Source organism: Eleginops maclovinus, chromosome 19 (genome assembly GCF_036324505.1).
Source record: "Eleginops maclovinus isolate JMC-PN-2008 ecotype Puerto Natales chromosome 19, JC_Emac_rtc_rv5, whole genome shotgun sequence".
NCBI lineage: Eukaryota > Metazoa > Chordata > Actinopteri > Perciformes > Eleginopidae > Eleginops > Eleginops maclovinus.
Genome location: NC_086367.1, coordinates 8800508 through 8916091, shown reverse-complemented (window position 1 = coordinate 8916091; position 115584 = coordinate 8800508). Strand labels below are relative to the sequence as shown.

The 115584-nt window shown below is 40.1% G+C and overlaps 7 protein-coding genes across 12 annotated transcripts; 5 read left to right on the top strand and 2 right to left on the bottom strand.

Annotated features, from left to right (window-relative positions):
• Positions 1-21021: 21021 nt before the first annotated feature.
• Positions 21022-27219, top strand: syf2 (SYF2 pre-mRNA-splicing factor). The gene is made up of 7 exons (XM_063908309.1): positions 21022-21105; positions 21425-21508; positions 21700-21825; positions 22328-22445; positions 25059-25149; positions 25684-25782; positions 26860-27219. The coding sequence occupies exons 1-7, from the start codon at positions 21088-21090 to the stop codon at positions 27023-27025; spliced, it is 702 nt and encodes a 233-aa protein (XP_063764379.1). The 5' UTR covers positions 21022-21087; the 3' UTR covers positions 27026-27219.
• A 2960-nt stretch (positions 27220-30179) lies between these two features.
• Positions 30180-34138, bottom strand: rsrp1 (arginine/serine-rich protein 1). Its single transcript, XM_063908407.1, has 5 exons — positions 33885-34138; positions 32987-33468; positions 32737-32894; positions 31424-31501; positions 30180-30535 (listed from the first exon to the last, which is right to left on the bottom strand). Exons 2-5 carry the CDS (start codon positions 33444-33446, stop codon positions 30377-30379), a joined length of 855 nt encoding a protein of 284 aa, XP_063764477.1. The 5' UTR covers positions 33447-33468; positions 33885-34138; the 3' UTR covers positions 30180-30376.
• Positions 34139-34667: 529 nt separating this feature from the next.
• mgst3b (microsomal glutathione S-transferase 3b) lies at positions 34668-37474 on the top strand. Its single transcript, XM_063908411.1, has 4 exons — positions 34668-34921; positions 35051-35173; positions 35485-35557; positions 37173-37474. The coding sequence occupies exons 1-4, from the start codon at positions 34796-34798 to the stop codon at positions 37271-37273; spliced, it is 423 nt and encodes a 140-aa protein (XP_063764481.1). The 5' UTR covers positions 34668-34795; the 3' UTR covers positions 37274-37474.
• An 848-nt stretch (positions 37475-38322) lies between these two features.
• On the top strand, positions 38323-42821 carry tmem50a (transmembrane protein 50A). Of its 2 annotated transcripts, none has more exons than XM_063908408.1 (7): positions 38323-38571; positions 39078-39183; positions 39910-40022; positions 41502-41569; positions 41766-41858; positions 42026-42086; positions 42192-42821. In XM_063908408.1, exons 2-7 carry the CDS (start codon positions 39082-39084, stop codon positions 42337-42339), a joined length of 585 nt encoding a protein of 194 aa, XP_063764478.1. In that variant the 5' UTR covers positions 38323-38571; positions 39078-39081; the 3' UTR covers positions 42340-42821. The 2 variants fall into 2 exon arrangements, with proteins under 2 accessions (XP_063764478.1, XP_063764479.1); XM_063908409.1 differs by having other exon boundaries at positions 38377-38571; positions 39051-39183.
• An 11-nt stretch (positions 42822-42832) lies between these two features.
• Positions 42833-46321, bottom strand: rhd (Rh blood group, D antigen). 3 transcript variants are annotated; one of them, XM_063908405.1, is made up of 10 exons: positions 46012-46318; positions 45547-45733; positions 44971-45121; positions 44714-44861; positions 44398-44570; positions 44141-44278; positions 43644-43771; positions 43486-43565; positions 43184-43257; positions 42833-43017 (listed from the first exon to the last, which is right to left on the bottom strand). In XM_063908405.1, exons 1-10 carry the CDS (start codon positions 46160-46162, stop codon positions 42991-42993), a joined length of 1257 nt encoding a protein of 418 aa, XP_063764475.1. In that variant the 5' UTR covers positions 46163-46318; the 3' UTR covers positions 42833-42990. The 3 variants fall into 3 exon arrangements, with proteins under 3 accessions (XP_063764475.1, XP_063764474.1, XP_063764476.1); XM_063908404.1 differs by having other exon boundaries at positions 42833-43257; positions 46012-46321; XM_063908406.1 differs by having other exon boundaries at positions 42833-43257; positions 45547-45657.
• A 1105-nt stretch (positions 46322-47426) lies between these two features.
• maco1b (macoilin 1b) lies at positions 47427-60747 on the top strand. Of its 2 annotated transcripts, none has more exons than XM_063908403.1 (11): positions 47427-47882; positions 49200-49341; positions 50142-50268; positions 51499-51622; positions 52047-52225; positions 53172-53718; positions 55627-55785; positions 56127-56309; positions 56416-56536; positions 57547-57721; positions 58569-60747. In XM_063908403.1, the coding sequence occupies exons 1-11, from the start codon at positions 47803-47805 to the stop codon at positions 58769-58771; spliced, it is 2040 nt and encodes a 679-aa protein (XP_063764473.1). In that variant the 5' UTR covers positions 47427-47802; the 3' UTR covers positions 58772-60747. The 2 variants fall into 2 exon arrangements, with proteins under 2 accessions (XP_063764473.1, XP_063764472.1); XM_063908402.1 differs by having other exon boundaries at positions 47429-47882; positions 53169-53718.
• A 3147-nt stretch (positions 60748-63894) lies between these two features.
• On the top strand, positions 63895-97173 carry ldlrap1b (low density lipoprotein receptor adaptor protein 1b). 2 transcript variants are annotated; one of them, XM_063908619.1, is made up of 9 exons: positions 63895-64141; positions 77524-77666; positions 78856-78968; positions 82370-82484; positions 83643-83715; positions 88046-88141; positions 91354-91448; positions 92571-92605; positions 95824-97173. In XM_063908619.1, exons 1-9 carry the CDS (start codon positions 64057-64059, stop codon positions 95960-95962), a joined length of 894 nt encoding a protein of 297 aa, XP_063764689.1. In that variant the 5' UTR covers positions 63895-64056; the 3' UTR covers positions 95963-97173. The 2 variants fall into 2 exon arrangements, with proteins under 2 accessions (XP_063764689.1, XP_063764688.1); XM_063908618.1 differs by having other exon boundaries at positions 91354-91487.
• Positions 97174-115584: the final 18411 nt, after the last annotated feature.

Genomic DNA, 115584 nt, shown 5'->3' with positions numbered 1-115584 from the left:
AAATGTATTTGCCCCAGAAAAAACTTTTTTTGTTGATCACAAGAAATATGTTTCTAATCATGGTGGGGTCAGGGTGGAATGAGCGGTCACTCAAGCACTTTCACCCTGGAGACCGCTGGACTTGTGTTGTGTGAAATCAAGTCAATGTGTACTGTTTTTAATTTATGTCTGTTTTGTTTCAATTTACAACCTTTACCATTTTTTTTTACCACAATTAAGATTATTAAGTGCTAATGTTAATGCAAATGCTGTCAAACACATGTTTTCAGCTGTCAAGTTAAGCAAAACCGCAACCCACTAATCATTTTTGAAAATAATCAACAGGTACTCAATAGGTTTGAAAATTCTTTGAATAAATTGCGTAGAAATATTACTACTGGGAAATGTAGCTCCCTACAGCTCTTCATTACCAAACATGCCACAACCTTTAGTAACTCACTTGTAATACTTTTGTGGTAGGTGTTCTGATTGAAACCACAACTCATTAAGCATGAACTGACAAGGGTTGGGTTTTGCCATCTCATTTGCATGTTTTCATTGTTGCTGTGCCAAACAGAAACGTATTTGCCGTCCACATCGGACTGCCAATGAGACGGCATTTAAAGTAGACGTGCTGAACATTCCTGTGTGTTGTGATTGTGGCACAGTGTTTTTCTCACTCATTGCTGAGGCAGCGTTTGAGGCACGCACTGCCCTCTGTGTGTCAACACTTGACAGTTAGGGTCCAAAGAGAGAGTATTGATCAGAGGGTCAGCCGTCTGCAGGACGTTTATTTACTCTCCCCTACAGCTCGCAATTTGAAGGGAGGAGCTGAGAAATGTTTCTGAACAGCCTCTTTGTCGATTTTGACCTTTTCTCCTCTCTTATCCCTCTCCACCACTTGAACCTCCATCCAGGAAGGAAGCAGTTGTTGTGAAACACTCTGCCAGTTTCCCCTGCACATCATCCGTTGGCTCATATTGGAAAAACAAAGACAGAAGTGGTTTTGGACATTGTTCTATCTATCCATCAGCGTGTTTGGGTTATCTTGCAAAGCCCCAAACATTTAGTTTAAATACTTTTTGCATTGGTGCAGCACTTCAGCAAAAACTCAACTTATTTTAAATCTTGACTTTCCCTCTCTCGCTCAGCTCTTTAAGGTGTTTACATAATGAACATATTGAATTTGTTACTGGGCCCAATTCTTATTTCCACTTCGCTCTGGGTAAATAAAAGGATAGACCCTATATTAAAACATATTTTTAAAATTACATGATAATTAAACCAATTAGAAGTTGTTTATGGCCCCGTGCTTGGGTTATGGCCACTTTGGGCATACCATCGAACAATGTGGATCTTGTTTGGCTGACGTTTGAAGCGGTTTGGCTGTTTGGAGGGTCCTGTTAACTGAGACTTTTAAATAGCTGCTTTTTGAAGCCCTGTCGCACTCAGCCCAATCCGTGGGCTCCTGGAAACCCGAGGGGAACATTATCAAATTTAATACAAAAACACACATTCTGTTTTACATTTTGTCAACCATATCCCCTCCTCCGAACTACCCCCCAAAAACAGACAAACAGACACTGGTCCCTTTTTTCTACTACTGCTTCATCTACTGTATTTCAACATCTTGATGAGGAAGTGTTAATCGCACAAATTATCTGAAATTCTCTGGAAAGTTTCTGCTGTGTTCCGTGAAGATCAATCATGTATGTCACTTTTACACACGCCTTATCTCCAGTCTATAAGCATTCTTTTGCAAGCTACCTCATGAAGCATGTCACATTTTTCACTTAATATACTTTACCATATGCTGTTCCAAAATGACATTTTAAATAGTACACTCACTGTGTTGCTGCTTGGAGTTGAAGACGGACGAGAAACCATGCATCAGTGCCTTTGCTCGTACATTATAGAGAAGGCTTTCACAAACCACTGGTAAAAATGTTTGTCTCAAGTTAATGGTCCTCTCCTCACACTTGAGACCAAACAGAACAAACAAAAAGCACTTATGTCAAACAGCATCATTCATTACATAGGAAAGAGAATGTTTTATTAACTCTAAATAAGCCCCACACCTATCGTAAACACCTATATTACTGTAATGCTATCAATAAATGAGCGAAAGGAAGCCTTTCAGCCTGATAAACAGCAAACAGCTCTCCATTTGCCTTTGACTAAAATGATTTAATGGCCAGATTGAATAAGTGGAATTAAGTTGTTGTTTCAATCCCAATGTATAAGCAGCCTGAGCCAATGGGAACTTAGAAAGATGTTCCTACAACTCCAGGAAACTATAACTTCTGAGTATTGGACCCAAACCATCAGAACATAGTAAAAAGAAATTCAAAGAATATTATTATGAAGAAATATGAAGCATCAACCAATTCCCTCCCCTTCATTACAGAAGCATAAAAAAACATAGGAATTAGATCAATTAAAACATTTGTTTCAGAACCTAAACATGAATTGTAAGTCAAAGAAATAGTTTTGTCTTCTATTGCTCTGAGCGTTTCAGCAACACATTGATAGATGTTTCCTATTTGATGTTCTGACTCATTTTGAAGTTTCATGAAATCCAGACTATTCGTTTTAATCATGCTGACAGACAAACACCAAACTGAATCATATCCTAAGCTAGAACGACTCAGTGAAAGATACAACTTGGTTATTTATCCAACCAATTATTATTATTTTTTAATTCTGATAAACTTTAATTGCATTATTATGCAACGTTGCCTTCCCGCCCATAAATCTTTCCACTGCCTCTAATATTGTTAAGTGTAGAAAGACACAGCATCATTGCAGCATCACGCTGCATGATAAGGCAACCTTATGTTTACTTTTGAGTATGAAACGGCTTGGTTCATGCCCATGAAGAACCCACACGTCTTCATGTGTGGGAGGACTCCCAGGCCTTTGCTCATACCTCTGGTTAACCATTAGCTTACATCAGGTTTTAGAACGCTAGTCCACAGCCCAGATCAGGCCTGAAGTGGGCGGGTGATTTGTAGAGTGAGGGTGGGGGGGCCAGTGGCGTTAGCTGCAGCAACGCTAGTCCGGCTCGGGGTATTTTTAACTGTCAGCACTAAATGCCTCATTCAGCACTGGCATACCCCCCCACCCACCTCGTAACCTCAGCCAGAATACCTTCACTTGTGTTTACACACCACCACAGGCAGACTTGCCAGCTGTTTACACATGCGCACACATACTCAGACGCACACACGCCCTTACACATACTTAAAAAACACAAATATGCAGCATGCTTTCTCTGCTACACACACAGACAAACACGTACACACAGAACACATCTATATAAACTCCATGAAAACATATTCATATTTGCACACACAAATAGACTCTTCCACTCATGCTGAACACACTCATCATGTGATCTGGCCCGGGCCTGTCCCATCTGTTGGCGAGTTAGAGGAACGGAATGTGTAAGAAACGTTGCCCACACATCGAGCAGCCGCCCAACGCTCAAGTTGGCATCACACACAGGGGGGGAAGTGTACCGAGAAATCAGCCAAAGTGGAATGCAGACAAAGAGCTCGTCTTCATTAAACAATACTGCAGCAATTAAACCCGCTCTTTCTCACCTTCTCTCTCCAACTTGCTCTCATTAGATCGGCGAGATAAAGGGTGGCACTATGTGACGAGACGGTGGTTATCTGTTAGAGCCAGCCATAGGCCGATCAATCATTCTGCTGTGACAGCTTTATGACTACTAATGAATTTCTCCCACGCCACCGCCAACGATGGATATTACATGGCAGCCAGAAGAAGTGTTTGTCTCCAGGCTGAAATCTGAAATTTATCTGCTTCTTATCTGATGCTGCGCTCTTCTGGCAAAAAAGTTTGAGCTTTTCCATGGGTGAGCATGAGACCTGATTGTGCTTCTCATTAGGAGACGACAATTATTTTCCACACCTATTGTTGCATTATTGCATCACTCAATGTGCACAGCCGTCTGCTGGGCTGCTTCCCTCTGTTAACTCCTGAGTCTGTGCAGTGCTAATGAATGAACGAGGGGAGCTGTGGCTGAGCCTCTCTGTATTTTTAGGGCTGTGTGCCTGTGGTCTATGTGGCCGGTCCCATTCAGAGGAGCCATGGGGGGATATTTTTGGCCACGGGCTGAGCTGAGTCCAGGCCCACACAGAATCGCTGACCGACGCAGGCAAGGAGGGAAGAGGGATGTTTTTCTATTGGGAGGAAACCAGGCCTGATTATGGAGGGGAGAGAGAAACCAAGAGAAAAGGCAGATGACTGTGTGTGTCTGTGTGCGTGTGATTGTGTGAACTGGAGATGAGAAGAGCAAAGACAATTTTCTCTGATTTCCACGTCCTTGTATATCACAATTAACATACCTTTTAAAATTGTTAATGGTGGTGAAATGACATTTTTCTTATGACAACTGTTAATGTTATCCAGTGGCAACAACACAAGGTCAAAGCAACCACAACAAGTTCACATGCAAATAAAAACTAAATATAAAATACAGCAATTTTTTAAAAATACAATTTTACCCCTCTGCAGTTGGTCCAGTCCATATTAATGATATTAAAGATACCCATAGTCTTATTTATACAGCTCTCCAGATGCTATTTCAGTTGGCTCACTGATTGGAGCGATTTGCATGCTCCATGTAATGTGGATACAGCTCTCAGGCTATGATTCCCCGTATTAATATTTAATTGCCATCAAAGTGTGTTTTCAAAGTATAGGGTGACGCTCCATTCTCTCAGCCCAGTCACGATAGAGCTGATTCCGGAGTAGGGTGAGGAGCGTAGTGTGGTTCCAACGAGACAGGCTTTCGGTCATCTTATCCGTCCCTCCCCGTGCGCTGGCACCTGTAGCGCCTCTCCAGCAACAGTAAATCACGTGACCATTTCCTCGCGAAGACATCCTAATCCTCGTGCCAGATCCGCCCGGGTGCAAGCAAGCAGCCTCGGCCCAGGACATGTTGAAACCCGAGGCGACGGCATTAAGAATTAAAAACGCTAGAAAGTGGTCCCTGTGCGCGCCTTGTTTTGTCATCAATGCTCCATTAGTGTCACTTTATTCCGCGCCTCCCTTCCTTCTCCCTTTGTGTGTTCGAGTCAATATCGGGAAGGCCGGCCCGTTTCTGCCCAAATGGTTACAATATACCTTCTTCACGCCTAAAGAGCTGACAATGGTTATTAAGCTTATCTGTGTTCTGAGCCATGGAGAGGGCCCGGCAGATACATCAGAGCATCTACAGATATGTTATCTCAAGCCCTGGGAATTCACTCAGAGAGAGAAAGTGTGGGGGGACATGAGCTCGTAAAAGTCCATTAATTACAATGAAGCAGCAAATTGAAACCATCTTAAACTTTGGAAAAGGTCAAAGACACATTGAGACACCCTTTCATTCGGTCTTTCCTCTGTTCCCCTTTAATGTCTTGGTATCAGAGCGGAGTACCTGACTTCCTGGACAGTGGCCGTGGTGTTTAGAGGGCTGTCCTCCAGCAGGAAGCCCATGGATATAATACCTATGTGCGGCTCCAGCCAGTGGCCAGTGTGGTGATGTTGATACAGAAGCAAACCTGACACACAGCTGTTGTTTATGATGTGGCGAGCCCAGGTGGACGGGCTACAGCCACAAGCCAACCTGACCCCAAATCCACAGATCTATAGTCCCAAGCAGAGTTTTTTTTGTAATCTTTTTGGAGAAGACAAGTGAGCAAGGTTTTATCATAGCAAAACAGCAAGTCAGGCCTTTCAACCTCTCTTTATAAAGCTCCTAATATTGTCAGTGGTTGAAATCTAGTCCCTCCAACCCATTTTAGTGATGTTTTTAGAAATTTCAATTAATCTACACATTGCGAAAAGAAATAAGAAAGAGTTGTTCAGAACTTAATGTACCCTTCAATTTTACAGACACGACAAGAAGTCCTCAGAACTTCTGATTTCATTCTAATGGGAATATGATATATTGTGTGTCCATATTAAAATATATGGTTAGGCATTTATAACATATACTCTCTCTCACACTGTGCTTGAGAATTTTACTAAATGCCCAGGTTCCTCTATCTGATCATTTCAAGAAAGGACTTTATATGTAACAAGTAAGTTTCCCGGAACCATCATTATGGTCCAGTAATTCTACTGTAAAAACACAGAGACTGTTTTGATTGAGTTCATTAGAAGCTGTTAATGACTAAATATATTTCCTTGGAAAAAGCTGTCATCGTGCTGGAATTGGAAAAACTGAGGCAGAGATCCATTGGGTGACCCGTGTCGGTGAGTAAGGTTTATTTAAATTATGTATCACCTTTCAAGAGCAAACATCACAAGTTATTAATAAAAGCAAAGCAAACTAAAGTTTACAGACACAAAAATGTTGGTGACAGGCTAGTCTGTAAAGGCGGTTCCTCTGAAGCTGTTTTGAACAGCCTACAGAGCTGACTGCTGCAGGGCTCTGCCAAACTATCACAGCCAATGGGAAAAAGGAATTGCAACCCTCAGTGATTCATTTTGGCTAATATGCTTATGCACGAACTTGCCGAGAGTTTCATGAGAATAACAAAAAAAATCTGATGTCCTTACTTGAATATGATGCTAGAAAAAGAACACTCTAGGCCAGTTTCAAAGCAGCCATTTATACATGTCATTGCAAGGTAAACACATGAGTAATTAATTACACTATTTTCTACTATGTAATGGCATTGACAGACTAAATATACTGGATATCCATCGTTTAACATCAATTACACCTGTGTTCAACCTGGTAGGACATGTCAAAATTAGTTCTTTTAATAAAAGTTAGCATAAAGAAATTCAAGCTCTGCCAATAAACATTTTGAATGTATTAAACAAATTACATTTAACATGTAAATTGAAAAGCTTACGAGTTGGTGGGAGCTAGATGTTGCTATCTGAAACAGAGCCAGGCTGCTTCCCTGTTTGTAGTTTTAAAGCTAAGCTAGCCAGCCAGCTGTACGTGTTCATTCTCGCTGTTATTAGCATATAATGCCAAAACGGTTCTTAAAACATTACACATTTTCAAACAAAAGCATTTCTAAGCAGTTACTAAGAAAAAAGAAAATAAACATTATTATGTTTTATTTAGGGACAGCCAAAGAAGCTTTTGACATTATATGTTGAGGAAAATACAAGCTTTTATATAATATTTCTCACATGATATATGAGATTTGAGAATCCATAAGCAGCAAACATCCTTTAAACATTGTTAAAGCCCTGCAGGGTGCATGTACAATGAACATATTGAGTTGTAGTGATATGCATCTACACACACACACACACACATACATACACACACACACACACACACACACACACACACACACACACACACACACACACAAGGGCAGTAATAGAACTCTCTGCTCCCTAGCCTTCGAGTCATCTCACTACATCAATAAATACAGCAAAATAGCATTAGCAATAATTTCAACTATATGATCAGGCTCTAATATGATAGAATTAGTATCAGTGTTTTAAGGTTTGGCCATTTAGGTGAAATTCTAAGCCGGGCAGGGAGTAATTTGGACACAGGGAAAATTGATTTTGACCATCAGCACTTTCTCATTTTCAAACAGCGCCTGCGGCTAAATGGGTTAGCCTGTTAAGCACATTACACAGGTAGCTTCTCCTTTCCTCCCCAATGATTATGTGTCCGCCTTGAGCAATTGATATTTCTTGCAAATAAGAAAATTATCATATTCCATGACTGGAAAGAGAAATTAGGGCCTGCTGTTATAGAGTGGAGTCTCAGGACTGAGAGAGGGAGACAGAGGAACATTTTTCTTTTCTTTTTTCGTTTTTAAGGGAGGGGTGCATGTATCAAATGTCCCAAGCTATATTGGAATCGGGGGCGCTGTCAACCCTCATCAATAAAAATATACAGTGATAGGCTGTAAGTGGTGGAGGGGGGACAATGAGGGTTGGAGGGACGCTGAGGCAGAAGGACGGGCTTTTACTCTGAGCTGAGGCAGAAGGACGGGCTTTTACTCTGAGCTGAGGCAGAAGGATCTGGGAACATATAGAGTAGGGTGTGTCATAAGAAAGCTGTAATTTCACCACCAAGTGTGCATTGGTCTCATAAATCATAACTCACAATCAAAACAAAATTTCTCCCCTGAATTTTTTGGGCTGCTGTGTGTCACTAAAGTTGAAGAAGCTTTTTATATCACCACGTTTTTTCCTCACCAATGTGGGTTTTTTTTTGTCAATTTGAATATCAGATTGTGTGAAGGTTTCTGTGTTTGTCAGCAGGATCACAGAATAACTAGAAACCTGATGGAACGTACATGGAATCTGCAGGATGGTACCGATTACATTTTAAAGCGGATCTGAATGAATGGATGCAGTAACGCATTTATGGAAACAGCTTTGATGTAGGTCTGCACTCACAAATCCTCTTCTAGTTTGAGCACCTTACTTTTAAAATAAATCACAGCACAAAGATTGTATTTCTTTATCCTATCTTATTGTCCCAAGTAAGCTAAGAAATAATGATCGGTAGGTAGGGACACATTCTCCGGGGCATTCAGGCACCAAAGAGGCCATGAGGAACCCGTTGCTAGCGATGAGGTGTGTGCCATGATGTAGCTTACTGAGCCTGCCGCATATGCAGTCAGTGGGGCCTTCCCCTCAGCGCTCCCGCCCTGTGGCCTGAGAGGCTGTCTGCATACTGTAGCTGGAGCCCCTGGCGGTCTAAGTGGAACCACATGCGGAGAACCTGATAGTGGCGCTTGGCCAGAGGAGAAGGTAACCTGGGCAGTGTGGCCTGTGAGATGGATGGTCACTGCTGCCCGGCCTGACCCGTTCATAAACAACATCATCAAATAATGTCATCAAACATGCAAGGGTATGTACTGTATATCGACTCATGAATCTCTGCACAGACACTTCTCTCACTTGCTCTGATGTATACACTTCCTTCATCTTACACCCTCTCAGGAGTTTCTGCGGCTGCAGTACCCTCAGGAGTGGCCCGCCGATAAGGAGCATTTACCGTATGGCCAGTGTTTATGCGAACAACACCAAACACACTAATGGGAAGGAGACAAAGCCACAGGCCACAGACATCCAGTAAACAGCAGACCACAGTCCACAAGATGTATACTCTCTCTTCCATTTGACCGCGCAGGTACACCGAGGCACCGACCAGCGTTGTGACTTCCTCAAGTCGTCCGTGTGTTACACTTGCTGTGTGGCCAAGGTAACTTGAGAAACTGTGCAGTAGGCTTGTGTATACCAGCGAAAGGCCAGCTACTGTGAGATAACAGTGTCATTAGGCTGGAGGCTGTGTTACACCTTGGCACTGTGAAGGATCTTTAATTGGTGGGTCAGTGAATGGGAATAATCAGCCTCTCTTGCTCTATCTAAGTGCTGTGCAGCCATGTGCTTCCAGTTAAGCTGGCTCTCAGCCCTGAGCAGAGGTTAAGTGAAACTACCTGCTCCTCTGTGTCTGGCGATTATTTGCTTTGTCCGCGGCGCTGCCAGATCATAAAACACTTGTGTCCACTTTCCTCTCGCTCTCAAAGTCCCCGAGGTTCATTATTGTTACGCCTGGACGTGTGGCTGTACAAGGCTGCCTTTTTAATGTCACACTGTGACAGCCCATTGAGGGTTTCAGTAACAACACGTTTACCACAGGGCAATATTTCAACAGCAAAATGCACTTCAAACCTTTTCCAAAAACATTTCTCCCCTTCCTTCATTTGCACAATATTTATGATCATCAGTCTGGAAGTGATAAGGAAATAATGAAAAATTAGGTTTCTGCAGGGAAATGGGATGAGACATGAAAGCTGACTGGAGTGCTGGCTCTGGTTTCCTGTCTCAATGGCTGTTAATTAATGGAGCAGACGAAGGTCATAATTCTTCACTGGCCCAAGGCTGCCACAGCGCATGGCAGTTCAGTCATCACAGTCATCCACATGCTGCTGGCCTCATGCTTACATTGTTTTAGTGTTGCATTTCTTTTCAGGTTGAAAGAATTCATGTCTTTTAGTCTTCTGGGAAACCCTAGCCAGTCTACTCTTTTACCCACCACACACTCACGGAGAGAAAGACAGATAGGGAATCTGAAGCAGTAGCTCCAGCAAAGATCAAACCTTTTTCACCCCCTATCAGTTTGGAAAGCCAGTCCGTTCTAAATGATTTCCAAAAACCGCAGGTGATTCGTCTCTGTCTCTCTCCTTGACTTCATTTGCAGGATTCAAAGATCAAAAGGGCATGCAGCTCTTCCAAGATGAGCTCTAATCGCTTGAACTCCAGCGCAGTCTTTAAATACAGTAGTATGGATGTCTCTGCCCCAGTGCCAGCTGAAAACGGCCCGCTCTGAATTTCTACTCTCTTTAACAGACGCCACTCATGGGGAAACATTGGCGCCTCCCATTGACTGTGATTAAAGTAAATGAATGAAATCAGATACAAGGAAATTGAAATGATTAGTTTTTATAGTAACCACGACGACTGGCAAGGCTCTTCTGAACAGAAATGACTGAGCCAATAAAGCGTTTGCATTCAACTGTAAACGAGGGGGAGAGAAAGCAGGCGAGGAGGGTAAAGGAGCACATAGCAGAGTAAGACGAAAATGACATTGATTATGTATTCCAAACCCAGGATTTCTCTATGAAATATGGTCGACTTTCAAACATGATTGAATTTCAGAGGTATAGTCAGAAATCCCTAAACAATGTCTGGTTTCCATCACAGACAGACACTGACATTTCTGTCGTGCATGATATTCCCACTAGAAAACCACTTTCACATCCAGTGTTTTTGGAATGTGCGCATTGTAAACGTGCAGTTACTAACTTTCGACGGCTTGGGGGGGCCACATAAACACTCTGTGAACACAACAATGTTACCTATCACTTTTTAAGATGATACATTTCATTTAGCTCACACTTTTATCCAAAGTCACTTACAGTAGGTGCAATAAACCATAAAGATACAACCAAGTACTTTTATCAAACCTTTTTCTAAATCCAGAATATACGGAGCAACTTTAGGATTTATTTGGATTGGTTTTCGAGATGATTGTACAATAGTTATTTATCTTATACTGTAGCTATGTTTTTTGTCTGTCCATAAAACCGAATATTTCTGTTTTTTTAGATAAATTCTCAACTTTGTTAACTAGCAACTCTCTAACTTTGTCTGTCTTTTGATTGGTTGTATCTGTACAAACATCATTAAAAGTGACCCTGCTTACATACTTTCCATAAAGTATTGGGATCCATTGTTTATCTAAAGATATTGATTCTACATTAATGTTGCATTAAAAGATAACTTGTATGCAAAAATATGTTACCGCATCGTCTTTGACTTCAACTGTGATGGAAGTTATAATGATATTTAAAATGATTTATTTAGATTATTTGACAATCTAAAAAGCAGAATTTCTGCCGACCATAATGAGTACCCAGTCAGTGTTGTAATCCATTCCCACGATATAATGTATTTCTCTTTTTTAATAGTCTGATTGCATACGTATTTTCTTCATGCTTGACTTGGTGACTTGTCAGCTCACTCTGCATGGCTGTATTTCTGACTTATTTTTGTTATTTTACACCTCATTCTCCCTCTCTGTGTCCTTAGGCGTGGGTGTAAATGGGACCGCATTCCCTGTGGGGACAGTTAAGTCCCCCATGAGTGGAAGCAATCAGACCAAAACCTCCAAATGACGAGTGTCATCTTCTTCCTTCCCCAATCCGGCCGTAGCCTGTGAGTGGTGGTTGGTTTTGTCCCATCCTCGTCGCCACTTCTGGGCTGGGGTTCCCCGCCAAGAACCCGCACGCCTGAGCTGGAAGAACTGGGATAATGAGACAGTACGGGGACAACAAATGCATCTGCCCCCGCTCTTAGTCACATCGCAAGTATGAATGTAAAATTCCCAACCTAAAATACAGTTTGCAGGATCACAGTTTGGACAGTTGACTGGCAAATTACAGACATTGGTCTTGGTGGTATATCCCATAGAATGTGCTTTGTTATTACACTTAAATCATGAATGAAACTATAAATACCTCACATTAGTAAGGTTTTTTTTAATCTATTACTGAGCCTTTGGTCTACAGGATAAGCAGCAAAGGATCTACTTTAGGTTAAATGTTTTGTGTCATTTTGCATGGGATGAGAAAAGGAAATGAAACACAGCTTCTAACATTTTATAAAATGGGTCATTAATGGCCTCAGTAATATTTCAAAAGCAGAGACGTGAGCCTCTTAAGACGGAAATAGATTCAGAAAAGGCATGGAGGATTTGTGCAGTAATTAATCACATGAATTAAAACCATCCAGTAAATTGACCACTCATCACACAATTACCACCCCCCACCAGCACCACCACCCTCCACTGCATCTCTGCTGCTTGATCCCAGGCCTGTGTCCACCCACCAGCCTCCCAGTGCCCTCTTTCATCCCCCACCCCCCTGGCACGAGAAGAAAGGGCTGCCTCTAAACACAGTGCAGAGTGGGTCGGGCCCAGCAGGCATCATGCCATAAGTACGTTTCCACATTCACTCATTGCCTGCGCTGTGTTTCCTCTCCAGAAGCCATACATCAGCCACCGCTAGGCCTTTGCCTGGCCCTGCCCAGATCCTTTCCGCCTCGCAACACGACAACAAAGCCATGGCGTAAACTAGAGTGATGACCATGTACTGCGTGACAGGAAAAGAAGAGAGGGGGGTGGATCCAAGTGAGCACAAGAAGAAATAAGGGAATTATCAAAAGCTCTCTAGGGAATTAAAGCTTGTCTTGCTGTGAAACTGGGTGAGGCTGTGGATGTCCTGGCCGGCCGCCAACTTGGAAGCTTCAGGGCTTCCTAGTAGGGCACAAATTGTCACATGAACCAGTGGCCAAACCCAAACCACCATGACCAAGGGTGGAAGTGACATCATTCTCTATGGCTTGGCAGGCAGGGATGATGGCATTATAATAGAGATGGCGTCGCACTGGAGGAACGAGCCAAGAGTCGGTTAACCGCAGAGGAAAAGACATGGTGACGCAATGAATGACAAGAAAGGAAAGGGAGGATTTGTCTTGTTTGTCAGGTGGAGGTTAATTGATCTTGTTTTGAGCCACACAAGCAGAATAGGTCTAGGCTTTGAGTTGTGAGTCGATGGTACCGCCTCTTCAGTCCGGACTGAAATAGCTTTACGACCAAATGAGTTGCTCTGAAATTCTGTGGAGACATTAATTAGGATGAATTCCAGTGACTTTGGTGATGGATTGCCATGAAATCCAGTGCACAAATTTCATGCTCCCCTCAGAATGAATTATTATACCTTTAAAGGAGTACTTTACCCATAAAAAAACAATTTATATATCAATTATTCGCCCTGTGTTACCTTGACTCTTCAGAGAATTTTGTTTTTCTTGCATGCCTCGACGTTGAATAACGGTTAAAAAAAACATTACTATTTTGTATTAGAATTAGTATGCATGTGTTTAGGAAGTAGAAAGCATATGACTGGATGGGGGAAACTTGGATTATAAAGCTGGAGAATTTGTAAACAATCTATGTTTTTTTTAAAGAGGAACTGATTAGAATCTGGACGTCAAAAGTCAAAGGTCACTGTGACCTTGCAAAACACTCATTTCTGAGCCATACCTCAAGAATTAAACACAAATTTTAAATAGGATAGGATAAAAAGACATGACAGACATGACTGTTAGCTAAAACATGACCGGTTGGTGGATGCATACAACCAGGAGGCGATGATTCAAAGAAACCAGTTAATTGACTACGAAACTATTCAAATTCTCACTGAGATATTACAAAACAAATGTCAATTCAAATACTTAACTTCTAGTTTTTTAAACCAAAGCAATTCCAAGCAGCCATATCAATATTTAAGGCTTCCGCTCCTGACACTGAAGCTCCACACTCTGTCGGGCCTTTCAAACGAATGATACTCCCGAAGCATCCTGAATGTGTGTTTATAAACAAGACTCAATATTATTGTGATGTCTGAGCTGAATTCGATAGATTCCTCCTCTGTCAGTTGTGCTTCCGCTGCAATACGATCCGAAATTACATTCAACAGCAACAGGAGACGGGCACTGCTCGTTCTCTCTGTTTCATCGCTGCCTGCTGCCTCGCTAACTTCATCACGGGGGCTTGGCGGGGCTCGCTAGGGGCCATGGGAGTCTGAAAACACCCTGGTCCATTACTCAGAGTGAGAGGCTAACCTGGAGTTAGAGTGTCTTGGCTACCTCCATCAGGGTCCCGTGTCTGGTTCGAAACGTTCCCTCAGAGGCTTTTGGCTTTAATGGACTCTGCTAAACGCATTCTCTCTGTATATTACCTTTAGGATTGGCCATATCTGGTTTCTATACGCTCTGTTTACACATGGCTCAAGCTTGTTCTGCCTAATGCTCTCCTTCACTTCTCTTTTCAGCCCTCCATCTCTGCAAATATTCCTCTTTCTCTACATTCCTGTTATTTGTTTCTTTTTTGTCGACTTTAATTCTCTTTTCCCCTTGCATTTACTCGTTTTAAAAATGGACCTCCATTCTGAATTTACACTGGACATTTTCCACAGCCTGGTGCTCCCTCCCAAGAGGGTCAGATTATAGCCCACATTAGGGGAAACACCTCATTCATTCGCACACATAACCCTACATCACTACAGATTGTCTGGCCGAGACAGTTCATTGACTCTGGAATATCCGTCACTGTTCTCCCTGTCCTGTTCAGTGCTCCCACGTGTGCGTCTGGTTTTAATGACTGCGAGTCACCCACAGACCCATTTTAACTTGATGGACCAAATAGTGCCAATACCACACTGGAAATTTTTACACTTTGAAAAAAAAGGAGCTTTTTTCAACCTAACACCAGCAATTGCTTTTGTCATTAATTGTATTTGATCGTCAGAGCTTGGTTGCATGCCATGGCTCCTTCCTCTCTTTCCTCTCCTGCTTCTTGATCTGAGTAGTGACTTCTGTGTGCGCACCATTCACTGTATATACTGTATATAAAGTAATATACACCTGCCCACCAGGGGGTCACTGTTGAGTATCATCACCTTCCGTTGCCTGTACATACACAGGTAAGTTCAATAAAAAATAGTAATTCTTCAAATATATAGTTTTTATTTTAGTAACCAAAATATTAAGACCATTATGCAACACTGGACAATATATTACAGACACTCTTTGATAAACAGATAATACATATAGACATAAAGAAGAAAATACATAACTAACATACATAAAATACAAAAAAATAATAAAAATAAAGTAAAAATTGGTTGGCACTACGGTTAAGATACAACATAGCCGTAGCATCTCTTTATCTCTCATGTTTCCTGCCTAACTTTAAACTGTCAGAAGGCAACAAAAAAAACATAAAGATGTGGCAACAAATTTTCACAATCAAAATAGTAGAAATATTCCATTTTTAAGTCTTTTTATGTATATATAATAATGACTTTATACAATTTCTTACATAATATTAGTCCTTGCAATCAGGATGAAAAATGAAATGCATTTTACCTGAAGAATCTGTACAAGGCCTCTTCAAAAAAGTTAAGAACAGTCCTTAATGTTCCAATAATGTGTGGCAATAACAGTCTATTCTATTTGAAATACACTCCCATTAAAAATCAATATTAGGCCGACATTTTTTTATGTTTACCAAAGTTGATCTTTACATGAAGACAAAGCACATCAGAATGATCGCCATCATACAATTCGAGAGCAGAGCAATTTATATTTTATATATACACATTTATTGATGATTGAAAGCTCCAAAACAGCTATTAAATGGAGATTTTAAACGTTTTAATGTCTTCTCTGTGTCACAGTATTACCTTTGCTCATTCTGCCAATTCCATTTTTTCTCAGCAGGCTGGGAGGGGAAAATATCTTGCACCTTGAAAAAATGACTAAATTAAAATGTTCCGCTTCAAAATAACAAGTTGAGTTTGTTCATGAAAATAAAAACTCTCTTTAAGCCTTTAAGAGTTCAGAGAATAAACCGTGCTGACCATGAAGAAAGAGCTCATTTATCACTCAGCAGTTAAACAGTGGTGTTGTTTGTGACACTTGATTTAGATATTTGGCACTGGTTTGTTCATCATCAGATTTGGAATTAGATCCATCGCCTTGAACTCAAGATGAAAGGAGCCACAGCAGTTTTTTGGGCTAAACAGATTGTTAGTTCTCAGAGCAAATTGGGTGGGAATGGGATTCACTTTTTTGTGTGCGTGTGTGTGCCACCACACATATTTTGACACGTGTGTTTCCGTGTGAGGTTATTTGATCTTGCAACTGATTTTGCATGTCAGGCCGGGGACAGCCCGGGGAGATGGTTCTTTAGCACAGCTGAATGTCCAGAGGCTGTTGACTGGCCAACTCTTATCACACCCCCTTACAACAGCGCATTGTTTGGCCAAGTGAGAACTTTACCCTTTCATTAGGGTCACTGGGTAAGAGGATAGGAACTCAGAAGCGGAAACCCATGATGCTTTTTGGGCCCCGCTCAAGGCAAGACACTCGGGTTGAACTTGTGTGTGGGTACGGTGGTAAAGGGATGCATCACAACAGATAAGGAGCTCTGTGCTTTTGTCTGCGGTGACAACTCACATCTATTGGTGATTGTGGCTGTCGGATAGGAAGCATAAGATGAGAATAATCATGAAAATGTGGCCTATTTATTTAATTCTCACTCACATTTCATCTGTTAATTGTTTTTCTTCTCTCCAATATTGAAATACTTACAATGGCTTACAACACATTAGTGATCTCAACATCGTAATAAAAAACAAAATTAACATTGTTACATCTGAGGTTGTGTGCCATAACCTCATTATTTATAATTAAATGTAATTATAATACATTTTTGCCATTAAAAATAGCAGGTTATCATCAGAAGGATGTGTTCATAAAATACTAAGGTGCTATTTAAAAAAAATATTTTTTATCAATGTGCATATTAAAATAAAAGATAATTGCTGCTTGTCATTTATCTAGAGAATAATGAAAGTAGTATCACAAAGGGAAATATGATGGTTGTCGCTTCATGTAAAACATCAGGAAATGCCTCCCTCTGGTGGTAAATGGGAGTTTGATATACTTCAAAAGTAAGTGGCTCCAGTCCCTGCTCATGATCTCTTTAGTATACTTTAAATTCATGATGAGTCTGTCACAAACACTTCCCTCTGATAGTCCCACTTGGCCCGTGTTACCGGAATCACTCAAACTTCTTTTTTTTATTGCGTATCTTATATTGTTGTTGCACTTTAATTTTGATCAGTAATTATGACCATAAAGTTTGTGGATGAGACTGAGTTCCTTTGGATGACAACACAGGAGACATCTGTGTGCCCGCAATGTACGGGCCGTGGAGCTGCTCTCCCTGCGGTCGCTGCTAGTGGAAAACCCATAATGGCCTTTAATTGGGACTTTAATTGTGTGTGGTGGAGGGAAAAGCATTGACTACAAAACTGGTGGTATTTGAGTGCATACATGCGTCTTTTGTAAGTATATGTGTCGCTCACCAGATCCTCTTCCTCTCTTGGCCTGTGAACGGCTTCAGTTGGAGTCAAAGAAGCTGCTGTGTCTAATTGATAGAGATCTACATGATATTAGCATTATTTTGCCTACAGGGGAAGATTTAATGTGGCGAAACATCATCTATGAGGACACAAATACACTGGCATTTGTGTTGTCCAAATGTCCAAATGGCTCAATGCTCCCTTCATTCATTCATGCCCTTTGGATATGATTAACAGCAGAAGCAGCATCAATAGCAAGCACTTTGACAACAAGGGTTGGTTAGAGATGATGGGCTGTGAGGAATGTTTCAACTGAAAATTAGCCGGATGACATATGATCCTGTGAGGGATTGCAATTTCTCACTTAGGTCATGTATAGCCGCAGTAAATATTTCGCAGAGGGATGCTCTCTTAATATTTCTTGTTATCACACTGTATACTGGGAGTAACGTTGCCATGCCTGCTATGGCACATGGACTAGATAGCATCGAAAGGCATGTCAAAAGGAAAAATCATGAGAAAATAAATTAAGCGGAAGAGTAGAGTAATTTGGTCTGAGAAAAAAGGGTGGCAGGGAATGTGGTGAACACACAGAAGCAGCAGAAGAACATGAGTGTGGAAGAGGGAGCAGAGAGATGAAACAGTACGGCTTGTGCCTGTCATGATTATACTGGCACCAGCGGATAAGATGGAAAACAAGACGCCATCTTGTGTTCCATTCATGTCTGCGGCGCCTCGACCTGTGTTTCCTATACATACGCACACTCACGATCACACAAACACGCGCTGGCAGAGCGGGGCAGGAGCTTGTGGTTTCAGTCCAGTGACAGCGGCGTATAGTCAGGGTGGCGACGCTTCAGGAGCAGCTCCTCGTATTGGAGAAGCATGTTTGTGTTGGCCCTGAATTAATAACTTTTCATTTAGTGCGGAAATGACAGGAATAGTAATTAAGGAAATGGAATGATTTTATTGGCCATGATGTTTATATTAAGTTCCAGATGTGAAGCAGCTGCCTGCGCAGCAAGAGGCCCCCCCCCGTGCAATCTAAAGGAACTCATATTAAGAGCAAGATAGCAGCGCCAGTTAAATGTATGTCTGTGTGTAAAGAAAAACCGAGTATTGCATTCACAGCCTGTACAAACTAAGCTAATATCATGTCCAATTTGATTAATGTTTTCGGAGAACATTGAGGTCTGCTTCAAATTCATAAATGTCCCCCTAATGTGTAATTTATGTGCAGATATAATGTTACTTTATTTCAGACCGGATCTGCCTGACTGGAAAAGTTAATATCGAAGCAAGGCTGTTCAGCATTTTTGGGTGGCCCTGACACGTGTGAGATGCACGTCGTACTGCACTCAAGTAAAGTAACCCTTAAATGGCAACGGCAGCTTAGATCCTCACACTGCCTGTGACAAGAGCTGGCACAAAAATAAACAGAAAGGCTTTATTTCCTTTGCCTTAATCCAACCTAGAATGTTGTAACAAAATGTACTCAAACTTACAGTAATGCTAGTACAAACTTGAAAACCAAGTTCCTTTATTTGTATATTCAATTTTCTCTTCTCTCTTCTCTATAATATATTAGGTCCGTGAACTACAGAAGTAATCAGAATCAGAAGTACTTTATTTATCCCAAACTGGGAAATGTTTGGGTTGCAGCAGTGAAATACAAAGAGAAGCAAAACAAATACAAATAATTAAACTAAAAAATAAAGTGAAAATAAAAATGACAATCAAATATACAAATGTACAAAAAGGCAATAATAATATAGTGTAAATGTACAATATTAAGTGTGAAGGAGTGCATGTTAAGTCCAGTTTACCCAGAAATATTTGAATTCCCATCAACTTTAGTTAACATATGAGAATACTTGAGAACTGTGAAGGAAGTCTGGACTATATTAACAAAGAAATCAACTGCTATTAAAGACAGAAACACACCTATAATACATATGCTAACACTCATTCTCTTTTTGTATAGATGTCTGGAAATTCAAACACAATACAAGTCAAACACACAACACTACTCCGGTTCCAACACTACCTGTTCCAATGCAACTGTTCTGCACACTTCCCAATCGGAATTAAATAAATAGAAAATGGTAATTAGCTTCATCCTCTTTGCTGTTTCTCTCTCTTCATTTGAGAGCCATTTATTGTGAAGATGTTTTCTCTTTTTCATGGCGGTCGAAGAGCCCTTCCCATTACTGCAGCCAATGATGTTTCGTTCTGTTGTGATGTGCTCCCATCTGGTTTCCAGTGAAAATGCATCACTCCATTAACAGTGCCTGTGATCTAGAGGATGCTTTAATCTAAGACTATAAACTCCACTTAATTACATCCTCCAAAAGAGCTCTATTAGTGTATTGCAATCAAACAGGGAGCTCATCCATTTGGCAAGTCAACATGCCCAAATGGCTTTTGAAAGTGGTTTTTTTTTTCATCATCTGATCGGATCTTTGAATCATATTTGGAGGTCCCAGGCCCTAACACCCCTAATGACATTTGGGATTTTTGTGGGTAAAATAACATGCGTTGCTAATACATTGAATTCCATTTCTCTGCAGCAAAAATAAGCATAACAATTGAGTTTAGGGAAGTCTGAAGAGACTCTCTGTGTGGCACACTGATGACGTTATGCTTGACCTTTCATGCCTCTTACTATATATCCTCCAGTCATATTCAAAATTGCTGCCTGTATGCATTGTGCAGGTTTCCATTCATCTAGCAGTATTTTTCTATGAATTGAAACTTCAAAATTAAGCACATTGGCCTGGTTTTAAAATAGTTCACAAAGACATTTCTGTAAAATACAATATGCTTGGCAATTGCTTTGTCACATTGCCATGATAAAAAAGGTACATTAGATTGCAGCATAGTTAAAGTTAGTTTCTTCTGATGATGTAAAAGGTTTGAAATTGATTTATCTCCACTTCTGGAATGTCTAATTAAAATAAGATAAAGAGAATCCAGGAGATATGGTAAATTACAAAATACCATCTAATCAACAAAGAACAATGCAAGCTTTTTTCTTGGAGGCCACGAGCTAATTTATTATTTGATTATTTATTATCAGTAAATTATTTTTTGATGATAGACTCATGTAGACATTGTTGGCTTCTTGTTGTTGGCCCCTTTTTAAGTAGTGTTACTTTTATTTTATCCTCTAGATCTGTCTGAAAAATAGTATCCATGTTGAAAGGGTTTATAGTCATATCATATACAACAAACCCGGAATATTTAATTAAAATAAGATAAAGAGAATACAGGATAAATGGCATATACACTGTGTATATAAATCCAATTGTTTATGTCTTTACAAACATTTCATCTATTCAAATTTAAAAAAAGATTAGTTTTACTCAATATATCATCAATCATCAAGTCCAGAAAGTAAATGAATGTATACTTTTATGGTAAAAATAAATAAATAAAATGTATATATATATATATATTAGTTAATCATTGAAAAGATAATTCATGTTTTTAAAATCAAGACATTTTTATTTATTTTTTATTTAATGTTTATCTTGTTCGTCATATCCGGTATGAACGTGACACTTCCCGTCTTCTTCCTCCGTGAAGCACAGGCGAAACAATGGCGTCTTATAGTGAGGTAAGTCGTTTCCCCTTATTAGTGGTAAATTACCGAATGTATTTGATGTTGTTGGATGACATTATAAGAGTGTATTCCTCTGGGAAAGCTGTGTTTAATTTCGCCGATGGATAATGTGTTCCTGCTCCACACTTTGTTGTTTACCACCTCCTGTTGTTGCTAAGCTAACCGACGTTAGCGAGTGCCTGTTTACGTTAGCTATCTCTGCCTGATACTCTCGGTTTACTTTCCTGTAAAATAATACACTGGTCATTAAACAGGCTCGTTTTAAATGATTATAGATTAATGTAACTTTAAATAAAACTTTCGTTTTTTTCAGCCGTCTGCCACAGCCACTGGAGAGTTAGCATCCCAGAAGAGAGAAGAGAGACTACGGAAATTCAGAGAGTTGCATTTCAAACGGGTGAGTGTTTCTACTTTATCGAGACAATAAGTGCTTATGTCACAGTGGCAAGCTGGACTGACTCATAGCTGTGAAAAACACCTTTTAACAAGACGTCTGTCAACACCATCTGCCCCGGTCAGGGTATTTCTGATTATATTTCATTTGCACACAGCTGCTTTTACAACATGTCGTGTTATTTTCCACTGCAGAATGAAGCCCGTAAGCTCAATCACCAGGAGGTTGTGGAGGAGGACAAGAGGCTGAAGCTCCCTGCCAACTGGGAGGCTAAGAAAGCCAGACTGGAGTGGGAGCTTGCTGAAGACGCAAAGAAAAAGGTATATCACTGTAAAATATAATGTTTTAGAAAGAGGTCTGCCATAGACCATTAATCATGTTTATGATTACATTTGATACATTTCTCTTTGGTGCCCGCATGGCATTTTACATGCATATATTCTGGACTAGATTTTATATAGCGTCGTGGTGTAGCAATAAGTCCCAAAACATGAACATGTCTTGGCATTCTAGCACTTCAGCCTCCCTATTAGTGGGTGAATATGATCTGCAAAGGTCCAAAATCCAATGGGAGAATTCATTAGCTTTTTGTTGACGTAACTAGCACAATGCCAACGTTCAGGGTTGGATTACAAAAATGCATCATCCCAGCATCTCTCTATAACTATTTCCCCTCAGAGGAAAGTTATTATTCAGTGGGCGTCATTCAAATAATCAATAAACCTCCACCAATGCATTACAATATTGCCCTAGATGTAACACAGGGGCAGTTTACTTATCACTGTCAAACCAAAGACTCATATTTCTATATTTGTCTTGCAGGAATGTGCTGCCAACGGAGAGGACTATCACAGAGTGAAACTGCTGGAAATCACAGCTGATGATGCAGAGCGCTTTGAGAGGAAGAAAAAGAAGAAGAACCCGGACCAGGGATTTGCAGGTTGGTGGCTGCGTCTCCAGTGGAGACTGATGTAGCTTGATTGCAGTGTACTCCTTAGTTACAAGTTTTATACAAGACATAGAGTATGAGACATCAAGTGTGCATTAATCATTGGTAAAAACTTTTAACTAAGTTTTAGTATTTTCTTTGCTGAAAAATAAAATCTCAGCCATATTTGCCTGATTTAGGTTGACCAACTTAATTCCTGAGAGATTGCTGCGTATGTATTTTTTTTTTATCTGGCCATCGTCGTAGTGATGGATAAAAACATTGTGCTATGATAAAGTTATAAGATCCTCTCAGAGTACGGCTGGGTTTTGCCCTCTAATAAGCCTTTAAACACCTTGTCTGTTGAGAAGATTGAAATGAAAAGAATGCTCTTATAATTGCTCAACAAACAAATGAAGCTGTGTTAACTAAGTTAGAATAAAATATAAAAAAAGGAAGTATTTATTTTAAAGTGCAACTGAAATGAATTTTCATCTATCATTCAAATGAAATTTTGACTTTTTCTTAAACCATCAATCCAACTTGAACTAAATTTTCCGGGCATAACTTGTTAAAACGGCCATTTAAAAGTGTGAATTATGTGGCCTTGGGTGCGAAATTGGCCATGTGACCGTGACGTCATAGGGTTGACTCCCTTATTTGCTGGTATGGCTGGCTGCGAAAACAACATACATTTGATGGACCTATATCTCATCAAGGAACCAAAATTCTGATACAAACATCAGCAGGTCGAAAGAACACACCTCTAACATTATGTGGAAAAACTTTCGTTGAATTTAAGCCACACAAATCGATTTAATATCTATATTGTAGAGGCTCTCTGCACCTCCCGTAGGCTATGGGTAGGCTAATGGAAATGAAAGAAAGTTACCATTTTCGGCACAGGATCGGCGGGCACAAAACAGCCATCGCTTCTACTACACGCTTATTATTATTAAGATGTTATCAATCAAATGACACAATAGTGTATGTTTGCTGTGGTAAACTGGAAAAGATTTGAACATGCCGGTTTCGCAGGTATGGCATTCTGCTGCGCTGTCTTTGACACGTTGAAACCTAACGAAGTGGCACTTTGAAATCCAGCCACTTAAAAAAAACTTGTGTGATAATAACATGGTTTTAATGTAAGCTTAATAAACAATGGCGTTATCCCCATTATTATGCCGAAATGTATCGATCAACCAGCTACATCTACCTTAGTTCATTTTGTTTATGGCAACGGTTGACAAGGAAGATGCTTTGCTTTGACGCAGGCTCAAGAGTATTTTCTCAGAAGCGAACAGTAAGCGAACACTATTATATGTATATTAAAAAAACAAGTCCAGTAATGTCAGATCTGGAAATTTCCGAAATAAGTGAAAGGAGCGAGACAGATAGTTCTAGTAGGCCTACAGATACAGATGGTGAGTCTGTGGAGTCGTGCTCTTGTCTTTGCCTTCTCCTTGTCAGCCTCAGTTCCAGTATTTTTTTGTTTCGGAAACATGTGCAGAGAGATGCCTTCAGTGAAGCTGCTATTTTTGCAACTAACACCATTTGGCCCTCCAGCAACACAATATTTTCCACCGTGCTTTGATGTCTTAGCCATAGACGCCACCATTACAGTTAGACTACTAGAACTTCTGTGTCAACCCTATGACGTCACGCATAAAAAAATGAATTCGCACAAAAAGACAAAATGTGGCTCCTTTTGAGCCTGTTTTAACATGACTTCCCGGATAAATTATTATCCAGACAATATCTCATTTTAATCGCAAGGCTTAGAACCTTTAGAATCAGCACCCAAAACTGTGAAATTCCAACAATTAAAATTCGTTTCATAAGTCCTTTAAACATAGACTCCAAAAAAAAACCAGTGTCAGGGCTGGAAGGGTTTTCGGATAAGAGATTTTTAAAAGGGTGGAAGCAGCAAAACGTGAGAGCAAAAACATCGTCCTGCTTCTACTGGGCACTATACTAGCCAAACCATTCACACATTTCATCATCATCGGTGAAAACATTACCGTCACTTAAACGCCTAACTTGTTGACATCAGTTATTTAATACATTGAAGCGGATGTCACTGACTGATCGTATTGACTTTGGAATTTTTATAGCCACGTCAGGAAGTGACAGGCAGATCAATCTCCTTTTTTTTTAGACTTGAGGTTATATCACCTCAGTCTACTCATTTATTAAAGTGTAATTTGATACAGTTTACTCTTGAGGAAACAAGTGGTACACCGTGATTGTGCTCTCTTTTTTGATGTGATTGAGAAGTTTTTCCCCTCTTTTCCCACACAGAGTATCGAGCCATACTGGTTGCATGTTAGAACCCCTTGTGATGTTAATCATCTCAAACTGCTCCCAATTTAATCTCCTTTATATAAAAAAAAGACTTGCTGTGTTTCCTAAATATGGCAGCCAGCTGCTGCATCAAAACCTCCTCTGAATTAAAACCTCTGGGGAGAAAAGTATCACCAGAAGGGCTTCACGAGGAGGAGGAGGAGGAGGAGGAGGAGTAGCCTCTTCATCTCTTCCCTAACAAGCTGCAGGATGTGCCCGTCCTGCTTGCTGTTTGTTCTGGTAATTATAACTCAGTTTTCATATCTCTCCGTCTCCCTGCAGGTTATGCCGAGGCCCAGTTCCGACAGTACCAGAGGCTCACCAAGCAGATCCGACCCGACTTTGAAGGCTACGAAAAGCAGAGGGAAGTATGGTGAGTGAAGCCCCGTTGCCATCTTGTCTGGCTGTGACATTTCTGTGTTTTAATTCTTTAAAGACAGACAGCTCACCATGGGAACAAACACAGCCGTAAAAAAAGATGGTGACCTCTCTGCTATTAGACCGTAGCTGTGACAATTCTCGTCAAATAAAATGAATTGTATCACTTTGCTTGCTTGACTTCTCAGAAATAACCCATCACATGTGCACAAAACATATCCTATACGTTGAGTTATGTACCCCCTCATTTGCCCCGGGGAAGTATTGACACACTAAGTACATTTGGAGTTTTAAAGTGCAGTGCACGCATGCTAATGTGCGCCTGCAGGTTTTTCACCCTGAAACACTGACGTTCATGCAGAACCGTGAAGGATCCACACACACACGGTTTCACCCAAGGCAAATGTATGTCTCCTCATTAGATGTCCATCATCACAATGGTGGAATAGAAAAGTCTGTTTCAAGTATGTTCAAATTGTGATTATCTGTGATTTTTGCATGACTAATTCCTTTGCCGTTTGCTCCACAGCGGTGAGGACTTCCACCCCACGTCCAACAGTCTGATCCACGGCACTCACGTCCCCTCAAAGGAGGGCATTGACCGCATGGTGGATGATGTTGAGAAACAGTAAGTCACACTCAAAAACCTCCTCTCCTGACCCTGCGGTGAATTCGTCTCGCCCACAAAAAGCAGGTCATTAGTTTAACTATCCCTCTATAGAATCACCTCGGTGACTTTTTGTAAGAAAAACATCTTATGGCCCTACCCGTAAAAAGGAAGTGGTATAGAAAAGACTTAATAGTGCAGTTTTTGATCGAATAGGGCAGAAATGTATGTAAACATCTACTAAAAGACATTCACATAGTAACAGGATGCATTAAACACATTTACTTAACATCCCAGTAGCAGCTCTTAAAAAGCTTGATGGCGAGGACTGAATAAATGGACATTTTACAGAAACGGGCAAAGAACCCTTGCTAATTATGATTGGCTTTAGCAATTCTAACAAATTAATTATTTCCCAAACCTCAGAAAGACACTGGGTACATTCAGAGCCTGTTTACCGGGACTGGTACACCGCAAACGTGGCGTGGAGTATGGAAATATGAGAACATCAGTCATAAGGGATGATGTGTGGAAGGAATGAATTTGTGACCTCTCAGTCAATTTGTGAACAAGGGCCTGTGCCTGGGGTCTCGGTCAGGATGGAGTAAAGCATTCTGAGTGTTCCGGCAACTGTGATGGGGCGGAGCTTTATGAAACTCACCACAAAGTCTGAATTTAACCAATCGGGCGTACAACAATTAATGTCTGCCTTGGTTTTCTATTGCGTTATTGTGTTTGTTCAAAAGTCCTTTCACCTTTTTGTTACCCCAGCCCTCTGAAGTGGTTGTGTGTTGGAAACGGCCCCAGGCTCGTGTTAGAGATGCGACTGTGGGGCATTAGACAAGGGGTTCCGTTGCCAGGGTCTGACGCACAACAATGCTTTGAAGAACCAAGAGCTCACAAATTGACAGCATTACCCTCTAAGTATGCGTGTTTGGTTTTCCATTGCCACTACCCATGCCAAATTTCAAACGCACAACCCCCCCCCCCCCAAAAAAAAAAAATAATTGCCTGCAGCCAATTATCGTTATTGGATATCCCATGGATAGTGGCCACACTGGTTTGTGAAATCCTCCCTAAGCTGTTTTTATTTGTCAGGATCGAGAAGCGGGCCAAGTACAGCAGACGCAGGGCCTACAACGACGACGCGGACATTGACTACATCAACGAGAGGAACGCCAAGTTCAACAAGAAGGCGGAGCGCTTCTACGGCAAATACACAGCGGAGATCAAACAAAATCTGGAGAGAGGCACAGCTGTCTAGAAGCTTCAGCCGCCATAGTTAGGAGGGTGCGTTTGTTTCACGTATTAAAGGCAACAGTGCTCATTTTATATCACTGCTAGAGCTGAGAGATAAGTCATGTGATGTGTGGTGTTCCTTTGTACAGTATGGGGGCTAAAACAGCTGTTGTGATTATTCTTTTTATTTTTAAATAAACCACTGACATTTATCTTGCACACTTTTTCTGTGGTCTCGTGGTGGGGGGGCATTTCAAGCGTGAGAATGAACCACCAGTAAGTAGGCTACCATCCGACCTCGGGGCACATCAAGCCATGGATGCCAGCCAAAAGAATGTTTTCGTGTTGGTCCAAACGGAGTGATAAAGACCAACAATTGAGCAATTCGATTTATTCATTATCATCTACATCTCTAACTGGCCCCGAGGTGCAGACTGATCCGGGGAGCCTTGTGACTGCAGGAGAGATGAAAGACAACAACAGGTTCCCATGCAAGCCTCCCGGTCTCTGTCTGAATGCACGAGCACTGCCCTCCGCAGGGAACACAGCCATGGCTTTGTGTAGTCCTACCAGTATCAAATTGAATCTTTATATTCTCTTGGATCTAATCCTGATGAATCAACCCTCACAGAATTAATTTATGAGATGCCCTCAAAGGGTGATTCACAAAGATGCCACGCCACGAGTTGTTTATGTTTAAATGATGAAAGGTAAAGGGGTCTTTAAATGTCTTTGATATCTGACTCGGCATTGCAGTAAGGGATTAAATGTTCAGATTTATTATTGGGATATATTTTGTTGTGTTATCTGATTAGCTAGAGGACATTGGAAGGGAAATTACCTTTTTAGATAATATGACACCTTTGATTCTTTCAAGGCCAACTGCCAGTTACAGTAAAGCAAAATGGGTATGATTAAAGCCTGGTAAACAACATGAAAATGACTGGATGAATAGCAATGAGTTTAATGGGGGAGTTTTTCCTGTAGACATAAGAAACGGATCTTATTTAAAAGAAGAATCTAGAATAAGTAAATCACATATGATATATATCAGTTCTTTAAGAATGAGTATTATACATTACAAGGGGAAAAATGGTGTTAAAGGGGCCCTGTTTTGCTCAGGTTTATATTTGTGTTCTGTGCCTCTGCTGTCACTTCTCTATATGCTGTAACGTTCAAAAAGCGCTTTATTTTTCTCATACTGCCTGTGCTGCAGCACCTCTTTTCACCCTCTGTCTGAAACCAGAGCCCTGTCCGCTCTGATTGGTAAGCTGGCTGGCTATGTTGTGATTGTTCAATTACTAAGAAATGCCCCGCCCCCAAGCTTATCACTACAATGTGTTGGAGAGCTAGCCAATAGAAGCGCATGTGTTATATAGTGATGTCACTATGTAACACAAGTCAACCAAGGATTACAATTGAAGCGTTTCAAGCTAAATGGGGAATGTGTGGGAGAAAAACTCCCTCTGGAGGGAACTTTTGGATTTTAGCCTTTGCATTTACAAAAACCTACGTAACACACGACAGGAAAGAAAGGCAAAACAATAAGGCTCCTTTTGAACCAGACACTACTCTGCCTTTTTTGTGTACGAATCAATGATACTGGCATACACCGAGTAAACGGCGGCCCTGTTCTTGCGCGCTCCAGTTCCTTGAAGACTCTCTGTGTGATGTTGTTGCATGTCTTATCTCTAATCAAAACATTGGATCAGAATAGCAGGTGAGTTTTACAGCGGGAGACACGCAGTCTGGCAGTCAGACATCATAAAAACAGTGTGATTTTACCTTTTTATTACAACAGATTGTGACATGTATCTAAATATAAGCTTTGAAAATCTTAAGAGCACTACAATTTATTACTCACTTCACAGATAGCTATCTTATCCAATAGATACCTTCTGGCAGTAATACATTTGTAGTTTGAACATGTGCCAGGAACTAATCAAATCTAAAATACACACACACTTAACAGCCACCTGAACAGGACGATGTATCAAGTTATTCAAGAAGGAACATGTTCTCATCATGTGGAAGCAGACAGATGATCACCAAACATTAATAAACATCATGATTCCCATCACGAAAAGAAAACAGAGCCTGTAATTCCTCGATTGTGATCACTGTACCATGAACCTAAAGCTAATGGAATTCAGCCATCATTAAATGAACGATTATTTTATTATTATACCAGTTGCTTAAAAAGTCAAAGGAACTACATTTGAATAAATATCGAAATCATAGACAGTAAATAATACATGACTTCATAAACAATGAAATCAGAAAGTGTGAAGTTTCCATATAGGGGATACAGAAAGTAAATATTGAAACAATGTATGTCCACTTTTTGGATGTGTTTTGTATTTTATCTATGCACAAATTTAATCAAAATGTCTCTACCTGAAACAATCTGGTGAGTTATGTGTCTCAGGATTATTTTTTAAACAAATAGGTAAAAAAGTCACATTATGTACAGATACCATAGTTCTGTAAATTAGGAACCATTGCCTCAACTAACCAGACACTAAAACTGAATTGCCACACATATCGACCCCCCAAACACCCAGATATGGTGGTGGCGATTCAAAGCTCTCTGAACCGGCTAACCATCACCCTCAGTCTGAAACAAGACTCGACGAAATGAAACACAGGAAAGAGTGTGGTAATACTGCCACCGTGTGGTCATTGTAAAAGGAGCAGCAGTGAAACACAGCAAATCTGTGTGGTATTACTGCCACCGTGTGGTCATTGTAAAAGCTGCAGCTAACTGGTCCATACTGCAACCCTCAAGCTGTACCCACCGTAAGACAATGACCTTTGACACAGTGAGCCACCAAATGCTGTGTTTATTCGTTTGTACATGTACTCTATGCTTGCTTATTACCAGGCTGTTCTGATTGAGTCCATATGACTGTTGTCTTTAAACGATAATGCTGAAAAACACAGGCATATGCTACTATAAATTATTGTTATTGCCCACTGGGATATCTAAATACACCATTTCTTTGCTACTAGTAACTGCTTTGTAAGGATAAGCCATTTTCTCGTATGGATCATTTATATTTTTGCCATTTGTCTATAAAGAAAACCTAAATGGATGATTTTAGTCAGTGCTAAAAAAACTCATTGCAGCAGTTTTGAGTGAAGTTGATGGATTTATGAGAAGTTACAATAACAAACACTTTTTTTATCAAATAAACATCTTTATTGAAAAAAAGCACAATATACAACAAAGGGAAAGAAATATCCCACCTGAATGAATTTCTTCAGTTGTTCCCACTTTACTCTTTCAACATCTGAAAAAAATTGCGACTGTAAAATGGTGAAGCATATGTACAAAATATGTACAGTATTTACAGTGTCCATGCACTCTGACACACTAGTGTGTTGTGGAGAATGTGTGTTTGCGCGCATTCAAAGATTTGCCTGATTTGACCCGGACCCAGTGACCGTAGGGCTTCCTGCTGTCAAAGCTGTCCACTCTGGAGGTTACCTTAGCTCCAGACTGAGCCGCCAGTGTGGGTTTCACCAAAGAGTTCTAAAAAGGAGAAGATTGAAAGAAAAAAAAGACATAAGACAACCTGAATAATGAAGAGCAGAATTTGGTTTTTAACCAATTGGGGAAAACCGTAGGAAGCTGCTAAATTAAAGTAGTGTTAAACGGTGCACCGATACTAGAGAGGTATCGCGATACCCTGCCGTTAAAAATGCAACGATTCCCCCATTTCATTAGTACCGGTACTTTAAGAATGACATTGTTTTAGTAAGAGCCGTATTTCCTTCGTGTGTTTAAGCGCTCTGCTTCCACTCCCTGCAGCCGTGCCTTCCCCTCTCTCATGCACTCTAGCGGTCATATCCTGTGACAAAATGAGAGCATGGCTGCAAGTGCGAGTGCTATTGCCGATGTGCCTTGGCTTGTTGACAAAAGCGACGCAAGAAACGAAATTTGGAAAAATGTGTTTACATTTCTGCTGACAGAACACGCAGCTCTACGTGATCATCGCTGCTGTGACGGGACAGGTGCGGAGCAAAAAACCTACTTCAAGTTAAAGAGCTAACACACTTAACTATCTTATCCACATCTGGAACTAGCTAAACTACTTATAAATAAGTGTATTCTTCACTGTCGAGTCACTCATTACTGGATAATTGAGCAGCATGAGACGGATACGACTGGCTGTCAGGAGAGGGGAAAAGAGAGCACTTCATTTATTTGTGTTACTATCCAAAGGTAATGTAAACTTTTGAATAATGTAGGTCAGATGACCTACATTATTCACCATTAGTAGTTTATTTGACTGATTTTTTTAAATGACATTTAAGACGGTTTCCCCTTTTTTAAGAAAAGTATCGAAGTCGCAATTCTTGACTTGGTATCGAAACAAAAATGTTGGTATCATGACAACATTCATTTAAAGTCACTTACATTAATGCTGAAAGAGATGGTTTTCCTTTTTGGGGACATCCTGCGGCTGAATACATCATCAGAGTCCTCCTCATCGCTCTGTTTCAAAAAGACAAGAAAACAACACCTAGTTAGATATGTGTGTGAAACTGATGGTAGGGTGGCTCTGACAGCTTGTAGAGTTCATATAGATGCGTTATAGTCCCCATTGTCAAATTGTGTAGCACTTCTATTGCATGTTAATTATTTAAGTGTTAACTTCAACACTTAACACCCCCATCCCACTGGTGTCAAAGCTCGAGCATTAACTGAATCCTACTAAGGACAGACCTTGAAACATAATAAAACAATAAAATGAGAAAGGAAAAAAAGGATCAAGTAAAAAGGGATGTCTTCTCTGTCTACAGTGGCAGAATGGTGGTGACGTAGGTTTCCCAGCGCTCAGCATACAGCTGGTGAACCAACTTATCTTTGGCATACGGAGCGGAGTTCTTCATCTGTTTCTAGCTCTCGACAGGGATAGTCACTATAATGCGGTCCACACGCCTTTGCTCCATCAGCGAGTGAAGGATTCTGCTAAATAACAACGACCCATTTCAACTGCAAGCATAAATACATTGGAAATTTCAAAATTTGACTGCCTATCTATATGAAGTGGAGTCAGTGTAATATAATGTAGGAATTTCTTGAGCATCATTTATGTGTATACTTAGCATTTGTATGGACTTTGAACATGTCTGATTGTGAGGTAATCTACATATGTGTTTGTTTAACTGCAGGCCTTCAGTTGATAGACTTACACATAGTGGAATTTATAAAGGAGGTATCAGATAAACTTTCACGCAAACATATTGTTGTCACCCAAGTCACATGACAGCCCTTTATTCCCAGGTGCCGATGAGTGAAGGAGACCACTGTCATGTTATCTATGAAGACAGGAATAAATACAGAGAGCATGTGTATTCCCTCAGGGGTCCAAGCACACAAGACAGGAAATTCAACACAACATTGACCTCAAGCTAAACAACTGTAGACGTTAGACTGTATCTTTGATAAAATGATGCAACAGTTAAGATCAGACTATATTATAGAATAATAAGTCATCCTGTACAGCTTAAGATCTATTATCAACGTTAAGCATGCTGTAAAGATTGATTATGCACAAATTGAAAGATTGTTGGCTATCCCTAAATTCTCAACACCCCTTACCTTGTATTGAGGTGTAGTCCATGATGAAAAAACACATTTTTGCCTTTATTAAGAATCTGTACAAAGATTTATTTAAAAAATGTTTATTGTGTTTTGTGTTAAACTTGAAGCAGAAATGCACCCACCTGTGACTGAGTCTTTTCGGGTTCTTGTCTCACCCATGTATCTAGCGACACCCGTTTGAACTCTTGGACTGGTTTCACACTCTCATGAAGTTCCTGCTTTTCCACGGCTAGGAGTGTTGTTGCAATGGCCTTTGCAGCTCTGACCAGTTCTCCTTTGTCTGGGGAACACAAAGTGTGCATACTGTTTAATCAGTTGTGCAAATCAATATTTGAGTAGTTACCATTTCTTTGTTTTAGAGAATCAACTTACCATCCAATCTCAGGCTGACAGAATGCTCTGAAGATCCAGATCTTGAGCTGTCTCTGTGGGTTCTGGGTGGGGATTGGGAAGAGGGGCTAGCAGCCCTCTTGTTCTTGTGGCTGGAGGACCTGGAGCCTTCGGCCCTTTCGCGGCGTGGTGGGGATTGGCGGCTACGACCATGTCTGCGATGTTTGTCACAGCGACAGCGGGAAGAAGGTCTGTGGCATCGAGGGTGAGAGCGGGACCTGGAATGAGACGAGCTGCTGCTGCTGCTGGATGATGATCTGTAGCGCCTCCTGCGGCTAACGCGGGCCCTGGAGCGGCCGGAGCCAGAGGAGGGTTTGCTGCCACTGCTGCTCCTGGATCGGGAGCGAGAAGGGACCGGGCTGCTCTGGTCAAAGATGACCTTAATGCCATCAATTTGACGATCGTAGGCCATTTCAGAGTGTGCTACTTCTCCCTTGGCCATTTTTTATGTTTACGGTCACAAGCTGAAAAAAACACACAAAAACATGAACAAGTTTTTTCTTTTAAATAGCTTTTTGTAATCATCGTATTAATAACTTTAATAACTGGCGGTATAAGATATTTTAGCAAAGTAATAGTCTATTAATATGCCTTGAAACCTTGAAACATTGCGAGCAGATAAACATAACTACAATGGCGGAGTTGAGGCCTACTGGAAAATTCCAGAATGACGCAAGCTAAACATAGCTTAAGCTAACAGCTGTTGTAACTCCAAACCACGCCATGTCAAATTCATTCGCATGTTATTAAATAACGAGTTTAAAATACAGATGTAATCACATGGAAACTTAATATTACATTTAAAGCTGTCGATACAAGTACATCTCGATTGGCTTAACAAAATGAGCCATGCTAGCGGACGTAAGTAGTACGGTCTTACCGTGTGGACTGTAGCTTTGTTCTGGTGATAACGTCGATGTAAACGATTCAAGGTAAGTAACCTTAAAAAAGTATATCAAGTATATATATTACGAATAAAACTGAATAATATTAAAATGTGTAAGTTTTAGCCGTGTTATTGCAAAAGAGAAGTCTTCGTCCGGGTTGATCCGTCTGTCGTCGTCGCTTGTTAGGTAACGAGTGTCGCTGTGGGCTTGGCGGAGCAACGGTCGAATCCTCTGGAAAATTCCAGTCACGTGACCCCCATAGCGAGTCAAATTTGTTCAACCAAAGGAGTCGATTCTCGCTGGGCACAAGCTTTTCTTTCTTGTGAATTCGAGAAGAAAGCAAATCGACTTGTCTCAGTCTATTCGACCATTATACAATTAAAAGATAATCCAATTTTGTTTGGCCTTCCCGCAAAACAGCCGAGAAAAAAAAGAAATATCAGAATGCAACGTTTTATTGATTTACATATAAACTGACCACAAAAGCTAAAAGCAATCGTACAACAAGGCTTACAACAAGGCTGAGGTTCGAAAAAGAGAGGACAATTTTGAACACAATATTACAAAAAAAATAACGTTTGAGAAGGCTTTTTAGCAATAACATATTTATCGTTTTGTTAACTAGTCTTTTATTTGCTGATTGTGTTTCACGAATGCAGTTATGCAATTATATAATAAACAATCAATTCAGTGTGCATTAATATCAGGATTAATATGGTCAAGCAGCGAGATTCCTAAAATGCAGTATTATGGTGGTGTTGCCCTTTAAAGGTAACCTCGCTATGTAATCTCGCGATCCTTTATGTAACCTCGAATCTGTTTACCAATCTGCTTCCTGTCCACTGACTCTTCACTTCGCTGCAGTCTTTGAAAAACGTGAAACAGGCAAACATATCGTGCAGAGATGGATATTCTGACTGTGTTACCGTCCAACTTTGGATATGCCATATTTACTTACCTCTACAGCTGGATCATGCTGGGGTATTTAGCAGTCAAGGTTGGGGGTGCGAGGAAGAAATTCGATGTTAAGGTAGATAATTTGACTTTAACTTATGCAAACGACTTGCAAAGTTCTGTGGACGCTGATACTTTTATTGGATGTGATTTTCTTTATTGTTTCTGGCTTTTATGTGACATTTTTGGTATCTCTATTTTGCAGTATCCCACTATGTACAGTGACAAGCATCAGGTATTCAACTGCATCCAGAGAGCACATCAGAACACCCTGGAGGTCTATGCTCAGTGGCTTGTTTTCCAGACCATTGCCGCTCTTGTGTATCCGGTATGTGTATCATGCTTTTGCCCACGTTATGCTGTATACACACAAAATCCTTTTTCGTGGATGTCTGTATTATTTATGTAAAACTATTAGACCTCAGAAGGGAATTTTAAGGACTACTGAAAGTGTTACAGAACAAAAAACGTGTATGAGGGTGGGACAGGCAATCCTCATGAACTCTGGCCTCAATTCGCCAGATACTAAAGTCACCATAGGGACAGTGTCACAGTGACACAGCATATTTTCATTACACTGTACCACTGTATTTCCCAAACCGTTTATAATTCTTGTTTTTTGTTTGTTTATAATCCTAGCTGTCAGCGTCTGTGCTGGGGGCTATTTGGGTGACCAGCAGGTTTTCATATGCCTGGGGCTACTACACAGGAGGTAAGACTGATGGAAGTCAAAAGCACCTGACCTCATTCATTTTTATTTGTCTGAAAGATGTTGCAGACATTTTTATGCTGGAAAGACTTAGTTGAAATACAGATCACCAATTATATACACAGGGTGCGATTTGACAAAAAAACAGAGGGGGGGATGTTTTTTTTAAATGTATTCATAGACAAGAACATTGGACTTTTAACTTGCATAACTAGGGAGAAAAAAACGCAAAAAGTAGACATGCCCTTTTTTCGGGTCCGTGGATTAGTCCCCATCACAACATGGCAAAACTTTTAATAACCCATACATGGATTTCTATTCAACGTCACAAAAACATGCGTACGCACTAACAGGCAGAAAGCACCATAGAACAGCATCAATGCTCTCCATGAAAAGACCCTCCAATTAACTTAAATCAAACACTCAAAATAATTCACTAAATAGCACAACGTGCTGTCAACACTCAGGGACAGGTCTGGAAAACTAGAAAATGTAAACAGTCGGCTCTGGTGACAAATTTGTGGTGGCTTTTTCGTTTTTCCTATCGGGGCATTGTCTGCAGCATTTCGGCCCTCTTCTATCCACAATTCTGCAAATGGGTCCTGTAAAGTAAGATGATATGCTGCTCTGAACGCGTTTCATGTTTGGTTCAGCGCTGTTTTTCCTGCGAAGTTCCCGCACAAAAATGTTACAATGTTTTTGTGTTCGATGACGTTCAGAAATATGCACCGTCTGCCAGAAGGCTGCTGAATAGCCTACTCTGATGTAAAGACACTGAAGATCGTTAGATTTCAAGAGTTTAAGTAGGCTAGCAGTTAAGTTGCATTCATCGCTATCAAGGGGGGGAAATCCTTGTCCCCACTGGAGATAAAAATAATTTAGCAGAGGTAGGGATAGGAAAACCAGAGGGGGGGAAATCCTCACCATCCCCCCCTACAAATCGCACCCTGTATATACATGTATATATACATTAAGTGTTAATTATATATCATAGTACATTTCTCAGAGTTATATGCATTGCACGAACGAACAAAATTACTTCAATACTGGGTGATGTCATTTAATCCTGTTCAACCCTCAAAAATGTATCTATATTTTCAACACAATTATTATCATAATTTGAAACATTAGTGGTGTAAAGACTGCAGTCCAGAGGTCAGTGATTACCAACATTTTATTGCCCCCTCTCCCAACAGTTTTGTTTAATCATTCACGGAAGATAGCATTCAGGAAAAAGATAATATTGCAATTATCAAAGTTGTTTTAAAATAAGTAATGCAAGTTTGATTTAAATGTAGATGTAAAATGTTAGGATTGTTTAATTGTCACACCAGCAAGTTGACCACTATTACACATGACTAAAAAATCTACTTAAATACAGTATATTGAACGAAATATAAATATAAACCAACATCTTGATACAGAATAAGGTAGAGTACTCTAGTAATAGACCAGTTTACGGCTAGAATAAAATATAGAAGCGTAATATATTATATACATTATTTAAATAAAATGTGTCATTTGATGTAGGCTATTATCAACAAAAAAGTATTGATTGTTGATTCATATATTTCTAATTTGAATGTTGGCATTGTTCTGTTTTATCTTTTTATTTCAGATCCATCAAAGAGGATGTACGGGGCCTATGGCTACATTGGATACTTTGGTGTCATCTTCCTGTCTATATCTGTAGCCCTGCAGTTGCTTGGAGTATTTTAAGACGATTGTCATCTTGTTTGTCCATTTTTACTGACTTCCATGAAACTTCTAATGTATCAACTATAACCAGCATTACAATAAATAATACTGTCAAATTGTAATGAGTAACAAATAACTTTATACTATCTTAGTAATTGTTCTTTGTTTGAATTTCTACTCCATGTGATCATCAACAATAAAGTAGATGCTGATCCAAACAGACCCAGAGATGTCTTCTTTAGTTCCCCGTTCACAGTGGCAGGCATCACAGTTAGAAATTTTTAAAAAGGGTTCTGCATTATGCGCAATGGCCCCATGTGACTCACACATGATGTGCTAATCTCACTGCAAATTGTTTAAAAAAAATATAAAGGTAATCTTAAAAAACCTATAACTGATATAAGAAAATGTTGATTGTGTCTAGAAAGTTCTCTAAAAAAAACAAAATTATAACCCTTTTTTTCAATCAACTGCATGTTTTAAGCAATTAGGCACATTTAGCTGTTCAGCACAGATCCACAGATTAACCAAATGCAAATCGGTTTAGGCCTCTAATCCAGGAAATCAAATACAAATACAACCTTTTTAAACATATTTGATCTGTAATGCATTTATTTATTTTAAAAACATAATTTCATTATATTGGAGTGTTTTATTGTTTTAGTTTCTGCCATGATGTATGTTAAAGTAATGACATCTTGTTTTAGTTTCGGCTTCGAGTACAGCAGTATTGTGTTATTAGAATTGAATGTGAAAGTCAACAAAATCCTCATTCACCGTGGTTCGTTCATGAACTGGTGCTAAACTCGTACTTTCCACGTCGAAACTTGTGTGAGGTAATTGTGTCTGAAGAAAATTAAGAAAATACGTGTTTTTTTTATATAGTTCAGTGTCAGTTTTTAACATAGATAGCACATATTTAATACTCTATACGGAACCTTTTTATTGCACTGAAGTAAATAAAACTCAAACGGTAGACTATAAATTGTTTTATTGTCATTACTTTTTAGCATCAGCTAGTTACAAGGTCATACTGTACACTCCCATTGGTTCATTCATTCGTTACAGTCAAATCTTCTATGAATGTCAAATGTTCTATGAATTGTCACAACAAGTACTATCAGACAGGCTTACTTTTAAAATTGTTAAATTGCTTGTAATGTTACCGTAATCCCACGTTGTCCACAACACCTGAATGCGACATCAACAGCGTCAGATCAAATTGGAGGTATGAACTGCGCATGTGCATGACCGAGCTGTATCGGAAGCACAAATCGGGCTTATCGAGGGGTTTCACATAAAAACAACGAAAATAAAAGGTAAGAATTCATTTGAAAATGGCTTTAAAAACAAGTAATGTTTCCAGAGTGTGTTTTTACGCTCGGTACTGCTGTTGTTGTTTGAGTTATTCTATTGTATTTTTTTTAGCAACTTCGTAGCGAGAAGAAACCTTCAAGGAAATGTTTGCTAGTGCTAAAGCGATGAACAAAAGAAACCGTGGACACAGCCCTGTTTTTATCTAGTCTATATATAAATGTAGTTAATGTTTTTACAAGTATACATTAGATACATTGTCAGCCTTGTTGTCGAATAGATTACCGAGCTTAAGTGTAAAAATAGTTGGTGATAGTTGGTGCTTGGTATAAGCTAGGGAGCATCATAATAAGGTACCGTGATTGCGCACAAACATTGTTTTTCTGAGTTCTAATAACAGTTTTTTGGTGAATTCTATATGCCGAATATATAACAAACACTTTGAGTGTTTCCGTAAAGTGTTTGATGTTGTTTTCACTTTAAGGCATTTTGACCCTTCGCCCTTTCCCAGAGCCATGTCAGGTTTTCTGGACGGAATCCGGTGCGGAGACTGCGAGTGCAATGTGGACTGGGGGGAGAGAAGGAACGCCATCGCTTCTGTAGCTGCTGGAGTTCTGGTAGATAAATGATTCTCAACGTGCAAACAAACTAGCTTAATAGATGAACGTGCAAGGCCTTCCTGCTCTATGTTTTCATCTGGTTACTATCGATTAGTGTATGCAGAGCAGTTAAATAAAAGAACAAGAGACAAACTGTATTGTGTAAGTACAATTTTGAGGGACTTGTACTTTACTTAACTATTTTTATTTTTTGCTACTTGGTACTTCTGTTAGTTCCTCTGAAGTTAGCTTCAGAGGTAACTTGAAGCTAATTTTTACTCCATTACATTTATTTAGTAGCTCTGCAGATTTAGTTTAGCTATGTGAAATATAATCAAGTCTTCAGTAAGACTTCAGTAAGACTTCAGTTACACCTAGAGAAAATCTACACGCTACCCTGCATTATACTAGTAATTCAAATTAGCTGCACTTAAATGCATCACTTATTATGATCAAAACATATACTATATTATGCTGAAATAGGCATAATTAGTACTTTAAGTATATGTTGGTGCTTGTACTTTTATTTGAGTAATATTTTTGAATGAATGACATTTACTACAGCACAGTATCCCTGCACTACCTTTACTTAAGTACAAGATCTGAGTGTTTCTTCCACCTCTGATGGAGAGCTTTATATATCTGTATGGAATGACTAGGGAACATTTTTATTACACATTTGCTGACATCCATGTTTGTATTTGCCATGAAACTCCTGTGGCTAACTGGATCTTGTTGTTGCAGTTCTTCACTGGTTGGTGGATCATCATTGATGCAGCAGTGAAATATCCTGAAGAGGGGGAGTTTCATCATGCCTATCACACTTGTGGAGTCATCGCTACAGTGGCCTTTCTCATGTAAGACATACTCTGTCAGAAGTCTGATTCTGTCACTATGAATGTTTGACAATATGGTCTTATCATAACTTCCATTATTTATTATTTTGGGTGCACTCGCATCCAGATCAGGCAGAATGTGAATGCAGCCTCAGGTTAAAGGCTCATCTCCAGGCCTAACTCCAGCAGTGGCTCAGTCAGTAGGGGCTTGGACTGGGAATCGTAGGGTCGCCGGTTCAAGTCCCCAAACAGACTTGAAATACGGAAAGTGGACTGCTACTTGGAGAGGTCCCAGTTCACATCCTAGGCCCTGCTGTGTTGCCCTTGAGCAAGGCACTGGACACCTCCAATCCCCCCTCCCCATTGCTCCCCGGGCGCTGCACAATAGCTGCCCACTGCTCCTAGTACTAGGATGGGTTAAATGCAGAGGACACATTTCACTGTGTGTGCTCTGCTGTGTGCATGTATGTGACTAATAAAGAGGGGTTCATCCTCCAATTCTATCTTCTATCCAACTCGATGTTTGGAGCTGCCCCCTTTTCGTCTTGAGATGTTATCACGCGACCTCCTTTTAGTCACATGATAACTGATGGCCCTGAAAAGGCTTGTAACCCCTGTCTTTGTTCAATAATGACGTCAGATTTGAATGGCCTTCTTAAAGGAACTTTTTCAACACAAAATAATAACACAATACTTCTCCTCTGACATGAAGTGGTATTTGTAAATCTGGATTGTTTTTGTGTGAGTTGCAGATAACTGGAGACCTTGGCTGTATAGATGTCTGTCTTTTCATCACTCTAATGGAACTGAATGGCACTCAGCTTACTGTGCTCTAAATGCCACCAAAATGTGTAAATCAGTTATAGCACAACAGTAGAAAAAGAATTTCCATGTCAGAACTATTGACTGTGCAGGAGGAAGGAATATCTTCTCATGGACAAGTTGTTTACGCTCACTAGTTGGCTTGTAGGTTGGTAGTAAGAAATTATTTCCTATATTAAGATGCTTACAAAATGTCAATGGACTATCTTGTGGGTCATGATTTCTGGAGAGCAACACTGTTGTTGACTTGAAAAAATGTCAGCCTTATTAGCGTCTCAAACAAAGTGCCATTTTGTTTAATCAGATTGGAGATAAGGCAGACATCTCCACAGATGATATCTCAAACACCATGCATCTCACACGAAAACAATGCAGACGATCTGAATTGATAGAGGAAAACGCACTCATTTTTTAATTTGAAACAAACCCAATCTCCTGAACTGAACTAACTTGGACCTTTTGAATAGACTTTATTTTTCTATTTTTCCCATTTAATATTTCCCAATTGAAAAAATGCTACCGTTGGAGAGAGTGTCATAATGCTGATACTTCTTAAGGGACAAGCATTCTTATTTTTTTTACTATTATTACTATTGAGTCTGTCGTGATAAGCAATCAGGTGTAGTGAATTTATTTAAAAGCTGATATGTTTGTAATTCTCTCTTTTGACATGTCTAGGATAAATGCTGTTTCCAACGGCCAGGTGAGAGGGGACAGCTACAGTGAAGGCTGCATCGGACAGACAGGTATGTATGATAGGATATAATAAACTGTGTATATCTCACAGTATATTATACTGAATTTTTCCCCATTCATATAGATTGATTTCACTGTAATATCTGACGGTTTCCTTGTAATAAAGTTACAACAAACATGCAGTAACTCCATTAAAAAGTGTTATGTTCACCCTGTAACGTATCCTCTCATATCTCTTGTTTGCAGGCGCTCGAGTTTGGCTCTTCATCGGCTTCATGCTGGCTTTTGGCTCCCTCATCGCCTCTATGTGGATCCTGTTCGGAGGATTTGTAGTGCCTCGTAAGTTGCACAAATTGCAGGAAAAAGAGAGTAGCCAGTAGGATGCAGTAACTGGACATTTGGTGTATAAAGAGAGCTCTTCATTTACTAAACTTAAAAGTCAAATTATAACTGCTGCCTTTTTTACCTTATTATTTTACCTGTATTATATCTGTTGTCTCTTGCAGAAAAGCCTGTCGTGTACCCCGGTATTGCCATTTTCTTCCAAAACGCGTTCATTTTCTTCGGGTAAGTTCCTCCCCAGCGTCTTGCTTCAAACCCATGTCCATACTTTGTCCCACCTTTTTTGTTTTTTGGAAATATTTTTCTCACACTATCTTCCTGTCTCCTTAGGGGTTTGGTCTTCAAGTTCGGGCGTACAGAAGATCTTTGCAGTAATGGACTCTGTGTATTGGTTTCCACTGTTTATACACTCTGCTTTCTATATTGTATGAGACAATATGCTTTAGTGGTTATTCACTTTATATATGAACTTTTTTAGCTTTCAAATTAACATGTTTAATTTTTATTGTTTGCTGTATAATGGCTAAATCATAACAAGTCACACATTTCCATAGGTTCCTATTTTAAAATTGGTGAACATTTTCAAATGTGGGACATCTCTAAATGTGTCTATTTGCACTCAACTGTGTAGCCATGTTTGATCTAAAGGTGTACATCTTGTGTACAACAAAATGTGTTTCTTGGGAGCTTTGTTTCTCTGAACTGTCCACATTTGCTTTGGGTATACTTACTTTTATAACATTTTGAATCTGGAAAGTCTTTTAAGTGGACACAGTATAAATTATTATGATACAAACCATGGAGGGCAATATTTCATAATACTGTACACATTTACTGAATGTAACCATATGGGTTGTTTCTGACTGCAACACCTACCTATTTGCTTGTGTAACATCAAAACCATGATGTCTGTTTCTAACCCCCTTGGCAGCATTAAACAGCAACATACCACGCAGAAAATCAGTCTTGCATTCATGCTTTCAACCTTTTTATGTTTTTATTTTTCCCAAACTTAACACACATAAAAAACACCAAAATACTTTGCACTAGCTAGAAGTAAAGTTGTATAAATTAAAATGAATGAACACCAAAAATAGCTTTCCGGTATCGGACTGTTTTCTTGGTCTTCTTACTTTTGGACTGCAAGATGGGGAAACTGCAAAACGGGAAAATATTTGTCCAATGCTGTACTATGAAACGCTTTTTAAATTACGTATTACTGCTTAGGGAAATGATCAATATTTAAAATACATATTGACAATGCAGGTGTACGATTGTTTTTAGCCAGATAACTGCTCAAATATGACATTTTGTTTGCCTACCTCCCAGAAAGCCTGATCATCAAAACATTTCTTGTCTTGGGGAGGCCTCCAGAAGTGCCACTTGAGTAGGAGCCCTTAAAACAATGACATATTGAAATAAAAAAAAATGTATAAATGGAAAGTAGAGTTGAGCAGAAAAAAATGAAAACATACTGCAAAATGGGTTTGAAAGATATGTTGTGGGTCACATATCACTGGTGCTAACATTCTGTTGTAACTGAATAATTAAAAATGGACCTTCTGTCTTCTTGTATGATTCAGCCAGACTGTTAATATTGGAAGCTACAGGAGCGAATTCTTACCTGCTATTATTCCAATGGCCAGACTTAAAGCGATGGTAATGAGGAGACAACAAATGTGAAATACAGCAAACCGGATTGCCCTATGAGGGGGAAAAAAGGACCGATAAACAGGAGTTACACCTTTTGATTGTTTTGCAATATGATCCTTGTGTTCTTACGTTGTGGGATCGTCGTAGTCTTTAAGCTGTAGTAGGAGATGGGCCAGCCATCCCAGCAGACCAGGGAGTCCGTGTGTGCTCAGGACAGCACAGGTGTCATGGCACTGAAACGCAAGCAGCATGTGGGTCTGTAAAAGAAAAGTTTATGATGAATCAGAATACCTGGGGGGAATTATGTTTCCTGACGTTGTTTTATTTAAGAATACAAAAATAATAATCTAAGTAAAAAATGAAAAAAAAAGTAAAATGTCCAATAAAAGATTAAATAAAGTATTTTTAAAATGAGTATATAACAAAAAAGAGTTAAAGTAAAATTTCTAATAAAACATTCAATATAAAAAAAGGAATGCAAATTTTCATATAAACATTGGAAGTTAAAGTAAAAATGTGCATATAATGTGTATAAGTATCAATCAGATCTGGCTGAACTGCACATTAGTCATGTAGTTCCATGAGTTGTGTTTTATAGATGTTTTCATCCATGTGGTGATCAAAACCTTAAGATATCTGAATCCAATTGTTGATACAACAGCCGCAGTGAATCCGATCGTCATGGCTTCCCATGGCTGATGAACTGCTGGCATGGAAACCCCAACAGCAACACCGCCAGCAAGCATGCAAGACTGCAAATGGATCTGAGAGAGAAGTGAGGATTAAGAGTGCTTGATTATCTCAGTAAATGTCATTACACAACATCCAACATCTGTGCATGAAAGAGCATAATGCTGTGTTATCATATCAAGTGTCAGAGTACCGGGTTAAGTTTTCCCTTGGGGCTGGAGAGCGAAGACACAGCAGCTGCTGTTACAGCACTGACAGCCAGGGCCAGGTAGGTGCTGAACACGGCCCCCAGCCTCCTCCCAGGAGTATGATTATCCACTAGGATGGAATTAAAACTGGGCCAAAACACCCAGAGAAACAAAGTTCCTGTAGAACACAGGTTTTACATTATACATTAGCATGATGGGTGCTTGCTAATTTCTTGTTTGAACTTAAATATCTGCTTGAATAACTTGTTGCACTTATCCTACACAACCCTATCCATCAGTAACATAAGAAAAACACCTTACCCAATATGGAGAATAATCCGGATTTCCGATCAACTTTCTCTTTTTCAAATGGTTGCTCGGCTCCTTTCTTGAACAGGATCCAGGTCATCGTGAGCCCGAAGAAGGCCCCGAAGATGTGAAGCAGCATGATGCTGTTCAAAGGCTGGACCTAGAGTTAGAAAACTTAATTATAGGCACGTTTAAGAGTACTACATGTGTTAATGTTAATATACTTGGCCAAATCTAAGGTTATGTTTAGGATTTAGAGTTGCTGATACCTTCAGCAGAGTCTGGAGGAGCCATTCATTCAAGACAAACCCTGAGACCTCCAGCAGAGCGATGAGGATCAGTTGGACAGGGTTAGTCTTCCCCAGCACGGCTCCAATTGAAATGAGGGCAGAGGCTGCACACATCTCCGCAACCACTAAGCTATATTAAAGGACATTCATTTTAGTGTGTGTACTTGTGTTTTGTTATTCCATTAGAAGATATTTACATGCTTGAACATTTAAAAAACCCTATATTTGTCAATATTGTCTGGCTGAAAACCTGTAAAAGATCCAAATACTGAAAAGCACTGAGAGGCTTGCAAGTGGCTTAGGCTTTTAGATACTCAGATAAGGGCGGAATACTATTTAGCCTGCATGTGACAAAATCAAGGGAGAAAAAACAGTATGGTTTGGTTCCATAAAATGGGTTACAGGTTGTTGGCACTCCTGTCCCAAATGCATGTCCTCTTTTTGCTATGGCTATAGATACTGTACGAACACATTTTTTCTGTAGAGATCATTAGCTCGAACAGATGGAAGACATCAAATGTACAAAGTGAGAAAATAACTACCAATTTGACCTACCTTTTCAAGTCTATCCTGATCTTTCCTCTGTAATACCAGGACTCAATGCCATTGAGTATGATGGCCCATTGCGTGGCCATGACAGCCACAAGGAGGTTGAACCCAGAGCCACTGAAACCATACCGCACAAGAAAAGTGCACAAGAAGCCAAAACCTAGAATCACCATCACATTCACATTCTGGAACTCTGAAAGAGAAAAATAAGGAATACACTTTGCTAGATACCTGCATTTACAATACACTTACTCTATGTGTTTTATCATACAGACCATATTTCCGCCCCGTGTCTTCTGCCTCATCAACTGTAAAACCTTATCACCACCCAGCAGTGAAAACTGCAGCCCCTCCTTGTATTCCTGATATTTAACTTACTGTTGATTTTAAGAACCTTTAAGAATTAGCTTTGCATATAAGTAATCTTCCATTTCATTCACCTGTTGTTACCTTTCCCCCTTCCAAACTCACCAGCGTAAAAGTTGCTGAAGGTAATCCCATACACGTTTACATTGCTTTCGATCTCAATGTAAAAGGCATATATGAGAATGAATCCTATCTGCAGAACAAGCAGCATAGGCGCCAAACGGGAGCGCAGACTTGGTGCGTATTGAGGAGCCATTGGAGACGATCCCTGCGCATTACTCACCCAACTGTCAGTGTGGCCCCGGCGATTTGGACAGGGCGCAACCCTAACCCAAGCATATCATTTTGTTTTGATCAGATTCTGGGCAGGAGTCGAACACTTCTTGAATGATTGGTCATTAGACCAAATGTATTTATTCCAACCACACAGCAACAATATATTCCCCTAATACAGGGGTTTTCAACTGGTTTTGTCCCAGGGACCACCATTCGGACTAGAAAGCAATCCGCGGCCCACTGATGTGCCTGCGCGTGCGCGTGTGTATTTGGTGTTACATGCATAGCTCAATGCATGAAACATGAAAGAGAGGCCACGCAGATTTTATAATAATAAAAGTAGATTTATTAAATTAAATTAAATTAAAGATTATTTTAAAGAAAGAATAAAGAATAATAAAGTGTTGTGCAATTCAGTATTGGGAAAAGTAACTAAAAATGTCATGCAAAGTCAGTCTAGGTGTGTGACAAAACAACAACGGAGAACAAAAATCCAACAACACCGGAGAACCAAAATCCAACAAATGAAGACCAAGGCAGCCTCAACTGCCCTAATACATTGCAATATGATTTTTTAATGTTACATTTAATTTGGTGAAGTCAATATGGTTAATTATATAATATTTTATTATTGTATATTATTTATTAGAATTTTAGTTTGACCATAAGAGACACAACAAAATGCAGTATTATTAGCCTAAAGCACATTTAGACAACATCTCTATACGGTTATAATTAAACTAAATCTTTATTTCAAAATATTTTGGATATATCTTTGCTACAAAAACGATTAAGGTGTCTTCCATTTTGGCTACGTTCTTGGTCACTCATGCCAAATGCAATGATAAACAAATATCCATGGGATACGTTTGATAACATTATAAGCAACGAGAGCTGCAACATCCACTGTTTAACTCAAACACGCGCGCGTACACACGTGCACACATTCGAACCTAGTAACAAACATAGATCGGCATACAAAACCTTGAGGCAAGTCTCTCAATGTGCTACACACACAGAGGGACTGATATAAATAACCCCCGTGTGTTGGAATTAGTGTTTTGTGCATCGCACAAAGGGATGTTGTCCTAAGACTGCATATTTTCTTCTCATAATAAACCAAAGCAAACGCGTCTCAGGGAAAAACCCGCCTCCGTGATCAGTTCATTGGTCGACCAGCGATGCCCGATTTGTCCACAAACATCTGATTGGTTCAACGAGGAGACGTTTCTGACGCAGCGTCCCACTCTCCCTAGCTCTCCCCTGTTGTCTTTGGCGGAGGAGAACCAACTGAGCGACCGGACCACTGTGCAATTTTAATGGTTCATCTCTGCATCCGTCAAAGAGAGCCCTCGGTGGTTAGATTGATTGGATATACCAGCTGTCTGACAAGCGGACGTACGTAAAACACAGCGCGGCTGTGGCTTATTGAGTCTGCGCTAACAGAAAAAGAGGAGGTTCCCGAATAGAGTCCTTTATTTATTTCTTTGTTTCCAGTGGGGAAAAATAATAACAGCGACATATACCACAGGCACTTCATTTATTATCTGTGTCCGAATACTCAAGAAAACTGGATAAGATTACAGTGGTTACTCGAAGGCCAAAGCCAAGGGGAGGAGGATGAAGCGGCGCAATGCGGACTGCAGCAAACTCCGACGGCCGTTAAAACGGAACCGAATCACTGAGGGTATATACGGCAGGTAACTCATATGGAGCCAGGCGGAGGGGTCCTCCTCACCACAGTGACGGGGGTCACTGAGTGGCGATGCTTGCAGCTTGGAGTCTCATAATCTCGAACGTCTCTAACGTCACCATTGATATCAATGAACGGCAACTGCTTGCTAGCTTATTAACCTAGCTAACAGCTAGTGATGATAGTTTAGTGTATGCTAGCTGTATGTTTTCGTTGTACATTAGCAGGTAACGTTAGCTGTTAAGCTAGCCGTAGCGCTAGGCCCCAAAACAGCCTGTTTTGAACCATGTCACAACGTCTCCTTCACAGCAGTGTTACTCTCTGAAATAAGGTGAAGTGTATCCTTGAACACGCACTAACAACCCAGACTATCTACCGTTTGCCCACGTCAGTTGTCATCTGCTAGCAGCATCTTAATAAGCCGTTTCCCAGCTGGCTAAGGTAGTTGATGTGAGCTAGCACAGCAGCAGCGTTGTCAACGTTAACCATATGAGTCCTATTTATCTAGTCGTATCATTACATATCATGTTAACATTAGCTGTAAACACGAATTGATAAAGTGTGGTTCGTTTCACTTCTGAAGACCATGTGTTGCACTTCTAAGACAACTTAAAGCTGCTTAGTTTTACACATGGCAGGTTCTCAATGTGTGACTTCCTATGTGTCTGACAAACCAAACGTTAAAGGCCACTGGTTACACACGTGGCATCTGAACCTAGATATGAGGGACAGTTCTTGAATTATTGAGCAGGTGCCCCTACCACAAAACAGTTTGCTGTGAGATCAAAGAGCACTCTTACTGTGTCACATTCTTGGTCTCAGTGCACTATTGATAGACAATGTCAACAGTACTCAAATGTGTCTATTTTAATGTATTAACATAAATCATGGCAAGAACCAGCAATAAACTACAACATGTGTGTATTTATAATCTAGTCCACAATCTTTGAGAAATTGCTATGGATTATGCGATGTACAAATGTTAAAAGCGGCAACACAAAAACATCCTGATGTCTGAAATGTCTATGCATTAGTTCTGTATGTATGACAAGTTGCATTTCAATATATAAGCCGCTCAGAATAAGTGCAATGCAAACTGGAATTGTATCTGTCAAACAACAGCAATAGGCTCGAGACATCTTGCATTTGATTCTCACACACCCACACAAACACTTACATTAAAGCTGAATCTCCTTTGAAGTACTTCAGATTGACATGCCATGTATTATTGAATATTTGGGGTAGATAAGAATGCCACTTGTAGTGTTTTATGGTTTTCCAAAACATTATGTGTCATACAAACTTTTTTCTTCTCATGTTTTAGTACCTTCCTGTACCTGAAGTTCCTGGTGGTTTGGGCCCTAGTGCTGCTGGCAGACTTTGTATTGGAGTTCAGGTTTGAGTACCTCTGGCCGTTCTGGCTCTTCATCCGGAGTGTGTACGACTCCTTTAGATACCAGGGGCTGGTGAGTGACTATTTCTTTGTACTTATTATGACTTCATAAGTCATGAAAAGGCATAGACATTTTCAACATCTATTGTTTTTCCCTCTTCACAAATTAACTTTTAGATGTTTGCACTAAAACAAATAAGTACAAAGATACTAGAACTATGTGGTTATACCTTGAATGTTTTCAGCACCATAGCGCTACTGCAACAGTCAGTTTCATGGATACATGCAGACAGTTACTCTATTATCACATAATTGTCTTTCAAAATGCATAGACCTAAATATTAGCAACTTAATGCCTTGGCATTGTTTATCATTTATAAACTAAAGATAATGCAACCGATTTCTTCCAATAATCATATCTTGTATACATGTGAACTAAACAGTAACCCTAAACATTGATTCACATGGTTAGCAAAAGGAACAGTCAAAGATAGTGGTAGATAGATCTGATCAGGCGCTTAAATTATTATACAAAATCTATCATCATTTTACTTTCCTGTGGGTCCTTTATTGATGCTGGACTGCTTGCTCTCATTTAGCTGCAATGTGTAGGTGTGTTTGGTGCTGAATATGTGTCTCACAGGGATGGAAAAATGTAATATTCACATAATGATTTGTAGCGTAATTCAACAATGAGTTTAATCACCCAGAACAAGATCACTCCAATATTAATGAAAAGAGATATGGCTTCAACACCTTTTAGGCTGCTTGTTAGCCTGGACTCCTATCTTTTCCTTTTTAGGGAAATATTTTAGTTTTGTGGAAGTTTGTGTTACATGTTAATCATACCTGCCTCTGCTCTCTCCCCTTCAGGCCTTCTCAGTATTCTTTGTGTGTGTGGCGTTTACCTCGGACATCATTTGCCTCCTATTCATCCCAGTGCAATGGCTATTCTTCGCTGCCAGTACCTATGTGTGGGTGCAGTATGTTTGGCACACAGGTGAGGCCCTCCAATGTGTGTTAGTGTCTTGGTATTTGTGGGTTTAAATACTGCATATTAGACAAAGCACTTGCTATAAAAGTAGTGTCATTTTATCTGTTCTTTAAATTAGTTCTGATAATGCAGACAAAACAAGGAATGAAGACGCTTTCTGTGTATTCACATGATGGACTATTAAGATAAAGTGTTCTTTAAGGTCACAGACCACACTACTTCTTAGAACTTGGTCTATTTTTTGTTGAACTTCCACTTAGTGCTTTGTGGGAAAACAGATGTGAGAAGTGTTCTGCAATCCCTCTGCACATTGTGTTATCGTATTTACAAATACTTGGTTTATGCTTCTAAGAATTTTGCATGCCGTGTGTAAGTGAGCTGCACACTGCAGATTAGTTGTCAGGCTGATTTAGCGGTATCCCCCGTGTTGACTGAAGGCCAGGTGTCAGATGGAAATCCTAGTGCCAGCTGGGGGAGGGAGAAACACAAGAGTGGTTCCCAGTTGCTTTTTCAGCACTCTAACTTTACGCACCAGTGGCATTCTCTGTTGAAGTATTAATATCTCTTAAGACTCCATGGCCCGGTGGGGAGCGTGTCTTGCGGTTTAGTGCAGCCAAGGAGACAATGGGTAGTGTCTGTAGCCTGACAACTACATGTGTTTAGTAAATAAAGAGCCATGTAGAGTGCAGAGAAGGTTTCCACAGAATGATGAAAGGTCTATTTTCATCAAGGCTTCACTTAGATTTTAGGCAGATGCTGCTTTATCTGATGACATCGCACTGGAAGATTCACTCTTGAACCGCAAACTAAAATATAAAGCATATTGGATAACAATTGAGTTGTGCCACACAAGATCAAGAGCACAGTAGGGCAACACTGGATTCCATAAAGACTTGCCAATGTCATTATTCTAAAAAGTGTTGTAACAGAAAAATAACTACTTTGCTTAAATACTGCCTTAACTAATGATCCAGGGGGTGACTTATGAAGGAATAAGTTAACAATGACTATTGCCGTTGGATTTGATTCTCATTGCAATGGACACAATTCAGATGCCACATATTACTAATGTCTAATGCCTATTCATAATGTAGTAATAATAATAATAATAATAAATGTATTTTATAAGCGCTTTTACAGGTGCTCAAAGTTGCTTTACAGAGTTAACTAAAAAAAAGACAACGAATAAGTAAAAGTCACATTAAAATGTGTCTGTTCTGCTTTGTTTTTTTCCAGAGAGAGGTGTCTGTCTGCCCACAGTGTCTCTATGGATACTCTTCGTGTACATCGAGGCAGCCATCAGATTCAAAGACCTGAAGAACTTCCACGTGGACCTGTGTCGTCCCTTTGCTGCACACTGGTGAGCCGCTGTTCAGTTTAAACTGTGTGAAACGCTGTTCCTGACAGACAGGCTTTGACTGGAAGGCATGTTTAGGTTTGGTGCAGACTATGTCAGCAGGGTGGAGAGGAATTATGTGAACACAGCATTATATCACCTAATCTGCACAGCTTTATTTATTGCTCTGCACTACATGAAGTCATTAATGTCACATGATTGGTTACGTGTTATCATAGCTATTTTTTTCTTCCCTTTGCTAATTTTCAAGATAAATCATTTTAAAGCTGGATTGCATTTTAAAGCTGGAGTGTTTAAGATACAGATTGATATTCTAAAGTTTAGATCATTTAAGTACACTAATGTAGCAGTGGTTCCTTGATCATTTCATTATTTTGCACTGTTTCTTTATGACTAACAAGTGCTCTTCTTGTGTCCATCTCTGCAGCATTGGCTACCCAGTGGTCACGCTGGGCTTCGGCTTCAAGAGCTACGTAAGCTATAAGATGCGCCTTCGGAAGCAGAAGGAGGTGCAGAAGGAGAACGAGTTTTACATGCAGCTCCTGCAGCAGGCTCTGCCTCCGGAGCAACAGATGCTCCAGAGGCAAGAGCGAGAAGCAGAAGAAGGTAAAACACACAGACGCATGCACACGTGAAGCACCTGGTTCAGATCTGAGGCTCACAAACACACTCTACTCATAATAATTAGAGATGTGACAAATCATCTAGCTTGCTGCCATGCGTCACTGGTGAAACGTCTGGGTTGGGAAGATTAATGATCTCAATGATGATTTCAAAAATGTCCCAGTTTGGGATAAAGTACTTCTGATCTGCTGGTCAGTCACTTTGAGTGTTGACAAAGATGGCAGGTAGCCACCAGAAAGTCTTACAAAAGTTAATTCCTTTACATATTTTTGGCTTTGTCGAGACGGCTGTTGTTCAGAAGGTAGAGCGGCTTTCAACCAATTGGAAGGAATCTGACCTGCAGTAGTGATGCAGGAAGATACTGATGCATGCATGTGTGTGAGAAGAGCAGTGTCCTATTCGTGTGATTTAATAAATGGTGAAAAGGTGTGGACCCTTGCAACAGAACTATCTTTTGAATAACAACAAGTTTTAATCAAGTTTGTGTTTGTCATGAATCTGCCCTGTCAAACGAGCCAACATTTTCCAACATGAAGCCTTTCCCTCCCTACCCAAAGTCTGTGGTTGCAGGTGCCTCACAGTTTAAATAAACACACAATGCACATTATGATCACAAGATGATTTGTTTGTTGAGGGTGATTAGGCAAAGTTTTGAAAGAACCCAAGAGTGAAACGAATTGCAGGAAAGTTCCCCAAAGAACCAATTTCACCAAGAAAAGGATCACTGTATTGTTTTGTTTTGCAGTTGTAGACAAAGCTTGGCAGTTTGACCTAAGTAACACTGACACAGCACAGGAATCCTTCTCTCCATGGTTACACAAAGTCACATTTCATATAAAGAATTACACATAGGACTCTTTAAGCTGTTTTGTTAAATATATTTCCTTTGTATTCCCTTCACTTCCCCCCTTCACTCATACTACAGCAGCAGCAGCAGCTAAAGGAATATCTGAAGTGGAGACGCCTCCAGTGTCACAGAATGGCGCTCCAGCCAATAAAAAGACATTGGCACCTCTGCCAGAATTAGAGTTTAGAGAAAAAGGAAAAGAGGGAAAGGGCGATGCTAAAAAGCAGCACAACAGCATCCTGCCATCATCAGTGGACTCTAAGCTCCAAGAGATGGAGTATATGGAGAACCATATGAACAACAAGAGACTGACCACAGAGCTGGGCAGCACAGAAAACCTGTTGCTTAAAGAGGACAACAATTCCTCTTGCTCCTCCTCATCCTCATCCTCCTCCAAAAACTACAAAAATGCTAGCAGCAATGCCGCAACGCTCAACTCCTCCCCCCGCGGTCACAGTGCTACCAACGGCAGCGTGCCCTCTGCACCATCATCTTCCTCTTCCACGGGGAAGAACGAAAAGAAGCACAAGTTAACAGTGGGGAAGGGGACGTCGGGGGGCTCGCACAGGGATCCCACAGACAACTGCATCCCCAACAACCAGCTGAGCAAGCCAGAAGCACTTGTTAGGTAAGGAGCACACGGCTGTATTCATTAAAGGGCCCTATTATGCTTTTTGGGGTTTTGCCTTCCCTGTAGTGTGTTATAGGTTTTTGTGCCTGTAATGGTCAGCAAAGAGTAACATTTATTTCCGTAACAGTGACATTACTGTATGTCACTTTGGTCAAGAGAAGCAATCAAAACAGTGTGGGCCAGCTAACCAATCAGAGCAGACTGGGCTCTGGTGTCAGACAGGGTGGAAAGGGGCAGTATGAGGAAAAATAAAGACATTTTTGAACATTAACACATGTAAACAAGTCATAGTAGAGGCAGAAAATACAAATATGAACCCTCTTTTAAAGCTGTTATAATATGAAATGAACTATTTATGCATTGCTCTCAAAATGTTCTCTCAAACTAAATTGATTAGACACAAGTATGTGTTGAGGCTAGGGATGTCGTTACGTTCGTCACGTTGCACACATCACTGTGCACACTTAAACAAACCAGCTTTACCTTTTTTTATAAAATAATAAAATAAAGTAAGATCAGGAGCTCAAGTGCTCGGTAAAATCAAATAAAAATGAGCTTAGTAACATTTTTATTTGACAGCCGACCTTTCATGGTTTCCTTTCATACTGTTCGAGGTCGTTTTATCCTCTTTGTATTTTGTAAAACATCTCAAGTGTCAGTGTGGATTTGAAGTTGCAAAAACAGAACAAAGTGCTAAAGTTCAAAGCTTTTCATCTGAAAGCAGTCATTTCAAAAGCACGGGATATGTTTTTTTAGGTTGCTCGTCATCGCTTGTTGATTCTCTCTGGCGTATCATTAGCTGAAACTTTTTGGCAGGCTGCTGTTTATTTCATGCTTCACTGCCTAAATCAAGTTATTCCAGCGTGTTTATGGGGAACACCAGTTACATTTTGACAGTTTGTGCACCTGGAGCAAACAGAGTGTCAAGGATTGGTTGTAAACGGATACATTAAACCAGAGTCAGCCCTTACTCTGATTAGCTTGTCACTTGCTTAGTTTGGAAATCACATATTGCAAACAGATGGTCATTAACAGGGTGTCTTGCTTGTATGAATTAATTGGGCTGAGAATGTTGGAAAATGTATTTTCACTCTTTATTTTTTGCAAACAATATTGTAAAATGTTGTTTTATTGACAGACAATCTTTTTCAGAGTTGTCATTTCTCGGGTGTAAAAGTTTAGTGTAGGGTAGGAGTCAAAGAAAAATGAGTCTTGTTGTTTTAGTGCATTCAAGATGTGTATGTGTAGGGTATGGTATACTTTTTGCACTACTGTCTTTCCGGCAGATTATTCTTGGTGACTGTTTTACATGACGGCAGATCATCAATGAAAAAGTGTATACCAATATCTGCATCATAAGATTCAAGTCAATGTCTTAGAATTATCTTAGACATAGAAGTGGTTATGAATCGTATCAGTTCAGAGTGATGGTCATCACCATATAGGCTGCACTCTGAAACATAAAGGGTTTTTTGTAGTCGTACTTTGTACTTGACTCAAAGGCTTTTCTTAATTTATTGTATGGATTCAATATGAACATGCTTTGGGTGCGATATTAATTGAGGTATTGTTTTTCTGAGGCAGCAAAATGAAGAGACCAATCCAAATGTTTCTTAAATCTTTATCTCTACATGTATGGCAGCTATTCCAGTGTCTGTTGAATTCCAACAGAGAAATGCTGTCAGTAGTTTCTAGAATACATTTGAAACAAACACAAACCTATAAACAGTAAAACCATTGATAATGCTTAAGTGGGCTCTTAATTTTTTCCGGATCTGTATATTGCATAGTTGGACCATTAACACACAATAATTAGACTTCGATCTATAACATCTAACTGATATGGATGTACAGAATACATATATTAATGTAGTCTCTCCTCTCTTCACCCTCCCACCGGGACAGATTGGAGCAGGATGTAAAGAAGTTGAAGGCAGACCTGCAGGCGAGCCGGCAGGTGGAGCAGGACCTGCGCAGCCAGATCGGCTCGCTGGGCAGCGCCGAGCGCTCCATACGCACAGAGCTAGGCCAACTGCGCCAGGAGAACGAGCTGCTGCAGAACAAGTGAGTGGGGGGCGCAGATCAAAGCTGAGTTACACTGGAGATCATTTTTGGTTTAGGATCTGTACTAACCAAGGCAATCGGGGTGTTCATTGTCATTCATTATTATGTATTAAAACTACATATTCCTAACATTGGTGCAGATTTTTGAATTCTATCTGCACTTTCAGTCGCTAAAGAATGACGAGATGAGATAAAGAATACCAAACTGTTTCTCAAATAAGATCTATACATGTGAAACAGTGATGGATACCTATAGCATGGGGAGAAATCCTGTCCTGGCCACCCTGCATTACCTCTTTGTTAAGGTTCTATTCTATCATGTGTATCTGTGCTTTTTCTAGGCTCCATAATGCTGTGCAGTCAAAACAAAAGGACAAACAGTCAGTGGGCCAACTGGAGAAGAGGCTCAAAGCAGAACAGGAAGCTCGAGCCGCGGCAGAGAAACAGCTCGCAGACGAAAAGAAGCGAAAGAAGTTAGAGGAGGCCACAGCAGCCAGAGCAGTAGCACTAGCAGCAGCGTCCAGGTAGCTGCTCATCTGCCACTCTCACTTCTGATTTGTTGCTGTTTTCTTTCAAGTTCTGATCTTCTATTATCCTAAATATACTACTGTTCTCCCTCCGTTTTTTCAGAGGGGAGTGCACAGACACGCTGAGGCGGCGAATCAATGAATTAGAAACAGAGTGTAAAAAGTTATCAATGGACATCAAGCTAAAGGAAGACCAGATAAGAGAGCTTGAATTGAAAGTTCAGGTAAGGAGTTTTTCAGATATTATTGCTTTTTGAATCTGCTCAGGTAGACATCAGCGTTCGGATTCCTGTCGTGAACTACAGGCTTGTGTACATGGCTAGTTCTGCTTCTGTCCTGCACACAATTACCTTATGGAAAGTACTGTGTCAAAGCTTAAAAAAAAGTCAGAAGAGATGCAGCAAAATGTACTGTGTTTATATCATGATGGGGCATTTCTGGAAGTTTTAGTGCTCCAGAAATAGTTAATGCTAGTGTGCAGTAAGTAAACACAGCTTAAAGAAAATATGTCAAATTGTTCATGACTATAGAAGATATCAATGAATTCTATACCTTACCTGTTTTATTTTACAAACTACCCTAATCATTTTAGAGGCATGGTCCAGTACTAAAACAGTGACTTTCACCATTTATAACTCAGCATTCATTATTTAGGTTTCATCCACCTGCTATACACGGCATATACTATATGTACTGGTTATGGTGGTTATACTGTTTAATTGTTTATTTTATCTAAAACTGCCAGATTAGGTTTTTCTATTCTTTTCCCTTGTTTTTCACTTGTCAGTTGCTTTCTGGAGCTAGGCAAACATTGATTTTGCAACATGTACCCTGTTTGTTTGGGTATTTTAACATATGATTTAATTTGTTCTTTAATGGCTATGACCTAAATAATATTCAACCCTAGTGCTCATAAAGTCACCAGCAGTCTGCTACAGGTTCAGAAGCTTTGTGTATCTTTTTAAGGCTTTAATGGAATACGGTCAACATCATGTTAGCGGTTCATTTTAATAACAGCAACATTCTGGCACAGCCTTTTGTCATTTTAAACACTTGACTCACTGCAGTGACGCATACTATCCTCAAACCATTTTTGCATCCTCGAGAAGGTCTTTCTTGCTGTTTGTTTTGCTACGGATGTTATGAAAACAAATCCAATTTGCACCGTGTCATTGCTATCACCATGGTGCTAAAGCGTTGACCACACCTGTATCTCTTCTCCTCCATCTCTCAGGAGCTCCATAAATATAAGGAGAATGAAAAAGACACAGAGGTGCTGATGTCGGCGCTGTCAGCCATGCAAGACAAGACGCAGCACCTGGAAAACAGTCTGAGCGCAGAGACCAGGATCAAACTGGACCTTTTCTCTGCGCTGGGAGACGCCAAGAGGCAGCTGGAGATCGCACAAGGTCAGTCTGATGTCGACACATGTTGGTGTTCACTGTTGAGGTGGCTAACCCTAGGCTTTTTCTTCTCTGAAGCCACCTGAGGTAAGGTGAGGGGATCTGACAGTCATCTCCAAAAGCACACAAGGAGATGCTGTTTGTTATAACTGAAAGAGAATTCTTTATTCAACATTAAACTCTGAAAACTGTTACCACCAGCTGATCCCCCAACTAACATTTCCTCTTTCTATCTCACCCACTATAGTTTGAGCGTGGTCAGCAAAAGGGGCCCATTTATCAAAACATGATCATATTAATTCATAGGAGTTTTATCAGTTTTAAATAATGTATATTGCACAAATCAAACAACTATAAGTCAAAGCATATCTGTTACTTATTCTCAATGGAACACCAAAGTCTGTAAACGGGTGTATTATAACAAAAAAGAAGATGTGAGGGTCCAAGGACAGAGGGTGTCGTGTTCATTTTCTGTACAAACTGTAACTCCACTGAGACAAATGTAAAAGGTGTGATATTGGGCTATATAAATACACTTTAATGATTGACCACCAACCTGTTGCTACAGGTACTTTAGGTTTGTTTACGATATAATTCATGTTTGTTTTCGCTGTTCATGGATGTATTGGTGTCAAAAATTCACGCTATAGTGAAGTGCAACCAAATAAACAAGGCAACTTGTAAGAAACTGTAGAACAAAAAGCTTAAGGTTGCTTGTGAAAATATTCCATAAATCGATCCAGTGTTGGACATGTTTTACACTGGTCGTAATAAATAAACGATTGAATCTTTTTTTTAACCCTCATCTTAGAGTTGCCTCGTCTTGGACTGACATGTTGCTGTTTGTTTTCAGGTCAGATCCTGCAGAAGGACCAGGAAATAAAAGATCTGAAACAGAAGATAGCCGAAGTGATGGCCGTCATGCCCAGCATCTCCTACTCAGCCGACACCAGCAGCATGACCCCCGTGGCCCCCCATTACTCCTCCAAGTTCATGGACACCAATCCCTCCGGCCTGGACCCCAACGCCTCCGTTTACCAGCCACTCAAAAAGTGAACGCTTCGCCCCGCGCCCTCTCCTGCCTCCGTCAACTTTTATTTTTCCTGCAGGCCCACCACCTTCCAATCTGCTCGGCATGTCTGCGGCTGAGAACATGGTTTTTCTGTTTTTTTTTTTCCCTCGCCAGGTCAAAAGGATGTTGTATCGTGTGACTGTATTTGTTGTAGTTAAAACAAAAGACACAAACACTTAAAACGGACATCACATGTCAACAAGAAGTAATTTTTTTCTCTCTCTTAAATGTCTAGTGAAACCTCACAGAATCGAGTTTGTATCTTCATCTCAAGGAGGGGTTTGCTCTCCTTTTCCCAGCACCACTGCTCTTTGGTCCGGGGGGAATGGCTGCTTTATTATTTTAGGTTGATTCTTACCTCCTAAAACTTGGAGTTCTCCTATCATACAGTCATACAGCCTGACTAGTATCTCAATTTCTTTGTCAGATTATTTTTTTCTCCCATGGCAATATGGTAACATCTGTACTACCAGAGGAATGTAGTGCAAAGTTGGCACAGACTCTCAGCCCTGTTATGTTTTTAATTAATTTTTTTAAGGCACCAAAATGGACCCTGCTCTCGGCTGCTTTTGGGGGTAAATCGTTTTTAAAGTGTATTGTGTGGTTCTATTGGTTCACTCTTTTAGATTTCAAGTGTTGATTGCAATACGTTGGAAAACATCTTGTGTTAATGGCAGAAACCTCCAAATTCAATGAACCCAAGGAGCAAGTGATGTTCAGAAAAAATCAGTTTTGTGTCTCCCCCCCGCCCCCGAGACAGATTGGCTTGTATACATACAAGTGTACTGGCTTTTCTGCACTCTCCTTCATCCGTTTTTATGATCAGTGCCTTGAGTTGAGGACAGTTTGAGGATGAGATACAGCCTAACACATTATGAATTATTCGTAAAGCATCTGGCTTGGATGGAAGAATTTGACCTAGCCTTGTGAAGTGGGACAAAGTTGCCTTTAGACTATGATTTGGCTTTTGGACATTGTATTAATAAGAGGGCAGCTTCTGTAAGTCTCATTTACCAGATAGATTGGACCACAACAAATTCATTGTACTTCTATTTGCCTATCAGTACGTCCACTGCTTACTGGTCTCTGGCTCGTCACATTTCCGTTCACAGAAGCTCATCTCCACTGGTGTGAAACCCCCCCAAATCCTTCGCTTTAGCGGCTGCGCCCCTCTGTTCTTTATTATTTCCAATTTAAAGTTGCACTGTAGAAAAAAACATACGAAAGGGAAAAACTCTAAAGATGGACTGTGCAATGTAAACAAAGCTTTGGAAATGCCAATGTTACGATAGCAGTTTAAGTAATTTTATTTAATGAATCCTCCACTTCAGTTTGTGTGCCAAGACTGGGAATGCTCATTTCTCTAGTAATGTGTTCAAGAATGTACCGCAAATACATTGGCCGACGTGTTTGTCAATTATCCAGTTTAAATATCACTTAATGGAAGTTTCTGTTAAGCAGGTAAGCAGAAAGTGGTCACCTGTTTGTAGTAGTGTGTAGTTTAAAAGTAAGGGACTAGGAAGTCACATTTCTTTTTGTGAATGTTACAGTATTTGCAACTGTTGGGGAAGTAGCTGTTTTTAAGAGCAGCTATCCTTACTCCTGTTTCTGGTATTATTGTTATTTTCCTGCAGGGAGAAGAATTGCTTGAGTCTGATGTGGTTTCGCCATCATCTGAAATGGTCATTGTTGTGCGTGTGGTTTTTCACCTTCTGTATAAGGAGACGCTTTTTTTTTCTCGCCCAGATCGCTGTCATTGACTCCTGGAAAAAATGTTTTTGGGGAAAAATACAATTGAGTCAGTTGTTCGGTCAACTGATTGTTTGGAAGTATAGAGAACTGTTTTGTTTGTTTTTGTTTTCTATGCCCACAGTCACTGCTCTGTTTCTGCCCAGGTCTGACCTTGGCTGTGCTCTCGCTCTGTGAGGTTTACAAGGAATAAACATTCTTTTCTTGCAAATTGACTTTTCTCTGCTTATTGTTTTTGACTTCATACAATGAATTTGGATTTTTCCCTTTCCAAACCTCGGTGTGGGACTAAAATATCAAGCCTCAGAGAGCCTGCTTTACAAGACTTGTGGGGTTTAAAAGAAATGGTATTAATCGGTCTCTTGCAAGTCCTTAGCTTTGATGGAAATGCACCACAAATAAATCACTATAATGCTGTGGCAACCTAGAACCATAATTCCAAAAATGTGTTTTTGTTGTAATGTTATTTTTCAAGAAAAATGCTTTTCTTATTTAATTTTTTTTTTTTGTAGTGATTAAGCGCCAATGAATGACCTAAAGTAAAACAATATCTAAGGTATGGGTTTCTTTAATTACTTGTAAAATGTGCCTTTTAAAAAAGGTTCATAAAGCTGTTGCTATTTCTGGTGTTAGAGATTAGATGCACTAATGCGTTACTGCCAGTAGGAGGCAGTGTTTATTTTTATATTGAGGGTTTAAAGAGATAATCTGTCAAAACAGATTGTGGTTGTTAACCACTAATGCTTTCTTTTCAAGACCAGAAAATCTCATTTAACTCTGACAAAAGGAATTTATGAATACATTGTTCACGCTAACCACTAATCACGGCTGGTCAAAACATAGTGACCAATTGTGCTCCCAAGAGCAATTTGGCAGCATGCAGGTAAATGCTTTTCAAATTCAGACATAATAACCTCCAGGGAGTTTCTCTGCTCTGCTGACCTCTGTCTGGCCTTGAGATTTCAGTCACTGATGGAAACACAAATGGGAGCAAAGTATGGGCTCCTACGATCTTGATTGGGCTGGTAATTCATTCATCGAATGCATTTGGAAAAATTTGGGCTGGGAGATAAAGAATCAAAGGACTAGTGAAATTCAATGCATGAAAAAAGCCCTCTGCTCAGGATTCCGTCACAGGCCTGGCTTCCCAAATATGATAGATTAACCTGTGCAGTGCCACAAATGTGGGAAACGCTGCCCCATTTCCCTTAATAATTGGTGCCTTGGTTTACCATTCATTTGTTTTACATAAAATTCCCAGTATAATTTTACTCCCCTTGTTCCAGTTTGGCAAAATCGAGCATGTGGAGTGAACAAATTATATCATCTTTTTCCTGCATTTGGCCCAGCTGTACTGACGATGCCATTAGAATTCACTAATCTACACCAAATCCAGCTGTTCGTAGAGAAGAACATGAGAAATGCCATGTATAGCTCTCGTGTTTCTCTTGACCTACTCAATAAACATAGTCCATGAGCAATTTTCTGTCTGGAAATCGACTCAACGCCCCCTGCCTTTATACCTGACCCTCTGAAAAACAAGGAATGAGGTGGAACAGATTAAAAAGGAATTGCAGGTTTTTTTAAGCCATGTCGGAATAAATGCGTAGATACTTACGTGTGTTTGTCCTTGTGCAATTGTAAATTATATGAATTTTGTCTTTCATCCTCACTATCTGATTGAATCATCCCTGTTGAATGCTCACCACCTCTCCTTTTTTATGGGTAGTTGATTTTCCTACCCAGACATACCTAATGTAATACTACCCCTGTTCCTGCTTTAAAAGTCAAGATATGTGTTGCATGCTTCAGTTACAAGCAGATTTACTAACAGACCTCTTTTGTCTCAAGCCTCTCATAGCTGCCAACAAAGAAGCAGTGATTGAAAAGGAATGCACCTTCAGAGGGATGGTTGTGTCTACAGTACTGCACTGTAGCTGTGATTATTCTCTCCCTAGGAATCTTTTTTTTGCAGAAAAAGTCAATAATATGTCACTGCTAAGAGGGCTTCAGATGGAGCATAGTGGTGTTGCCTAATATGTCCTTTGGGGCGTATTAGCCTGTTGCACATGTGTACCTGAGCTTCTCACATCCTTGAAATGTGGTACTTCAAGATGCTTTGAATGCCAGTGATTCATGAAGTGAAACGTTGTGTAAGCTAAGTGAAACTCAAGATAGATATTTGGCTTTGTTTAGTTTTAAATGTTTTAAAAATAGACAAAATACAATACAAAGGTGTCAGTACCAACACCCACATATTTACTTTTAATTTCTTGAACTTTTTTTTCACTTAGCCATGCTTACTGTTGTCTCAACACAAAAAAATAAATAAAAATAGTCAAAGTAATTACTATATAAGCCTTTAGTAATTATTAGTATGGATGATTGACCCACGCATCAATGGAAAACAATATTTGTGATTGTGTTTGCTAATTTGGTTAGCATATTTTCCAATATATATATTGTTATCTTGTGTCATCTCAAAAGACTAAAAATTGCATAAAGTGGGACTATATTGTCATAATATAATGATCTTGCAGAAATGTCATGTTAGTTAACTGAATCTTTTCCTTTGGCCATTTGTTTTTAGTCGTTCAAAAATAGGTCAATGTGACATGAATGCTTGGCTGGCTAGCAGGTTTTCCTCTCCAGAAATGGGGAATAAGGCTTCTTTGTTTACTTTCTAGCTCTCCCTAACTTCATATTCGTTTCATCAGGAGACCCCTATCCTCCAGATGTTCAGCAGGGACTCCTTCGATTTCAATTTTGAACAATGACTCACTGATATCATGGCCTTCCCCCCTTGCAGCTGTTTACTTGATGGGCTTTCAGAGCACAAGGGCAGACTATGGGGAATAGGGTTACAGAAAAGGGAACAGGATGCAATGTATTAGAAATAATATCCTATTAAGTAACTCTGTAACAAAATCACAGGGTCTTGCTTGAAACGGACATGTTGGTTCACTTTCAGACAGTAACACTCATATGCATAACATGAATGTTGTTGTGGTGTGGTTGCTGTATACCTGAATAGGTGATCAACTGAATTGAAGTGGTTCCACCTTCAATCTATTTCTGGTCATGACATTACTGACACTGAATAGACGATGAATTTTGAAGCTCAATAAGAAGCCATGTGGCTAGCTGAATTAAACATGAGAGGTCTCACCACAGCCCGTGATGTGAATACAAATCATTTGTACACGAAATACAAACTGCAGCGAGTATTACCCACGGTATTAACAGGAACAACACACTGCTGCTGCTTCTGCAACCTCACTCACTTACTCGCGTGATCCCACAAACGGGCGTCACGCACGTTATCCGGTTAATTTACATACAAAACACCGCCCAGGGGGACGAACATGATAATCTACCATCGACTGAAAGCGAACCGTGCAGAGAGGAGGAAAAAGCAGCTCAAAAAAAGTTTGTACGGGAGAGGGCTGTTTTAAACCAGAGTGTTTCGACACAGACAACAGACGCTCGTCGGGCTCTTTGCCCCACTTTGGATTACGATATGGACGCTTTGAAATCCGCTGGAAGGGCAATTATACGGAGCCCTAGTATCGCCAAACAGTCGTGGGCAGCGGGGAGACATAAAAGTGAGTATACTCTGCTGTTAATGTATACATGTCCACGAAGGCGTTAGCTGGTGCTATATTGGCTAAATGGACGCTAAATCAAGCTAGCCTCGACATGGAGCTAATATTACAACCGGCGTTTACTTTACAACTCAGCTACAGTTGTCTGGGAGATAATAGATGTCAGTGTAGGGACATTCGTCACCATTACGAACAGTTTAACATTTGACTAGTGATGAAGGCTAATATTTAAAGTCTGAAATGTTTGTTATGCTTTTGAACTTGACACTTAATCTGACAGTAGAGACACGCAGCTCGTGTAAACGGAGTCCTGTTGAAGCAGAAACTAGTTAAACTGCTGCTACGCACATCCAACAAGTCCGTGGAACAGCAGGGTTTTATCCACTCCGACCACAAGCGGACACTGAAGTTTGCGAAACCCTTGTCTGCCACGTCACTCTGCCGACTGACACGGTTGTAAAATTACAACAGAGGCTCAGCAGCTCAGCGTGGAGCTACAACACAGCGCTGTGGACCTGAGAAAGCAGTAGCGGAGTCACGGGAGTAAACAGCCATGAACGGATGAGTCTCCCTGGCAAGGCTGTACAATCCTAGCAACGCACTGTTGCTAGGCGAAACACTATGTGAAAAAATAAGCTGTATGAGGAGTGGTTGCAGATATCTTATAGGGGAGTCTAGTTCATACTAATGCGAAGCTTGAATTAATGGTTTGATGATCAGTAAAGCCATAATAGGTGTTGCTTGGTATTTCCATGTGATGCCAGGCTTCAACTGAGTATCATCACACTCACTGTGCTAGCATGGCTGATCTGCCTAAACCCTTTTATGTTTGCATGTACAGAAAGGGAATGTCCCCTGCTCCCCTGCCCACCCCCCTCCCTTTTTCATTTTATAGACAATAGAGCACTTGGCAGCAAGATGTCACACGTGCAATCGATGCCTTGTTTTGGTCCACTCCTGTCTTGGTGGCCTGCTGCATAATCAGCATGGTCCCCTTCCCACACCAGACCAGGCAGTGAGCTATAACGACCAATCAATCCCTGCTGCTGGAAGCTCAGGTTCATGGTGAGCTTTGCCATGACTACACATCAAATATATATGACTACACATCAAATATATATATATATATATATATATATATATGTATGTATGTGTGTGTGTGTGTATATATATATGTGTGTGTATATATATATATATATTCAATCTGTGGCCATAACCACATCCTCTCCTCTCTCTGCTGTTGCTGCTGCCACAGACAGAATAGCAGAGAGAAGCTTGTCAATCATTTAACATCCATCATATCATTTATTCGCACTCATTGCTTGTTTAGTGTCGTTTCCAGTTCCCTCTTATTGTTTAACTGTTCATCTTCCTCATTTTTGTTCAATGTGTTTAGATAATAACAATATTTTAGTTAGCAGCAGTGAACTGCTCAGTCATGAATAAGAAGGAATCGTGTTTTATCTTGAAGTATCAGTCGGCTTCTGTTTTCTACGTAATATGTTTATAGTGTTGTTATTCAGAAAATAGAAATTGTGGTTATTCCTCTAGTGTGCCTTCTGGCTTTGGTTGTATTTGTATGGGTCTAGATTTTGACAGGTCCATAATGTGATCCAACGTTTTTTTCTCCTGTGTGTAGGCATGGCCTTGTCAAAGCAGCCTATTCAGTTATTTGGCATCTATCAGCACTGCATTCCTTTTCTCCCACTGTCAGTGTTGGATTGTGACATGTTCCAGCATTGTTTTCGTAAAATGTGCCTCTTAAATCACCACTGCATGTCAATATATAAAGACATTAGCTGCCTGCTGCTTCGCCCTGTTTTCTTCCTTTTTGCAGTCTCAGGCCTCTGCACGAGCAAGAATGTGTCATTGGTGTCATTTCCTGCGTGGTTTTAAACAACACGGTTCCTTTTTGGCAATCTGCTTAGCTGACAAATTTTTCAGCACTGCCCTTACATTACACCCAAATAGTTCCCATTTTAAGGGTTGGAAATGGACTGTAACATCAGCCATCTTTTTAGCTCATAAATGCCCTGTTTTTTTTTTTCCTAATCTGAAAAGTGTGGGAGGCAGAAAATCCCTGTCTGCATTGAAGAGAGACAGTTTTCTCCCACGTCCCCGGTCAAGGAGCTGTCTTCTGAGGGGTTGTCAATATTGAAGCAGCTACATATCAGATTGTTAGTTGACCCATGAAGATGGCTAGTGGAGAAGAGGGCGTGTGATCTTATACCATTTTTTTTAAATGCATCACAATAACGAATACAATGTTGTTGATAATTCCTCCGGTGATGGTTGTTGCTACAGCTGTTGACTAATTTGAATTTGGTACATTATTCAGATAGCGCCACTGCAGCGACATAAGTTGGGGTAGGTGTAAATTATACATCTGTAGCTGTCATTGAAATGCCATAATGGGTAATGACAGACACAGTAGTCCTTTAATTACCTTTTAAGTAAGCCCCTGTTTCTTCTACAACAGACAGTGTGTGGTCCGCACCTCTGGGCCCCATCGAGCGCTACAGCCCCTTGCAAAAAGTCCCCCAAAGGGGTCTGCTAGGCTGTAATGGACATTGCTTCCTGCAGGATTCCTTTATGGAGTTGAAAAGCTCTTACTGATTTATGGCCGTTAGATCTTCTGTATCTGTAAGCTTCTGTGTGTGAGTCACGTGTGGATAGGACTGCGCAAACATGCTCTGTCACTGTTTCTCCTACAGGACAATTTTTTATCCTGCGGGGAAATGGATGTTTGACTTTCTCTTGTTTCAGCTGACACAGCAGGGAAAATAGGATACTTAAAGCATCAGTACTGTTATCATCACACCAGTAACTGGCACAGACTGAGTTGAGCGCTAAATTGCAGTATGATGAATGTGCGAGGCAATCTATTTTCATCTGTTATTCACTGTTCTATATTGCATCCAGTTGCCTGTGATTAGAGCAATTGTACATCTATTCCCATATGCTATTATTCCAGAGTAAACATTATTTCCAATCTTGTGTAAACTGCATAAATAGGTCTAAAAAAAACAACCTATTATTTCATGGCAGACGCAAAATTAGAAAAACCCAGTCACCACAAAGATTGTTTATTTTTCTTATCTAAGTAAACATCTCTTATGAGCCCCACTTTTTCACAGTAGAGATAACTTTGAAAGACTTTGCCATTCTGAGAAGCCAGAAGGCAAGTCTGGGTGGGAGGCACAGTGCCTAACCACTTCACCTTTCCGGTAAGAAATAATTCATGTAATCTCCTTCAGCGAAATGCGAAGACATATGGTCAGTGTGGTAGTTCAGTTCTTAAACTTCATAAGAGATCTTGTTGACTAAGTAGGACGCCATTTGAGACGGATGTTTCTCAGCATGAATCCCAATTAAGAATCTTTAGGTGGTTAATTTGTTGGTCATTGGTTGTTTTCAACCATTAGTTTGCTTTAATCTGTTGTGAACAAAAAAGAATAACAGATTAATGCTCTTCAGTTCCTAAAGCATTAACAAGTCATTGTTGGGCCCCTCCAGCAGTAGAAGGACTCCTCTTCTTGAACTTGTTAGTCAAGCTGTGTAGGTTTATGTATGTCTTTCGGGGTGTTTGGTCAGTTGACATGCATGAAACTCAAAATTGTTTGCCAAGATTCCCCCTCCCACTGAAGTGAGCCCGTAATTCAGGTCAAACTTGCTCTTTTTGAGCACCAAAGCTGTGTTCTGTTAGTGCTGTCTTACGAAACCTGACATGACACACCCTTAACATAACCCAAACAAATCCTTTGTGAAATCTGTAGGAATGCAAGAGAGATTGTTTTTTAATTTAATGGACCTGTCTTCCACCTGTATGTCGCAACTGCTACCAAAAATAAAACATGTCCCTGCAAATATTGAAGTAAGGATGCGGAGAAGAGATTTGCAGAGGAGCTGACGAGCACACCTCTTAAATCTCAGGGAGAGGCGGAATGCAAATCTGTGGAACTGTGTCAAACTGGTTCAACAAGAACTCATCAGCCCTTGGGGCAATCGGTGACTAAACAGAGTCAAAAAGTCAAAGGAATGATTTATTATTTTCATTTTAGGTCGTTTGTGTTTTGCTAGTGTGGTGTAGCAGTCCTTTTGGTACTTTGTCACTGAGACATGTGTTCAAATGACCTTCAGTTTAATTCCATCCTAATAGGGTCCTTTTCTGTTGCTGCAGGTCTCAGAGTTTTTACATGTCAGTATGTCTTATACCTGACTAGACTCACAATAAGCTCTGATCACACCTCCACAACATTCATTGTGGCATTTTGACGTTGTTGGTGTTCTGTCTGTATTTTAGTGTTTTTAACACCATTACCCAGTTTACATGTTTAATATTATATGCGAGTACGTTGCCACATAATGATAGAGCGGTTGGCGTGGTGCTTTAAGGATCAGTTTCATAACTCTGCTTCTTGTCGAGAGTACATTCTGGCCTCGGCTGGTCATCTGCTATAATCCCTGACTGGCATGACCACTCATTTCTCCTCTCTATCCCTCTACCTCTCCCTCTCTTTATCCTCGATTCCCATGTTTGACTGGATTTAGCCAATACCGAAAGACACGTGTCTCAATGTTATGACTATAAGACTCTTATCCTCTGCAAATCTGTTCCTCTACCCAACTGGAATTGTTTTGTAATGGTCGTTTAATGAAATACTGAAAGCTGCACTTCCTTTGTATTATGCTCCAACAGAGATATAAGAATATCTTAAACCTGCTGGTGTAGAAGATGAAAGAACCCAAGGACATAAAGGAAAGAGGTCACAGGGTGCTGGACATAAAGGATCCCCACTGACTCTTCATCTTACTTACTGTATATCGATTGCTCCTTTAAGTGAACGGGCCTTAGTTTATGTCTCTGGTCATTTGTTTCTAATGCTGTTTGTGTAAGGCAGAGAGGCTTTGACCTGGTTTTCCGATAATATGTAAGACATTTCCTGTATCCTCTCTGCACAAGCTGAAGTTAAGAGGGGGGAACAATGGTGCTGGATCAGTCTTTGTACCAAGCAGGGGACAGACAGTGACAGTCCTCCCCTGTGTATAGAAACACACTTTTTCCCTTTGACTAACACTTGGTCTTTCTCTTTTTAACAATACTCTATTTCAGCCTTTTTCCGTAAATGGGTGTCTCTCTTTTAGAAGCGGTGAAGATGGTGCTAGACTCTGACATCCACGGCCAGAACAGAACATAATGTAACATTTACATACGGTTCATACCATGGTTATACAAACCACAGAAGATAGTTCACAATAAAAATGTTACAACTTAACTTTGCTCGCAGAGTTGTCCAAGGCTCTCAGTTCTGTGTCTGAGTGTATCCCTGAAGGCATCTTTCATCATCTGAGTCTGCAGTTCCTAAATTGGCCTAAAGTGTCCTGATTGCACCCTAATAATGCAGGATCGGTTGTTTTTTTTGCACATGTTTGATTGCTGTAGGATAAGAAGAGGTAGCCTAGGTCAGCTGAGGCCTTAAATAGCACCATTTACTTTGGTGGCTTGTTGCAGTTATGTGGAAGTATTGATCTTTTTGACACTCCTTTTGTTTACAAAGGTTGCTTGTGATTTGTTTTAGCAGAAGTAGTAATCTATATTTGTCTTGTCAACAAATTCCGTGAAAAAGAATAAATCAAACAAGGATTTATTCTTTTGAAGATTTGCGCCTTAGAAACCCATTGTTTTAAAAAAGTAAATATAAATCCTTCACACTTCTTGCACTGGCTGACATGTTCCTTTTATTATGATGAAAACCATAGTGTATTCCTATCGATTCCTAATACCAATACACAGTGGCAAGCTGTTTTTTGATATTTTTTTTAAGAGCTTGTTGTTCTGCTGTTTGCACCGACACTGGTCTTTTCCATTAGATGGTTTCCTCCCATTCTGCTTTACTCATTTTCAAAATTGCACAAGGACACACAGCTGCTCTAGAGATCAGATAATGTTACCAAAGTGTTCATAGTTTAACACTGATCCTCTGGGAGGAGCACACTAAAGACAGCCAGAGTACACACCTTTTCCCGTTATCCCATAGTGACGCACAACTCAAACTCAAGCCAGACCCTGTTGTCAGCCAGGTTTCTTTGCTTGTTTCCCTCTGCTAATGTGTGTAAGAACAACAGGAACCCCAGGAGGAGATCTATTTATTAATCTTCTTCAGGAGCAGGTATGCAGGTTGGCAGACACATTCATTCACATTGGGACACAGAGGGCTCAGATGAACGCGCTGGGATTCTCTCCTCCCGCTCATTAACTGATGCCAATGCGACACCTCGCGGAGACCTCTCAATGCTCACAAGCTCCTTTCAAACCTCCACAAAGGGGAAATTGTTGATGCAGCAGGCTCGACTCGTGGAGCCTGCCGGTTCTGTGTAGTGGTGGCTTTGACTGTTGACCTGAAAGCCTTCAGTTGTGTTTGTATGTAAGCGGGGGCCACAAAGTCTCCCCTCCCTTTTCCTAGAATCCGAAGTAATTGTTCATGACAGACTCTGTTGAATATATAACTGGCTGACTCGTGTTCTCACAGCTTTATTGAAATAATGTGGTATCACTTGTACAATGAGGTCAATAACAAGGATGTGAGAGCAGTTTTCCCAGAAACTGCTAGAACATTAAATCCTACCAAAAATGAATCACTGTAGGAGTGACTTTGTCGCGCTATGTCACCCTCTGTCGCCTCCAATTTGGTTTTGGGTGAGAAATGTGTCACTGACTGCAACGAGGAAGAGCGCATTTTTACCATTTTCTGTCCTCAACTGTTACGATTGTATTCAGATAAGGATTGTCTTTAGGGCTGGACAATATACTGTGTCAGCAGTATCGCAGGACAACGGCAACTTCTTCTGCTGCTTGACAAAAAAAGGCACATTTACACGGTCATTTACACTAACTTTCATAAATGTTCAAGAAGTTAAACACTACTTATGTTAGATGAAGCATGTGAGATCGCAGTGATAAAAAGACTGAAGTTGTCAAAATGATTTGTGTTTTAATGCGTGTATCGCTTTTTGTGCATCCCCCTCTCTGCCAGCCCCGTTAGTTAACCACATCATGTAGCCGGCACGCAGCAAAGCAGAGCGTTCCTGCTGTTTCCACAGTGAATAAAGTGTTGCTTCTCCCTAAATGTCCTTTACATTTGTCGGGTGTACATATGTGAATTAATGACCGGCAAGTTGACCCACTGCCTACATTTGCATATTCCTGGTATTTGACTATATCGCACTTCTTCTTTTATCTGCTTGTTCTACAGTTATGAATGTCTTTCTGCCTTCATTCGTCTGTTCTCTGTGCGTCCATCTGTCATTTTGACTCCTTTAGGCTGAGGCAGATCTTCTTTCCTCATTACTATCACTGTTGCTGGCTGTTGACAGAGAGAGTGATAGTGATCCTCTTTGACCCTCCCTTTCCCAAATCGCCTGCTTCATTTCTTCCGCGTTGGCTTGACCAAAATACCCATCACCACCACCTCTCCTTCTCATGATCCAATGCCGCACAGGCTCAGCTCTCAAATCCCCCTTCGATTATAATTCTCAAAACCTCTGTGCTACTTTGCTTCTCCAGATCTCTTGCTGCGTCCAAAGGGCCCAACTGCCTCTGTAGATTTAGCTTCATTAAAACATAATGAAAAGTCCCCCGCTCGTGTTCGAATGATCAGATCTTAAAGAAGAGGCTAAGACCTTTTTACTAGAGCGTTTTCCACCAGTGGAGTCTGATGAACCGAGCCTAGTCGGGCGCTCGGAGCTGATGCCAACAGATGGACGTTCTGTCTGGATTTCTGATCACAGGTTCATTGAACCGCACAGCTTCAATAACCTGACTGAATTCTGGCAGCTGTTGTTAGTCAAAGCAGATGTAGCCAAACACATATGGGAAAAGAAAGTGATACGGCGCAGCCTTGAATAAATCTTTTAGTTTTTGAGATGTTTGCTTTTAATATGCCTGCACTCCCATTTTCCTTGAAGTGGTTATAAAGTTTAAAGCCACAGTTTTTTAGATCTTGAAAAGTGGGCTCTCACGTAGTCTAAATTCTATGTGATATTTTTCCTGCAAATTATCCTTTTTTTAATCTCTTATTTACAGGAACATTTGCACTGATGTTGGTGTACTTTATTAAACCTGTCTGCTTTGTACACCGTGCTCAGTGCTAAAGAGAGATGTTAAAGGTTTGTGGACTTGCACCAAAGTTCAGATGAGGTGAACTGCGGGGGGGGGGGGGGTTGCTGCTGCATTTGTTTTCTTGTGACATCTTCTCTTGGCTTGTCTGGAGAAGTGTTGACACTTTTCTGAAGAAGGAGGAGACACAGGGGATGGAAGCAGGTTTCCATCTGACTGGAAGAGTGGACTTCACATTGGCAGTGTGATTACAGGCTGACAACGCTTCAGAAAGTTTTTGCAAATGTTTGTTTTAAGGGGTTATGAGGCTGCTACTGCTACCTCAACTGTTATCGAAACTAGCTAGCCTAAAGATAGTTTTAAAAGTTAGACGAGGAAAAATAACTTATTCTTCTTGCCTTGGAAAGATATATCCATTTTTATGTTCCAAGTGTAACATGAGGCAAAACTCAAGTTGCCACTCTGTCATGTAAGATTTTCCCCATGTTCCTTGTGTGCTCAGGTTTGGTTGTGCTTTAAAAAAGAAAAATAAATGACTGATTCGGAGGCAACATTATTTTTGGACATTGACACAAACATTTGTCAAGTTGTCATTGATACCATCAGTAAAAATATTTGCCAAGATGAGACCCATCTCTTGATGATGTTGACGATGGATGTGATCTTTGAAGTGGGTTACTCGCTGCAGAGAACACGTTCAGTTCAAAGCTGAGGTGAAACTTGTAAATGAAGTGTATTTTAGAGTAGGCTTTCCTATAGATCAAACAACGAGTAAAGGCGATTGTCACAGTTGTATTTGAGGGGCTTCTGTGTAACAACATCTTGATTTAGACTCATTTTTCCTAGATGAGATTAGTCTCATCTGGGACTTAATCCAAGGTTGCCAGATGCTGGCAGCGGTACATTTAATCCCTCATCATTTGGCAGTCGATGTGCAGATATTTGAGGTGTTCCTGAGTCTTCGTCCATAACACTTACTTCCGTCGTTCTGCGTGATCATGTCTGCTGTAGTGTGGTTAAAATGTTTTGTAGTGGTTGGTGCGTTTAGAGGTGGTGAGTTTGACACCTGGCCCTGTGAAGACTCACAAAACAGGAACCAGAACAAGAGCGAATAACCCCACCGGTTCATTATCCACGCTTTACTTTGAAGATAATTGGCTGAATAAACCCTCACATGTCTTACACCCACTGATGCAGTGGCTACCCTCCACCTGCCTCCCCACTCCCCTCCCCTCTCAGCGAACATTAGTGCTCCCTTGCCGGCTCTCTGGCTTATTTTCAGGCGGTGTCGCCCATGCGAGCAGCGCTCACTGACCAGCCGTAGCTCCAGCGTAGCCGGGGAGCCTTTGAAGTTTGCTCTGATCAGCACCGCAGCTGCAGAGAGCAGCCAGCGAGGGAGCTGGTGCTGGTGGTGTTGTTGATAGGGGGTTGGTTGTGTGAATGCAAATGTGACCAAAATGAAAATGGATTATTATACCATAAAGAAAACAGCACTCTGATATGCACCAATCTAAAAATAGCTCTGGTTTACAAGTTGCTCCTTTGAACTGCCAAGCTGTTGTTTCATTGCTCACTTATTATTTGTGCCGAATATTCATCTACTCATGTGGTTCAGGCAGGCTGAAAATGTCTCATCAGCTGCGAATAGATTTGCAACAATTTATCGACTAACCGATTAGTCAAACGATGGATAATAAACGCCATGGTTAGATGAATCGTTCAATATCAGAAAATGCTGTTTTCAGCCTCTTAACTATGGGTATGTCCTGCATAATGTTACTATACTGCTATATTTATCTTATCTTTGCCTTTTGTCTGCATTGTTTCTTTGCTTTAACATTGTACCTTTCATCGCTGTGGGACTAAAAAGGATTTCTGATTTTTTTTCTTTCTAGTCAAAGTGAATATCTTTGGATTTTTTGACAAAATGCATTTAAAGATATAAACTCTGACTGAGAGAAACTGGGATTTAAAAATGTTCTGACTTTTCAGGGACCATTTTAATGTTTTATCAAAAATATAATTGCAATTTTTTAATACTGGAGATGTATTGTTGTTGCAGACCTTGTCTTATCTGATACGATAGCTTCCTCTGTATCTCATGGGATGGGGGATTTGAAGACTGCAGTCAGTGTGAACTGCTGGTCATCCCTAGAGACTTGCCTCCTGCACGCATTAGTATGGGCAGTCGAAGTACAGAGGCTTGCTTTCGATATCTCTGTCGGACCAGCACAAGCCTGCAGCGGCGGGCTGAGTCTGTTATGCGAATGACATCTCTCCTAAGCCTTGAATCACTCTAAGCATTTTTCAAAGCACTTATGACAGATTGTTAAAATTCAGTAAAGCAGACTTGTCAGCAATTTTGCCTTTGGTAAACGCTGAAAATATCCGGACTCAAGTTCACTGTGGATTTAACAAACAAGAGCTGGCACTAAAGGTTAGAAAGTCCTTCTAGCTGAGGTTGAGCCTGTATTTTCCCTATCTTATTTGTGTCTGCTAATGTCTTAAGTGGCCACACCTCGTAATGGACACTCATTTGTCCACTTGGTTACTTGATTAAGTCCGTGAATAGGAGATAATGATTCATCACCTGAGGTCATATTACAGTAAGGGTGATACTTCTACAGGCACTCATGTAACCACAGGACCTTAGACTGGTGTGTTACCCGCTCTTATGAGCCCAAAGACCTTGACCTTGGAGTGGTTGTTCATTTCAGACACACCCATTACTTAAGGATGGGTTTGGTTAGAGCTGCATTTAGACAATAAACCCTCCGCCATAACCACTCAGGGTGTGCTTGGTTTGGCTGTCGAAGAGGAATATAATATGTTAGCCTCGGCCACAGGTTCCAAGCTGTTCCCTAAATAATAGGGGTTCTTAGGCCAACTGATGGGGTTCAGAAAGTAAAAAAGGCCTTTTGTAGAATGCAGATCTTGCCTAGTAGTTTCTTAAAGTAAAACAATAATTTGTGCATCTGCTCAGTGTCATAAAATCAAGCTAGTAGTTATTCTATTTATTTTGCTGATGAACAAACAAACCAGTGTAGCGAACAGGACTAAAAACATCACTTCCTTGGCAGAGAAAGTAATAAGCACTCAAAGCACTCAAGCTAAAATGGGGAAAAAACACTTAAACCTTTATTTGAGCACAAGCTGATTAATCCATTTTCATATCTTTTAGAATTAAATTGTTAGAAAATAGACAAAAATGTCAATCACAATTTTCTAAATGGCCCTTATTAATCCATTGGAATGTCTTCTTAAGTCTGTCCCAAACCCCAACTGCTCAATTTACAATTATATGATACTCAGAAAAGCAAGTTCAGATAAGTTAATCTTTGGCATTTCTGCTTAAAAAACTATTACCAGCACTTCTGTCTATATTTTTAAGAGTCCATAGTTTGGGCTCAAATGTATAACCGACTTGAATACTCAATCTCTCCCTTTTCTCTAAAAAGTTCATTTGCACTTGAGCAGAACCCTTTTTACCCAAAATAACGGCTTTAACTCAAACAAAAATACAGTGGCAAACCACAGGGCTCTATTTAGAGCACCCATGAAGCCCACCCAGGAGGGAAGGGCATGATGTTGTCTGATGTTCTTTAGAGGAGACAAATGGATCTCTGTGCCCCCACACTATCACACCTCATTGTGGCAACTCCATTAACCTCTTATTAACATCAAGGAGATGTTAGCATGTTTTATGTTAGAGTAAATGGCTGAAGAAGCAGTTTGTTTTCTACATGTGCTATTTTCATTCACTCTGAAATTGTTTTTCCACTCAGACTCTTTCTAAATGAATCATGTTTGAAAGCTGCTGATCATCTTAGTGTTATTGATTTAGTGTGACGGTAAAGGCAGGTCATTTCTCACAAGTTCCTCTTTTCTCTTCCACTGCTGCATCGTTGTGGTGTAGTCCTACGAGCAGCAGGCGCCCCGGGCTTTCTTCATACTATTGATATTATATGGAGAGAAGAGCATCGCCTTAAGCGGCTCACCGAGTCTCCCTCTGATAAAAGAAATCAAAACCACAGCTTCAGAGTTTCATTGTACAGACAAAATGTACAATATTGAGTCCTGAATCAGCGTCACTGTCTCGCACGCCGGAGGAGATATCTTTTATGAATGACTTCACCGGCAGCAGTTGGCAGGATTGTAAATGAGAACAAAAATTCAAGAGGGACCAGTTTTATCTCTTGAACCTGTATTTGACACCTAATTGAAAACGGTGAAACTTTTTACATGATAGACCAACATACAAAGAAATACAGCATCAGTTATATTTGTGTTATTTCCCATTATGTGTTTCCATGCAGGTCAGACTGGCACAAAAGCAATTTAGCTGGCCAGATAGATGACCATTAAAGCTAACAGTGTGCTCACATATTTCTCATTTATTCAGCCAATATCCATTCCATAGGAACTCTTCCTTTTGCCAAGTGGAATAGCAAAAGCAAGAGCTCATTTACAGACACCCATAATGAGGATATGATTTGGCTGCTGTTGTATCTAATCCAGTTAAGGGTCATCATATCGAACGCTGGAGGAGATGCATCTATGAATAACTTCGTCTGCCATCATTTTCAGGATTGTAAATGAGTGTTGGCAAGCAGTTAACAGGGACCAGTTTAATCTCTTGAACCTGCATTTGACACCTTTTTTTGAAAAGAAAAGTTTTAGTCATGAGCTGAGTGGGCAATTAGGGATGGGAGGATGTAGGATATTAGGGTGAATTTTAGATGCAAAGCTCTTAAAAAACTCACTATCGAGAACTGAAAGATATACCCGACTTTAAACATACAGGAATAAATGCTAGCTATTCTTTTATACTATTTATCTTTTATTAGTGTAAGGGGGTTTTTAATTATTTGAATGTATTTATTTATAATTTATTTTGATCTTAAAAAGTCACCAAAAGAAAAAACCTGTTTTTTAAATAAAAAAACAAAACAAATAATGATTTAATAATTTAAGAGTGTTACATTGTTTTTCCTAACAAAAATATGCATTCCATTTCTGTGATTGAAAAAAAAAATGCAAGGCGAAGTGGTAAAGTGATCCATTTGGGTATTATTGGGATAATCTTGTGAATAGCATCATTTGTGCCGGGATAAATGTTCATTCAGTGCCCGTCCCTAGAGTGACTGCTGTTCTGTCCTGACATGTTGTCGGACAGAATCTCTCTCAGCCTGCCTTACAGTATAAACAGCCGGGATGCTGATGAGCTCTGAGTCACTGATGCATGTCTCTTTTGTCTCCTCTGCAGAGCTTCCAGAGAACTGGACGGACACCAGAGAGACCCTTCTGGAGGGGATGGTGTTCCAGCTCAAGTACCTGGGGGTCACGATGGTTGAGCAGCCCAAAGGAGAGGAGCTGTCTGCGACCGCTGTTAAGAGAATAGTGGCCACGGTGAGAGACGACACACACACACACACACACACACACACACACACACACACACACACACACACACACACACACACACACACACACACACACACACACACACACACACACACACCCTCAACACAGTCTATTCAGAAAATGTGTTTTATCTCCAGCTCTTCACTTGTTTCCCACATCCCCGCCTGCACCACTTGAAAATCATACTCACCCAGTAGCTTCCTCCTGTTTCTGACCTGAATGACACCACTGTGAAAAGTGACTGTTTGGCTCCCTGCTCTCCTCCCCCGTGGCCCCGGATGACATTTAGAAGAGGATGCGATTAGTTTGGACACTGTTGCTCAGTATATGGCTCAGCCCGCTTTATCATGGTAGAAAAGGGCTTAATGTTATTGGATCTGGCAGCTCAGTGGATAATGAAGTTAGCGGCGGCAGAGTTGTGGGGCTCAGGACACGGTGATGTATGGAGAGGGAGGCGTGGGCTCTGATTGGGCCTAATCTGTTGGCCGCCCTTGCTGTCGCTCTGGAAAAGGATGTTAGTCTGCCGAATGGGATATTATTTTTAATTTGTCAACTTTCTGTAAGAGGTTCTGTAGTGCACTTAGTTTAAAGAAATATTTTGTCAGGCCAATAGGAATTCATTTACTCCGGTTGCCATGACCCCCACTCACACACACACACACACACACACACACACACACACACACACACACACACACACACTTCATTTTTCAGGAGAGTGTAGTGTTGTTAAGAAGGGACATTACAGATAAAAAAATTACCTTTTTATTCACGTTTTCAGAAATATTTGATTAAACATGCAAATTAGGCTTTCTCTTCATTAAATAGGGGCTAATTTGCATACATGTCCGGAATAGTAATCGGAGCATTTGATAAAGCCAGCCTGAAAATGCTTGTTTCCTTTTGTTGACATAATAGATTCAAAGGTTTTTACACAGGGAAATGTTGCATATCTCGTGTTTAAATGGACCAGAAAGTACTGTCAAAAATAAATCTATTGGAAAATGGAAAGTTGTATGTGTGGGCTACTTAAGTTGAATTGGGTTTCTGGTTCAGAGTATGAGACAAAAATGGCCTTAAAGGTATGGCTGGTCTAATCCAAAGTTAGCAGCATAAATATATAGAAACTTTTCACTAGATTGATTTTCCTTTTTTTCTTTTCCTTTTCCTCCAGGCCAAAGCAAGTGGAAAAAAACTCCAGAAAGTCACATTAACGGTCTCCCCAAGAGGAATCATCCTTTACGACAGTGCCTCCAACCAGATGATAGAAAACATCTCCATATACAGGTCAGTCCTCCACGGCTACACTACTCCTAGCACATTCTCTGTCCCTGATTCAGTCTGGTGGTCTTAGGTCTGAAATACTTTCACCTAAAACAGAAGTTGTTATTTGCTCTCATCCGTTGCTGGTTGGTTGCAAGTTTAAGAGCAGGTTATGGTATTCCAAGCTAGTGTGATGTGTGTGTGCAAAGACAGCAGTGTGTCTCATCAATCTAACCTCGCTAGGGAGCGTATGAACAGCTGTACAGATGTCTACAGATTTTGAGACACACACCAATCACACACATTCTCTCTAGTAAATGTCGACAGATCTCTCTTGCCTGCTGCAGCTTGCACATCTAAAGCTGCCTAACCTCCATTGGCCTCGAGCTTACGATTTAAGTTTGAAGAATTCTTCTAAAATTCTACGTTGATCCAGGATATATGACTTTCAACCAATTTTATAAGCATCAAAAGGCTTTTGTTGAATAATTTCCCCTTAATTCTGGCAGATCGAGGACAAATCTCTATTGTCATCCTACAGTTTGATTATTGTTGTACTATATCTGTCTGGCTTTTCTGTTTCCCCTTTGGGATGTTTTTCCGATTTTAAAGAACAGTTACATTCCTCCCACCTGCTTAATTTTACATCACCTGTCATGGAAGAACCACTTCCTAGCAGCTAAGAATTATCAGCTGGAGTTAATTTCTCATACAGGATTTTCTTTCGGTACATCGCTGAGCTGTTTTTTTCCTTGCTGAAATAATTCCTTCCAAGGAGGGGCTAGGCAATATGAAAAACAAGCAGAAAACTTGTTTTGTATGTGCTGTAAGCTTTATCAAACTGAACCAACACATCAATAGTTAATTCACTGACAGTAAGAGTGGCAGGCAGCTATGGATTTATCTCATGATTCTTTTCACTTGGTTCTAAAATGTCAGAAAATACACTAGCTTGTTTTTGTCTTGACCAACAATCCAGTAGCTAATCCAAAAGCAGTGGCTAATCATCACATTTTACAAAGCAGAAACAAACATTTTTGCTAAATTGAAAAATTCTTAAATTGGCTGATTAATTCTCCTCCTGTTTATTAATCGACTCGTCCAGAGGCTTTCAAAGTCCGACTTTGTCTACCAGCCACTAAGCTGGCACAATCATTTCCATCATTCAATGCAAACTCAAAATCCTATCACCACTTCCTGTTTACAACACACCCAATAATATGCAGACAACGTTCACTGATTTACTTTGTCACAAGAAATCAAAAACTTGTGATGATTCTCAGGCAGCATCTGAAGTAAAAGAACAGCAACGTCTTTATGGGATTTCTTAGCAGTTGCGTGGATGTTTTATACAGATGTTTATTTGCAAATGAGTGATAATATCCTCAAGTAGTGTAAGTCTCACTTAATCTTGAAGGGGCCCTGTTACGCTCCACCACATTGTACTTAAAAGGCTAAGGGCCATCACATCTTTAAGTGGTTGACCAATCACAACAGAGCCGGCCAGCTGACCAATCAGAGCATATTGGGCTCTGGTTTCAGAAAGAAGTGCTGCAACTCAGGCAGTATGAGAGAAATAAAGACCTTTTTGAACATTAAAGCAACATGTCACAGTAGAGGGACAAAATACAAATATGAATCTGAAAATGAGCAGAATATTTCCTCTTTAAAATATGTTTATTCTGTCTGATTGTACAGGACAAATAGCTTAAGTAACTACCTTCATTTCCTCTGTCAGTGCGTCACATGATGAGACTCACTTCCACAACTAAAGCTACTGAGTGTGTTGCTAAATCTGACAAATGAGCCAGCCTAACTTCCTGTTTTAAGTACACCAATCTGCACCCGTATCTTTGCCTCATGTCTGTACCGCTGTGCCCATCCCCTGTGGGCGACAATCTCAACCTCTTAATTTATCGTCCATTAACTTTTCCTTATCTGTCTGCAAAAACCCTCAATGCATACATCCAGAGAGGTTTTGTGATGCATGGCCAGTAAAATGCTGAACTGCTTATCTTCTATGATATATTCTGCCATTTGTAGAACAAGAGGTAAATATTGCAGCAATTAAAAGGCCAACTGCGCAAGGTGAGCCCAGCTGTGACCTCAGGATGGTATGGAGACATAAAGCATCTGGTTGTGTCTTGCACCCCATTGGAGCGTTCATCCCATGGACATCTGCTCATAAGACAGACGACCAATAAAAGTAATGGATTTGCCTAGACACCTAATTTCCCCCACGCCCTCCCTCCCTAACATTAGCCCGTAAATCTCCATTGTGCAGACTGCAGCTACCGTTCTTAAACCGCCCAACTTTTCCTCCTTTGCTTATATTTATTTATTAAATCCATGCCTTTTTATGCCTTAGCCATTAGTTAACCGAGTGTGAGACTATCCCGCTGTGAAGTTTGAGCTCAGTGCTAATGCTCCAAGGGGAGAGGAAGGACAGATGGCACACATTCATTATAGCCTTCCTCCATCGTTTTGGGCCTTCCTCCCCATTTGGCCCGCGCACCGGACACTTTGGTATACAGCATTATGATCAAACGGTGGAGGAAAGCTATTTGTGGAGCATCTCAGTGTAATTTAAAATCTCTACTCTGCACCTGGGACTGACAAGCAAGAATGATATCTCTCTTAAACGCGACACAAAAATCTCTGGACAACCTCCTACACCGGGACAAACACAATCACCTGTGTCTGCGTGAGTCTTTACATGTACCTTTCAACAGGGGCCAGGCCCGATCCGAGCGCTGTTATTTAAAACTGTGTTTGTGTGGGTGTGGGTGTGTGTGTTAGGGTTGTTTAAAGCAGGTGGACACAGAGGGAGTGTGATGTAGTGACTTTTTTGAAACGGCATCCCTTTTGGGAAATCGCACAGATGTCCACTCACACGTGTTCAGTTCAAATACACGTACGTGTGTGTGTGTGTGTGTGTGTGTGTGTGTGTGTGTGTGTGTGTGTGTGTGTGTGTGTGTGTGTGTGTGTGTGTGTGTGTGTGTGTGTGTGTGTGTGTGTGTGTGTGTGTGTGTGTGTGTGTGTGTGTGTGTGTGTGTGTGTGTGTGTGTGTGTGTGTGTGTGTGTGTGTGTGTGTGTGTGTGTGTGTGTGTGTGTGTGTGTGTGGGGAAGCTTCCTTGTTCAGGAAAAGCTGAATCAGGGGTTGCTTTGACTGCCAGGAGTTGTCATCGTCCTATTTTGCAATTAATTTCATCTTTCCATTCATGTGTGAGTGCGGCTGGTTTCATGAATGGCAGTTATTGTTATTATTTTTTTTGAATTGCTAGATGGAACAGGTTAAATCAGATTGCTTGGACAAGCTTAACGGCTTAGTGCAGATGAAGTTGCACGATGGCCCCACATGACTCTTTAAATCTTCCAGTTTTTATTAAAGCTTGTGCATCTGTGTTTTTCCCTTCCCCCCTCAGAATATCATATTGCACGGCGGACAAGATGCATGACAAAGTGTTTGCCTACATCGTCCAGAGCCAACACAATGAGACGCTGCAGTGTCATGCCTTCCTCTGCACAAAGAGAAAAATGGTACGTAAAAGATTTTCTGCTTCTTCATGTACCTGAAACACCAATTGTGTGCACTGTAGGCTGTTGCCCAAGGTCTTCCAACTTTCTAAATCAACTAAACATTTGAACATTTGCCCCAGATTCATATCACCTCCAAGTCTTTTAGATATGAAGCAACAGCCAGGTATCAGGTTAGCTTAGCATACCATCTGCAGTCAAGGGGAAATGGGTATCCTGGCTCTGTGCCCACTGAAGTCAATCAAATCCTCCTATCAGCACTTTTAGTGTGCACTTTTTAGTCCCTAGTTAATTATTCATCATGCCAGCCCAACAACACAACTTATTGTTTTAAAATTGTGTATTTGTGAAGACTAAACAAATAAAGAAGTAACGTGTCAATTAGTATGATTTATTAGTTCTGCTAGCTATACAACTTTCTGAAAAAGCTTCTACCTTTTATATATATATATTTTTAATGACCTATTCACATCCTGGCTGTGGCTTCATATTCAGCCTACAGACCTTAAAGTGGCATATATATTTTTAACGAATTCCCAAGAAATAAAATTGCCCACAACCTTGAACCATCCATTTAATACCATCGGTTGCATATAAATAAATGTAAAGTGAAATAAGGCTGCAGGCTGTAGCTGCAGATTCTGTATGGTGCAGGATTCTGCATTCAGGTATTTCACACAGCTTTTGCTCTTGGCAATGTGTGAGTGCACTTTATGCAGATACAGTGTGTTACAAAGAGACCTCAGAACATCTGCCACTTTGAGCCACACATGACTTGTATGTATGCTAATGTCCAAGTATTAAGTTAGGAGAAAGGCAAGGAGTGTGAACTTAAAGGGGCGGGGAGGCTGTCATCCCTGTGGCATTCTCTCCATCCCTGGAGGTTTGCAGAACGAGGGAGCCACTCCCTTCTTTTCCTTCCCCTCACTAATTTAGTTCTGGCCCAAAGGCCACGTATCCTCCCTGTTACAAAAACAACTTGCCATGGAGCCACAGATTTCTTTCCCCTTTTTTGAAGTATCTGTGAAGGAACTTCTTCTGTTGGTGGTCACTTTTTAGCACAGTCATCGGGGCTTCCTATCGTTTTTGTTTATGTCGACGAATGCATGCTCATCTTCCCTTTTTTGACTTCACGTTTTCACCATGCTTCCCCTCCCACAGGCCCAGGCAGTGACCCTAACGGTGGCTCAGGCTTTCAGAGTGGCGTTTGAATTCTGGCAGGCTGCCAAAGAAGGTACTCATGGTCGCCCCAGACAACCAGAGAAGTGTGACAGAGAAATAAAAATGTTCCTTCCCCTCTCCTCCCCCGCTGTTGTCACTGTCTCCATTTACTGTACACACTGTGTATCTTCCGTCTTAGTAACCAAACAAAGATCCTGTCTTTTTTATCCTGAGCTTTTCCAAACAATGTGGAAATACAAATCTCTTCTTCCTGCTCTCGGCCTTGACACCTCCAAGAGGGGTCATGTGAAATACTGCAGAACTATTAACTGACTTCTCACATACAGTAGAAGAATGTCCAACTGATTGAAGACGTCCCCTAACAGTGGTTGAATCATTATCCTGAGAGCAGAGAGACCTGTTTTAGTTTAGTGACTTTATTACAGGCAGCTCAGTCATGGTTAAAGACTCATCTGGGTATCGACACGGTGGAGGGGGGGTTGGAGAGGAGTTAAGGTGAGCCCGGGGCAGAGGTGGGCTGACTGGAGGTAAATCATCCTCTTTACAGTGAGAGCATGGCTCAGATGTGTGAGAGAATGGGATTGCCCTCAGATGTATTTTTATTTGAAGTCCAAAAATGTTCCTTTTCTCCTGATTACATATTTATATTTTCATGTCAGACTTGTGAGGCGTGCAACCTCTTTTAATGGCACTCATTTTAATAGTAGACTACACTGAGGAAAAAAAGCAGTCTGTGCATGTTCAGGCACCTCCGTGGACACACCAGGCAATCAGAGTGCAGGGTAAGCCTGGTGTCACACACATTCTTTTGTACAGCTCAGCAGAACATGCGTGTAATTTACTGCATGTATGACTCTGTGTAAATGAGCAGCTCGCGCCACATAATACAGGTTTCTGCATCACAACCCCCCCTCCAATCTTCATGTGTCAAAGGCACCCTTTTGAAATGTTCGTGATTTATTCCTTTGTTGCCGTCTTGTCTTGTTTTTTTGCACCTGGCACCTTGACCCCACCCCTTTTTTGTGGAGTTATTCTCTTTCCCTTCTCCTCCCCCCCCCCCCATCACAGCGCTCGCTTCTGCTTATTATAAGGATGCAAGAAGGGGGATGAGGAGAGAGGGCAAGAGAGCATGAAAGGCGGGGCAGCGGAGGCTTCTGGGACGTAAGAGAGAAAGGAAAATGATTGTGTGCGTGTGTCAGCGGGAGCTCAACCCCCTGACAGATTCAGTGTCAGTGCCATTGAGCCTGTCTCTGCGCGAAGGCGAGTTTATTTATTCAGTTCTTTTAGAGACAGACTGTATGCATCCTTTTTCTATTTACTGCACATTTCTACATTTTCTTCTTTTACTTTGTATTTTGATGCACATTTCCATTTAAGGCAGGGATTATTTCTCCCATATCAAGGCCACCGGCTGCTTTCCTCCTGCCTCTTCATTTGGTTGCTTGTAACTTTGAGTATTAAACCTGCTCCCTCCTCTATCACCCTTATAAGTTTTTCTTCTTTTTTTTTTCTTCATTATGCTTGCTCTTTCCTTCCCTCGCCATTCTTCACCTCTCCTCCCCATCTTTTTCTAAGCGGGCCTACTAAGCAGTTTAATTTGCCGAGCTGTTCTCTCCAAGGTCAGTGCGGTGTCACTGAGGAAGACGAACTCGTCAAGCTATGGCGGGGGAAAGAAGGGTATTTTAACAAAGACCGTGGAAGGGAAGAAGAAAGGGAGTTGGGGAGAGTCTGTTTCATTAAAGTTTCAAGACCCTGGAGGATCAGAGCAGGAAGAGGGATATAACTGTGTGTCTAGTGTAGTTTACTGCTTCTGTTTCCTACTAACTCTCCTCCACCACCCACAGTAGTTCTCCGCAGCCCACCACGCATTCCTGACCCACATTCCTCTGTATATTACTGCTCTCATCTCTGTTAAATCTCTGCACATAGAATATTCACTCTAAACACTACAGCTGGCTTTGAACTGAGCAGATTTGTATGTTGCTGCCATGTTTAGCTTGCTCAAAGACGATGCTCCGGAGAGGCAGTGGTGGGAATACAGCCGCTCGAGGGGAAGTTGTGTAACACTGTCATCACTTGGCTACCTGGGCTTATGGGAAATCAGATGTGGTGCTTTTTTAGATGAAGGATGATGATGAAATACAATCTCCTTGCTGTAAGCAGGTCTCGTTAAACAGTAATGGACATTTAATCTGTAGCTACAGCACAGACAGCTTGAGTTACACTGGGTCAGCGTTTCTGTTTCTGTAGGATTTCATTCTTGTTTAGAAGGTCTTTTGTTTTCCTGGGTGATTTGTGTTAGCATCTGCCTCGCCTTCACACCATGGGAAATGTGATGTTTTAGTAAGTAGACAGAGAGGGGTATGTAAAGATGCATCTGTATTTTTCAAGCAAGAGCAGGAGAGTACTCCTAACTGGCCACATCTCCTCAGGGTGAAGCATTTTTGTTCCTCTAATAGGAATATATTATATATATATTTTTTTTTTTTCTTTAAGCAACTACAAAGAACTTTCAATTTGTGCTATATTTAAGCCTTCGCAGACCATTTACATGCACCAAATCCTATATAGCTCACTTCAGGGAAATGGGGAAATCCCCAAAAGAACAATAGGTCCTCTTTAACCAACAGTAGGATATAAGTTCCATCTCTGCTACAGAAGAGTCCTAACCTGCAGTGACGTGCGGTGAAGTTCATGGCTGGTGAGGCACTGACGTCATCACAATCAGATTTGAACCTTAGAGCATCTTATTAAATGTTCATCTTATGAAAATTGTTTTAGTTTGGATATGCAATCCTCCATTCTAAAAGTAGGGTCAGGCGAGACGAAAAAAAAAGCAAACGACTGCACTTGACTTAACTGTAAATTTTAGCTCGCTGTCACTTCTTCTGCAGCGCACGAAGAATCACTGGACTCACTAGCACCCACTGCCATGAGGCAGGAGAACTGCGTGCCTCACCTAGTCTCTCTTCGCAGCGGTTTTGCTCAGCACAAGAGACACGTTACAGACATACAGTTGACAAAAAACACTGTATATTATATACACCAGCTAAAGTATGGAAATTAGTTAATATAGCCAGAGTGTTTGAACATTTTAATAGCGACATACAGACAGACAGCAGTTACAGTCTCACTGTATAGCATGTCAGCAGGTTGGTGCCTCACCGAGCAGCCGTTCTCAGTGTTTCAACGTGAATATGAAAATTCAGCGATTTTGGATCAAAATAATGTAAAACCGGTGAAATTAAAAGGAAAATAACTTTATAATACAAACAACTGGATAAATATGATCATTCAATTTATTTCTTCATTTTACTTTTCATGATGACACGGCCTCACCTGCCTCCCCTCACCGCACGTCACTGCTAACCTGCTAGAGGCCTAGACATGGTATTCATTCAGACAGAGTGAGGGGAGGGATTTGTTTGGGAGTCGTTGATGCACATGTTGTCCTTTGACAAAAGCACAACAACATTATAGACTTACTTTTTGAAAGATGCCCATGAAAAACCATGCTGCCTCTGCAAAAACTGACTTCCTCCCAATATTATGCTTTATGATAAGGAGGAAAATGCAGCTGCTCAACAGAGATTATTCTGTCAGAGCCAAAAACTTTGGAAGTAATAAATCAAACTTATGAGCCTCCATAATGCATATGGCTCCTCAGTAAGATTAGATATAACTTCATTAAAATAGGTATGATACTTTTATAGGGTCCCACATCATTTTTATTTGGGCTATTAAAAAAAACAAAGACGCTATTATATTTGATATGGTGCAAGACTGTATGACACAACTTGTTTTTACTCTTAAGGGGTGTAACTGAAAGGCTTATTAAACAGTGTACGTCTTGTTTTCATGGAGAAGTTTTACAGATGAGTCACAAGTCCTGGGTTTCTGTGCAATTTCAAGAAGAGATTCTGAAAAGCTTGATAAATGCGAGCCGTCTTCTCTAGAATGAGTTTAAGAGAGGGTGAAACACAATGACAGCTGATGTCACTTGTACTTGGTGAACCGCAGTGTTTGAAAAGCCTCCTTCTCAGCAGGTGAGAATGTTTGCAGCGTATTATCCCTCTGACCCAGATGCCATGCCTACTCTATTTAAATGCTGCACTTAATGTATTCACTGCTGTGTGTGTGTGTGTTACAAGCTTTCGGAGCCAGGTCCCTCAAGGTTTCAGCTGGCAGATGGCCTGAGTAATGGCCGTATCTGTCAATTTACAGCCGCTAATTTGTTTACACTCGTGATATGCTTGGTTAGTGAAACATTTTAAGCAGCTAGGAAAGGTTAACAGAGCCTTTAAGTATCACCCTGTGGTTACAAGCTCCTGATTCACAGTTTCATTGACTGCTTTTTGTCCTCCTCCTCCTCCTCCCCACAGACAAAGAGAAGCGAGTGAAGTCAGGTTCAGAGGAAGAAGCAGCCAGCAGCTCGCAGTCGGACAGCTCGGCCAGCCTGGGCAGCCTGAAGGGAGGAGGTGAGTCATGTCACCCATCATCACGTCTTTCTCTCCCCCTCCCTCGCCCTTTCTGTCAGAAATCGTAGCCTCAGGGGGTGGGGGGGAGGAAGAGTAATCAGCCACTTGTCAAAGGTTTGCTTCTAGTGAGGATGCAGGTCAGCTGACAACAATCTGCGTTATTCTTTCACGCTAGCTTCATTGCAATGAACAGCAAATGACATTTTCAGCGGTCTATTTATGTAATGATAATGGCAATGATGATGGTTGTTTTAATTAGAAAAATTGAAAGCCGCCTTGATGTGTTGTGGATCCATTAAAAATAAATCCTGGTTCACCAATCCCCATGACATTTTACAACAATGGAGAACTGTTCATGGAAAAACAAACATATTCTTTCTCATTTTAGAAGCACAATTACAGCTCTGTTGGTATAAAAAGCATGAAAGAGGTCTATAGCTTCGGTGACTCCCTTTTGTTTGATTAGATTAACTGAGATTTCAAGGATTTGAGACGTGGCTCATGCCTTCTAAACAAGCTGTATACATCCAGTGAGCCAGACAACCTTTAGGCATTATTAGTTCCATATATTGTCCTCGTTCTAGGATTCGATGAGATGAGGAGCATCTTGATGCCCGTGGCACAATGGCTGTTCACTTATTTCTGATTCCTCTATGTTATTCTGTTGTGTGCGTGCCTTTTTCCCTTTCACACTTGAGCGGTTACTGTTCAGTTTCTTTTTAAGGCAGTAAAACCTTTAAAAAACATCTAAAAAACATCAGCTTTGTACTGAGCCCCCCCCCCCCTTGCACCGCCAGGTGGCCTCCAGCCAGAGAGTGATCCCACATCATAAATCTGATCTGACACTTTATCTGGGGCTGTGGCCGACACAGGTTTTAAGGATGATCCCCTAGTGAGAAGTCGCTACAAAGTGGGACTTGGAAACAGATTCTGGCAACAGAGAGGCTTGGTGTGTTATTGGAGCAACGATATCCCACTGACCATGCGGTGGGTCATTTGGCTGCCAGCGGATTGTATTTCTGTACAGCAAATTGGCATAATTGTACAGCAGAGTTATACACGGTAGAAGCTGTTGAGTGGCTTTCAAAACAGGCTGAGCATCGCCGTCCTTCCCTGAAGCAAAGATTGGCGACAGCAGAGCTTTAGAGCTATCGGAAAGCTACTTCTGTGCACCATTTATTCACTTTGGCCGATCGAATGGCATGCCACTGAGTCAGAGAGACTCTCAGGATCAGTTGTGTTGTCAGAGGTGAGTCAGATTTATTCATGAGACATGATACCCTCTGCTCTCTCCTGGCGCCAGGCCTCTTACATCGGCTACAAGATATGCATGTCACTTCTTCCTGGGTCACCCTGATTGGTCGTGGATTTAGCCTGCTTTATTCCCCGTCATCCCATCAGTGATCTTCTCTTTAAAGGCTCAAATGTAGGCATGCAACTAAAACATATTTTTCATTATCTATAAACAAAGAGTTTACATATATGTATTATTTTTCTTTGCCATAAAAGCTTCAATGCTATTTTACTACACACCTGACCTTCAATTAGCTTGTTTGACATTATTTAACAACATAATCACCGATTGGAGAATATGTGTTTAGTTGCATGAAAAGGACAAAAGCACCTTTATGAAAGTTCAGAGAGTTTCACCTAGTTGGTGCAGAGCTTTTTCTCTTGGCAGCAGCATACACTCTCTCTTCTCTGGGAACAACAGGAAGAAAAATGTAATATGGACTGTTCAGCCTGCTTTTAAATAAATTGATTAATCATTCACTATATGAAACATCAAGAATTAAAGAAATGCTTCCAACAATCCCCCAGAAACCACATGCATATCACACAGTTATATCTTCACACAGCCTTTTTGGTCCGAATAACAGCCTCAAATCAACAGATATGTGATTTACTGACTGCAAGGGGCCCGATTATGCTTTTTGCGGTCTGCCCTTTCCTGTAGTCTGTTTTATTTAGGTTTTTGTGTATGTAAATGGTCTGAAAAGACTAAAATTAAAAAGTTCCCTCCAGAGAGAGTTTCTCTCCCACACACTCCCCCAACCAGACTGGGCTCTGGTTTCAGACAGAGGGTGAAAAGAGGCGCCGCAACACAAGCAGTATGAGAGAAAAATAAAGAGCTTTTTGAACATTAAAGCATGGAAACATGTCACAGTAGAGGCACAAAATACAAATATGAACCTGAAAATAAGCACTATATGTCCTTTTTTATAAGATAAACGAAAGCAGGAAATATTCTCTTCTGAGAAGCTGGAAAAAAAATATATTTGGCCTCTTTGCAAGAAAAAATCTCTAAAACATAATCAAGATTTACAAATGACTTCCAATTCATAATTTTCATAATACTACTTGTAGCTCTAGTTACACATGCTAGCTTGGCGTATGCTCCTAGAGCTTCATTTCCACCTTAACAAACAGTTGTTTTGTATGTCTTCTGTCTTCTTCTTCTTCTTCTTCTCTGAGGGGTATTACCATCATATGAGTCTTAACCCCCCCCTACCCCTTTCTTTCTGAATGAGTGACAGCTCTAGTCCCACAGTATTGCCTTCTTCATAACAGCACAATACTCCAAATGCCTTAGAGCTCAGTGTTGACACAGTGGACAAGTCCAAGGGAATTGCTGTGGTGCTAGCGTTACAAATCATTGCACTTTTACTGTTTACTCTATGGACAACATTAGCCTTAAGGCGAGACACAAATTAGTGTTGGCACATTATTGACAGCCATTAATCATCGGGCAAGGCCATTACAAGCCAATCCCATTACAGATCACTGGTGTCACCATTTTTAGGCGTGCAAGTCAGGAGGTTACTCCATACTCACTTATCACAGATGACACCCACAGATGGCTGCATTGCTGGGATGCATTAGTGGCTGAATAAGAAAAGAACAGCTTATACAATGGCATGGTGTCATAGATTTTATGCATGCATGCTGCTGTAATCTGTTGCACGAGTATGAATATTATAATCACAGGATCTCATCAAAAAGTAATTAAACTTCATTATTAAGCAGTTGTCTGTGGGATTGGAATCTAATGATGAATGTGGAAGGTTGCCTCACTTACTTTTATAATTCCACTAGTTGATTTTTTCTTTATTAAATTGTACTCTTTCAATGCATCTGAGTAAAGGATAGTGAATCTTATTTTCGTGTAGTTTATATTTATTTACTTTTTTTGTGTTTGTTTTGTCTTCCAGAGGTGGCCACAGGAACACTTCTGGACTTGGCAGAGGGTGCCAACATGGCGCTGGTCCACTCAGGAACAAAGCAGACTGAATCGGATCCCTTTACGGTGCATAATCATGCGACAGAGAACAACAATACTGTATGGGTAAGAGTCGGGCTGGTCAATAAGTTTCAGCTGTTCAGGCTCGATAAGATGGGGACGAGAATGAATACACACAGTAACATTGATTAATGAAGGGCCTGGTACCTGTTGTGTTCAAAGGAGGGGACCCTGCAGTTACACAGCTGCTGCACAGCCACACAATGGTCTATTGAACAGAGCTGGCCTTATCAAATGGTCACATAGCTACAGAGGGTGTGGGCTGCAAGTAACTCAGATAAACCCCCTGAGAACATGTGAAGCAAGAGGAGACTGTTCTTGGGCAACATGTTTCACTCCCAACTCGTCACATACAGATGCTTGGTCAGCGCTCCTTTAGCTTCATTTATCAGATTGCAATGTAGTCGGATAGGCTTAAACATGTGCTTAACCTTACTTGCATAATGCACGTTATATTAGTACTTGATTCATCAATCAATCAAAGTGTATTTATATAGCCCAATATCACACATTTGACCTTTATTTCAGGAGGTTTTACAGTCTGCACAGTATATGAAACCGTCTGTCGGTAGACCCTCACATTGGTCTAGGATAAACTCCAAAAGAAACCCCACAGTTCATTGTATAAGGAAAAAGATGAAGATGGATCCAGCTGGATGTCAACAATCCTGTGGGTGCATTCAAAGAAGTAGTTAGGTGAGCGTCAGGCAGGACCACAGCAACAAGCACAGCCACGACTCAGGATCCTGGCGCAGAAAAGATCACGGTTATGTTACAAATGATCTCCGTAATTAGGTACTTGATGTTCTGTAGAAAAGGTAAGTTAAATACGTTGTTTACATGTTGTGAGTTAAGGTAAATACACGGGGTGTCGGTAGCTCAACCCGTTAGGAGGGTTGACATTTCAAATCCTCAAACAGACAAAGTCCAGAGGGTAGACTGCTACTTTAAAAGGTGCAATTTCACCTCCTGGTGAAGTGGTAAGTAAGTCCAGCCCTACTTTCAAGTTTGGAGTGATAACGCCCTGACGTGTGAGTGAATGTATTAACATCTCATGAATAACTACTATTTACTTATCATCCCTCGAGACTTTGTCTCTAACCAACATGTGTGTGTTCTGTGTTGCAGGAGTTGGAGGACGGTCTGGACGAGGCTTTCTCAAGGTGAGAACACGTGAGATTTGGATTTTCCCTAAAGGCCCGGGCTGCAGCCACACAGGCTGCTTTTCTGGAAATAGCTACCTGTGGTTTTGGGCTGCTCTCGCAATAAACCCGCCCTCTCCCTCTGCTGGGTTCACATCGGTGCGCTCTCACGGGCAGGAGTCGGGCTCGATTTACAGGCCCTGACACAGCTGACACTCCCCCTGAGTCATGCTGCTTTTGTAGGCTCCGTTTACCATCAGCTCAGGCCCACACACTGATTGTATATGAGCCCAGAAAGACAGTGATTACAAAAGAGTGCTGGTGAGGGTACTTAGTATTTAGATCACAAAGGAAAATCACTTTTTCTGTTTGAATAAATTCAGAAAAGTCAGGAGAAAGTTTTAGAATTTGCAGGTTCAATGTTGACAGGAAAGTCTGCATTGATTTGGAATTCCTTTAATTTTGTCTATGCTGTCAACAAACAAATCTGAATAGAGTCTATAATGTGATTCATGCTGCAATTGGGTCTATAGCACACTCAGATAAACGGCGGTGGTCTCCTGTCACATCACATGGTGCTTTTACAGCCATTTATTTTGAACAGCCGGAAAAGGACTCTTCCGACAGTTTATTAGAGCATTTATTTCCTCTGGCCCTGCCTTTTATTCCCTCTGCTAATTGGAAAGTGAGCTACTAATTGTATCACTTTCATTTAGTGAGAGGGAAAATGGGCTCCACAGCGTCTGTACTCTACACACTAAGAGGCCATTTTAGGCCCGCTATCAGATGATTATTTGTCCGCACACACTGTAATTACACACTAAGGCCGTTAATCTCCCGCTCGGTGATTAATGACGAGGCTCCCAGCGTAAGCACACACGCATCCACGTGTAGATTTTTCCTAATTGACCGAAGTTCAGGACGCCTGAGGGTCTGGTTTGAAGTCTTTGTCCATCAGGAGAAGCTGATATACTGGGGGAAGTCGGGGTCAGAGCCAAAGTTATTAGAAATTAAGAGACGACTTATGATTCTGTCTGTGAGAATGTTACAGAACGATGGTAAATGATGGTACCTGGTACCGTGTGGTGCAAACAGTTTTGCGGGACTGAAATCAGTTTTGGATTAATGGATGGTTCTGCCCTGCCTCAATTAAACTCTGACACAGTATTATTTCAAATAATAATGACAGAGATGTGTGTTATTGTTATTAAGCTTTAGAAAAACATGCATTATTTACAGCTATAAGTGACAAATTATGAACTCATACCTTCTCCCCCCTCCCAAAAAGGATAGAGAGAACATTACTGCTAAACCAAAGTTAATTCTGAAGTTGAACATGGCTATTCCTAACTTTAATTCCTGTGAGGTACATTGAATGTCCTCAAATAAGAAGCGGTATTATACTTTTCACTATGAGATAAAGATAGATCCATGTGAGCTTCCTTTTAATGCTATTTGAAAGACAACACTGCCATCTGCTGGCCGTGTTGTGTTGGTCACGATTGTAATGTTAGAGCTTTAAAAGGGGCCCTATTATGCCCCTTTTTCATATTTGGTTCCTCTACTGTGACATGTCTCCATGCTTTAGTATTCATAGTCTTTATTTTTCTCATACTGCCTGTGCTGCAGCACTTCTTTTCGCCCTCTGTCTGAAACCACAGCCAAGTCTGCTCTGATTGGTTAGCTCGCCAGCTCTGTTGTGATCGGTCAACTTCTTAGAGATGTCCCGCCCCGTCACATACAATGTGTTGGATCGCTAGCCAATAGAAGCGCGATTCAGGCTGAGGGGGAGTGGATTTTAGTTAGACATAAGAATTGTCTTTTATGTTTAAGCACGACAAAATGGACATTAAGTCGTGCTGCGGTCGCCTAAATGTATCCACTCTCTTTATTACAAGGCCGTTCAGAACAGTTCAATTGTTGCCTGACTTGTGATGTTTCCTTTGCACCCCCAGCCGCAGTTTGGATAGCTTTGAATCCTACTCAGGTAACGATGTCATTCACTGGACATAGTGACTTCCACCTCCATTCTCCCCACAGTCTACCCACTATTCAAACCGCTCATCCGTCTGGATGTCAGTGTTCATCAAGATTGGTTAAGACTCATTTAGTTTCATGCTTTCTTTTGAGGCTGTATCCTATTAACAAGAGTTGTTTAACTTACTTAGAGACACATCGCGGGGGGAATACTTCCTCTTTGTCACTCAGTTTGAGCCATCACCAAGCTTCACTGCCATAGAACCTGATGTAGTGTGTGTCCACGTCTTCATCACAATTGTTTTGTGTCCCCATCTCACAATGAAGTGTAGTAGTGTATCTATTACTTATTTACTTCATAACAGGGTTCTTACAAAACGAAAAATAGATGTAATATTTAAAAACAGTCCTATCATCGTATCTGTCTGGTGTGGTAGGTAAGGGCTAGCTTAAGCTGTCGGTAAAATAAACGCTCACATGCAAGAGTGTGAGGGAGTTACGCTAACTTTATTTTTCGTGATTGCTTTTATATTAACAATTTAGAAGTTATGGTAGGGGCTTTGAGAGTGTATATTTTTGGTTTAGCTACTATGGAAGTGCTTGAATCTTAATAAGCTTTCTGACAGTGTTAGTGCAATGGCTCAGTAGTATGAGATGTCACCATAAATGAAAGCGCCTTGTGTTTGTGTGCAGGTCTGACATGTTTGTGTGTGTCCTATTTTTATTTGTTGATTTTCTCATTACAAATACGAATGCCACTGTGTTTATTGTGTTCATGTTGTTGTCCATACTTTCTGTACAAATTCTACTTACCACAATATTTTTATTTTTAATACTCAGCCCCCAAAATGATCTGTTGTATATCAATGACTCACCACAAGTTATCAAAATTGTTGAATAAAACGTATAGATTTTCTTAAAGTGAAGGCTGCATTTATAATAGTAAAGCTATATAAAATCATCTGTTGACTCACTTTCACACAACCAGTATAATATACATTTCCCCACACTTACTATATAAAGCTTTACTCATCCATGTGAGTAGTCTTAAACGGGAGTGTTTTAAATAATTAGGTTTTGGTGAAAATGCATTTGTTTGGGAAAAAATAAGAAGATAGGATTACATGAGGTGTGTGAGTTCTTCATATACAAATTTGGGGTCAAGTTTTGCATCAAATTGTCATTAATAATGTCATCATTTTTTAAACACTGTTCCATGATAGCATTTACTAATAAAGTGTCTGTTTGCTTTGTTCCTCCAGACTCGCTGAGTCTCGCACTAACCCCCAGGTCCTGGACATTGGGGTAAACCCTCAGGACTTCAACACTGAAGAGTGCCTGTCCCCAGGCAAATGGGACCAAGAGGACATAGACTTCCCCCCACAGAAAGACCCTTTCTAAAAGTGAAGCCTCTGCCAAGAAGGAAAACAGGGAAAGTGGGGGATAGATGTTGGTAATACATGGTTGGAAACTGTGAGAAGACGAACATTTGATCGGAAAGGTTTCCCACCTTCTCCCTGCTGCCAAGTCCTCTCCCTGATGCGTTTGCAGACCAGAGAAGGACGACACGAGCAGGCTGCTCACAGAACAGGCCAAAGCAATACAAACCATTTTATCCCTTTTCTATGAAAAACACATGCAGTCATTATGTTTGTTACAGTCAGTGTATTACTTATTTTTTCTGTGTACCCATTCACTGTCAGTAATGTGTTTGTGGTATGTGCTTGTGGACATTGCGATAACGAGAGCGTGTGTGGATGTACAGAATATAAATGTACAAAGTGAGATATGAGAGTGTGTTAAGCAGGTTGTTACAAAAGGAAAAAGGTCAACAAGGGTGCTGTCACATATTTTATTTAGCTAGAGATGGAGAAACTGGATAAGAGGGAAAAGTCATGGGTGGAGACCAGAAATGCAAAATAATAAAGTAACTACCTATGTGCTTCAAGGATTCAGCCTTTTGTTGGGCAACAAAAGCTTTAAAAAAGATGTGTGTGTTTTGGTCAAAGAGTGCTCGTGTGAAAAATGGATGCGAACAAAATGACAATCTTATTTTTTTTTTCTATTGCAAAATCTATTTTTGCACTCATCCACTTCGAAAAGCACATATTTAATGTAAGGGAATTTAACTTCACAAAGCATCAAGCTCATTATTCAGGCTTATATACAGTGCCTCTGTTAACTCTTTTCGTGTTAATTTTTTTATCTGTAAATCACAGTGTTCAAACCCAACATTTGTAGGAAAAAAAACTTCAAATGGCACCAAATTTCAAACTAAGCCAGTCTTTAATCCCACTGTGGCTCATGGACAGGACCTGGATGTCAAAGTGGAGGCAAGTCATGTCATTTTTTAAACTTGCATTAACATGACAGCTTCTACCTTGTCACCAAGTTGCTTTTAATCACGTGTTTCATAGTTAAAAGTAAGACATGAAGTCCAAAAGGTGTTTTATCAGCACTGTACCACTATATGTTAAATTATATCGTTGCATTGACTTTGCAAGTTTACTATTTTTATTCCGGGGAGGGTTCCCAGTGTTACTTTTGGCATTGTTTATGTATGAATTTAATTTAATTCATTAATTTACATTAAAAAATTATAAAAGTAAAAATGTGTGTTTGTTTATTCCTAAAAATGTTTATTCATACGTATTTTGCTCATCGTTGTCTCTACACAATGTTCTTTCTTGCATCTTTTGTCTCAATGGATCCAGGGCACAACAATGGAAAACATATCAGTTATAATCCTCAGCTAGCAAAGCACACGTTTTGTTGGAAGCTCACAACACCCGTTTGAAAATGTTGTTGAGCTATCAGGAAAAAAGCTAGAACTGCTAGCATTTTAACTGAGTATTTTTTAAGGGATGCACATTTTAATAAGTATGTTGCATGTGAATATACACTCACTGGCCATTTCATTAGTTACACCTGTTAAGCTGCTGGTTAATGCAGATATCTAATCAGCCAATCACATGCAGCGACGACCTGGTGAAGTTCAAATGGAGCATCAGAATGGGAAGGTGATTAAGTGACTTTGAATGTGGCATGGCTGTAGGTGCCAGACAACCTGGTCGGAGTATTTCAGAAAACTGCTTATACAAATGATATACAGGGGTGAAAAGTAACTAAGTATTGTACTTAACTACAATTTTGAGATAGTTGTACTTTACTTGAGTATTTTAATATTTTGCTATTTCGCACTTCGCCTCCACTACAATTGAGAGGTAAATTGTGTACTTTTACTCCACTACATTTATTAAATTCCTTAAGTTACTTTACAGATTTGGATTAATGATGTGAAATATAAACAACACTTAAATCAAACTTTAGTCCCACCTCTTTACTCAATAGTACTAGGTTATTCAAATCATATGTTTCCACTCTGACAAAAGTGCTGGGAAGAAGATAAAAGAAAAACAGAAAGACCGTCCTGCTTTCAGAGATGTTGAGCAGTTGGGTCTGAAATTAACTCATCATAAAGAGTCATGCATTAGTTCAAAGGCTCAAAGGGCTTTATTGTCATATGCACAGCTACAGTGCAGATATGCAATGAGTCATAGGCTCCTCGAACAATGCAATGGAACATTATATATATATATATTTATATATATTTCCTTATAATGATACTCAAGACCAAAGGTGGTGAACAGAGGCAGGACCTGTTGTATAGCCACCCCAGCAATTCCAGCATGGCAGTCACCTATACCAACATACACCTTTACTCAATAGTACTAGGTTATTCAGATCATATGTTCCCACTCTGACAAAAGTGCTGGGAAGAAGATAAAAGAAAAACAGAAAGACCGTCCTGCTTTCAGAGATGTTGAGCAGTTGGGTCTGAAATTAACTCATAAAGAGTCATGCATTAGTTCAAAGGCTCAAAGGGCTTTATTGTCATATGCACAGCTACATTGCAGATATGCAATGAGTCATAGGCTCCTCGAACAATGCAATGGAACATTATATATATATATATTTATATATATTTCCTTATAATGATACTCAAGACCAAAGGTGGTGAACAGAGGCAGGACCTGTTGTATAGCCACCCCAGCAATTCCAGCATGGCAGTCACCTATACCAACATACACCTTTCAATAGTACTAGGTTATTCAGATCATATGTTCCCACTCTGACAAAAGTGCTGGGAAGAAGATAAAAAAAAAAAAAAAAAAATTATATATATATATATATATATATATATATATATATATATATATATATATATATATATATATATACACAGTGTTGTGCCAGTTCACAGCTTTTCTGAACTAGTTCAAGTTCAGTTCATACATGCTCAAAGTGAACAGTTCACGTTCAAAGTTCACAACTTTAATTCTGAACTAGTTCAAGTTCAGTTCATACATGCTCAAAGTGAACAGTTCACGTTCAAAGTTCACAATTTTAATTCTGAACTAGTTCAAAGTTCAGTTCATTTCACTTTTTTCGTGAGATATTCAAATAAATACTTTTTTTCACACTACGAGCTAGAAATCACTATACGTTCTTTGAAACTGTTCATTGTAGACATTTGCTCATAACACTGCTATTGTGGGTTTCTTAACAGGTGCTGAAACTTGTAGCAATACAGACAAGATAGACCAGTTCTATACTTAGTGCAATGAAATCTACTAGCATTCAATTAAATAAAGAATATATAATATGAAATATGAATATATTATTTGATATATATGATATTATATATACCTATGTGTGTGTATGAAATGAGCAAAACTCTTGAATTGCATTCACACTGGATGGATGTTTTAATTCAATGTGCCGTTTCAAATTCGAGAAGGACGTTGTCGATGTCCTAACTTGTTTTTGCTGCGCAGGTGGACACATCTTACACAGGAAGGAAAGATTTTTGCCGTCGGGGTCTTGGTTTGCAAGAGTGTAAAATTGTTTTAAATGTTCGTGAGGAGAATCGGAGTCCGTCTCCGTGCCATCACTTCCACTAGCCATCTTGTTTTGGTTTTTTTTAAATCGCAGCGCTTTCTCTCACTCTCGTCATTGGTCTCTGTATCTCTCTATCTCTCTCTCTCGAGCCTCCAGCCCTCCGCGCTCTCGGCGTTGCTATGCCTAAGCCGCTCTGCTGCAATTCATCATGGGTAACGTCGTGCGGAAGCCAGTACGTTTCAACTATTCAACTCAACTATTCTCAGGCGGACACTACGTTGCCCGCAATGCATTGCGCATACAGTGCCAAAACTATTTCTGCGTTGATACATGATTTAAGCGGCACCTACAGGAGGGAGGAACTTTCTCTCTCGTTGCGTTTCAAAAGAGAAAACAGATGTCACTCAGTTTTCAATGGAAAACAAATGCCAACGTTCATTTACAGTGATGTCTGCCGTTCATGACACATAATGTGAACTAATTCACGTTCAAGTTCTTTATTGAAAAATGTGTTGCGTTCAGTTCAACGTTCACGAAAAAATGAGCGTGTTCAATGAACGCGTTCTTTTGAACTCGTTCACGCACAACACTGTATATATATATATATATATATATATATGACATAAACCAAAATAACAATATAGATAAATATGTAAGATTCAAACAGATGTTTGTGTGTGTGAATAAAACGGGGACAGAGCTGGCTGCTGTCATATGATCCGTACTGGCGTCATCACAAACGGACATTGCTTCACGTGACGCTCCGAGGAGAGGAAGTCCTTGCTCTCCTTTCGTAGTTTCCCTCCTGGAGGGAAGGACTACTCGATCGCCCGACATGAATGAAGCAGTCAACCTGACATTTGAGACGATGCTCGGCAGTATCATGGTTTTCCTGAAGTGGTTGCTGTTTTTATGTAAGTGTTTATTTTTCTAATAATCATTTGAAATCGAAATCGTTAACTGCAGAGCGAGGAGTTTATTGTTGAACTATTGAAGTTCACCAGTGTGGTGCCTGGATAATTCCGGTACAGTAGGGGAGATTTTTCTGATGTAACGTAGGCCGGGTTTGGCTGGGGGGAATACCTAGGCTAGACCGAAGAGCTTCCTCTCTGGAGCTCCATTTACTAAAGAGATTAAATGGGCGCCCTTACGCTACAACATGTGAAAGGAAATAAAGTTTAACTGTGCACTGATATTCTTAAGCACTCCGTGTGTGTACTTAAGAATAATTAGAATATCACGTTTTAATTTCAATGCTAAGGATTGAGATTTGGGGCAGCACAACTATAAGGGCTTACTGATGTTTAGATCTTCTTTCCCAAATCCAGATAATTTCAGCAGCAGTGTAAAGAATTAGACTATGCTTGGATTGACACTTTCATAGTTATTCAGGGGTCATTTCTCAATATATCAATGTCTATCTAGCATGCAGAACACTTCATAACCAAATCTTGCATGTGTTGATATTTTTCATTTTTTGTCCCCAGCTGCCTTTCTACAAGGTTGCAGTGCACATGACATTACCTGCACTGTTGTCCCGGATGGGACCCTGACAAAGTACAGCATCTCAGATGACTATCGTGTCTCTGATGCCGAGGCATCTGGCTGCTATTACTCTTGGGCCAATGCAAGTGTAAGTTAAATAAAACAGAATAGTTCAGATCAACTTTTCACTTTTCTGACCAACATGATTTGTGTCAAAGGGTAAATCACAGTTGTAAAAATGAATAACTGCTTAAAATGTTAAAATAGGACTCGACTGTTTTAATATCCCACACATAACACTTGTATGGATAAATATAGTACTGTATCCTCACTTGAACTGACTGGTTTTTGTAATATGGTTTATGTGTATGAACAGTTGTTTTTCTTTTCTATGTTGATTTTAGGACTATGTGCTTGCGAATGAAGAGGGCAAAAACCCTGAGATGGTGTTGAGAACCAGCGTCAACGATCTACTCATGTTCATATGCTTTGACATGATTATCTTCAAACGTGTATGCAAGGAGGTATTGTACTATTACGTAGTTACACAGCACATTGATAATCACAATATTGATAAGCCATTATAACTTTAAAATAGATAATCATTTGGAAATGTCTGACAAAGTAATCTCACAATATTGTCCCTTTGCTTTTTCTCCACAGGGGACAGTTTACAACGTTGACTGTATTAGTGAGTACCATTTCCTTTCACCCATATTCGTCTAACATCTTCATTGTGTCAGATTGTCTCTTTAATATAGTTGTTAAATGTTGTCCTTTATTTCTTATGAAGTGAAATGTATTTCCAATGTTCTGGTATCTCCTCTTTACAGCCAACTGTACTCAGAGTTCTCCCAGAAAGTCTGAGGGACACAACGGTAAGGATGATCTAAAAAATATAGATGTTAAGTTATATTTGCCATCAGTGAGTGAGATATTGCAAGGTTACATCATGTACTTCCTGTTAGACGGCATGAATGAAACAACTTTGGCCACAAAGACTTTTGGCTAAAAAAAGTTTCCATTCACAACTAATAGAGAGTAAGTATTTGCCATAAAAAAAGCTATATTGGCTTTTCCAAAAGCAAAGAATTCCTCCAGGCTATGTTGTTGTTAAGAAATGTACAGTTACTGCACATTTACAATAAATATAGACAATACCCATACCAGTATGCACAAATTGTATGGTAGAAAGCAACCAAAAAAAGACAAGATAAGATGTACCTTTATTAATAACCCGTGGGGAAATTCAAGTGTTTATGCAGCAACAGATTAAGAAGAGAAAAAAACGTACAGATTCACACAAGGATATGAAATAAAATAACCATTTTTAAATAAAAGAGAAAAAAAAGGCATGTTTTTCTTATACATTAGTTTGAAAACATGTAATAAATTGTAGTGTTTTGGTATTATATTAGATTCGATTAGATTCCTTTATTGTCCTTGCACACAAGTACAACGAAATTGAGTAGCTATCCTGACGGTGCACTCACACACAACAAACAGCAATAGTGCAAAATGAATATATAACAAAAAATAAATAAATAAATAAATATATACAAAGCAAATGGACACACTAACGATACCACACAATAACTTCTATCATTGGCAGCGAGATATTGCACTTCAGGATATTGCACATTCCAACTTGCCGTGGTCCTATGTACAGTAGTGCAGTTGGAATATGTACATACGGTGCAGATGAAATTAAGAGTAGATACAGTATACAGTATTAACTGATTTTCTTCTCTTGACAGTTATTGTTCTTGTTGCCGTTCTTGTTGGTATCCTGGTGCTGGTCGGTTTGTGTGTCCTTCTGTGCTGCAAATTCAAGGAGAAAATGTCCAGGTGTTTGTTTTTAAAATACCATACTCTTCTCTCATTTTGAAAGTTTTTCAATATGCTCTATTTTCATTGCTTTGCATTTGTATCCTTATCAGATTCATGTACGCTTCTGTGAAGATGCGGATGGATGACCTTAAAGCAGACAATGACGTGGAGGCGGGGAATGAGTAGATCTCCTCTGGACTGCCATCTAAAGAATCTATTTAGCAAATGTACTGTAGAATGCTTACAGAGCATTATGTACTATTGATACTGAGGACTTTATTCCTTCATATTTTTCTGTAGCAATGGGCCTCATTACTAGAGTGTTGCTGTATTTCTGCTGCACTACTCTAAATCAGTTTGTTGTGCCCGTCTTTTCCCTTTTCTAGAGAATGCATTCCATTTTAAGTCCATACTTCAGCTAAATGGTGGTATGCATTCATGCCACAGTTAAAATGATATACACAGGACTGGATTTGTAGCCATAAGGTCTATTAGCATAGCTCCTCCGTTCTTAATATTGTCCAAACAACCCTTATCCTCTACCTATCAACATGCCACTGCAAGGAAAGGTTCCAGGGAAATACCTTTTATATGTTTTTTTATGCTTTTTTGTATCATATAGGTCTGCACACTTTACAAACTGTCTTTTAATGAATCAGTTGAGGACAATGTGTGCACACATTTGATTTGGGAAACCATATACTGTGTGTTGGTATCACTTTTACACTTTATCACAAAGAATCTATGCCTGTTTTCTTTTTTAAAACTGTCACTGCCTCACTAATTTGATCCACATATGGCCTTCTCTTATTTGGTGTGATCAGATTTGTGTTTGCCAAAGCAGCTGAATAAGCTCAACGTTACTTAAACAGGGTCACCCTTCAATGATATTTGCACAGCCATTAGGTTGGCTATCACTTTTGGTGTGCAGATACATGTTCAGTGAGGCTGTGGAAGCAGACAGAAAGCAAGTAGGACCAAAGCCCAGTAGACATGCTGTAACCCCTCCAGGTCCAGTCAGGACCCCCAAATTGGTGTTAACGTGACCCAAAACTGTGGAAGTGTGGAGACTCGTAATGCAGCACCAGGGTGTGCCCTTTCAGTGTCCTGTAGCCTTACAGCAACCCCTTTAAATACGAAGCCTTAAATATTTCCCTGCACATAGATATACTAATATATATATATATATATAAATAATGTTTCTAATATATATTCACAGATGTGTTTATACTGTTGGATATCATAGTAAATAAATAACGTTAGCATATCTGTATAAGATTTTAGGTATTATTTTATATTTTATACTTGACAAAATGCTTATATATTTAATATATTATAAATACACTTCCGGGTTTGGATGCAATAATATGTGCAAATGAATTAGGTCCGATACAATTGATTTTTAAAGATAAAGTGGTTATGTGATGCTGCACAATAGCTGCCCACTGCTCCTAGTACTAGGATGGGTTAAATGCAGAGGACCAATTTTACTGTGTGTGCTGTGCTGTGTGCATGTATGTGACAAATAAAGAGGGCTTCATCCTCCGATTCTATCTTCTTATGTCCTTTTCATGTCTTTTGATCCTTGAATTCTGATACCCAATTATTAACTCTGTTTGTATTTGTATATTCCTTCATGAAATCACCTCCCATTCTTTATTAAAGCCACATTTGCTTAAAAAAATAGTTTTTTTATTTTTGTCTTCAAGTGTTAAGTGTAGGCGAGTGTGTGTATTATACTAACAGTGGTCTAATCAAAGGTGCTGTGATCCTGTGGCGTGACGAGTTGTGTCATGTTTTCAGCTGTGTGTCATAGGAAAGCCCCATAATAACTAAACTGTATTGCTACACAGTACTCTCACTGCCATACTTTAGAGTCACACCACGGTCATTTGTAAAACTGTATCTCACACAAGATTACTGCAAAACCCTAAACTATTAGAGGGTAGAGTGCTTGTAAATGTTACTTTTTATTTACTGAATGTTAATATGTTTTAACGTTCTTTAAGTATATTAACATAATCTACAGGCTGCCAAAGTTCAACGTGGACTCCAGGATACTCTGCAACTTCTTCAGGTGCACCATAGAGAGCATCCTCCTGACAAGGCTGCATCACGGCCTGGTATGACTTCAACCGCAACACTCTACAGAGAGGGGTAGAAATTACACAGCAAATCGCCAGGAGGAAGCTGCCATCCATGGAGGACCTCTACTCCCAGCGGCTCAGGAAGAAAGTCCAAAGGGATAAAAAAAAAAACATCATCCCAGCAACAAACTGTTCTGTCTGCTGCCATCTGGCAGGCGGTACCGCAGCATCATGACCAAAACCACCAGACTCCGAGACAGTTTCGTTTCACAGGCAATAAGATTATTAAACACCAGAGCTCTGTAAAGGGCCTCCATAAGCGTTCATCTGTTGCATGTTGCAATTTATTTATGTATATATCATATTCCATTTACGTGTATATAGACTCTACTTGCACTATTTCTATTTTATTTGTATTTACTTACAAATTGTTCAACATTCTCTTGCCCTATTTTATTGCTATTCTGTTTTTCTTTCTGTATTTTTATTGTTTTTATTTGTTTTATGTCCAATATATTTAGGTGGCGTTGGAGGAGCCAGGGAGTTACGTTTTTCATACCATATCTACACTGTAGCTACTGTGCATATGACAATAAAACCTTTCAATCTTGAATACATGTGTTGAGCAACACATTCTCTTTTCAGTGTGGAACCTATACACCGTTGTTTATATTTAACACACTTCTGATTCACTGGAGTCAGGACTTTGGTTTATGTTGTAAGGTGTGTGACAGCTTTCCATTATTTATTTTGTTCAGTACGATGTCTGTGTATAAACAAAGCAGGTGAGGTGTGCCAACATTCACTTGGTGTGACCCGTGCAATCATTGAAAAACAAGTTTGCTGTGTATAATGATGTCAGTGAGTAGACAAACTTATTTATGCTGCATCATTCATGAATATAAAAGAAATCAGCGACTGCCAGTCATTTTCTTCAGAAAACATGTGCACATGACCATTTTTGATCATTAGGAGGGTTGCACAGGAAATGAAAACAATTATGTGTCATGATCTACCTACGAAACACAAAGGGCGTTGGCCTTCTGAGAAATAGTCTCCTCTTTCCATTAAACCTAGAAATCATGTGCGGTTACCCTTCCAGGCTGCAAACAAAAGTGCTTGGGCAATGCTGGAATTCCCCTTTTATGCATGTTACATGGCTCTGTGACCATTAATCTGAAACTATATTAGATTGGACTTTATAACATGTTCCTTGCCCTGATTATCTCAACAAAGTATCATTGTCTGTGAGTGGTTGTGTAACCCATTGACAGATTTAATGTGTGAGAGAACAAAACAAATACATGTTCATTGTCTCTGTTTATATCTAGCGTTCTATTCTACTGTATCCGTGCATGCTTAATACTTTACAGCAAACAAGAGTTTGAGAACGTAAACTTACACAAGGACATTTGAAAATGTTGAAGTGACTTGACCTCAGTGGTGTTTTTATGGTTAAGTGTTAAAATGACCCACATTCAAGGTTCAGCAATTGTTGCATGTTTATGGTTTGAGGTTTAGTGTGAACAGCGACATGTGTATTCATACTTTTTTTACCCCCACAATATTTTTGGTTTTAGAGTTTTTGTACAAAAACACGAGACATAAAAACAAATTATGCTTCATCTGTGTAACACGAATAAAAACATGCTAAAAGAAAAGACACAATTACACAGTCTCGGGAACGACACCAATTCATCCTGTTTACCATTAGATAAAACCAGATCCTTTACATAATCAATGAAGGGCCTCCATACAATGTCAACTACATGCTATCCAGCTCTTAATATACGTATAGGATATCTTCTCCAATGGGAGACTTAATAACACCTGTCGTTACCAATGAGTGATGCTTGGGCTGTGAGCCTTTTTCCAAAACAATGCAATACATGTTTTGCCGCAGAGCAAGCTGAAGTCTATAAATGTTAGTATTCATACTTTTATGTACACAACATAGTGTGTTTGCTTATGTTCTTGCATGACCCCGGTGGTTAAATTCGTTTTTGAATTCCAGGTGATCCATAAAATAGAGTTGGACTGAGAGACAGCTAGCTTCTGTCATCAGACATTCAAATAAAGAAACAGGCGCAGTTAAATGTGAACACCACTGGAAACGTTAACCAAGAACCAAACTGAGACAGCTTTTAACGGGAAATTCTCTACAAATGCAGAGTCAGGTGAATCAATTAGGGAACTTGGAAGTCTCAATGTGATTTTAAGAGTCTCTCTGTGGTTTTGTGGCTTCTGATGAAACCTGAACAACCTCAATTCCAGAGGTAGGAGAAGTACTCAGTAAACGTAGAAGTATTCATTGTGCAGATTGGCCAACTTTAGAATAATACATATGTTTTGATTATAATTATTGATCATTAAAGTGTTCTCAGAGCTGGTAAAGGTGCAGCTAGTTTCAATTACTTTGTATACTGCAGGGTAGCTTGTGAATTTACTTCAGGTGGAACTCAAGTCTGATTTAAGTGTTGATTATATTTCACATCATTAATCCAAATCTGTAAAGTCACTTAAAGTTATTAAATACATGTAGTAAAAGTACAAAATTTACCTATGAATTGTAAGTAGAAGTACAGAGTAGCATTAAATGGAAATACTCAATTAAAGTACCTCAAAATTGTGCTTAAGTATAGCCTAGTACTTGAGTAAATGTACTTTGTTATTTCCCACCTCTGCTAAATTCACAGAAAACCTATAACAGTAGGCAGCATGTCACTAGATGAACAATTTTTCAAATGCAAACATATGCTGTTTCAGGAAAATAAATGAAACATTTTATTTTTAAATGAACTGTTAACTGATTTAGCCAGGGCTGCCCCTGGCCAACTTGGGGTCCTATGTGAGATTTTGTCTCAGAGGGGAGGTTCTTCTTCTTTCCTCGCGTGAATTGCAGCTGAAGTATATACTATGGTCAAAGTTTTACATTTTAGTGTGGCGGGGTGGTGAGGTGAAAATCTAGAGTAGTAAAGTTTAATAAAAGGGGGACCGACAACGCCACCTGGGGACTTGCACCCCAAGATATAAAGATTTGGGCACAAGTTCGTACTGAGGGGCAGAGACGTGTTGTACAGAAAAGAAACTTTTATTAATTATTAATAAAAGTACAAAAGAAGCTAAGGAAGAGGATGCTAAAAAGAGAAAATACAAAGTTATCACGTTGTAGACAATAGTACAGATTAATATCTTTATTACTAACAAAAGGTTTTAAAATCTTTATGTAAAAACTGACATTTAAATCAAAACAGAAAAATAAACTAAACCGCGGTGAGATGAGGCCAGTTAATGGGGTAGCATACTACTTTGTGACACTCGGGTGCAACCAAATACTCACAGGTGCAGTCACAGCAAACCAGTCACAGCAAGTAGGTCACTCATTCGTGCTCCCCAGTGATCTCCACCACAGCAAACAGTGATACGGACTAGCCCTCCCCATATACTGGCACTCAGCTTGAATAGCAAACTTAGACTAAAAACTAAACCTAAACAAACAAGAAAATCCCAGCTGGCAAAAGGAACTAAACTAAACTAAACTAAACCAAAGTAACTATACAAAACTAAACTAAACAGCAATGAACAAAACAGCAATGAACAAAACAGCAGCAGGTAAACCACCATAGGAAGTCAGCAGACAACTGCACCACCGACCATGAGGACAGGGCCATGGGGAAGGATGATTGCAGCAGGTGCCATTTATACTCTCTCTAATTAGGGGGAGTGGTTCGGGGAGGAGTCAGGCCCTGAGCTGCTTTTCCCAGCACCCAGCTACATTAGCTATACAGAGTTAAGCTTGAGCGTCTTGTTTTTTTTTTGTTTTTTTCACTTGCTTGTGTAGTGGGGTGCTTGGGAATGAATGCTCAGGGCCGGACTCCTCCCCACAACCACTCCCATTGTTAAGGCAGAGTATAAATTGCACCTGCTGCAATTCTTTCCTTTGGCTCTGCCTTCATGGACGGTGGTGCAGGTAGGCTGTCTCTCTCAAAAAATGTCTCCGTTACTTCTAGTTTTTGTTAAGCTCACTTGCTGTTTCCTTGCAGTTTGTCCGGTGACTTTCTTGCTGTTGTGAGTAGAGCAAAGAACTTCAATTGTTTGTTCGTCATGGTAGTCCATTTTTAACCAGATTGCTTTTACCATTGCTTTTAGGTTACCCTGCTGCTGTTTTTGTGTATGTCAGTAGCTGTGTTGAAGATCCCCGAGAGCACGGGTAAGGACCGGTTTGCTGTGTGGTTTGCTGTGGCTGCACCCAGCGAGTATTTGGTTGCACCCTATTGTCACGAGAAGTAGCCTGCCACCCCATTAACTGGCCTCAGCTCACTTTAGATTTCGTTTCTTTTTTTGTATAGACTTTTAAATGTTACATGTTAGATAACGATTTTAATTTCCCCATTATATAATAAACAATCATTTTAAAACTCTTTTTGTTTTATAACCCATTCTTTTGTCTTCCAGCACCGTTTTCCCGAGTTTCCTTTTTTCTTTTGATTTACAATTAACAAACGTGACTTTATTCTGAAACAAGTCTCTGCCCCTCAGTCCTGAACCTGTCCTACTCTTTTTATGTTTATATCCTACAAGTCCCCAGGCCAGGTGACGTTGTCGGTCCTACTTCCTACTTCATTATAATCTAAATTTAACCAAACCACCCCGCCACAATTGCGCCAGACTCGAAGTGTCTTTCTTGGCGCCACATGCAGCCTGCTTCTTCTGTACACTTGACGCATCAGTAGCAGCCCCCACGCAACTGAGGAAATAGTTTTGGATGATAATTAGCGACTGGGTAGCTGCGGGTGACTGCAGCGGTACTTCCTTTTCCTCTATTCAGACGAGGACAGGGATGGCAATCAACAAGCGCGTCGTTAGGTGGTGCCTATTTTTATGTAAGTATTCTTATATAAATGTACATACGACTTATATTTCACGTCTGTCCGTCCTGGGAGAGGGATCCTTCCTCAGTTGCTCTCCACGAGGTTTCTTCAATTACTCGTCGTATTTATATTTTGTACTTGAACTGTCCACTCAAAGACACATTTAAAAGTATTCTCTATTAATTGAGCCGACATTAGTATAGTCATAATATGACAATAACATGTTTTAATCCAATTTTAAAAGTTGTATAAAGTTATACAAATGTTGTGATGCTCTCACTGCCGGTCAATGATGAGCTTTTTCCGCTGTTATCTTTATATATTCTTTCCTAAATCATTCAGATCATTTGAGCAACAGTGTAAGGAACATTACACTGCAGTCTGCATAACATTGTCACTTTAATATGTTTTACATCATTTTATTATTTAAATATATACATGGACGCTATGAAAACTTGCTTTGGGGGATGTTTTTGGCTTTTTGTCCCCAGGGGGTTTTCAACAATTTTGCCGTGCACGGGAGCTTCAATGCAACGTCACGCAGAATGCAGAGCAGACAGAGTACAGCATCTCAGACGGCCATCGTGTCTCTGATGCTGAGGCATCTGGCTGCTTCTATTCTTGGGCCAATGCCAGTGTAAGTAAAACAAACTCGTGTAGTTTAGCTCAGCTTTTCACTTCTCTGACGAATGTTTTTACTTTTAAAAGCAGGAAAATCGCATTCTTACAACCATTCTTATTTTGAGTATTTCATGTGTCAATTTAAATATGCCAGTACACATTTGACAATCCAGGAGCAGACTCCGATGATCACAGGCATTTCAGTTAAGATTTCAAAATATAACATTAATTGTAATAATATCACACATTGCTTTACAGTTGTATGGATAAATATAGTATCTTCACCTAAACACTCATTAGTGGTGTTTTATGGTTTGTGTAATAAACCGTTTTTTTTTCCTTTTCTATGTTGACTGTAGAACAATGTGCTTGCACATGAAGAGGACACAAATCCTGACCTTGTGGTGAAAACCGGCGTCAATGATCTCATAACCTACACATGCTTTGACAAGATGGTCTTCAAACGTCTATGCAAATCAGAGGTATTGCAAGTTGTATGTGAACAAATAACTGCAAACTGATGGTGGCATTATTGATTAGCCATAATAACTTTCACATAGATATTCATTTGAAAATGTCTCCTGTCTGCTAAAGTAAATCCCTTTACTCTCCATAGGGGAAAGGCTACACAGCTTACTGTTTAAGTGAGTACCATTTTGTGTCTATGAACTGAGTGATTTATCTATTTGTATTGTTATTGTAAACACTGTTTGACCTTGTGTCATCTTTAAATGTTAGTTTTCATTTTTTGAGATGTGAAAATAAAATGTTTCCAGTCATCCAATGTGCTGATGTCTTTTTACAGCCAACTGCACTCTAGATTCTTCCAGAAGGCCTGTAAGACACAACGGTAGGGATGAGCAAATACCATATTCTTTTTAGATAATCTTTGAATCCGATATGGGTTACATCCTAGAGCAGCAGTGACTACATTTAGTCTCTCACTGTATGTCACCTGTTATAGTGCATGCACAAACGTTGCAATGACTGAAAGCGGTTTCTATTAACCACTAAAGACAAAAAGGAGTTGTCATTTAATGTTTTTTTGTTTGTTTTAACACACTCAAATGAAACCTAAAGCAGAACAAACCCATAAGAGTAAGTGTGGAAATGTGTGGTGTTTTGCACTTTGGGTATGTGGTTAAGTGATTTAAGAAAATTAGCAAACTTGTTTTAACAATTGACAAAAACAGTAAGAAGCTACGTTGGCTTTTACCTAAAGCAAACCATGCCTCCAGGCCTGAGTCAGTATTGATTGTCTTATCTTTGTAGAGGCAGGCAGGGGGACAACCTGTCTCACCAACTCATTATTACATTAATACACTAACTTCGTTTGTACAAAACTGACAATGTTCTTTGTAGAGGAGGGCAGGAGGGCTACTTCCTGTTGTGTACATTTTCATTCAATTTATGTGTGACTAATAGATTAAAGAAAATTCCCCACTTAGATATGGTATTTGAATGAACAACTTGACTTTGACATAGAATAAAATGTAATGTGTTGGTTAATTATCTGCCAAACTCTCTTCTAACAGAGATGTCTCCTGCTGGTATCACTGGTATCCTGGTGCTAGTCGGGTTCTGCCTTTTCCCTGTTGCCCTGTGCCTTAGATTCAGACAAAGAATTCACAGGTATTTTAAAAACGCATCAGTATATCAAATGGCATGTATTTCCCTCTTGAAGCAAGATTTTTAATAATTCTCTGTTTTCATTGACAGGATGTGCAGCTCTATAGCCCTCAGACGCACCAATGCGTGTATGCAGAGGGTTTCCCAAAGAGACCCTAGTGATGTAGTAGCAAATATACAGTAGCATGCTTACAGTAAGTATAGTGGCCTTATGTCTCAAAAGAAAGGCAGGATTTCATTACTGCACTGGAAAATTAAGATAAAACTTTGTATTGGAGTGTAGTGTTTTTTTTTTCCTAATTTATATATATTTTTTAAGATTCTGCATTTTATTTATTAAAAACTCTACTTTCTTTCAATCAATAATGTGAATTGGACGAGTAGGACAGTCATTTTAGATTCAACATTCAAAGGTTTTAACGTCATATGCACATAAGTTACAGTGTAGTAATGGCAATAAAAAAAACTAAAGTCCTGAACTCCAACAATGCAATATAGTTATAAGACATAAAACTAATTCAAAAATAGTGCAAGCAGAAGTCTATATACACGTAAATAGAATGTGATATATAGAAGAGAATAAGATTAAATACAGTGTTAGCTATTTAGATAAATAAATAACTTGTAAGATGACAACAGATGAACGCTTACGGAGGCACTTTACAGAGCTCAGTTTTTTAATAGTCTTACGGCCTTGTGGACTGAATGTTATGGTTTGAGCAGTCATTCCTTCTGCAAACATGTACATTTTATATTATTTATCAGTCAAATCATGACCAATACTTTGCATTGAAAATTTAAAAAACAAGAGTTGTGTTTGTTGTTATCAAGTGTAATGTTAGGTACAGTGGAGGAAATAAGTATTTGATCCCCTGCCAATTTAGTTAGTTTACCCACCCCAAGAACACCATCCCCAGGATCAAGCACAGAGGTGAAAACATGATGCTTTGGAGGTGTTTCTCTGGTAAGGGGACAGGGTGATTCACCACATTGAGGGGAGGATGGAGGGGGGCCCCATGTACCATAACATATTGGCTGATAACCTCCTTCTCTCAGCCAGGACACTGAAAATGGGACATGGATAGGTCTTCCAGCACGACAATGACCCAAAACATACGGCCAAAGCAACTAAGGAGTGGCTAAAGAAGCCCATTGATGTGATGGAGTGGCCTAGCCAGTCTCCAGACCTTCATCCCATAGAAAATCTGTGGAAGGAGCTGAAGCTTCCAGTGGCCAAGAATCAGCCTCCAAACCTTAAGGATTCTGAGAGAATCTGCTGAGGAGAGGACCAAAATCCCTCCTGAGATGTGAGCAAACCTGGTGACCAACTTTAAGAATCATCTGACCTCTGTGCTGTCCAACAAGGCTTTCTCCACCAAGAACTAAGGCATGTTTTGCAAGGAGATCAAATACTTATTTCCCCCAATTAAATGCTAAATATTTATTTCCTCCACTATGTGTTTTTATAGCGTCAGAGTGTCACCTGATATAGGGTTATGTGCCTCAGCCAATCAATTAAAGCGGTGAAGGTGGGCTGATCTTGTGATAAAGAGCTGGGTGTGGTTAGTCAAACTTTCAGTTCTCGTCACAGGAAAGTCACAGAACAGGAGTTTACACACACTACTCTTACTGCCCTACTTTAGTCTATACATTACGTTTTCAAGCCGTATCCTTGCATTCTTATTGAATCACTGCAATGTTTATATACATGCATATATTATAAATCACTTCTTCTCACTTGAGTGTTTGCATCAGTTTTTAAATTTGATTATATCTTATAATATCATAACCAGTTTGGCAAAGTGTTTCTGGTGCAACAAGTGTTACAGTGAGACACTCTTAGGTTCAATTCTTCATGGTTTGATTGGTTTCAAGAGTCATCAGTGTCCATAGAGCCATATTTATAATACGTTCATGTACACAACAAAGCGTGTTCGCTGGGTGATTCTCTGAATTGGGTTCCTTTTGAGTCCCCCAAGCTTACTTCAAAGATTTTAAATGAAAGTAAACTACACAATGAATTAATGCAACAGTGTTTTGCATTACAATGTAAAACTAAATATATATATTTTTTTAAAGAATTGGTTGTCTTTGTCGCAGACAACTTTCATAATTGTATGTCCTCACTAAGCATCATTGCATATTCATTGAATATTAAACAAATACAACTGATACATAAGAAAATCTGAAAAAATACATGAATTCTCTATGAAATTGCAATATTGACATGCGTCCCCCAGTTTGTTTCAACCCCGTCACACCATACCATTAACCCCCTATTTAAATAATGGATCAGTTAATGTGACATCTGCATTGGGGGAATGACATCCAAAAAGTATTTGGGAAGAAAAGGTGGCAAGGCCGTTGTCAGTGTCTTTGCTTACCTATATTTCATTTATTTACGTCAGATTGAGATTATCAACCTCAACATTTCAACTCTGTTATATGAATCATTGATAGCAAACAATATAGTTTTGCTAAATATTACAATTTGATGATGTCCTTCAATTCGATGTGGTGCTATATCCTAGCTCGGCTTGGACGTATGGCTACTTTTTGTCAAGAACTTCAACCCCGTCATATTTTCTATCTTAACAGGGGTGGAGTTTTGACAGGGTTGAATGTTTGACGTTCGTTAACTGACTAAATGGTAGACTTTAATTTGAACTGTCTGTAATCATTCTAACAATGGACATCTGATTTGAGGTTCAACAAGAATTAACTTGAATATCTTTTCGAATCATAGCCACACTGAGTTCAAGTTGTCTGTGACGGGGTTGAACTCAAAACTATGAAAATTTCTAATTAAATTCCTAATTATTGGAATTTTGTCTGTTTCCTCAAAGGTTTAAGTAGTCCACTACCAAATGTAATGATCAGAAATGCAATATTTTACGACCCAAAGGGCACCCAATTCAGAGAATCACTCAGCTATGTTTTTGACTGAAGCATCACCTTAGTGGTTCAATATTTGTTTGTGTTTCAAGACAGAAATCTTTAACATAGATGAGTGCTGGGAGCTTGAGGAAAAACGTGTCTCTTTCAATGGTATTAGTTTTAGATTACTACACGCGTTCACAGGAAAACACTTTTCCCCCTTAAACACAATGCTAACAGTAACAATGTCTTGGGTTATTGTGAATAATACCAAGATGTGCATTTGGACAGATTTCAGTCTTCTATGTCATTTTAACTGTAGATCTAGCTACAGTTTACAGATATAATTATTGCGAGTGAGGTACTTTTTATTTCAATGTGAAAGACTGCACTGTCATCTGCTGGCAGAAGTGTAATTGATCTAAAATGACTCACAAAATGGAAAAAGACAACGTGGTAGGATTATGGCAGTAGCTCAATGTACACATGTTGATTATGACAGGATAGTAGATTCAAATACACGTGCAATTACATTGTGGCCTTGCCTTCATCATTAAAAATAGTATTTTGCACTTAGTTTTTCGAGTGTCTTTGCATTATTTTTTGCTTTAATAAACTGGGCATCTTATCCTACCTGGATCATTTCGTAAAATGTCATTATAATAGGCTAGTCCTACAGTGCAAATTACTTTCAGCATCCTTCATTTAACCTGTCAGTATG

Coding starts and splice junctions, on each gene's coding strand:
- ldlrap1b (XM_063908618.1), top strand. CDS start 64,057: ATGGACGCTTTGAAATCCGCTGGAAGGGCAATTATACGGAGCCCTAGT. Junction 77,667..78,855: donor TTAAGAGAATAGTGGCCACG/GTGAGAGACGAC, acceptor CTTTTCCTCCAG/GCCAAAGCAAGTGGAAAAAA. Junction 91,488..92,570: donor AGAACAACAATACTGTATGG/GTAAGAGTCGGG, acceptor TCTGTGTTGCAG/GAGTTGGAGGACGGTCTGGA.
- rsrp1 (XM_063908407.1), bottom strand. CDS start 33,446: ATGGCCAAGGGAGAAGTAGCACACTCTGAAATGGCCTACGATCGTCAA. Junction 32,895..32,986: donor TGTCAGCCTGAGATTGGATG/GTAAGTTGATTC, acceptor TGTGTTCCCCAG/ACAAAGGAGAACTGGTCAGA. Junction 30,536..31,423: donor CCATCTCTTTCAGCATTAAT/GTAAGTGACTTT, acceptor TCTCCTTTTTAG/AACTCTTTGGTGAAACCCAC.
- syf2 (XM_063908309.1), top strand. Junction 21,826..22,327: donor CTGAAGACGCAAAGAAAAAG/GTATATCACTGT, acceptor TTTGTCTTGCAG/GAATGTGCTGCCAACGGAGA. Junction 25,783..26,859: donor GTGGATGATGTTGAGAAACA/GTAAGTCACACT, acceptor TTTATTTGTCAG/GATCGAGAAGCGGGCCAAGT.
- maco1b (XM_063908402.1), top strand. CDS start 47,803: ATGAAGCGGCGCAATGCGGACTGCAGCAAACTCCGACGGCCGTTAAAA. Junction 51,623..52,046: donor CGTCCCTTTGCTGCACACTG/GTGAGCCGCTGT, acceptor CCATCTCTGCAG/CATTGGCTACCCAGTGGTCA. Junction 52,226..53,168: donor AGAGCGAGAAGCAGAAGAAG/GTAAAACACACA, acceptor CTCATACTACAG/CAGCAGCAGCAGCTAAAGGA.
- tmem50a (XM_063908408.1), top strand. CDS start 39,082: ATGTCAGGTTTTCTGGACGGAATCCGGTGCGGAGACTGCGAGTGCAAT. Junction 39,184..39,909: donor CTGTAGCTGCTGGAGTTCTG/GTAGATAAATGA, acceptor TTGTTGTTGCAG/TTCTTCACTGGTTGGTGGAT. Junction 42,087..42,191: donor AACGCGTTCATTTTCTTCGG/GTAAGTTCCTCC, acceptor CTGTCTCCTTAG/GGGTTTGGTCTTCAAGTTCG.
- mgst3b (XM_063908411.1), top strand. CDS start 34,796: ATGGATATTCTGACTGTGTTACCGTCCAACTTTGGATATGCCATATTT. Junction 34,922..35,050: donor GGAAGAAATTCGATGTTAAG/GTAGATAATTTG, acceptor TCTATTTTGCAG/TATCCCACTATGTACAGTGA. Junction 35,174..35,484: donor TTGCCGCTCTTGTGTATCCG/GTATGTGTATCA, acceptor TTATAATCCTAG/CTGTCAGCGTCTGTGCTGGG.
- rhd (XM_063908404.1), bottom strand. CDS start 46,162: ATGGCTCCTCAATACGCACCAAGTCTGCGCTCCCGTTTGGCGCCTATG. Junction 44,279..44,397: donor CCAAGGGAAAACTTAACCCG/GTACTCTGACAC, acceptor CTTCTCTCTCAG/ATCCATTTGCAGTCTTGCAT. Junction 43,566..43,643: donor GACTACGACGATCCCACAAC/GTAAGAACACAA, acceptor TCCCCCTCATAG/GGCAATCCGGTTTGCTGTAT.